Source organism: Giraffa tippelskirchi, chromosome 5, assembly GCF_054371585.1.
Source record: "Giraffa tippelskirchi isolate mGirTip1 chromosome 5, T2T-mGirTip1v1.2.pri, whole genome shotgun sequence".
Classification (NCBI taxonomy): domain Eukaryota; kingdom Metazoa; phylum Chordata; class Mammalia; order Artiodactyla; family Giraffidae; genus Giraffa; species Giraffa tippelskirchi.
In genome coordinates, this window is record NC_137279.1 from 131,320,645 (window position 1) to 131,424,082 (window position 103,438).

At 39.3% G+C, this 103,438-nt stretch overlaps 1 protein-coding gene and 1 long non-coding RNA gene across 3 annotated transcripts; both read right to left on the bottom strand.

Annotated features, from left to right (window-relative positions):
* Nucleotides 1-3,306: 3,306 nt before the first annotated feature.
* LOC145507958 (uncharacterized) lies at nt 3,307-6,405 on the bottom strand. The gene is made up of 2 exons (XR_014055256.1): nt 5,698-6,405; nt 3,307-5,112 (listed from the first exon to the last, which is right to left on the bottom strand). It is a non-coding gene; the product is annotated as an uncharacterized LOC145507958 (long non-coding RNA).
* Nucleotides 6,406-7,007: 602 nt separating this feature from the next.
* Nucleotides 7,008-90,042, bottom strand: LRRC8C (leucine rich repeat containing 8 VRAC subunit C). Of its 2 annotated transcripts, none has more exons than XM_081495476.1 (3): nt 89,857-90,042; nt 38,402-38,543; nt 7,008-10,192 (listed from the first exon to the last, which is right to left on the bottom strand). In XM_081495476.1, the coding sequence occupies exons 2-3, from the start codon at nt 38,537-38,539 to the stop codon at nt 7,919-7,921; spliced, it is 2,412 nt and encodes an 803-aa protein (XP_081351602.1). In that variant the 5' UTR covers nt 38,540-38,543; nt 89,857-90,042; the 3' UTR covers nt 7,008-7,918. The 2 variants fall into 2 exon arrangements, with proteins under 2 accessions (XP_081351602.1, XP_081351603.1); XM_081495477.1 differs by lacking the exons at nt 38,402-38,543; nt 89,857-90,042 and adding exons at nt 17,879-17,964; nt 34,651-34,766.
* Nucleotides 90,043-103,438: the final 13,396 nt, after the last annotated feature.

Genomic DNA, 103,438 nt, shown 5'->3' on the forward strand with positions numbered 1-103,438 from the left:
TTTTCCATAATTGAGATTTGATGGTTTTAACATTGTTGATAGAACTGAAAGGCAATGAGTCAGCCTGAAGTTTAGAAAGTGCACTGAGCATACTTCATCAGGAGGCTCCTGGTTAAGTCAATCACGCCTCTATTCCCCATGCCCTCACAACGAACAAAAGCCTTATGTAAATAAACCAGGTATTTAATCCCTCTGACATTTTTCATATTTCCCATAGACACCAGTTCAGTTTCTCTGAGAGGTTATCTGGACTAAACAAAATATTTATATAGCTAAATGCTTAGAGTGAATAGTTTAGATTGAAGCTGAATCTCTAGTTTCCAATTTTACAAGCATGAACTCATTTTAAATACTTCCTCACTTCTTGTAATAACCTATAATGGAAAATAATCTGGAAAGGTATGGACACACACACGCATACACACACATATAAAACCCAATTACTTTTATGTACACCTGAAGCTGACACAACATTGTTAATCTAATGTACTTCAATTTGAAAAAACAACCAAAGCGGGGAAAACAATTCCTCACCAAAGTAAGGGCAGTTAGCATCCTGTCTTTGTTTCTGGATACATAAAACAACTAAACCTGTGAACATGCTGATACTGTTAAAGTTCAGAATGTGACTTCCAAGAAGGTCTATAAGTCACATCACCAGAGGCTAGAACCTGAGAGAATTAAGAAACAACCCTGAATAAATAACAAGTTCTAAATAAAATCTTTACCACTCTAACCAGTATCAAGATTAATTTTTATTTTTAATACCACTTTAGTGGTCATTAATGTACATGGCCTCAGGTTTTTGTTGAGACTGGCTACATAGTAAAGTATTTTTCATGAAGCAATTTAAACCATTAAGAACTATAATTTATACATATAACTCAATAGAATAAATGGAACACACCCTACTACTTCATAAATTTGTGGACATTTATTTCTCAAGTTTACAATGATGTAGCTTCATGTTCTTGTATTGATTTTATTTATTCTCGGACTAAATCAGCCTGACAAGTTGAAAGCTGTTCAAATGTTACTTAGAGTATGATTTTAACAAAATTATTCCACATAGTCTATGTGAAATTACAATGGAATCCCAAGAACTTTGTAATTCAGATAGAAATATTGTTTATCCCTATACCAAAATCACTGCTGAAGAGTTGATTTTTTCTTAGAAGAATTATGGAAGAGACACAAAATGCAAAACTTATATGTGGCCTCTTTGTGTCACTTTTCTCAAGATCTATATTACCTGAGACTAATAAGAATGGAAGTAAATACTTTTTAATGGTGATGTCTAGATGTAACCTGAGTTGAAATAAAATTAATTCCACAGGGACCTAATGCATAGCACAGTGGACTGTATTCAATATCTTTTAATAATCTATAATGGAAAAAAATCTTAAAAAGAATATATATTTTTATATCCATAAATCTGGGGCTTCCCAGGTGGCTCAGTGGTAAAGAATCTGCCTGCCAAGCAAGACAGGCAGGTTCAGTCCCCGAGCCAGGAAGATTCCCTGGAGAAGGGAAATGGCAACCCACTCCAGTATTCTTGCCTGGGAAATCCCATGGATAGAGGAGCCTGACAGGCTACAGTCCATGGGGTTGGAAAAGAGTCGGACAAGACTTAGCAACTAAATAGCAGCAGCAATATCTATGTATCTGAATCACTTTGCTGCATAATAACTATCACAACATTGTGAATCAACTATTCTTCAGTTCAAAAAATTAATTAAAGGACTAAAAAAATAAAGAGAAAGTCCATCTTCTAATTGTTTCCAAACTTTACAACAGAGGAACCCCTGAATCACAATAATCAGAATGGCCAGTTTGGTTAAGATGTTTGGTGATAAAATCTTTGTCTGATGCTTTGTTTTTAAAAATGTTTATTTATTTCATTATTATTATTTATTTGGCTGAGTCGGGTCTCAATGGTAGCATACAGATTCTTCACGTGGAATCCTTCTTTGTGGTGTACAGACTCTAGCTGTGGCGCCTGGGCTCAGTAATTGCAGTGCACAGGCTTAGTTACTCTGAGGCATGTGGGATTTTAGTTCCCCGACCAGGGATTGAAACCACATCCCCTGCATTGCAAGGCAGATTCTCATCCACAGGACCACCAGGGAAGTCCCCTAGTGCTGTGATTTTTATGCAAAATATCCAAACTCTGAAAATACTTCATCACTGTGGTATGCCTGATCACATAAATGTTTACTTTACTCGCACCTTGCTTTGTTCAAAAATGCTTAAATATGAAACCTAAAGTATAACCTGTATTCAAAGATTTGTACATAAAAATAATGCAGCTTATGAAGAGCTTTTCACTTTTTCCTGCTTGGATATTTAGAATGACATTCAAATATACATTCAGAAACACACAGGCCTGGTGCTATGGTTGTTTAAGTACCCTACTGATTTTAGTGACTTTCATATATCTCTCCATCCAAATCAAAGTGCTTATCCTGTACCTTGCTAACTGAAACAACTGAGTTAATTTTAGTGTTTATCTCAATATTCTGTATGAATGAAAGGACTGGAAGATGGGGCAGTGGGAGGTGGCAGTGGACAGAGACTTTTTCTTTGTGCAACTTGCACTGGAATCACGAGATGTTTCTGATCTGCTGCCCATCTCAGCTCGTCTCCGAAGTTTCTCCATTGCTCTCCTATCATTCCTTCTAAGTTTCTGTACACATATTCGCAAGGCCTCTCTCATCGCACTCACAATCTCTCCTCATCTTGACAGTTCTTTCCCAAAGGACTATCAGTTGATTATCAGTGAAATAATGAGTCATAAATAACTATGGAAAAATTTGTAAAATGATAATTTGGCTTCAAAGTTACCAGTCACAATTTTCTTATGCATAAGTGGTTCATAGTTATTTTATTAAGCACTTCCCTATGCTTGGAGTGTATGTGTTTAACTAGGGAAGTCTTTCCAGTTGTACAGAACCATTCTGATTTCTTTAAGTAGACTCAATTATTACCATAGAAGTATTTACTGAGAGCTGAGCTGGATAGCCATTGTATAGTCTGATCTGGCGAATACACAGAAACTGCACTCCAGATTACATAGCAAGGCACTAATGACCCAAATGAAACTCCAGGGGCACCTTAGGTAGATGCAGTACAGAGAATTAAGGAAGGAAATCATTAGTCACAATTGCAGAAACTAGCCAAATACAAAGTGAAAAAAATGCATGCAGCCTATTTCCTGCAGAGTACAGGGAGCCTTGGTAACAGAATATGCAAAAACAGAAGAGAAATATGATTTCTACAAATAAATAAGAAAGGGACTGATCTCAATTTTAAATTACAAAAACGATTTTATTTAATTTATTTTCTGTTCCTATGTACTACATAGCCAAATAACATTAAGACATTGTATCATGAATTTACACTATGACAGACCAATTTTCAAGCATTTTCTTGACAGTCTTGGAGGTTTTGCCAGCACTGACAAAATCTGAACATATATAGTAAGAGGAAACAAGCAGCAAAAGGAAATCTAAGTGACCACATAAGGCATTGAGTTTCAACCCCACAAAAAATTTTGATCAAATAGGCAGAATCATATGGGAGAGTGAAAAATGTTCAGCAGAAAGCAAATTTATACCATATCCAAAACCATGCATAGGAACTGTTATTTAACAGGACCAAAAAACTGTTTGAAGTTATATACCCCTTTTTAAGGTCTTCTAATTTAAAAAAAAAAAAAAATTGCTTGGCGTGGGAGGAGAGCTTCTCTCCTTCCCATCTCCCCAAAATGAATTCAAGCATGTTACCTTTATCAGTGAAAGTCTCTGGGAAGATGGAGTAAGAGTGGATAGCTAGTTTGAAAGACTGGTGTGAAATTGTATTAGAAGCATGTCACTGAGGCCTAAATCTGAAAAATCAATGGCAGGTCTGAGACTGTCCAAGTTTTCTTACAATGTGTCTGAATAGACAGGAAAAAAAAATGAGAAAATATTACAGACCCTTGAGGCATTCCCCTCACTAATAACTGTGCTATTTTGCTATGGAACCCTACCTACCCTGAGTTATTGAGATCCTACCAAAAATGTGAACTGCTTGAATAGCATTATCACAGTCAAGATTCATAGGAGAACACAAACCAAATCAATTTAGTTTCTAAACACAAATTTAAATTGTCTTGAAGTTTATCTTATCTGTTTACTACTAAATACTGCAGTTTCCATAAAGATGGGTCACTGTTTAAGTATAATAAATACATCACTACTAGATCAGGTATTTGCTATGAAATCCCATGGACAGAGGAGCCTGGTGGGCTACACACAGTCCATGGGGTGGCAAAGAGTCAGACACGGTTGAGTGACTAACACCACACTATATTAGACAGTAAAACACTACTTAAAAAATGAACTTTTCTTAGAATTAAGAACATAAACCACAGCAAAACTCTTGGGGGGAATGGTAACAACAGATGTAAATATTTTTTTTCTTCCCTTTCTTATAACAGAAATCATATGATAGTATGTTGCAAAAATGTGAACTTTGTTCATCCCTAGTAACTCACGGAATACTTCAGGTTGCTAAGCCCCTCTCTGTAAAGATGGCTTCAGAGGCAGAGAAGGAGGCACCTATAAATGAACAAAATACTCACAGCAGGCTTATTTTACAAGCCTGTCTGAAAAAGTAGTGCCAGCACATGGGATGCTATGGAAATTTTTAGAACTCATTGCACTAACTACATGGGAAACCTAAGGCAGGGGAAAGGTGGGTGAACAATCAGAAAATTTACCAGTGTAAATAACAGGTTTCACTGACTTAAGAACATTTATGTTAAAAACCATTGTACTAAAAACAAAACAAAGTGAGTGAAAACCCAACAAATAACTAGCTTTCTGAGGTGTGGTCTTTTTAGGCGAGTTCCACTAGGATATACTTAGATGCTGTGTTTCAACCGGACCATCCACCAACAACTGATCTATACTTAACCATTAAAACTGACCAAAAAGCATACTCACCAAGGGTGTCCAGTAGCCATAGGACTTGAGTACGTATGATGCTTTTATATTTACATAAGCAGTTTCTCATGAATCTTATAGAAGTTGGAGAAATAGAGCTAGTTGTTCCTTTTTAGCAAGAGCACTTGTAAAAATACGAAAAAGATTAGGTAAATACCCCTTTTAACACCGAGTTGATTCATTAAAGAACTTTAGAAAAGTCAGCAGTTCATTTACCTGAGTTTCCCATTTAAAGGCTAAAGAGTAATTAAATGCTTTTTACTTAAGAATGTGAACAAAAATATACACTATTTAAAAGGATCAAGTTGGAAAATTTAGACTCAAGATGAAGTTTGAACATTTTGAATTTTTATAAAATCTAACAAACATCTATGAATGTTCCTTCCTAGTTAAACCATAAACTCAGAACTATGCTGATTTACTGGATGTTATTTAGAACTTAGGTTAGGGTCAACCTGTGAAATCATTAAGGAAGTAAATAAAATTATTTTGACATTTTGAGCAAGTTGTCACAAAGACTAATTACTAGTGACTTACTTCAGTTATGAACCCATGGGAGATTATAAGTTAACACCAGATAAAGATTTCAGCATAAATATGAGGTTTAACCTGAATAGATCCCTTTTTAAGGGTGATATAGAAAACAACTATAAATTTTATCCAGAAAAATAATGCACCCAGTGTCTTAACAGTAGTTATCAAAGCTCACCTTTCAACAGGGGTATTCGTGCCATGCTCAGTGACGGACAATCTTCCAGGTTTGTTTGTTCTAAAACAGGTAGTGCTATGTCTCTAAATACAACTCAGGGTTCATAGTCAAGATCCTAAAAGCATACTAGAATTGAATATTTTATCAAAGAAGTAAAACCATGTTGCTATTTTAAACATATTGTTTCAATTCCAGGTCGAAATAAACCAGCTATACAAAATCACCATTCTAACACTTAAACATAGAGCAGAAACAGCAAAGCACTTTGGTCTACATGATTAAATTAGTAAATAAATGAAAAGCATCTCTTCCCCAAATCCTTTACCCCATGATGTATCATAACGTTTAAAACACAATTGAAGTACACGTATCTGCTGAGTAGTTTGTAGAGCTGTGTCCTGTGTATGACTCAAAGCGTCATTAAGCAAAGTTACCAGGATCAAGGAGTAAGTTTTAAAACCAGCATTTTGAAACCCAACCCATCTTCCTACTTTTTTTTTGTTAAGTCATAAAACCAAATTAGATCAGACTAGGGTTCTGAAAACAGTGAATGTGAAGTTGGAGCATGAAACAAAATTCCCATGATAGATAGCACTGGTCCTGGATTGAGGGCACAAATAGTGTTTTCACTTTCCTGTTCTATACAGCTTAATAGTCAGTGAAAACTTTTGCCCAAGACCCATACATGTTGGGCTTCCCTGGGGGATCAGCTGGTAAAGAATCCGCCTGAGTGGCAGACCTGGGTTTGATCGCAGGTTGGAAAGATCCCCTGGGAAAGGGAATGGCTACCCACTCCAGTATTCTGGCCTAGAGAATCCCATGGACTATACAGTCGAAAGACTCAGATCTGACTGAGCTACTTTCACTTTCATACTATGTTGGATTTTTTTAGTATAGAGATAAATAAAAGCTCTGCTGACCACCAGGCAAAAATTATTTCTAAGTGATATCCACTCAGTTATTTATTCACACTTAAAAAAATAAAGGAATAGAATTATTTTAGATGAGATAAACTTTTTTAAGCCAAAGTGAACAGATAAGAATTTCTGTGCTTGCATCATTAGCATTCATAGCCAGGGCAGACTTGAGGGAGATTGATTAATACATATATGTATACATTGGTTAGTTTGTGTAACAGGCAGACTTTGAATAAAGATCACCACTGCCACACTGCCCAGAGGAACCAGTGTGCCTGACTGGAATGCACCAGCTCTTTAGCAGGGTGCTTTAGTAGCACATTTTTTTTTTCCATCGGATGTATTCACATATCAAGATATCAAAGATGATTAAATTACTAAAAAGCAGGCTTCTGATTCTGATTTTTAAATTTAATTAGCTATTTTAATTAAAATAAATTAGCTTTTCTAAGGTTGTTCACCAGAACTACATAACAACATTGATATTAAAGGGGAGGAGCTTCTGCATTTCCTTTTTCACTGAAGGAAAATATGTTCAACATTTTAAAAATGTTGGTAAAAATGTAAATCAGTTACATTATAAATGACCAATCCAAGCAAGCTGACCATGGAAGATTATCGTCCTCATTCACTTACAAAATCCTTGCCTAATGATAAATAACTGTCAGGTATGTGAAAGAATACAATTTAGGCAAGGGGAAATTTTGAAAATAATAGTCCATGACAATGCACTTATGTGAGCTTATACTCCAGAGAAGAGTTTCCTATACAATGATATACTTGACCAATGCAGAAGGCAGCTGGTATTAAAATAACTAGCAGAGATTCCTTGGAACACATACAATGAAAACAAAAACAAAGACCCTGTACAGATGTAAACAAGCTAGAAAATGACCGTGGCAAAGTATCTTCATCGATTTAAAAAAATACCAAAAGCATGCAACTTAAAATTCCCTTCCTTTCACAAGAATTTACCAAAAAACCAAAACAAACAAAAAAGCAAGCAAACAAACAAACAAAAAACCAAACAAAAACAGGTGGAACCATCTGTCTCTGTCAGTAGAAAACAATAATAGATACATTAGGTTCCAGGACAAATAAAACCTTTAAAATACTAATATTGAAAAAATACAATTAAATTTTTATTAAAAAATACATACTCCTTACTTATTCTTTGTGTACATTTTGTTTTGTGTGAAAAAGAAGAAAAATAATAATAAAGTAGGAAAGGCATTAAGACTACCTAATTATTTATACTGTATTTGGTAGAAGCATGTTTCAGTCAAACTTTAAACAAAAATAAGTTATTCTGTTTTCATTTGCTCCCGGATATCAGAAGGCAGGGTTTCAAACAGAGCATCTTCTACAACTAAACCAGCTCGCTTCAAAGCCCGACAGTCACCCAGTTCAGGAGGGAGGATTTCAAAGTGATTGCCTTTAACATCTAAATAGGAAAGAAATAACAAATTTCCAATTTTGGGGGAAAGTACTGATAGGCTGTTTTTCCCAATCTTCAGAGTTTTGAGTTTCTTACAGAAGTAGAGTTCATCCGGAAGGCTCTCCACTTTGTTACAAGTGATGGAAAAATACTGTAAACTTTGTAGAACTCCGATCTCAGGTGGGATAAATCGAATGTCATTGTAGGACAAGTCCAGGTATCGGATTTTGTTGCATAGGAAGAGGTGGGAAGGCAGCACCTCGATTTTATTGTGACTGAAGGACAGACGCTCCAGGCTGGTGAGTTTCTTGATATGTTCTGGGATGTAGGTGATGCTGTTATGCCACAGTTTTAGCACTGTCAACTTTCTCAAGTGCTGGAAGCTAACGATCTCTTCTATGGATTTCAGATTATTTTCCTTGAGGTCCAATTCCTGGAGGCTAAGCAGGCTGAATACAGCGTGAGGGATGCGCTCCAGGTCACAGTGGACCAGCTCCAGCTCTGTCAGATTGGTCATCTTCTTCAGGTTGTTGAGCATCACCAGCTTGGTGCCATCGTTGTGTATGCACATCTTCTGGAGATGGCTGGAAACATCAACCACTGCCTGTGGGATTTTGGAAACGTTGCTTTTGATCGAGAGAATTTTAAGGCTTTTGAGATCCCGCAGAGACTCAAGGGTGACATTTCTGGAAATATCGTGACTTAGAGAACCAACCAGGTAGAGCTCCTCCAGGTTCCGGAGGCCATACATCCAGGGAGGCAGCTCCCTCATATCATCAAACTTGACGCTCAAGACCTTGAGATTCTCCTTCAGGAAAGACAATGCCGCGCTGTGGATTTTGACTGAACACTGGTGTAGAGAGAGCTCCTGGAGATTGTCTAGCTGCGCGATTGTGGCTGGTATCATGACGTTCTTAATGATTTCAAGTTTTAGGGACTGCAACTCCGTGATTTCAAAAACAGTGTCTGGAAGGCCAGAGAGCATGATGAGAGGCAGTTCCAAGCGGTTATGGGCATTTGTCTGCAGCTTCTGCCTCAGTTTATCTGGAGTCCACTCATTATTTAAGTTCAGCTGCTTTAATTTATTTTCACTCACTTCAGATAGGAATACCGCGAATCTCTTGGAATACAGAGGGTCATACTGATCTATCATATGAAGCATAAAAGCAAAGTCATTTTTCACGTCTGGGATATCATCAATTCCAGTCTCCTGCCGGACATACTCAAAAGAGTACTCCTTCAGAGAACGGTAGAACAGCCAGTACAATGTATAAAGGCACGTCAATCCGTAGATACTTACAAAGCACAGGTAACAAAAGGAGAGTTTTGAAAACAAGTGTGCCATGGTATGATTGCAAGAAAAGTTTTTATATCCAGTCATGTCCTGAATGTCAACATTACAGTCCACTGTAAATTGGACTTTGGAAACCAGGGCACTATTATATGCAATGATGATTAGGAATTTTATAACCTTAAGTACAGTCTGACGAACATACATGGCATACAGTATATCACCTTCTTCTACATGCAGCCGGAACTTCTTCACCTTCTCAAATAAAGCTTTTGCCTGCTCACCCTCCTTCTTATCCAGAGCCCCTGCAGTGGATTTGTCAACCACAAACTTCTCAGGAATTGACTTTAGAGATTGAGAGTTGACCAGACTGCCTTCTGGACCAGACTGGGTGGTGTTGGACCTGCTCATGTTGTTCTTCCTGTTGTCCTTCTCTTCTGAGTCTTCCCCAGACACTTCAGATAAGGCTCGTGTGGTCCAGGGAGAGTCAAAACACTTCCCCAGGATTGAGATGAAATGTTCTATTTTGGAGCTGGAGCCAGGGAACTTGAACCAAAAGTTGCTGCAGAGCATGAAGACCAGGGTATGAATGAGGACAAGGTATGGGAAATACTTGGCGTACCAGTGGAGGGCTCGCTCATAGCACATCTGGTTAATAAAGCTGTACTGCTGAAGGTCCAAATCCGTCTTCAACCCTTTCATTTCCACAGTGACCGGGTTAGAAGGAGATGGTTTTGGTGGAGGCAGTGGGGTGGTACTGGCCACTGCTTGAGAGACATTTGAAACGGAAGAGTGGTTCTGAGAAGGCTGTACTCTTTTAGGAAGGCAGATTATCTTGTCTTGCATGACCTGAAACACAGAAATAATATTTTCAAATTATATTACTCAAAGAGCTTTCATAATGTCATTAGTGAGAAGGAAAGCAGCAATAACATCCAATAAATGTCCATTTCCTTTGCCTGGAGAATACAATGTTCAATTCCAGCACCGAGATTTTTATTCTTAGCCCACAGGTTGGGAAAATGAAATGTATATCTTTGTTCGCCACATCTAACTCATGACACAAAATGGAGCAGTTTTGTCAGGACACAGAACAGTTCATGACAAAATAAATATTTGAAGAACATTTCACATATTTTAAAAAATTTGCGTTTCTTCTTTCACTGAAACCTTGGGGAATCAGTCATTGGTCTGGGAAGTACATCCTCTTATCAGATTCAGTCGAATTGGATGGCTCCCAACATTATATTAGTTTCTGTGTGAGAAGTAAAAGGATTAAAAGGAGGAAATATGGGAGAAATTCCTGTCTTTATCATTTCCTCTTTTCTTTCTACCCATATCCTAGTCATGCATAGATGAATATGACTAGTTTTAATAAAATGGGAATTTACTATGCTTTTGTAAAAACTATTTATTCAGAGAGAGATGAAAGACTATAGAAATGTTTGATAGTAAAATAGTTATGTCTAAACTTGCTGCTTTTCACACAAAATATTACATCAACTTCAATTTCCCTACTAATGCTTCAGTTTGTTGAAAATAATATTAAGCCCTAAGAATGTCCAGCAGTCTCATAAGATTGCAATTTCAGTAAGAGAGAACATTTTCTTCCCAAAGATGAGATAGGATGAGGCAAAATACACTTTGAATCAACATGGAGGAATCATCTCCAGGAAGAAGTACACGTAAGTGTACACTGAGTCTATTGCAAAGTGGACTATTATGGCATGAGGAATATGACCACAAGCTGGTGACGTGGAAGATACAGCCCCCTAGAGAGAAGTGTTGTACAAGGTTTGACAATGCAGTGGAGCGTCCAGCCCTTAGCTGAGTATCTGATATATAGGAGACCGCCAGTATATATTTGCTGAGAAAGCGGATGAATCTAGACCTGACACTGACACTAGTCCTTCCAATTCAGAGGTGCATAGTTCTGGGCGTGGATCTTTCCTAGGGATAAAGATAAGGACAGTGATCACAGTGATGACAGCAACAAACTTGCTGTTGTGTTTAATATGTAATCCTATTCCAATGTCAAAGATATTAATTATTTTAATTGTCACCTTAATGTGATGAGGCAGATTATTCTTTTTACCCCAATTTCACAGAGGAGACGAAGGCACAGAAAGTTTAGCTAACTTGCTTAATGTCATCTAGCCCAGGCCATTTGGACCCAGAACCCACATTCTTATTTTATTTTACTGAGTTTCTAGGATTAAGCCAAAACGATCTCAATTTTACTTCATCCTAAGTAACAAATTACCTTTTATAAATTGTACATGTTTTAGGGGAAAAGCTTACGTCTTCCCATAGCCTATGTGGATAACAATGAAAGAATGAGGTTGGGGGAAGAGAGGAAGTTTTGTTTATAAAGATATATATAAACGCTGTAGACTAGAAGATATAACAGGGGCTACTATTTACTATGTAAATCAGAAGATGGTAGGGAAGAAAAACAAACGTGACTGCATTCAGAGAGTTTGGTGACTACAGTGGTGTGAGAATGTTTGAGAATGTCTTCAAACAAACATTTTAATCACTTACCTGTATCAGAGAAAAATGTTAAACATGTCCATATCTGTGGGCATATATATGTCTATTTATGGTCTTCCCTTGTGGCTTGGCTGGTAAAGAATCTGCCTGCAGTGAGGGAGACCTGGGTTCGATCCCTGGGTTGGGGAGATCCCCTGGAGAAGGGAAAGGCTACACTCCAGTATTCTGGCCTGGAGAATTCCATGGACTGTATAGTCTACGGGATTAAAAAGAGTTGGACACAACTGATTGGCTTTCACTCACTCACATATATCTATTTATAATTATAACCATAAAGTATTGCCAATCCCTCAACCAAATATTAGAAAGCTTATTTTTCCTCTAAGTTTAAAATAAACATAAAGTTTTCATTTTAATCTCATATTTCAATAGGGCATCCTTTATATTTCTTGGGGTCAAGCACTCTACCATGGACGCTCCTCGGACAGAAATTAGTAGGAGAAAGCCTAGACGGATGTTTAGAGTCTACCCTGCAGAAATATCAAACAGAAAAAGAAATTCAGTGTCTGGGGTCATGTTCTAGACGTTTTCCCAATTGTAGTCTCATTTAATGCTCCAGTTATCTATGAAGCTTCAATTATCTGGAGAAGGAAATGGCAACCCACTCCAGTATTCTTGCCTGGAAAATCCCATGGACAGAGGAGCCTAGGGAGCTACAGTTGATGAAGTTGCAAAGAGTCGGACACAACTGAGCAATTGAGAGCATCTGTGAAGCAGGAAGAAGGTGGGGGCTAGAGACCAGTATGGACAGAAGTGCTTCCCCAGCACCTTCTCCACGAGTGACACCTTTGAGCTAGCATGTTAATGCTGTGCTGTGCTCAGTCGTGTCTGATTTTTTGCAACCCCATGGACTATAGCCCACCAGGCTCCTCTGTGTATGGAATTTTCCTGGCAAGTATATTGGAGTGGGTTGCCATTTCTTTCTCCAAGTATGTTAATACAACATTGTTAACGATGTGATGAAAACAGACACACATTGGTGTGAAAGCAAGATCAGCCAGAAGGTAAAAAGGCAGGTAGGTTCCTACCAAGCACCCAGATGGTCCCACTACTGCCTCCTGCCCTGCTCTTCTCCAGACTTGCTCCTCATGGGGGCAGATGATTAACCTCTGGAGCCTGGGTGCTGCAGAGGGTTTCAGGTTATGCCCGGCACCAGGGTGTCCAGCTGAGGGGCAAGTGTGGCCTGAAATCCTGCATATGCTTCCCTGGCTCAGTTGTGTACCCTCCTGGGATACCTCTTTATTTTCAGGACAAAGGCACTTGATTGGCTAGCATCTGCCATGCTACAGAAGTAGTTCATTTTCTCCCCATTCTACAGAAGAACTCAACTAAGCTTCAGAGAACTTCAACAACTTGCCAACCTTCATACAGCTATGAAACAGCACCACTTCAGACAGTCTCCTCATTTCTCCAAACTTCTGCTATGATGGCTTTAAGAGAACAGCCCAACGTAGGAGGGTAATATATAGATGAACTCTGGAAGTTCCTCTCAGCTTTCCGACGTCATATTTCTTTCAGTCCTTCAAGGTGTCATTTTTAAATGTGCTTATTTAAATCCTAGGAAGGTAGAGACAGTGATATCCTTTCCAGAAGCTGTTAACTAGTCAGAAATGAGCAGAGAGTAGAAAAAAGATGCTGGAATTTAGTCACTAAGTAAAATTGCTGCTCATACTGCCAAGAGGACACATCACAAGAAGATTCCAGCAGGGATACAGCTGGGAGTTGAATTCCCAAAGATGTGGTGGCAGGTTCTCTATCTGGCACTATGAGAAGGAAGAGGGCAGGCTGCAGAGCCCAAGAGAAAAGACTGTGGGGATTTAAACAGTGAAATAGCCATAGGAGAGAGGAAGGAAGTTACTTTCTATGATTAGTGTAAATACTCTAACACTGAGAAGAACCGGGAAAAGCATCAATGTTTTCAAAGGTACAGTGAAAGAAAGAGAAAAAGACAGAAAGGCTTCCTTTAAAAAAGAAAAGGGTAAAGGGTGTTTTGTGGGATATTTGTAAATAGCAGCTTGTAAGAAGTTAAAAGATTTTGTTTCAACTTTTCTGCTCTTTTGAGAAGCTTGCCTAATTAAACCTATACCTCACTTCTCTTTACCTAATCCAGAAATTTAAAGATTAGAGTACAAAATAAGCCTTAAAGAATAGCTGCAAAAATTTTTTAAAAGGAATAATGGTAGGGTTCCAGGCTGCAGTGCAGGACTAAGGAAGAATGCTTAGGGTAAGAGCAGGAAGAAAGCTCTACCACCATATCCTGTTCTGTAGAACATCAAGGCTCAGACCATCACCACCAGCTTGTACCATACATGTGTCACACAGATGAGAAATCCAATGCTTTTCTTCTAGGGACAACTCTCAGACTGCTTTTGGAGGAATAAAGCATTGAGACTAGAGCTACACCTACACAGTGTGTTTATGTAGGGGAAGGGTGAGAAAGAGAGGAAAGAAATGGGGTCAAGGGGAAGAGAAAAAAATTTAAAAAGCAAGATGAACAGGAGAATCTGATCCAAGATACATCAAGATAAGAAAGCTACTACCCTAAGAACAGATTTGAGAATAATAATAATTATTATTATTTTGGGGCTGCGCAGCACAGCATCTTAGTTCCCCAGCCAGGAACCAAAGCCATTTGCTCTGCAGTGGGAAGCCCCGAGTCTTAACCACTGGACCACCAGGGAAATTCTGAGAATAATTCTTGAATGAAATCATCTAAGTTAAAGCAAATACCTAAGTTAGTTTCAGAATAAGGAAAAGCTGTACATAGAAGGACATGAGTCACTGAGGGAGAGAGTGAGGTGAAACCAGCAACAAAGATGGCTAAACCACCCATGCTATAGTGGGATGAATGGGCTTGGAGGGAGGGGGAGGTGAATCAGTAGAGGAGGGGTGGAATTGAAGGAAACAGGTCAAGCAATGTGGTAGGAGGCTGCAGTATATACTCATTATTTCCATTTGGAGATGTAAATACCTTTCACTCTTCCCTAAACCTTTGGTAAAATCTGCTAAACACACACACACACACACACACCCTCTATTATGAATGAACTGTAGAAATCACAGGCAAAAGGACTAAATAATTTTATGCTTAGATCAAAAGTGAATAGACAAGGAGATTTTGCCTGGGATGCTAAAAATCTATAATCTAAATTGTTTCCATGGAAGCAGGAACTGGGACCATGAGAACCTAATTCTTCCAGGAGTCTGTCAGAATGCAGACAGCTCATGGACTGGAATTTGATACATTATCCTCTATATCCTATGGAGCAGCTGACATCCAGGTAACAAAGTATATAAAATGCTCTTCAAGACTTTACAACTAAAGTTCCTAGAGGAATAAAAAATATATGTGTAAAATTGTTCCATGACTGTCCTAATACCTGGATAATATTTCTGGAAAAGAAACACAAAGGTTGCAGTGATTGGAGAAATGGGCTCACTAAGAGCCAAATTTATGAATTCCCATTTGCAAATTATTTTCAGATAACACAACAGCTGTTTTTGGAAAAAAACTGTAGGGTCAATGAAATAAACTGCATTTCCTAATTTTGCTTTCTACAAGGTATGTTTTTAAGAGAAACAAAGTAAAATTCAAACTTCCTTAAAAAATGAAGCCACCTATCTAAACTATGTCCTGGAATGCTGCTCTGAGCTAGAAAAAGAAATAAAATATTTAAAATCATAATTGCCAAATTTATACCAGCAAAGAGATACATTTTTACGTGGAATATGTATACACTTGATCACATATTGAAATATCTTGCATGGTCAATGTAAATTAGGACCTTTTAACAGTAACTTTCACAATTTTAACTTATTAATGTTCACCTACATCTTTGATTATATTTTTGGTGATGGTTATTTGATTCTCAGTCCCTTTGTTAGAATCATAACAATGTAAAAAAAGTAAGATCTACTTAATTGAGGCAGTTTCCAGAAAGGCAGTGCAGTGAGAAGCCGCAGGGACCAGGGTAACCTACTGAAGCAGTTCAACATGTGCATGAATGAGACACCAGAGGGCTGAGATTCAAACCCAACCAAACAAAACCACTCAGCTTCAGAGAAACTGCTTGATATAACAAAGACAGGGAAACATAAATAAGGGCCAGTTTATCTTTTACATGCAGGAGACATAAATGACACTGATGGGGGTGGTGTGGGACGTGTAGAACACAAGTGTCAACTAGTTTTTGAGTGTGCCCCAGGAAAAGTCACTCCTAGTGAAGGACCTGCTGTATGTCAGACATCATGTCAGAGATACCAAGAGCAAGGCACCCTTCAAGGGCCAGTACAGGAGATAGGTGACTAAATCAGTAATGAGTGTTGTAAGTGCTCAAATTCATGCTTGTCTTTCACAATGAACTTTATGATCAACTTTATAGTCTAGATCAAAAAAAACAAACCACCTTGGTGGTATTTTTACTGGGATTATATTGCATTTGTAAACTAAGAAGCACTGACATCTTTATGGTGTTGATCCTTCCTCTCCATGTGTGTATTTCCACTTGGCTTAATCTAATTTTGTATCTCCCACGAGTGTTTCATATCTTTCCTTAAATAGATGTTGGGCATTTATTAAGTTATGCCTAAACATTTTATTTTTTGCTATTATAAATATTTTTTTAAAAGATGCATATTTAGCATAGAGGGGAGCATACTCCCCTCACCTTTCCCACTCCCCTGCCGTTCCTTAGGAAGCCCTGATAAGCTCGGTGGGTACTCTATGTCTGTGTACTGACATAGACATGACCTCTCACGTGGCACTAGTGGTAAAGAATCCTCCTCCCAATGCAGGAGACGTTAAGAGACATGGGTTCAAACCCTTGGTCAAGAAGATCTCCTGGAGAAGGAAATGGCAACCCATTCTAGTATTCTTGCCTGGAGAATCCTATGGACAGAGGAGCCCGGCAAGCTACAGTTCATGGGGTCGCAGAGTCGGACATGAGTGAAGTGACTTTGCACACACGACGTATAAACCACGTGGGATCTTTCTACATGCATTGGTTTTGCCCCTTAAATTTTTCACTTTCATAGTATGTCTTACAGACTCTAACACATCCACATATAGAGATCTACTTCATTCTAAGGGCTACATTACTACATGGTATAGATGTGCTATAATTCATGAAAAATATTTCAATGATGATTGCATTCAGGCCAGTCTCAAAAACTACATGCTGCCTGATTTTACATGACATTCTGTAAACCAGGTCAGAGAACACATCAGTGGTTGCCAGAGGTTCACTGCAAAGGTTCAGCACCCGGGAATTCCTCGGGGTGTTGAGATTCTTTTGTATCCTGTGTGGTGTTACAAGAATTTATGCATGTTCTAAAATTTAAAAATATACCTTGTTTTGATAAAGAGTGCATTTTTGAAAACAGAAGATCTAAATACTATCTAATATTAACACAGCTTCTTTAGCTTTTTCCTGTTTTTTAATATCCTTCTTTAATCTCTATTTAGAAACTTTGTGATTTTGTTATTTTTTTAGGTGTCTGTTTTATGGACTTTTTAAAAAATCCAAACTAATCACCTCTTTCTTCTTACAACTGAATTTAATCTATTACATTTTTGTGGCTCACTTCACTCATATTTGGATATTTAGTGATATTTGGATATTTAGTGATATTTGGATTTATGTCCATATTTTTTTTTTTATATATACCACTTCTTCCTCCTTCCTGCTTTCTGTTGCCCTGATAACATTGTCCACATCTCCTATTTTCCATCCTGCCTCAGCTGGTTGGGAATGTGTAGACTAAATTTCTGTAGTAAAGGTTACATATAATTTCTTAGAATGTATACACTTAAAGCTTTTCAGAATCCTTACCTCCTCTTCCAAGCATGTTTTAACTACCCACCGAACTATCCTGTTTTGTTGTTCCCAGAGTCTGTTTTAGCTCTCCTTTGAAACACATAATATAAAAAAAAATCTACAGTTCATTGTGATTATCTACATATTTATTAAATCATGTGCTCACCCACTGTCTCAGATCCTTTATCTTCCCCCTGAGTTCCTTTGCCTATGGGTTGAAGTGTATCCTTTAATAGTTCTTTTAATAAGGGCCTGTGGATAGAAAATTCATATGCCTCATACGTCTGAACATGTCTATATTGCTTTCACTTCTTGAATAATAATTTAGTAAATTATAAAATTCTGCATTGACAGTAATTTCCTTTCAGCACTTAAACATATGATTCCATTTTCTTGTGGCCTCTTGCTGATGAGAAGCCTGTTGTCAGCTTGAGTTTGTTCTCTGAGGAGCAATCTCTCTTTCTCTAGGGTAGCTTTGAAGATTTTATCTTTAACAAAAGATCTTTTACATTTTCACCTTAATTTTAAATGTATGTAGATGAACACTGCTCAATATTTGTAGCCAAGGACTTGACTTTCTTCAATTTTGGAAAACTTTAGGAAAATCTCTTTAAATAATTGCTTCAAAAGTTGCTTCATCATTTCTTCCATTTTTTCCTGCAATTCCTATTAGACATATGTTAGGGTCTCTCAATTGATCTTCCACGGGTGTGTGTGTGCTTTTTAATTTCCATCTCTCTCTACGCTGGGCTCTGGGTAACTCAGAATTCTAATTCATTACTTCCTCTTGCAACTGAGTACAGTGTTTTTCTTCTGCCTGTTGATATTTTAAATTTCAGTGGTTTTTTATTTCTATGATTTCTAAATTTTTTATATTCACTTGATCTTATGACATATTACCTACTTTTTAATGTTTTGTCTTTATCTCCTTGACCACTCTAAATTTACTTTTTCTGCTTTTCATTTAATTTTTTTACACTTTAGTAAATATATTTATTTTAACTTCATTATTGTTGCAAAGCCTCGTTTCCTCTAGAGTGGAGTGAATCAATATTCCAACTGTCAATTTTGCTGAGAGACTTGCTAGCAGAGCTGTCTTCATGCGTTCTGGGCGGTACGCTTATTCTGAAGAGACTGTTTTTCTCTCGCGAGCTCTTTTGTGGTTTCCTGCACCCAGCCTCCCAGTCCACCATTAGGACCTGTCATGATGTTTTGCTGCTCCACTGTGATGTCAGGATCTCACAATTCCAGGCAGGCTGACTCAGTTCCTGGTTGGGAGGTACCCCAGATGTATGGTTTCCTCTGAAGCACCAGCTCTAGCAGTCAGTTCATCGCCATTCTTTTTAGCTTCCTTTTGGAAATGAGGGCCTTTGGCTACAGTGACCGGACTCCAGTCTCTTATCTTGCTTGGTGCATTTTTAGTTCCTTTACTGGCAGGAGCTGAACTCCTGGCTGCTACTGCCTACATTTGGATGAGAGCCCGGCTATTGCCTCAGCCGCACTCAGTATTCCATTCGTGCTCCACAGAACCGTTTATCTCCCGTTTAAGTCCATGTATGCGTTTTTGGTATCTCTCTTTATACTTTATCATGGTTATACACATTGAACAGAGAGTGTTTTCAAGCATAACTCTTGCTTTACTATCTTTTCAGAAGAGAGAGGTGGTGTGTCGAAATAAAAAAAAAAAATTAGTCTCATGACTATTATGAGCTTCCCCAATGGCTCAGTGGGTAAAGAATCCACCTGCAATGCAGGAAAACAGAGGAGACGGGTTCAATTCCTGGGTCAGGAAGATTCCCTGGAGAAGGAAATGGCAACCCATGCCAGTATTCTTGCCTGGGAAATCCCATCGACAGAGGAGCTTTGTGGGTTACAGTCCAAAGGGTTGGACATGACTGATGAGCAAGCTACCATTACAAATAAACAATATTGCTTGGCTAGTGCCAAACAAGACAAACTTACGTCAAATTCTTCTCCCACCAAGAAAAGTCTGGATTTCTTTATATCTCCCCTTAACAGCATATGAGAGGTCTTATTTTCCTACAACTTTGACAATTAAGTCCAGTACTCTTTTTCTATGAATTATAACCCCTAAGTCATTTTTCTGGTTTAGACTTTAAATCATAGCTATGACTGTATTATCACTGAAAGAAGTGAGAAAACTTGCTGCATATGATAAATCAGCAGTCATCATTCCAGTATGCTAATGTGTGACTCAGGTATATTCTTTAGATAGTGGCCTGTTCTTTTAAAAGATGATGCTTTAACTTGGTTATGGCAAGTTGGACATAGACAGGTAGACTGGAGTCACAAAATGACAGGTGGACCAATAGGAAGGTGATTAACTTTATCCTTTACCTTCCCTCCACTCTCCAGATACAACTGGTTCCAGAGGGTTGGACCCTGAAGACCAAGCAGATTTGTCCCCAGAATGATAGAACAAGTTATCTCTGCTGATCTAAGAATGTCTAGTAAGAAACAGATCCCAAAGATCTATTCCCCAGGGCTTATTCACAGATACTAATAAGAGTCTATCCTTTATTAACTAAAACTTACTGAAGATCTACTTTATGCTAACCATCATAGGAAAATCAAGGAGGCATAACCAACATTCCCTGTTCTAAAAGCACTTACATTCTTGTTGGAGAAACATAAATAGCCACATGAAAAGTCAAACAAGGGTGCACACAATGTTGTATATACATCAAGGGAATGATGTGGTAAGTGCAATAAGCTAAGGCTTGCAGTGAGCGGAGAAGGATTCATGGAGTAGGAGCAACTTCACTGGAGCCTCAAAGCTGCTGGATCTAGATAGGTTTGGAGGGAGGATAAGGTCAGAACCCTGTGGGATCCAGAGATAGGAGGCAAAGGGATGCATTTGCAAAGAACAAGGGATAAGGTTAAAAAGACAGAACTTCCCTGGCAGTCCAGTGGTTAGGACTCTGTGCTTCTACTGCAGGGGATAGGTGTTCAGTCCCTGGTTGGGGGACTAGGATCTCACATGCCTGTGTAACATGGCCAAAAATAAATAAATAAATACATAGATTTTTAAAAAAAAGATTAAAAAGACAGACTGTCGCCATCCTTTATGAGGTAGACCCATTTCTCCTGGGAAAGAATGATGGCGATACAAGGGAAGGGAATTAGCTTTCATGTCACTAAGTTATCAGTTAATGTACAAACTGCATTAATTATGTTCTCTCAGAAACACGCCAGGAGACAAAAGCCTCTGTCCTCAAGAGGCATAAGATTTACCCTCATCAGTGACAGGATTAACTCAGAATGCCAGAATTTGTTTCAAGGCTAACTACTGAGAATATTTTAAGTACCAAAAAATCTTACTGAGAAACAAAAGGAACTGAAAAAGGCATGGAAGATGGTTCTAAAAGGGTGAAGATTTAAATGCTTGAATTCTCAGCAAATGTCTTATTCATAAAGCTTGCTATTCTCCAAGCCCAATACATGTGTACTTGGGGGCAATCACCATAGGGAACAAAAATAGACACGGATGAGCCACCACACACACTGCATCACTCTCACCAACACAAACAAGTCCTTGTCTCCAGAGGAAATCGAAAAGCAAAACTGCAAGGGTGTGGCATTGTTTCCTGCCTGCTATGCACATGGTATCTTCCTTATTTAATGATGATGTTTAAAACTTATGTGATGGTCAGGAAATAACACCCTGTGTATATAGAGGAAGTTTAGACCCAGAGTGTAAAGAGAGAAAGAAAGAGAGAGAGAAAGAATAGTATAAAGAAAATTGCCAAATTTTAAGATGTTCATTAATAAACATAAGGACTGAGTAAAAAGTCTGTTTTTACTGGTTGCTTATTTCCTTAATAGGAAAAGGAGAAAAAAAAAAAATCATACCCTGGCACCTCTGAGGCATGGAATCAATGTCCTTAGGAAAAAAAATCTAAGGGATTGGAGGGATGAACTGATTAAAACTTAGATTTTTGAATTAATCAATTCTCTTGGTGGTAAGGTACAGCAATAGTACACATGCTGTAGGATTCATCTGTACATGATTAAAAACCAGACATCAAGCAGATCTTCTCTAGTGAAGTGTCATCAAAAATTTCTCTGAGGAACATCAAATGCCACTAGTCTGGTGTAAGAATTAAACACTGAAAAAGTTAAAGCATAATTACCTGGGTCATTACTGTATAGAACAAAACTATACAATTAATGGGAGCAGTTTTTTAAGTCTGGATTTTCCCTCTATTGTAGCACCTATGGAAACATAGTCTAATTTTCTATTATCAGTTTACCTTCTAGACCAGTGAAGATACAGATAAGCTCCATCCTTATTGACATTGCTTGGTACAAAGTAAGTGTGCAATAAATATGAGGTGAGTAAATAAACACTGTGCCCCCTCCCCAAAAGAAAACAAACTGCAACAGTGGCAAGTACACACATGTATAAAATCAGATGCTAGTGAACATCTGGAAAAACTGGCCTTCTAGCTATCCTCCTCTGAGATGAAACAGCTCATTTCACACAACCTCCAAATTGCCAAGTGATGTCAGCCTAGTGATTCCTAAAGCCGGAGCAAAGGGCTGACTCATTGAAGATACACAAAGAGAGTGCCAGATTTGAGAGGCACTACCCATTCATTTAATTCCCAAGTAAAAGGAGAAACCAACACATCTACATTAGGATCCTATCTGCATTTTGATATCTCGCTTTAATAAAAGCAATTCTCCTACCACTATGAATATACATACACTGACTATACATACTGTGAATGTTAATTTTTTTTAACCCTGGTTAGCCTGAGACTTTCTAGTCATCAAGAATGTTTTCCTTTCCTACCTCTTGAATTTTAGTTGTATCCATTGTTTTCATCCCTTTTCTTTTGAGGAAAGCTTCTTTAGGACACACAAAAATAGAAAAGAAAAATGAGGAAGTGGATAAAATTAAACACTGTTTTCTTTTTGCTTCATGGCATTTTCCGATAAGCCAAGTAGGCTAATGAATTATTTCATCCATTACGACTTAAGTGGAAAGCGCCCACTTCAAGGTGAAGTCCATATGAGAAAATTCAGTGCGTATACAAAAACTATGGATAAACAAGAGGAACATACTGTTGGTGATCCATAACCAAGACAATTTGTTTCTGTTGCTTAGAATTTTGAAATATTTAAAATTATGCTCTTGAAATAATGAAGAAAAAGCTCTTTCTGAAGCAAGGCGCAGGGACTGAAATCTTAGTTCTATGTTCAACTGACTTATCTCTGGACACCCTGTAGTTCACTGACAAATCTGTAAGCAGGAGTTAAGATAGAAACTGAAAGAGTCCCAGAGAAACATAAATCTTCTGGACTATTCACACCAGTGTACAAACAGCACAGAGATACAGAATTCTACCACTGGCACCAACCACATAAACAAAGAAGTACTAAAAGAATCTTTTAAAAAGTGATAATTTATTTCAGAAATTTTCTATAGTAATCAAATAGTTTGCTCTACTACTCAGCAAATGAATGATGTCAATTGCCAGGCTGTGGTCCAATCTATGTGAAAGAATAGATGGTATTATTTACAAGAGAGAACAGCTGTACTTCGCTATGACATCACCAGGGCTTCCCTGGTGGCTCAGATGGCAAAGATTCTGCTTGCAATGCGGGAGACCCAGGTTCAATCCCTGGGTTGGGAAGATCCTTTGGAGAAGGGAACGGCAACCCACTCCAGTATTCTTGCCTGGGAATTTCATGGACAGAGGAGCCTGGCAGACTACAGTTTATAGGGTCTCAAAGAGCTGGACACGACTGAGTGACAAACACTTTAACTTACATGATATTACAGAAGGCTTGCAGGTAAGGCAAGAGTCATGCCAATCCTCAGTTATTTAGGTGTGATGGATGGTTGGAGAATTTTTTTTTCCAATCATTTTATGCTTTTTGGAAGTTAAGCTATCTGGACTCCAGAAATACCATTAATTTGGTTCCACACATTCCAGGCAAATAGATATTTTACCATATAAGGTAAATTTCAGCTGTGGATTTTTTTTTCTTTTTTTCTAACTCATCTGATGGTTGACCTTTGGGCAGAACTCAAGACTCTACTTTATTCCTCCTTTTTTCTTTCTAGGAGAAAGAGGACTGGTAGAGATGGTAACATTAAAGGAAAAGGTATTGAACCTTGGTGCTTAAGGGGTTAAGGGGTTAAGGCTCTGAGTTTGAGCAGGGGCTCTCTAAGAATTAGTTTGTTTGGAGTCTCTCTTTAGAGCTTCTCACAGGAGTCATCACTCTGAAGTCTCTCTTATTCCCTGAAGTTGATGTGATAGGTGGGTCTGGAGCTGCCCCCCTCTTAGAAGTGGATTATACCCTGGGAGGGCCTGAGGAGGATTGCTCAGACAAGCTCTCCTGCTGGCTTTTTGGAGAATCAACAGCCAGTTTCCTCCTCCCCACCCCTTCCTCACCCAGTCTCTTCTTTGCCCAGCTTCCCCTTTTCTTGCTCCAGGGAGACAGATTAAAGCACAGGGAAAGAGGATAAAGGAGGCTTCCTGTGCTCTCCCACCGGCTTCCGGTTCAGCCTTCAGCGTTTAGCCAAAGGAAGTCCTTGTGACTTATCTGAGTTCTGGCCTAGCTCACTGGGAGAGTGCAGTGAGGTCTGGGGCCACAGCTTAGTTTTCATCAAATGTTCTTTTGTCTGTCTGTCCTTTGCCTATATAGCTCCTGCAGATCCTTTGGAAGAGGGAAGCAGACAGCTGTGAGAGGGAAGAACTGGGCATTTGGACCTTGATCTTAGACATCTTTCAATCTCTTTGCCAGAGACTCAACTAATCACACCTATGACATCTCGAAATGTCAGATGAAGAGAAGGCTTTTGAAGTCTAGAGTTAGAGACTAAACATAATACATTTCTATTTTACCATCATGTTTCTCCCATCATCTGTGAAATGAAAATGATGCCAATACTGCTCATTTAATGAAACTGGCTCAGAAAGACCATGTGTTTTATCCAACATCATATGGCAGAGTCCCCATTTTTTTTGCTTGAAGCTCTGGGGAAAGATTCAACTTTTCTCTTTAATTTTACTTGACCTAGCTGAAATTATAAAAATTAACCCAGATTTAAGATTCCCAGGGAGCATATGAGGTTACTTACAAGGTAAACTGATGACGCAGTTGATGGTCTGTTTATTAGACAAAAGATTTGTGGCTGATACTACAGAATTCTAAAAGTTTAAAATTAAGCAACTGACCAATACAAATGATACACAAGAGTGATTCAGAAGAGGATCTCTACAACATAGTCTCCTCATGCATTAGGCATTTCCTGAGTCCAGCTCCAACATTTTAAAAGCTTACATTAACATCCCAAAACATAAGCTAACATATTTGAATTTAGGATTACACAGCCTTAGTTTTAGGTATTGGTCCAAAGAATCTTGCCAACTCTTAAGACTAATATACTTTGAGTAGGGAGATACCAACTCAAATCTAAAGTAGCTAATTCTAATATTGCCAGTTAGAACAGTTTACTTCTTAGGAAGCCTAAAGATTTTTAACTTGCTATTACATAATGAACAGTGATGTATACATTTCAAAGCCTCTATTTCTTTATTCTTAGAAATAAAATACTGTTACATCTAAAAAGCTGTAAGTCTTTATTTGCTAGACACTTCCACATGGACATTTATTAAATTTTATTTTGCCTTACAAGTCTTATTCTTTGTAACACATCACAACATTTTTTTTTTTTTCAGGAATATAATCTAAACCATCCTACACAGAATATCAAGAAACTTGATTTCCCCAGGTAGACTTAACTATTCTTCCTCTTTGGCAGCTATTGCAATCTATGGTCATTACAATATGAACACACACGCCTGCGCACACACATACACACACCCCCCAGCAATTATATTGTGTTTTAGAAGGATGTATCTGAATGTCTATCTTTGCAACAGTTTAAACATCTTCTGGGCCAAGAGCAAGTTTTATGTTATCAGAACTTAGCACAGTGTCTATAACATAGCATACTGAATAAATTGGTACAATGAATGAATGTGTTACTTTGCTTTCCAACTATTCCTTAAGCTTCTTAAGAGATGGAGCCTTAAATTATTTTTACTCCCAATAATATCTAACAGCTCTTGGAACCTAGTCAACATTCAGTAAATATGTACTGATTTACTTGCGATTTCATAGCAAAAATGTGATTAAACAGCACACTTCTCCCTATTACCAAATTCGCTCAAATAGAAACCAGATATTAATTTGTCAAGGATGCTGTAAAAGAGATTTCTATATTGGATGAGAACTTATACTAAATCACCTCTAAATTCTTTTCCAATTCTGAAATTCTATTACTTTTATTTCTTTAAAAGAAATTTAACTAGTACAGGACCTTCTTAGATTAGAATGACCTTTTTAGATTAGAATAAACCAATATCATGAAAATATCACCATTACTCAGAAACCACTAAATTTTAAATAAAATTTTTTTAATCTCTGAAAGACTGCTGCTGCTGCTGCTAAGTCGCTTCAGTCATGTCCGACTCTTGTGCGACCCCACAGACAGCAGCCCAACAGGCTCCTCCATCCATGGGATTTTCCAGGCAAGAGTACTGGAGTGGGTTGCCATTGCCTTCTCCGTCTGAAAGACTAAACTATACTAAATAGTTAATGAACATAAGCAAGCCTTCAAAAGTTCGTTTGAAAACTGGTTGTTTAGAAAGAAGAAACCATTTTCCCACAAAACAACATGGAGGTTTTTAGACTCTCAAGGCAGCTTGTAAAATCTATTCCATGGGTATAAGGTCAAGTACTAATACCATTACAGAACTCAGTCAACACTTACAATGAGGTTTGCTTAGGGATGCCCTAAAAATACTTCTCTACCCAACATCGTATGAATGGACAATCATCTGTACAAGAAAAACCTGATTTTCACCATGGCATTCAACTTTATTATAAAACAACCACAAATGGCCAAAACACAACAAATTCTTGGTTCTGTAAAAATATACTTCATTGGCTTCACTGCAGTGATTCTGTAACTTGCTCTTCCAAGGTGGCCTCAATGTCTACAATTTCTTAACTCTCTTTGCCATAAAAGCATGATTTTTTTTTTTTTTACACAATTTTGGTTGTAGTTTTCTAAAACATGAGGGCACATAACATACAAGTCAGGAGTTGTTCATCTATTTTTAGCATATTTTTGCAGTACATCCTCAAAGGATTTTTTCTTTCAAGTTTATTGTTCAAGCTTAAGGGCCTGTCTCCCTTCTCCAGCACTGGGTTTATGATAATTGTTCTAGAGAGGATGCTCCTCACATTCCTATCCAGTTCTGCAAAGGGCTGTGCTTAATCTCTGATACTCCTAAAGAAAGATCACTTGCTACTGGCTGCTTTTTCTACTTTTTTGCAGGGGAGATCCGATTTTTATCTCCTCTCATTAATTATACCACACAAAGCTTTCCTCCATCAGTTTATGATCCAGTTTTAAATTAAGTGTTTGTACAATTGTTTTTAGTAAGACAGTTAATAAATTCTTAGAGCTGCTGAAGCACATTGATGCATTCACTCAACACACATTCCTTGTGTGTTAGGTCTAAGACACAAAAGTGGGTACAAAGATGTACCAGACACAGATCCTGCCTTTGGGCAACTTGAAGTCTTGAACGGGCAATGAGATATGTTAATATTTTCTTCTATACCCTGTGGTTAGTGTCAACAAAGAGGTAATACTAATTGCTTTGGTAGGTCATAAGGTCCCAGATTTCACACACTGCAGTATTAAATTCTTTGTCTTAACTCTGACAAGTCTGAAGCTTAAATCTCAGGTGCCTGACATTTGTGGTAATGCTCCACTTATATCAATACTGATGTCAAGCCTCACACGGTGGATCCTAGCAAGAAAACAGTGGAAGGCACCACACTCGCCTGTGTGCCTGCCACACTGGCCTCTTGTGTTTCCTTTGCCTGGAATGTTCTTCTGGATACCCCCATGCCTCCCCATCTCAGCTCCTTTGGTATTGCTCCAGTGTTACTTTTTCAGAGAGGACTTCCTTGACCACCTTACTTAAAGTAAGGCCCCTGTCTCTCTCCTTACACTGCTTTTTCACAAAGCACTTAAAATACACCTGACATTATATTTCAGATGTATCAGTTGATATTTTTTGGTAGGGCTTGTCATTTTTATCACTGCCTAAACTCACTGCCTAGAACTTAATTGTATGTAAAGGATAAATGCCCACAGTTCTCGACATGAGGATTGTCCCTGTAGGCTCTCCTCCATCAGGCCATTCACTCTCTGCACGTGCATCTCCAATAATGGGAAACTCACAACCGAACATGGTATTTTCAGAAAGAGCTTAACTTTTTGAAAGTTGGGTTTGTACTGAGCCAAAATCTTCTTTCTAAAACTTCTGTTGTTGGTTCTATTTGGTGTCCTAGGACACATGAAATCAGTTTAGACCATTTACACTTTCCACATGGCAGCCCTTTGAGTACCTGCTATCTTTTCTCATGATACCATCAATTTTCTCAGCTTTAGGCTATGTATACCTTCAACTAGGTCTCGTACAGGTTTTTGGTCTCTTTTTTCTACTGGTCACAGTCTCTTAAGTTATGGTGTAAAATACCCAGAAATAAGCACAGTATCTCTGTAATTCAAAGGTCTCAGTCCCTTTTCAAGGCTGTTAAGGTGGCACCAGTGGTAAAGAACCTGCCTGCCAAAGCAGGAGACATAACAGACACGGGTGCGATCCCTGCATCAGGAAGATCCCCTGGAGAACGAAATGGCAGTCCACTCCAGTATTCTTGCCTGGAGAATCCCATGGACAGAGCAGTCGCGCAGGCTATGGTCCATGGGGTCACAAAGAGTTGGACACGACTGAAGCAACTTAGCACACAAATGCTCACCATACATTAGCACATGGCAAAAATGTCTCATCCACTCTTCTGCACTCATCCTGTCATTCCACAGAATGAACTCTGGTGAGTACTTACTTATCCAGGACCACCACTGTCTTTCCTCACGGGGACAAATGAATGAACCTTCCAGGGGAGGCCTGGTCTTGCAAGGTTTCTATTTCCAACAATTAGAGAGAATTCTTTCAGCTAGAGTTTTGCTTTTGAAACAATGGGATGCTAAATCTTAAGAGTTAATGACGTACCCACTTGTGAAATTTAGAGTTAGGAAATTTCCTGCTTGTAAATAGAATATTTGCAGAGATTTAGAAATTTACAATTGGGAACGGAATGAGAATTAGACGGAGCTTCTGCCCCATATTCTATAAAGGAAATCTGAAGACATTAGTTCATATAGTCAATGTGTTTTGTCGCGTGTGTGGTGGGCAAGGGAACCCTCAGGGGCAGAGGGCTGAACCTTCCGTATTCCTCCAAGCACAGTATTTTATCAGTTCCTGCAAAGTCCCTCCCTCCCCATTTCCTCTTCCTCCTCTCTTTTCTTTCCTTTTATCAGCTTACACCATTCTACTCCCCTTTACCACCACAAATGAGAACTCTTCATATAAATTTTGATATATGTTCACCAAGTTTCTCAAAAATAAACTAACTAGTATATTCTTAATATTGCTTTGAATTTATAAACTAGTTTTTGAGGACTGTACATCTTTGTAATGTCAAGTTTGTGCCATCCAAAGACACAATGTCTTTCCATTTATTCAAATTGTCTTATAAGTCATTTATGAGGCATTTAAAAGCTATTAATGAAGTTCTTGTGTATTCTTGATTAGCTTAATTCCTAGATACTTAATAGCTTTCATTGCCACTGTGAGTGGGATCTTATATTTTGTTAAATCTTTCAGTTGGTGTGTATCTTTCTAGTTGGGAGTGTTTTATTTCATAGTTTAAATTAAAGTAAATACAAAAGAATAATACTAGATTTTTAAAAAACTGTAGGAAGGACAGATGTTCCAAAACAATAGGAACTGTAAAATAAAAATAACAAAAATGCAGGATTTTACAAAGAAAAACAGTAGCATGGGGACAAAATAACAGCACACATTATGTATGTTAAATGTAAGATTCCAGATATAATGTAGGAACTTACAAGCCTTGCAATTAAAATGTAGTGCCAAGTGTTAACCTAACCCTTAGCACAGAGACCCTGTGTAGGCCGAGAAGATCTAGACGTGCTCAGTGTTCCCAGTGAAATGGGAAAGAGGGGTCTCAGGGAGGAACCAAGCTAGGGCAGAGGAGGAGGAGTGAATCTGCTTGCCTGACAGGATGAGAGGATCGAGGAGGGTCTCCAAATCAAAGGTCCTGATTAGAAATACAAGGTTATCTCCCTCCATCTCATGATAAACCCGCTTAATAGAGATTTTTAAACACAGATTTTGGTGATTTACAACATAGGATCCACAAGAGACTAGGATCGAACCCGGGTCTCCTGCATTGTAGGCAGATTCTTTACCAACCGAGCCACTATGCTATGCTATGCTATGCTATGCTAAGTCGCTTCAGTCGTGTCCGACTCTGTGCGACCCCACAGACGGCAGCTCACCAGGCTCTGCTGTCCCTAGGATTCTCCAGGCAAGAACACTGGAGTGGGTTGCCATTTCTTTCTCCAGTGCATGAAAGGGAAAAGTGAAAGTGAAGTCGCTCAGTCGTGTCCGACTCTTAGCGATCCCATGGACTGTAGCCTACCAGGCTCCTCCGTCCATGGGATTTTCCAGGCAAGAGTACTGGAGTGGGGTGCCATTGCCTTCTCCGACCGAGCCACTAGGCAAGTCCTAACAAGAGACTAAATATAAGTAAATCTCAGTTGCTTCACAGATGAAAAAATTCAATACTCTTGTCAGTGCTTTGTTATCTGAGGGAAAGATGTATTATTAAACAATCAATAGGCAACAAAGTCATAACAATCCATAATAGTGAAATAAAAAGAAACGTTCCCCATTCACTGAATGGCATTGGGCGGCATCAGATGGTCTAAGAAAAGCATTTAGATTCATGTCCTGTGTAAAACCCAAGAGAACGAGGTGAAAGGCACTCATATATTATTCTTGTGGTCAGGAATTCACTGCACATTAAGTTGTCAAGGTGATAGATGACAAGAAATAAAGTTCTAGGGAAGAAAAAGTATCAGTTTGAATAAACCATCATAACAAGGAAATCCTAACTAAGGCATATTTTTGTTACGAGATGTAACAGGGATTTGGAAATAGTGTTTCTCTCACAGCATCCACCACCATGATGAGATGAGAAAGGTTGCTCTTTAAAATTATTTTCACCATCAAATGATTTTTATTTTATATTCCCCAAAGAGGGAAGTAGAATGGTAACTTGTTGTGGGTACACAGAAACTTTATAAAATATATCTTAGATGAGGTCTTCATTTTAAGCCTACCCACTGGTACTATCTGCTGTTTCATTAGGATTCTGAATTTCATCTTAAACAATAGGCTAATCTAAGTAAGAATTTCTGAGTCTCCATCTGTCAATTCAGATTTGGCAAAGGAAAAATGTACTAGAGATCCTGGGTAGTATGGGACAAAGGGTTAGGGGAGAGAGGCAGAAGCAAGGATTCAGGGTGTGTAATCAAAATGAACTATTCTGGGACTTCCCTGGTGGTCCAGTGGTTAAGATTCCAAGCTCCCAATGCAGGGGGCCTGGGTTCAATCCCAGTTTGCATGCTGCAACAAAAGATCTCACACATAGTAACCAAGATCCCACGTGCTGCAACTAAGCCCTGGCACAGCAAAATAAATTTTTTTAAAAAATGAACTACTCTGAAATCACTAATTTTTACCACCTGTGCTTTCCAGTGACCTGCCTGTGAGTATTTTCAGTTGAAGGCCATTTGCCATGGAGTTGATGCTGATGGTTCTAAATCAGAGAAGCAGTTGAGTATGAAGCAAAAATAAAAGTGATGATCAACTCCAACCAGCAAGCTCCAATGTCCCAAACTCTTCTCCAGTGTGACTCTACTGGACAGTTTGCTCCTGGCCATTGGCTTAGTCTATTAGGATTTTTTTTGTAGGTGATTTCAAGTTATTGAAATCATTCTCTTGGCTTTTTCCCCCTCTAATTCAGAAAGCAGGAAATGTCTTTCCTGTGTAGCAGTCACAGAGCAGTCCCCTAGGGCTTCCAGGGGGCTTGTCTTCCAGTTCCTGTTGCTGGTTTCTAACTGTTAACTCTATATTTGGTAACAGCTTGACCATGGGCTGTTTTGGATTTGGTCATAATAAGATAACCTGGAGTCATGGAGCAGAGATCTAAAGCAATCTTATTTTTCCAGGAAGCAGCGTGTTGACCTTTCAGGATTTCGTCTATTTTATTGAATGTGAGTATTTGAATAGTATTGTTTATAGCACAAGGTTGGGTGTTTATGCTATTGGTCCTTGAGGGTGTGTGACTGTACAGAAATAGGATACATACACTCTCCTGGTTTACAATGAGTTTATATTTGTTTGTTATGTGGACTGATACAATCTAAGGAATGCTCTTTATGCGTGCTCTTAGTCCATGGCAGCCTTGAAAATAGTCACTTGCTCAGAAATGAATAAATATTTGTCAGATGAGTAAGACAAATGTTGATTTTGATCCCTTCACATCGAAAGGCAAGAATCAACACACCATTGATAAGACAATATCTTCCTCCTTTCCCCAGTATTTTCAAAGCTGTATAGTGTTAAACCTATATGCACACCATCTCTTTTGGAATAAAGAGATAATTATATACATTACCATGTGTAAGATAGATAGCTAGTGGGAAGCTGCTATATAACACAGAGAGCCCAGCCTGGTGCTCTGAGACGACCTAGAAGGGTGGGATGAGGGTGGGGAGGGAGGGAGGCTCAAGAGGGAGAGGAGATATATGCATATATATATGAAATTATGACTGATTCACATTGTTGCATGGCAGTCATCAACACAACACTGTAAAGCAATTATCCTCCAATTAAAAAAATAAATTAATTTAAAAAATAAAGTAAAAGGGTAACTGTATAATGATTAAAAAAAAAGAGATAATGAACAATTGTTCCCTATTGGAAGAGGCCATTTATAAAATAGTAAAAAAGCTGCTGGAATAATATTTTACCACCAATGAGTACTCTTCTAACCCTACTGACATTTTGCTTTGCTATGTTTTCAAATCCCAAGAGTTATCTTATTTTATAAACATGATCAAAATGAATGACTGCACTTTTATTGCACAAAGGGAAAATCAAGGCATAAAAACATATTGTGATTATTGTAAGATCCCCTTAGAAATGGGAAAGGATTTTGAGCTTCAAAGAGAACCTTTTGTTTATGAAGTTATCAGTCATTAAACAGGATTATCCCAGCAGAGCTAAAGTAAGAGCTTAAATTCTCCCCCTCAGGAACATTACTTTCATTTGCAATACAAATACTGGGTGGTTGTACTCTCTTTAGTAATTTATATTGTATTTCTTGTCTCTTTAATGTTCACTACAGGTTAGAAGTTATTATTTGTTAATAGTAGGTGTACAGTGAATAATCTTTTAGAGAACCTAAGCTGTAATTAAGAAAAAAACAATCTTGTTATAACTTTCTATTTTCTCTTTCAGTCATCTTGCACTTCTGTTTCTACTTAAAAGCCTGTTTTACACGCCAAAATTTGGCTATTACAATTTGCAACTGTAATGATTCCATACTATCTCACCCATAGCAGAGTACACAGGAGTGAAAGGTACATGGTGGAGAACTGACCTGAGATCTGAACCCTGGCTGCATCTCTCTTGGCTTTGGGACATCACCTAACCTTTCAGATGAGAATTCTCACCTGAAAAATGGAACTGATCTACCTCCCAAGGGTCCTTATAGGAGCTAAATAAAATGTATACAGATTCTATCACAGGCTCCTTACCATTGTCGCTCAGTGGGAGTGCTATTAGCATCCTAGATTCCGTGGGAATGCCACACCCAGAGCAGGATGCCCCTGAAAAGGCTATGAGGACCCATCAATGAGGGCTTTCTGAAATAATCACACTAAATCTACTGCTTATACTGATTTTTTCCTTTAATTCTTCTTTTCAAAAAATGTATATTTTCGTTTTATATACTTATTCTTTGAGAATTCACTCAAATTCGCCTCCTCAAGTCCCTAACTTCCAGTAGCTGAGATGACATCATATTTAATGCTCTTGAAGTCTACCACCATTAAGGTGCTTACACGTTGCATGGCATCGCTTCTGTATTCCTATGGTCTGTAGACTGTTAGCAATCCAAGGGCAGGGGCTGTTACTGTATTCTCTTTCAGTGTCTCCAGCACATCATACAACACCTGATACACTGAGGGTGCTTAGAGATGTTTGTTGAACCATGGTCTACCCCATATGAATTCTGAGCTTTGTAGCCTTCACCTTCTGATGCAATCTTCCTTTGGGGTATTTCAGATGTTTTAGAACCTTGACATCTCAGATTGTACTTCTGGTATCCAGTCAACTGGCATCCATATTCTTAAAGGCAGTAAGGATGAAACAGGCCTGTGTGTGAAGGCTCCAGGTTGGGTCACCCATCTGAGCAGCGGTATTCGATGTGCTGGGCAGGGTGCTAAGTGGGAAGCTTCTGTGTAGCAGAGAGACATGATGGGAACTGTGCTCCGGGAAGATGGTTCTGACCAGGGCTCGGGAAGAGATGCTTAAGTTGTGCTTGAACTCACAGCAGCCATATCCCTAAATGATGTTCATCATGGCATTTTCATAGGTACACACTCCCATTTTCATTTATCTTGTTCCAAGTTAGCTACTAGTTCTTACAGATGCTCTGTGGTTTCCCTTTTCTACGATGGAATAAGCAAGCAAGAGAAACTCCTGCACTTATTAATAAGCAGGCCCTGCAGCAGTTCTGCTGTCATGCGTGGCACAGTGATAAAGTAAGACAGATGCAGAGTCTTCCTGCAGACCTGTGTTACCCTCCTTCTGCTATTTCCCCAATTTGCCATTCCAAAATCCGCCCTTCTCCTCGGGGACCCCAATCCATACTCACCTTGTTGCCGCATCTTGCTGCCTCCCTTCCCCCACAATCTCTCAGCAGATGGGTCACTTTCTACTTCGTGGAAGCTCTAAGGCATACACTCCCATCTTACTGTGTCTTTCCTCTCCCTGCAAAAAATGTCTCTGTAGCCATCATTCTTGTTCTTGTAGAAGGTGCTCCCTCTACCCAAATCAATGATAATCCCCCCTGGATCCTGGATCCAACACCTCCTTCCTCCTGAAGATGATCATTCTTCTCTTACCATCAACTCCCAGGTCTTCTATTCAACTGCTTACTTCTCCACTTGGACATTTAACATATTTCAAACTTAACATGCTCGAAAACAAACTTTTTCCAGTGGCTCAGGCCTAAAAATCTTATAGTCATTCTTGATTTCTTTTTCTCTCATTTATCTCATTCAATCCAATCTTTTAGCAACTCTCATTTTTTTTCATTTAAAATATATCCAGAACCACAGCTTCAGTCCTAGCCCAAGCCATCTGATTTGTGTCATGCCTGGATTATTGCACTAGCCTTCTCAGTAATCCCCGTTTCCATTCTTGCCCCCCAACACTGTATTCTCAGCACCTAGAGTGGTCTTGTCAAAACCTAAGTCAGATAATGACAAGCCTCCAAACACAGAGCATCTCACTCAGAGCAAAGACAGAATCTTTACAGCTGACTCCAGGCCCTCCAAGATCTGGCAGCTGTTGCCTCTCAGGCCTCATCTTCTATTACTCTACTCCTCACTCTGCTCTAGCCCACTGGCCTCCTGGCTTTTCCCTCAGTGTGTGAGGAACACTCCTGCTTCAGGCCTGTAACATCACCTCAACATTCAAACTTATAGTGTTATAACAGATTTTGCTTGGTTCCAGAATCATTTGGAAACAGGACTGGAGTCACAGCTTGCCAGTTAGGCAGCATCAGGCTCTTTCCCTTTGGGGGGAATCTTCACAACTATCTGTATGGTGGTCCACACTACTGCCCAAGGGCTAGTCTCTCCCCAGGCTTTTCCTCCCCGATCATCTCAGGTGCACGGAAGAGAAATCCACAGTATGCAGGTTCCAGATTTACTCTGACTTTGATGCCTTATGTTCCCAAGGAGCCAACAACTCTTGTAACTTAGTAGATAGATATTCCACGTGTCAAGGGACATGCCCAGTTACAGGTGTCACCAGAATCACAGAAATCCCCATCTATGTCTTCCTACCAGGCATTTTTATCATTCCCCGAGCCCAGATGTAGTTGATCAATCAGCAGCCATTGATGCCATGAGCAATGTTGCCTAGTAACACAATTAACATTCTATTGTATCAGGCTCCAGGGAAACTGAGATAGAAAGCTGAGAAAGCCAAATGCCAATTTCTTCAGTAGAAGGGGAAGGATACTGTGACCGCTTTGTTCACTGTGTCTTTTGCTCCATCTGTTCCCTCTGGTAGGATGGCTCCTTCCCGGATATCTGGATGGGCTGCTCTCGCACTGACTTCAATTCCTTCTTCACAAGTCACCTCCCTGGTGAGGGCACCCTGTTTGAGAACCACAAGTGCTAATCTCAGCTGCTGGGATTTCCTACCATTCTTGTATGCTTTATTTTCTTTTCCATTGTTCTTATTACCTTCTAACATGTATGCTGATGCTGCTGTTCAGTCACTCAGTTGTGTCCAACTCTTTGCGACCCCATGAACTGCAGCACGCCAGGCTTCCCTGTCCTTCCCCGTCTCCTGGAATTTGCTCAAACTCATGTCCGTCAAGTCAGTGATGCCATTCAACCATCTCATCCTATGTCGCCCCTTTCTCCTCTCGCCCACAATCTTTTCCAGCATCAGGGTCTTTTCCAGTGAATCAGCGTATAACTGACTGATTTTGCTTATTATTTTTCCCCATAGAACTTAAATTTTATAAGGCTAGGAGATTTGTCTTTTATTTTTATCTCCTGCATTGACAATGCCTGGCCTGTACAACAGTGCCTGTCACACAGTAGGTTCTTCAACAACTAGCTGTTTTATTTGTGAATGAATTTATGCCCTTTCTTTCAAACTCTAGTTTTTCACTGGCATCATTTTATTGGTGTGGGGAGGAGGGCGAAATATTCTCAGTCCACAAATAAAATGCAGCCTGGTGTTAGGGATTAGGATAGGGACTTGGGGCCAAACTGTTTGGATTTCAACAAGGGTTTTGTCAGTCACCTTGGAAGTTTTCCTAATCTCTTGGTGCCTTAGTTTTTCATCTACAAATGGGGATAATAATAGAACATCCTAGGGTTGGTATGAGGACGAAATGATTTAAAACATATGTGAAGTGTTCAGAAGAGTGCCTGACACGTAGGAAGCACTGTGCTCAGACATTTAGTCCTGTCTGAGTCTTTGCGACCCTATGGGCTGTAGCCCACCAGGCTCCTTTGTCCGTGGAATTTCCCATGGATAGCCATTTCCTTCTACAGGGGATCTTCCTGACCCAGGGACTAAACCTGCGTCTCCTGCATTGCAGGTGAATTCTTTACCACTGCACCCACCTGGGAAGCCGTAGGAAGCACTAGATGTTAACTGTTATTAAAATCAACAACAAAAAGGTTTTTATTTCTACTCTGTACCACTTCTAGCTACTTCCCTCTTTCCTGACTTTTCCTCTCAGATGATCTATCAATACATGAAAGTCCCACCTACCCCACAGCCTTTAACTTCCATTCAGTTTTCCAACCACATGCACTAAGGTTTCTAAAGGCCTAGTTGCTGTTTTTCTCTCCTCAGCCTGTGAGTTAGTTGAACCACCTGCCTTCACTGACCACACCTGAGCCCCTCCTCTCTCCTGGTTTCCACCTGTCCTTAGGGCTGCCCCTCGTTAGCCTTTTCCAGAGCAGTTTCCATCACTCACTTTTTACTGCCATTCCTGACGTTACCTCACCAACTGCATCCTCCCGGTCTGACTCTATCCCCAGGCGCTTCTTGCTTCAACTCTCACACTGACGACACCCAAAGGGTACCAGTCCTACAAACTGTCTCCCAGAGGTGTCATGTCCTTTTCTCACATCCATGACTTAGAGCTTTCTTTCCTCTTCCTAGCACTTTCTTTATTGCCAGCTCCCTCTTCCTGACTGGTTCTCAAGTTTTAATATTGCAACCATTTCTCTGGTTCCCCTCCTTTGTACTCAAGAGCTCTTCGGAAGCCTCTATCACAACTTGTTCTGATTGCTTGTTTAGTTTCCCCCTAGAAATGAACTGCTTATGGCCACAAAGGATAGTGCCTGACACATAGATATAAAAAAAAAAACTAGATTCAACATATGAATGTGCAGTATCTACAGAATAAATTATGATTCAGTTACTTTTAATTCAGAACTAAAGCACTGGGTGTGAAAACATCTCATCAAGATGTCAGTTCTTTCAGAAAATCTTAGGAGTAAAAATAAAAGATAAAGAAAAAAGCTTGATATTAACAATGTAAATGGCACTGTGGGTATATATGCTATATTTTACTGTAAAGCCAACTTTGGAAGATAAAGGACTCCCTTTGATATTCATGACATCAAATATTACTTGACTATACTCAACTGCTGTTTGAACTCAGCTAAATATCCTATTTATCTTATTAGGGAAGTTCAGGAAATTAGGCTTCAGGCTCCCTGCCATGATTATAAATACCACACGCAAACAGAGAAAGAGCAACGAATGTATACATGGCTAAAAATCACACACTCTTTTTTAAGAGGTTTCAACGGCTTAGTGTCTTGCTCTGCCTCTTTTTTGACATGAATCCAGGCACCTACCTGCAAAGTACATCCGAACACACCGATCATCAGCATGGCCACAGACAGGTAATCGGTAAACACATCCCACCATGGCTTCAGCACCCGGAAGGCAGGCTGCTGCTCAGAGAACTGCCGGAACTCTGTCACCGGAATCATGTTTCTGAGAAAAGAGAGGTGACTGGTGAATTCATTTATCTTTACACACAACATACTGCATTGTTCACAGCATTTGAAAATTCTGCTCCAACCTGTCGTATTCAGTGGTCTAAATTAGTCCGTGAGCTGTCACTGTACTTTAGGGTTTTAACAAGTCATTGAGAAATCCACCCCTTGAGGAGATAAGGAGCCCCACATGGAAACAGCAAGCACCTTTACTAACTCCTGTCCAATCAGTGATGCCCTTTAGCTCCACTGGGCCAAAGCTAAAGGCCCAGAGAGAGAGAGCGTGACCAAAGCTGCCTGTTATTTCCTGGTCTCTCCCTTTCCCTTAATGTCAGAAAGATATGCCAGAAAGAGCCAGAAGATGCCAGAAAGAGCACAGCCCATACTTTAAAATGTTTTTCCTATTTATCTTGTCATCTTGGGTTTTTTGCTTTGAACTATTTTTAAAGTGTAAACCTCAGCATTGGTTTGTATTAATTATTTACTAAGTCCTGTTTGTAAAGCTGTTTGGTCCCTGGGGAAGGCAAACGACTTTGCCACTAATCTTCTTCTTATAAATGGGATCATCTCATGTGGGGAGGAGGTGTTGGGGAGAACTTTATTTTTTGCCCTCCTATTTTTTTTTTTTTTTGGTCCCTGTGATTTTTGACTTGATTTTTTCCCCTTCTATTTCCTAAACCCTTTATATTGCACTGTGAACCTCAAACTTATCCTCTGTGAAGTCAATTTTCCCTGGAAACATCTGTTGTTTGTTGTTGTTTAGTTGCTAAGTCGTGTCTGACTCTTTTGCAGCCCCATGGACTGTAGCCCTACCAGGCTCTTCTGTCCATGGAATTTCCCAGGCAAGAATGCTGGAGTGGGTTGCCATTTCCTCCTCCAGGGGATCTTCCTGACCCAGGTATTGAGCCTTCGTCTCCTGCATTGCAGATGGATTTTTTTTACCACTGACTCACCAGGGGAGCCCCAGCCTCTCTCTCCGAATGACAGAAGATGAATAGGGTATACTGAGGCTCTAGGAAAAGAGACACATCCTTTTCTTCGCCTGCACTGTTCTATCTTTTGGCTTAATCCCATTGCCTGTATTATGATTTAAGACTTCAAGTTAATCATCTGGCTACTGGGAGAAGGAATATTTTTTCCTTATCTCATGGGAAGGAAAAAGGGTGGCCAGTGAGGGCCAAAAAAAGTTTCTCTTTTGCCATCTTTGGATCCAACAATCTCGCTCTTTACAGCTGCCCTTGTTATGTAGTCTGATTAAAGAGCAGGGAAAGGCTGCATTTGGTGCTTGTTTTCCCAAGCCTTTTTGTTTCCTGGATCTTCTCTTCACTAATACTGAATTAAAGGCTGTACAATAAACAGGCTAAAGAAAATGAAAGCCTCTTATTTGGGTTCACTAGTGTTTATCTTTGGAAATTATTATAATATGTTCCATTCCATCTCACTGCTTTACCTGACTTTTTCTTAAGCAGTAATTTGTCTTAATACAACATGGAAAATACAACTGCTTGGCGTTCCTTTTACCTATGATCTATCTACTTGACATCTGTGCAGCATTTGATAAGATTTCCTCATTTTACTGAAACACAACTTTCTCAACTCCACTTTGTTCACCACCACTGGGTTGCAAGCTTCTTGAAGGGAGAACCTATATGTTATCATATGTGTGTTTTCAAAACATATGTTTCAGGCAAGCCACCCAAACTAAATAACTTCGCCTACTCCTAGTGTTATTAACATTTCAGACTAGTCTAAAGTTTGATTTTCCTGACACTTTAGGACCTTTTTCTTCTCAATGGATCATTATAATCTCATGGCCCCAAATGTTTTCTAGTCACAGCTGTCCAGTGGCAGTCACAGACAGGCACTAAAACTCATCTTAACTTCCACTTTCTGCCTAGAAGCTACTGTTTTATTCTATTTGGCACCCCCATCACTTACCACAGTGCCTGGAAAACAAGAGGCCCTGAGCAACTGTCTGTTAAATGGATGAGTTGATTCAGAAGCTTGTTCATAAAGCAGTGCTCACCTAATCAGATTAGTCGTGACCCGAGCCAGCTGCAGTGACAGCACCAACAAGTATGGTACTTGTGCTACAGTTTACATCTTTTGATAGATTTGGTTATTGTCTCCTTCATGATAAGTTTCCTATACACCTTGGAGGGACCTGGGTTTGTTCTTTGAAGCAAGGAATAATTTCAGGAATAAAATACACCAATATAGAGCTGTGGTTCTCAAGACTTTTGATCTTGGGAATCCCTTCATGTCCTAAAATGTAGGAGGAGGACCTCAAAGAGCTCGTTTTAGGTGGGTAATACCTATCAATACTTACTACACTAGAAATTAAAATTAAATTTTAAAAATATATACATTAACTCATTTAAAAATAATAAACCCATTCCAAGTTAACATAAATTATGTTATTATAAAGACAACTATATTCTCCAAAACAAAAACTGCTGCTAAGTCACCTCAATCGTGTCCAACTCTGTGCGACCCCATAGATGGCAGCCCACCAGGCTCCACCGTCCCTGGGATTCTCCAGGCAAGAATACTGGAGTGGGTTGCCATTTCCTTCTCCAGTGCATGAAAGTGAAAAGTGGAAGTGAAGTCGCTCAGTCATGTCCGACTCTTAGCGACCCCATGGACTGCAGCCCACCAGGCTCCTCCGTCCATGGGGTTCTCCAGGCAAGAGTACTGGAGTGGGGTGCCATTGCCTTCTCCTAAAACAAAAACAATTAATGAGAATAATGGCATTGTTTCACATTTTTGCAAATCTCTTTACCGGTGGACTTAATAGAAAATAGCTGGATTCTCATATCTGCTTCTTCATTCAGTCTGCTCTGATACATTGCTTTGACTGAAATTTATGAATCAAATATATGCAGTTAGAGAAGGAAAGACTATCTTAACAGACTTTTCATATAATTGTGGATAATAATAATTTGATAATATGTCAAATTAACTTGATAAGCTGCAGTATGGAGCCTGAAAACTGTATTAATGAACTTTTCAAACTCCTTGCTGTTAAAACTCATTCATCTGTCTTGCACTTTGAATGGATCTTTTATCTGTGTATGGTTTGGTAACGACATTGGTCATTTGAAAATTATGGAAAATACTGAATCATTTAGTCATGCAGATTTTCCAAATGCTGACAAATTATACTTAGAAATCACATTCATTGAAATCACTAACGCTTTCATCAGAAAATTTTTTAAGTAACTGGAGCCTGTCAAGCTCATGGTGGTGTATAAATTTTCCAAAATTTTAATCATCGCTTGAAAGTTTGAATTTTATTTGTGGCAGCAAATATTATGTTGTTCTCCTTGAAATTTCAAGCTCGCTTCATTCATTTTGAGAAATTATCTTCCACATACGCAAGTCTGAATATCAGTTGCTTTATTCAATTAAAAATGGTACATTATGATAAAGTGGCTAATTCAACTTTCAACTCAAATAAAGATTTCCCTTGAGATACCTACCTACTGTACTTGGAATTCAGCAGACGTGCTTTACGTATTCTTCCCTTTCATCACATCATGTATTATTACAATATGTAGTCAAGGGTCGAGAGCTATTAAAATAATAATTTTTACTGATTCAACCAGGACATTAAATAAAACTGGCATTTTTTTCTTTTAAGTTGTAAATGTGTGCCAATAGGAATACAGTAGAATTTGGTGCCTCTACCTTGATTCACACTAAGATGACTTACCCACCAATGATTTTGTACCATCAGTGAAAAATGCAAGAAATATCTTGGCACTAAAAATTAGTTTTGATCTTGTCAGTTCAGTTCAATTCAGTCGCTCAGTTGTGTCTGACTCTTTGTGACCCCATTGACTGCAGCATGCCAGGCTTCCCTGTCCATCACCAACTCCCGGAGCTTGCTGAAATTCACGTCCATCAAGTCAGTGATACCATCCAACCATCTCATCCTCTGTTGCCCACTTCTGCTCCTGCCTTCAATCTTTCCCAGCAACAGGGTCTTTTCAAATAAGTCAGTTCTTTGCATCAAGTGGCCAAAGTATTGGACTTTCAGCCTCAGCATCAGTCCTTCCAATGAATATTCAGGACTGATTTCCTTTAGGATTGACTGGTTTGATCTTTGATCTTGTGGACCCCCTAAAAATGTGTAGGTGACTGGTGTTCCATGAACCACACTTTGAGAGCCACTGTGGTAGAGGTTCACTGTTCCTTCATCTATGGCTCGCCTTGAAAAAGCAAAGGCCTAGAGCACTCATAACAACGAGGCTCTCCCAGTCCTCGGTGGTTCATTGGCATCATCCTCTTAATGTGGAAAATAAAGACAAACTAAGCAATCTAGGAAACTTAAGTATTGTCTACTGCTTCCTAATACTGGTACAGCCTAGTTAAGAGGGATTGTCAGAGAAAACAGTCAAAGTGAAACAGACTTTTAGTGTTATAACTCTACTCTTAACGTACTTAACCTCTTCAGGGTAAGTGTGTGTATGTGCCTGTGGTATGTACATGCTCTTATATGTATGTACACACATACTACATATAAATGTATGTGGACACATGTATAATACACACATGTAGACTTTATTGTTTTAACATATCACAAGGCTCAAAGGCAATATCCAGCACAGATTTAATCCTTGGAATTATTTTTGATGCAAAAAAAAGCGGGGGGAAGAGAGGAAATATAGGAATTGACTAAAAACCTCTGAAATTAAAGAGAGGGTGAAAGAATCTTGCACTTGCTTAACTGAAAAAAAGTTTTGTGTTCTTTCACCAATTTCAGGGCTTTCCCGCCTTTTTTTATTTCAAAATCTTAAAAACTTTTTACAGTGTTGTGTTGGTTTCTGCCAAACAACAGCGCAAATCAGCCCTAATTACATATACGTTCCCTTCCCTCCCTACCGTTCCTCCCCTCCCTGTGCATTACAGTGACAACACAATTTCTCTTTCATTATCATTGTACTTTCCAAATGATCTGTGACACTTTGAGAGTTATCATTTCAAGTTTAAGAAGCCACTTCTGAATAAACTGCTAAGTTTACATAGTTTTTTCCCCTAAAGATCAATCAGGATAATTCTATTTATATAGTTTTTTTCCTATTTTAGAAATATAAATGATTATATTGATATTTCTTCCAACTCTAATTTCTAATTTACTATGTAAGATTTTTGCTTATCTGATAATGCCTTTAGAAACATGGCATTTCAAATTAAATCAAAAGATTCTTGTATCCTAATCAAAAATATATAAACTTTTACATTGTTATATATTTATCTCTGTATCCTTTTGCAGAAATTCATTTGCATTACTTTTATTAAAAATACTTATTACTAAAACTAGCCAGTCCAGGCTTGATGCATGAGACAGGGTGCTCAGGGCTGGTGCACTGGGATGACCCTAGGGGATGGGATGGGCAGGGAGGTGGGAGGGGGGGTTCAGGTTGGGGAACGCATATACACCCATGGCTGATTCATGTCAATGTATGGCAAAAACCACTACAATATTGTAAAGTAATTAGCCTTCAATTAAAATAAATAAGTTAAAAAAATACTTATTACCAAAACTCATTTTAAAGGCTTCATTGTTTATAAAATGTTACCTCTCAAAAATATACAGATCTATAATCCTTTTCGTGAAGAATATTGGTAAAGTTAGCTGCAAACCCAGAGTTTATTTCTTTCATTTATTTGGTTCTCCCTGAAACAATGTCTTCTTCTCCATCTCAGGAGAATTTTAATATCTTCTTCTCTAGAATTAATTATACAGAACAAATTCTACTCTGTTTATTACCCATGACTTTTAAGAATATCAAATATATTCTACTCTGATTCAAATCTGATTGCTAACACTGTTTTCCAATGGCTATTAGATGGGTATATACTACCAGTGCTTTGTCTCACATTTTTCTGGCTGTTGGAAAATAGCATTAGACATTAGACAGTATAGTACCGCTCAAGAAAACAAGAGCCAATTCCAAGTGATCGTAGTAATCACATCAATAACACAGTGAGTGGCCCCTTACAAAAATGAGTGTTAAAAATTCAATAATTCCTGAGTACAACAAATGTGACTTCTACAGGAAAGAAACCCACATATATAATTCATCTGTGTGGCTAACTAAATCTAATGGTCAGTTCTCAGTCCTCATCTTACTTGCTCTATCTGAGGCATCTGGTATAAAATGACATTCTCTACTTGGCTTTCAGGATGCTACAGCCTTTAGGTTTTCCATGCTGTTCCTTCTTTAACTCCTTGACTGTTTCCTCACCTTCTCCCTGACCTCTGGCCTTGATGTGCCCAGCGTTTAGTCTTTGGTCCAATTCTCTTCCCTACCTCATTTACTCCCTTGTGAGCACATCAAGTCATCATGCTTTGAATGGTGGACCCAGCTGCCAACTTGGTATCTCCATCTGGACACCCAGTAGACACATTAAACTCAGGATGTCTGGAACCAACTCTTGTTCCAGTTCCTTATCCCTACCTCTCCTATCCCTGGCAAAGCCCTGTTCCTTTTGTAACTTTCCTCCCTTGATGGCAACTACGTCTATCCAGTTGCTTAGACCAAAATTTTTGGAGTCATCCTGAGTCTTCTTCATCTCTTACATCCCACATTCTATCTGTCAAAAATTATACATTCCTTAATGTATTGTCTGTCTCCCGTAAAATAATTTAAGTTTCATGATGACAGGAATTTTCTTTTCAATTTTATTTTGTATATTGATGTGTCCCAGCACCTAGAAAATAATGCTTGACATACGGTAGGCACTCAATATTTGCTGAATAAATTACTGAATAACTAGTAATTTTGATAAAGTTAGGAGGGGTGATTGCCTTTTGGTTTGGAAATAATAATTATAAAAGCAAAGTGTGTGTCTAAGTACTGTCATGGGAGGAAGATCCCAGAGTGCAGGGCCTTGACATTGGCACAGCCACGGCCAGTGCAGAGGAGTGCACAAGAGAAAGAGCACAGGAATACCATGATTTATTTATGGGTTCTTTTCAGTAGTACCAATCAAAATAAAATCATCAGAATATGCTCAAAACATCAATTATAAAACAAATTACTTTTCCTTTAGCAATGCAAAGATAGAAATAAAAAACAGGACAAAAAGCCAAGTTTCCTAATTATATAAAAGTGATTTATTTCTCTCTTAGGAGAGCATGACTCTGGATTGTATTTTATTCTGCAATTGCAGTATACATGACAAAATTTTTTTAGAAAAATCCACTGAAGAAGACCATGATTATATGGTTCTATAGAAATCTATTTAATTTAAACAAACTCATAGGTGGGTTATAACTGTTCAGAATCTGAAAGGCACTTTCAGAAGTCTCCACTCCATAACTCTCATTTTATGAGTAAAAACTTGAGCCGAGAGAGATTAGGTGACTTGCCCAAGGAACACAGCTAGTGGTGTCTTGACTTCTAATCAAACCTTACCTCTTACTCTACAGCTCTTAGTCAATAATACATCATGCTGATCTGAATGCAAAGAATCTAAAATATATACTAAGAAACAAATGGCTTAAATAGAATTTCTTGTTTCATGTCTCTCTTTGAAAACATAAAATGAAAAATAAACTATTATTAACATATTTAAAGGATTCTTAAGCTCTAGTGCTCTTACAGTCCCATAAACAAGAACTTTAGACTCAGAAGGCAAGTTGACCTGACAACCCAATGGATACTTTGGTACTATCATCTCCTTGAATATTTCCATGATGTCATGTGTTAAATTAATGGCCCAATCACATTATTTGGGAAGCGTTCAAAATGAGCTTAACCTGTTTTTCTAAGAGTGGGAGGGAACAAAAATTACTCCTTCGGGACTTCCCTGATCGTCCAGTGGCTAAGACTCCATGCTCCCAATGCAGGGACCCAGGTTCCATCCCTGGGTAGATCCAACATGCTGCAACTAACAGTTCTCACACAGCAGCTAAGAGATTGCAACTATTAATGCTGCAACTATTAATAAAAGATCCCTCATACTGCAACAAAGACCCAGTGCAGCCAAATAAAAAACAATTTTAAACATTATTTTAGTTGGCAATTTTAGTTCTCTCTTTTTCAATTAAGATATAATTATAACCTTTTCTCATTATATCCTTCCCATATTTAAAGAAAAACCCTTTAATCACTGCTTCAGATCAGGTATCACAAGGCTATTGCTTTAGACACCAGTATCCAGTTATCTTTAGCATAGTCATAAACTTTTAATTTACTAAATATTTGTTATGTACTATTATCAGTAGCTTATTTTTCTCTCACAAGCATAATTCATTTACTTATGCACTTGCTATAAATAATTATAGCATTGTAAGAAATATATATTAAAATGTATATTAAACTGTACACTAAAAATATAAAGTTTAAGATATGTCAAGCACTGTGCTAGGTGCTGGGGGAATAAACCAGACAAAGTGCCTGCCTCACCCCTGTGTACACTTCTAGGAGAATGTGCATTAAACAAATTCCCGTGAAAGCATGAATTATAATTGATCTTCTTTGATTACTGTTTCCAGTGCCAATGGTGCATTTAAAGAGGTTGCTGTTTTTATTTCACCAAGGACAGGATTTATATCTTGTTGATCTTTGTATCTTCTAGAAAATAGCACAATGTCTTAGAACAGACCCTCAACACATTTTTGTTAAATTCAAAGAGGCCTAAACATGCAAACATAGTCGTAAACAGATACACACACCCATATGAGCATTTTGTAGTAAAGACAAATTTTTCTACTCTTATCTTCTGTTATAGCTTGCTGCTACAATAAGAGTACGACTATTACCACACAGCTTCACAATCATTGAATAATGATTATTGAAAGAACATCCACTACTGAAGAAACTGTTTGAGAAGAGAATGAGTCAGGAATAATTTATAATTTCAAAGTTAAGGGTAATTGAAAATTTAACGTACGATATGTCTGTCACTAGTTACAAGAGGATGTATCGATCGACGATGACTTCTTAAGCACCAGCCAGTATCCAATGCCCACATTTTGTGATTTCCTTATCAGAATATTACTCTATTAAGAAACAGGTGACAGAAACAGATCCAAACATAAAAGCCTTATTTACAATATAATGGTTTAGAATACCGCATTTATAAATCTTGGTGAGACTTTTACTTCTTTGGAATTTTTGTCAAAGAACTTCAGCTACATCTGAATGACACTAATAATTATTTAATGCTTATTCTATACATTTGAAGTAAACTCAGAAATTTTTTCAAAAATGAGGCTAAAGAGTGATCTAATAGTTTCTTAAAACCTGACCATAAAAGATTATCATCAAATGTTATTCATTCTCTCCCTCATCTCTGTTGTTCTAAATACACCTAAAATCTCTCTGAGAATTAAGGCTTCAACTCTCTGCACCTCACTGCTTCTCGGTCACCTCTTCATTCCACACTGTTTCTGCCTTCCTTAAACCAGGAATAGTCTTCCAGGATGTTAGTGTATACTTAACCCCCACCCCCATCCCCATCCCATAGGATTCTAAACCCCTGAAAAGACTGTGTTTCCTCTTAAATGGTTGATAACATTCAAATGTAATTTAGACAAGACTTCAGTTCTTATCAATCTCCACATCCAAAAACCAAGTCTAGATTTCAACTGAATATATCTGTAATGATTGTTCTGAAGATCACTCTTCCTTCAAAGGACAAAAAGAGACTGAGGTTTACCTCCAGTCTGCTTTTCCCCCTTGAATAAAGAAAGCACAACAGTTCTAAGCAGCTGACACATCATGAATATATAGCGCAGGCCAGAAAATTCAAACAAAACAAGTGCTGGAAGCCATCTACCTGGAAGGCGACTTTCTGAGGAAAGAACTGGGAGGAGAGAGAGGTGGAGAAGACAGAAACGTTCCTGCTCTCCAGAACATTAAAACTAAAGGTTTTTTTGCTTATTTTTCACAAAATAGAGGAGATTGAAAAGGCAGGGGTCACCTTTTATTTCATATTGCTTGCTCTGGGGCAATAGTTGGTTGAGTTAAATTCCTAATGATTCTACAGGGGTCGGTGGCAGGAGGCAGGGGTGAGGGGGAGTGGGGGAGTTGCCTTTTCTCTTTCAGTAGAAAGTCTGCTGTGTTTTACAAACACTTTTCACACACATAGGTGGTCTGGAACTTATAAAAACAGAGCACCAATCAAGAGTGATAGGGAAGTTAAAGTAACTTGTTATCAAAACTTTGCCACTAAGCTCTTTTTTTGTTGTTTAATAGGGTAAAATTTTAAATTTCCAGCCATGTTAAATACAGTAGGAGCCAAAGCAACACTCCTCAGTAAACAAAGATATTGGAGGTTAAAGTGAGAGACTGAAAGACTAGAGGATTTATAGTATCATCATTTTTATCATCTTTTTTATTAAACTCATCTTTATAAGAATCTACCTTTCACAATTTCCCTTTTAAGATCAGGGAACATGGTAGGGTTGTTAATAGCAGAAAAATATTAAATGCTGAGTAAATCTCTTTTCAAGAAAGTTGTTTTCAAGAAGTCAACTCTTGGTTTGTCTTTTCTGTTTGCTGTGCTCAGTAAAATCCATGATGGAAGAAAGAAGTTCAGATCCTCCAGCCTCTGAGGAGGTGGGGGGAACTACAGGAGAAAATGACCAGAATCTTACTGTCAGACTATTAAAACTACCTGGAAATTGGAGTATTTGTGTTTACCCATACAGCCAATAAATATTTGATGCAAAGTTTTGTGCTTAAAAGAAAAATATCTGTTGGGGTTGGCTCTAAAGTTAACATGTTGATTTAACGGCTCATCTTTTCCAAGTTAGACATTATATGAGTTCCCCCTTCCAACTCTTATTTTCTCACAGCAAAGCTAAATGAAATCTAACATGATGATATTCAACTCTCCTCGAGTCTCACTTCTGGAAGCTGACAAAAGGCAAAAGAAGTTTCCGTATATGAAGGTTCTAGGAGAATATGGTCAAAGTCTACTTGCAGACTAAGTCAGACTGAGAATGTGCCAAAAATCTAAATGAAAAAAAAAATACAGAAAATATAAACCAATTCATTAAAATACATCTGTTTCTGAAGATGATATATTCTTTACCAAAACCAAAATAGAGAACATAACAAAAAACCTCTCTTTCCCCTCCTCCAAAAAAAGCAGAGTGAAACTAGGTGATATACGTTATTTGATTGCAAAGGTTGAGCGATGTGTGGGGCTCTTGAGAAGTCACCACAAAGGAGATACCAGCAACCGTAGCAGGTCCTTGTGGTGCTAACTCTATAATGGAGATGTTTTGTTAATCTCTCCTCACTTTTCAGACTCCTGTGCCTCCTGCAGAGCTTGCCTCCAGTACTGCTTATTCAGGGAAGCCATCCTTGGTCTCCCTGACTAGGTCAAATCCAGCCCTGCAGGCTCTCACAGCACTGTGGATCTCTCTTGTGGTCCCCATCACAGGCACCATTTCCCATTTGTTTATTTGGCTTCCAAATGAATGTTGGTCTCCATTGTTTTCCCAACACCTAACAGTCTTGGCACATAACAGGTGCTCAATATATGTTCATCAGACAAATGAATAATTCATTAAAAAGAAAGTTCCAAAAACAGTTCCCAGTGTGAAATCTCAGATTTATTCATTTGAATACTCTGTCAGCAAAAAGAAAAGAGAGGGTAAAATTTAGAGCCCATCAGCTAACTAGAAATGAGACCCAAAACAGTGCCCATGTTTATAGACAAACTGTATAGTATTTTAAAATTGTTTACTCACAGTTGCTATTATTACTAAGAAAGATGGCTTGGGGCCAGATGAGGAAACTATTTCAAAGATACTGAGTCCTGCCAAATGTATTTTTAAATGGTTCAGAGACCTAGAAAACAAGATACTAACGCCCAGTAATACATCAACTTGTATGTTGACAATTAGTTATCTAAAGCATCTAGTTATTTAAAGCAGTTTTGTTCAAACAACCTCATCAGTAGGATGAAAAGGTAGATTGAGGATGCTTGAAAGGAACAAAATTGATTCAAGAGTTGTTAAGTTGGGAAGTTTTCATTGCTAGTCACAAATACTGAAAAGCTATGTAGAAAAGACTATCATTTATTTAAAAATAGATTTAGAAGGAAACAGCAAGGAAGAAACAAGTAAAAAGTTATTTTTAAAAGTCTAACATTTCCACTTTGTTGTACAGCAGAAACATAATATTGTAAAGCAATCATATTCCAATAATAAACTTTTTTAAAAAAGTAAGCCCCCCCACCCCAAAGAAAATCAAACATTTCAAAGCTGAGAGAGTTCTGGAAGTTCTGAAGTAAAATGGGATTTAGGAATGAGTGAACGATCTTTTGGGTAGCTTAGGGCCAATGGAAAGGACAAATTTATGGAACAACTGTGGGGATTTGTTTGTTTTTACTTGTCCTGTAATGTTTAATCCTATTTTCAGATGACCCATGTTAAAAACTTAACAGAGCAATGTTCTAGGGCCTTAAAAAATGGTTATACAGACATAAATCAAAATTGTTTCCAGAAAAGCAAAATAAATGTCTATTCAACAAAGGAACAGAAATTGGTGAGAAGATAAATTGGTTTGTTTCTACTCAGTGTTTTTAGATATGAAAGATGTATTTTTGTGGGAAAGAAGTGGGATTTAGGGGAATGAGGTGTCAAAAGCTACAGGATTTTGATTCATCTTTCATCTTTCCTTTCTGGAGGCTGAGAGAGGGATATATTATCATTAGAGATAGCTACTCCAGAGGCACAGAGTTTTTCAAAGATAGATGCAGTGCCTTTGAAAAGCTTTATTATATCCTTTGCACCTACCACACACAGTGCCTGGCAGCTATTCACTCTTTCTACAGGTACCAGAGTAGCTTTTATCTGCAGGGTATTGAGCTCACTAATGTGGATATACCAGTGATTAAGACAGACAGAACCTTTGTCCGATGGACCATATATGATGGTGGAAAGACATTCAGTACAAAAAAAAAAAAGAAAACATGACACACCATCATTTAATCACAACTGTGACAGGTAAAATGAAGTGGAAGTTTCAGATCCCCTGGGAGTGAGTATATGGAGGTACCTGAGATAGATGGGGAAACAGTGGAAACAGTGTCAGACTTTATTTTTTTGGGCTCCAAAATCACTGCTGATGGTGATTGCAGCCATGAAATTAAAAGACACTTACTCCTTGGAAGGAAGGTTATGATAGCATATTTAAAAGCAGAGACATTATTTTGCCAACAAAGGTCCGTCTAGTCAAGGCTATGGTTTTTCCAGTGGTCATGTATGGATGTGAGAGTTGGATAGTGAAGAAAGCTGAGCGCTGAAGAATTGATGCTTTTGAACTGTGGTGTTGGAGAAGACTCTTGAGAGTCCCTTAGACTGCAAGGAGATCCAACCAGTCCATCCTAAAGGAGATCAGTCCTGGGTGTTCATTGGAAGGACTGATGTTGAAGCTGAAACTCAATACTTTGGCCATCTCATGCGAAGAGTTGACTCGTTGGAAAAGACCCTGATGCTGGGAAGGATTGGGGGCAGGAGGAGAAGGGGATGACAGAGGATGAGATGGTTGGATGGCATCACCGACTCAACAGACATGGGTTTGGGTAAACTCCGGGAGTTGGTGATGGACAGGGAGTCCTGGCGTGCTGCGATTCACGGGGTCGCAAAGAGTCGGACACGACTGAGTGACTGAACTGAACTGAACTGAACTGAGATACTGGGGGCTTAGCAAGTGATGCCTGCATGAAAATAGGAAGTAGAGGTACGAATAGTTACTTTGGTAAAGTTGGAAGGGCAGTGCCAGGAGAACATCTGGGCAGAATGAAAGGTTTACAATGTGATGTCTTTTGTTCCCCCTTGAGACATTTATTTTGCCCTCCATCACTCATTAGAAAGGTTTTATTTCTGTTTATTCAAATAAGGTTGAACTTGATATTTTCTATCTCTGGAGACATGAGGGTAGGGGTAGCCTGAGCTGGTTCAGATTCTGTGAGACAGAGGGAGTCCCCAAGTTACATGTTCCTAGACTGAAAAGGGCAAAAAGTCACGAGGACTCCCCAGGATTCTTTTTCTAAGGTGGCAACTATGAGGACCAGAGGCTGCTCTTCTCACCTGCATCCATCCAAATGTGCATCTCACTCAGCATCTCTCTAGAACTCCTCCCGTGGAGCTGACTTCTGAGTCACACAGGAAATTCAGTCTTTAGTCAGAGGAGAGTCTCCTTTAGTCTGTTTTATTTTTTTCTCCTTTCCTCCCTTGGGTAGAACCTTCTTCCTTCCACTTCTTTCTTCCTATTCCCTGCTTTTTCCTCCCTCCCATTCTCCCTCTTCCAACATTTGTTATCCAACCACTGTGTGTCAAATACTGGGGATAAAAGAGAAATAAGAAGTGATAGTTGAGTATGTGCTCTCAAGGAGACTCAAAATGTTATCCCTTCTTTTTGCTCCTTAGCTCTTTGCACAGATTCAAACCCTAAGGGTTTCTGTGAGCCCAACCTGCATTAGGAAAGAAGCATACCAACTAACCATTTAACCTCTGCAGGTAGTTGGCCAAGAGACCTGCCAGTGAAGGATAAAGATATGAAAACAGGCAAGAAATTGTCCTGGGATGAAGTAAGAATAAAAATGGAAAAAATAGGTACCTTAATTTTGACAATCTGAACTGGAATAGATTGGGATAGATTTTTGCCATACAAATTCTTGCAACTTGCTATTCAAAATCCAAGAACCAAATACATTTGGGTAAAAGAGACTATTTATTGAATATTTCTATCCATTATTTCTTTTTGTAATGGAGATATAACTGACAAATAGCACTGTCTTACTTTTAGCTGTACAACATAATGATTTGGTATATTGATATTGTATATTGTGAAATAATTACCAGAGCAAGTTTAATTAATATCCATCACCACACAATTACAAACTTTTTGCTTGTGATGAGAACTTTTAAAGATCCACTCTCTTGGCAATTTTCAAATATACAATACAGTCTTGTTAACTACAGTCACCATGTTGTCTATTATGTCCCCAGAATTCATTTATCTTATAACTGGGTACTTTTCAAACCACCTCCACCCATTTCAGCCACCACCCTTTACCCTCTGCCTCTGGTAACCACCAGTCTATTCTCTGTATCTATGATTTCGTAGAGCAGCTTTTTTTTTTTTTAAAGATTCTACATATCGGCGAGATCACACAGTGTTTCTTTTCCTCTGGCTCACTTTGTTCACTTAGCACAATGCCCTCAACATCCACTCATATTGTTGAAAATGGCAGAATTTCTTTTTTCATGATTATATTTCATTGTATATATTTATAGCTACTACATTTACTTTATTCATTCATCCATCAAAGGACACTTAGGTTGTTTCTGTTTTGGTTGTTGCAAATAATGCTGCAATGAACACAGGGGTACAGATATCTTTTCCAGCTAGTGTTTCCATTTTCTTCAGATAAAGACCCAGAGGTGGATCATATGGCAATTTTTAATTTTTTGAGGAACCTCCATACTGTTTTGTATAGTAGTCTTGCCAGGGAAATCCCGTGGACAGAGGAGCCTGGCAGGCTACAATCCATAGGGTCACAAAGAATCAGACACTACTGAAGCAATTTAGCATGCAAGCGCACACCAATTTACGTTCCTACCAACAGTGCCCAAGGATTTCCCTTTTTCCATATTCTAACCAATACTTGTTATTTCTCATCCTTTTGATAATAGGCATTCTTTTTTAAAATATAACTTTATTTATTTGTTTTTGGCTGTGCTGGGTCTTTGTTGCTGCACAGGCTTTTCTTCAGTTGAAGCAAATGGGAGGTACTCTCCAGTTGCGGTGAACAGGCTTCTCATTGTGGTGGCTTCTCTTGTTATAGAGCATGGGCTCTAGGGCATGAAGGCTTCAGTAGTTGTGGCACGTGAGCTCAATATGCAGCTTCCAGGCTCTAGAGTACAGGCTCAACAGCTGTGGCACACAGGTTTAGTTGCTCTGCAGCATGTGGGATCTTCCCAGATCAGGGATTGAACCCATGTCTCCTGCACTGGCAGGCAGATTCTTTACCACTTAGCAATGAGTTAAGTTTGATAATAGGCATTCTAGTCAGAGGGAAGTGAGATTTCATTGTGGTTTTGATATGCATTTCCCTGATGATAAGTGATGTTGAGCACATTTTTCATGTGCTTGTTGGCAATTTGTATGTTGTCTTTGGAAAAATATCTATTCAGATTCTCTGCCTGTTTTTAAAGATCAGATTGCATTTTTCTATTGAGTTGTATGAGTTCTTTATATTTTTTGGATATTAATCACTTATATATGATTTGCAAGCAATTTCTCCCATACAATACACTGCCTCTTCATTTCTTGATGGCTTCCTTTGCTCTACAAAAGCTTTTTAGTTTGATGTAATCCCACTTGTTTATTTCTGCTTTGGTTGCCATTGCTTTGGGTGTCAAAAGCTCACTGCTAAAACTGATGTCAACGATCTTATTCCCTGTGTTTTCTCCTAGGAGTTTTATGCTTTCAGGTCTGTCTTATATTCAGGTCTTTAACTCATTTTGAATTGATTTTTGTGTATGGTATACAATAGTGTTTCAGTTTCATTCTTTTGCATGTGGTTGTCCAGTTTTCCCAACACCATTGATTAAAGAGACAGTCCTTTCCCCACTGTATATTCATCTTTTTTCTTAAACTACTGTTGTTTTTCTGGTGAGAAAGTTCATAGGCTTTTTCTAATCCCCAGTGGGATTTGTAATCCCCCAAATACTTAATCACTACACCACAGTACATCTGCTATTATGATTATAGAGAAGCAGAAAATGTGTGTGTAAAGAAAGTAGCTGCAGGAATTAAACAAAAAAAATAGTAAGAACATGAATGAGTCAGCATGAGGGTATAAAAACTTCAAAAGGTATCAACTTCAAAGAGAAAATGAAATTATTTGGGTTGCCCTAGTAACACCAAGATAAAATGTGGAAGTGAAAATGCAGGATTTAACATTAGGAAAACCTTCTTTGGCACCGAGATCTCTCACATCATGGAATGAGCTTTACCATGGCAACAGGCGAAAAACATGTAAACAGATTAAAGAAAGAAAATATCCAAGGGAGTGGAAGCACAGTAATAAAGACTAAGCTGATCTAATAAATAATCTGTACCTTTCTTTTAACTCACAGAATCAAATAGGGGGAAAGCAAAGGGTCTGCAGGGATGAATGAGACTTTTCTCAGGGACATGTGATCTTAAATGATTTTAAAAGTCCAGCTTAATGCATTACTTTCACCCACTTATTTTTCCCCAAATGGTACAGACTCTCTCACCCAGTCTAGAGCTCTGGTTTTATTATAGGAAAAGGCAAAAGAAAGAAAAACAGAAAGAATAGGTTACATTTTCCATGTTCATTCTCTACTTTTAGGGAGGAGTTATGTCCCTGGTGATTAAAGCAAGAAGAGACCTTCATATTAATGTAATTCTTCAGTACCAAAGGATTACTCTAGTATTCATGGCATAGCACTGAGGTCAAAGTACCTGGGTCTGAATCCTGGCTCTGCCACTGGGGAGCTGGGTGACCATGAACAAGTTACTCAATCCTTCTGCTTCCTTAAAATGGAGAAAAGGATGGTATCTTCCTTCACAGAGTTTCTGGGAAGTGTATAAAAGGTAATTCTGGCAAACACTAATTGTTTTTCTAGGTAGGAAATTAGCACTCAGATATGACAACTGCTAATATTACCAATAGAGCTAACAATACAATTTGATAAATGTGATAGGGAATTTACCATGAAGAATAAGAATTGCGTGGCATTTATGGCCTTCAGCTCTAACTTGAGGTATCACACTAAAACAAATCTTTATAAAACAAAAGAAACAAAGTGAGAGCTCACTTTTTTTAAAGGGGAGAGGAAAGGTGTAACAACGAACATTTAATATTATTATGCCTATATACAGCAGGTATTAATCAAGTTTTATCTGTTGAGCTTCCACATTAAACCCATGAGGTAAGGTATTATCTTAGCTCTTCAGAAGAATAAATGTGCAAGAGTGATGAAATGATTTCTCCAAGGTTACAAAGCCTGTGAGGGCAAAGCAAAACTTCCCACTCCGCTCTGTCAGATTCCAAAGTTCAGACTCATTCCACTTCATGAGAGAAATTTTTTAAGTCTCTAACAACCTCCTTAATGGGAAATTCAGCCTTGTCATCCATTGACAAAAACTCCTATTTGGGGAGGTAGCTATTATCTGAGGACTAAATCCAGGGCAGTCAGATTTGTGACTAGCATCCAGTTGTCTAAAATCTGGCACTGAGCGAGACATCCGGTCTGAGGAAAGATCTTTTTAAAATTTATAAAGGACTCGGTTTCTCTCAAGGGAGTAAGTGACTAGTATGGCATTGACACTTCTGTTGTAAATAGCTAGCAAAATTGAATTTTACCAGAACCACAGAAGGACTTTCATGTGATACTCTTGGTTACACCTATTTTTCATATAATGGTCAATCCTTGGGTGGAGAACCTGCTGGTCTGCTCAGTCACTTCAGTCGTGTCTGACTCTTTGCGACTCCATGGACTGCAGCCCGCCAGGCTCCTCTGTATGAGGGGTTCTCCAGGCAAGAGTACTGAAGTGGGTTGCCAATGCCCTTATCCAGGGGATCTTCTTGACCCAGGGATCAAATCCACATCTTCTGCATTGGCAGGCAGATTCTTTACTGCTGCGCCACCGGGGAAGCCCTGGGTGGAGAATGAAATTGGCCCAATTTCACGCTGTTCCAGTCTCATTTAGGGGTTCTGCATGTGACTTTCAGGAACTCAGTGCGGCAAAACAGCAAAAACCTTCTGTACTGAGAATCTGAATACTGGGAAACATATTCCAAACTAAAACAGAAGGACAGTGAATACTGACTTCCTTTTCATTGTTCTTATTCAAGTTAATTTGGTCGAGACACTAACTGTTAACCGTCTCTTGCCCCTAGAAAAGCACCAGAACCTCCTTTTCTTGATGCTTCAGCAAAGTGTTTTGCTTTACTGCAGATATGCCCACAAAGAGGGTTTGTTTTTCTAAAAATGGTTCAAGTGTTCATTGTCTTTTTAAAATTATGATTCTGAATTTCTTGCTTCCCCATTCAGGTCACACAATGTTTCCAGAAGCAGGGGACAGAAAACTCTTCAGGTGACCTTTATGTAAAAAATTTCCATGGGTACTTAAAGTCTTATCCCAATCTATGGGGTTACAGCCTGAGTTCTGCCAACTAATTCTTAATGCTAAGACATATCCAAACAGGTGGGCCACTCTGAGATTGTAGCTCTTTTAGGAGAATCTGACTTATGATATGATTTTATGTCAACCTGAGTTCTAGGGCACATGATCCCTTAGCTTTATTTTCTTCGTATCATCAAATTCCACCTGCAGATACTTCTATTACTGTTCTGCTTTCTATTAATATTTAACTTCAATTTTTTCATCCCAACTCCCCAAGTTTCCTTCTTTTCTAGTTTTCCCCAATATAAGTAACTCATGATGTATCTGATGGATCAGATGTGGGGTGTGAGACAGAAGAAGATATCACCAAGATTTTTTACTTGAGAAACAGAATGGACAGAGATGACGGTTTCTAAAGGAAACAACAGAAAGAGCTGGTTTGGGGGAGGGCATGAGGAATTTGGTTAGAGACATACTATATATGAGACAGGGCTTCCCTGGTGGCTCAGACGGTGAAGAATCTGCCTGCAATATAGGAGATCTGGGTTTGATTTCTGGGTTGGGAAGATCTCCTGGAGGACAGAATGGCAACCCACTCCAGTATTCTTGCCTAGAGAATTTCATGGACAGGGGACTCTGGCGGGCTATAGTGGGGTTCCAAAGAGTCAGACAAGACTTAGTGATAAACAACAACAAATATGAGACATGCTACTGAAGAAGAGTGGACAAATAACTCCAGAAAGAATAAAGAAATGGAGCCAAAGCAAAAACAATGCCCAGTTTTGGATGTGACTGGTGATGGAAGTAACGTCTGATGCTGCAAAGAGCAATACTGCATAGGAACCTGGAATCTTAGATCCACGAATCAAGGTAAATTAGAAGTGGTCAAATAGGAGATGGCAAGAGTGAACAATGACATTTTAGTGAACTAAAATGGACCAGAATGGGCAAATTTAATTCAGGTGACCATTATATCTACTACTGTAGATATAAGGGCAAGAATCCCTTAAAAGAAATGGAGTACCCCTCATAGTCAACAAAAGAGTTTGAAACGCAGTACTTGGGTGCAGTCTCAAAAATGACAGAATGATCTCTGTTCGTTTCCAAGGCAAAGCATTCAATATCACAGTAATTCAAATCTACGCCCCAACCACTAATGCCAAAGAAGCTGAAGTTGAATGGTTCTATGATGACCTACAAGTCCTTCCAGAACTAATACCAAAAAAGATGTCCTTTTCATCATAGGGGACTGGAATGCAAAAGTAGGAAGTCAAGAGATATCTGGAGTAACAGGCAAGTTTGGCCTTGGAGTACAAAATGAAGCAGGACAAAAGCTAACAGAGTTTTGCCAAGACAACGCACTGGTCATAGCAAACACCCTTTTCCAACAAACAAGAGATGACTCTACACATGGACATCACCAGATAGTCAATAGCAAAATCAGATTGATTATATTCTTTGCAGCTGAAGATGGAGAAGCTCTATATAGTCAGCAAAAACAAGACCAGGAGCTGACTGTGGTTCAGATCATGAACTCCTTATTGCCAAATTCAGACTTAAATTGAAGACAGTAGGGAAAACCACTAGGCCATTCAGGTATGACTTAAATCAAATCTCTTATGATGATACAGTGGAAGTGACAAATAGATTCAAGGGATTAGATCTGATAGAGTGCCTGAAGAACTATGGACTGAGGCTCATGACATTGTACAGGAGGTAGTGATCAAGACCATCCCCAAGAAAAAGAAATGCAAAAAGGCAAAATGCTTGTCTGATGAGGCCTTACAAATAGCTGAGAAAAGAAAATAAGCTAAAGGCAAAGGAGAAAAGGAAAGATATACCCATCTGAATGCAGACTTCCAGAGAATAGCAAGGAGAGATAAGAAAACCTTCTTAAATGATCAATACAGAGAAACAGAGTAAAACAATAGAATGGGAAAGACTAGAGATCTCTTCAAAAAAATTAGAGATACCAAGGGAATATTTCACGCAAAGATGGGCACAATAAAGGAAAGAAACAGTATGCATCTAACAGAAGCAGAAGATAAGTGGTGGCAAGAATACACAGAAGAACTGTACAAAAAAGATCTTCATGACCCAGATAACCACAATGGTATGATCACTCATCTAGAACCAGACATTCTGGAATGCGAACTCAAGTGGGCCTTAGGAAGAAGCATCACTACAAACAAAGCTAGTGGAGGTGATGGAATTCCAGCTGAGCAATTTCAAATCCTAAATGATGATGCTGTGAAAGTGCTGCACCCAAAATGCCAGCAAATTTGGAAAACTCAGCAGTGGTCACAGGGCTAGAAAAAGTCAATTTTCATTTCAACCCCAAAGAATGTTCAAACTACAGCACAACTGTACTCATCTCACATGCTAGCAAAGTAATGCTCAGAATTCTCCAAGTGAGGCTTCAACAGTACGTGAACTGAGAACTTACAGATGTTCAAGCTGGATTTAGAAAAGTCAGAGGAACAAGAGATCAAATTGCTAACATCCGTTGGATCATAGAAAAAGCAAAACATCTACCTCTGCTTTATTGACTATGCCAAAGCCTTTGACTGTGTGGATCACAACTAACTGGAAAATTCTGAGAGACGGGAATACCAGACCACCTGACCTGCCTACTGGGAAATCTGCATGCAGGTCAAGAAGCAACAGTTAGAACTGGACATGGAACAACAGGCTGGTTCCAAATTGGGAAAGGAGTATGTCAAGGCTGCATATTGTCACCCTGTTTATTTAACTTATATGCAGAGTACATCATGCAAAATGCTGGGCTGGATAAAGCACAAGCTGGAATCAAGATTGCCAGGAGAAATATCAATAACTTCAGATATGCAGATGACACCATCCCTCTGGCAGAAAGTGAAGAAGAACTAAAGATCTTCTTGATGAAAATGAAAGAGGAGAGTGAAAAAGCTGGCTTAAAACTCAACATTCAAAACACTAAGATCATGGCATCCGGTCCCATTACTTCATGGCAAATGGATGGGGAAACAATGGAAACAGTGACAGACTATTTTCTTGTGCTCCAAAATCACTGCAGATGGTGACTGCAGCCATGAAATTAAAAGACGCTCGCTCCTTGGAAGTAAAGCTATAACAAAACTAGACAGCATATTATAAAGCAGAGACATTACTTTACCAACAAAGGTCTGACTAGTCAAAGCTATGGTTTTTCCAGTAGTCATGTATGGATGTGAGAGTTGGACCATAAAGAAAGCTGAGCACAGAAGAACTAATGCTTTTGAACTGTGGTGTTGGATAAGACTCTTGAGAATCCCTTGGACTGCAAGGAGATCAAACCAGTCAATCCTAAAAGAAATCAGTCCTGAATATTCATTGGAAGGACTGATGCTGAAGCTGAAGCTCCAATACTTTGGCCACCTGATGGTAAGAACTGACTCATTGGAAAAGATCCTGATGCTGGGAAAGGTTGAAGGCAGGAGGAAAAGGGGACAACAGAGGATGAGATGGTTTGATGGCATCACCAACTCAATGGATATGAGTTTGTGCGAGCTCTGGGAGTTGGTGATAGACAGGAAAGCCTGGTGTGCTACAGCGCATGGGGTTGCAAAGAGTTGGACACGACTGAGCAACTGAACTGAACTTAAGTGATTAAGACATTTAAGGGGAGGGACTTCAGAAAGTTTGATATACTAGGCTAGATTTAGGAAAGATCTGGCCAGGAATATAAATCAGGGGCTCATCAGGGTACAGGAAGGGATTAAAGCCATGGGACAGGATGAAGTCACTAGGAAGTACAAGATAACTACCTAAGGACTTCCTGCAGCAAGGAGCATTTTCCTATCAGATATGATATTGAATCACTCTCTTACTTCCTTTAGGTTACTGTGACAATGTCATATCATCATTATTATGATAATGTAACACTGTCTCTGATGACCTTCTTTAAAATATTAATACTAACTTGCCACCATCAGTGGCACACTATCCCAGCAGTCCATTTTTCCATTCTCCTAAGTGATTTTTATCAACAGTATTATCTTTATCAGATGTACTACATACAGGCTTATTTATTTGTGTTTTGTCTTTCTCCTGCATTATAAGGTACATTTCCTAAGAAACAGGGACTTCATTTTGTTCACTCATACCTCCCAGTGTGCAGAACAGTGCCTGGCACATAAAAAGCACTCAATAAATGGTTGCTGTCGTAATGTCGTAAATGAATGAATAATGAAAATGAGTATACACATGTTTCGGAATTCTCTCAATTGTTAAAAATGAACAGGTATACCTGTTTTATTGTACTTCACAAATACTGTGATTTTTACAATTTGAAAGTTTGTGGCCTCCCAGCATTGTCAGATGATAGTTAACATTTTTTAGCAATAAAATATTTCTAAATTAAGCTATGTACATTGTTTTTTAGATATAATACTATTGCTCACTTTATAGACTACTGTATGGTATAAGCATAACTTTTATATGTACTGGGATACCAAAAATTGATGTGACTCATTTTTATCGTGATATTTGCTTTATTGTGGTAGTTGGAATCAAACCCACAACATCTCCAAGGTATGCCTGTATAACAGAAATACTTACATGAATACCAGAATTTAGCATTAGGTGTACTTAGTTTTGAAGAAGAGAATCACCAGATTTTTTTTTTTTTTTGCAACACTCTGCATTTTCTCATGATTCCTACACTCTTCTTTGGGGCACAGAAGCAAGGAAGGCATAAAAGGCTACCTGGAAGATTTACATGGAGGTTGAAAAGGAAATTTTTCTCTGCTTTGTTCAGGAAGTTGGAAGAGGGAAGACAGGGGAGGAGTGGGAAAAGAGGTGTTTTCAACCTGATTTATTTTGAACCTTGGGCTCTTATGTAATAATGGCAGTGGTATCACGTTCTTCACTCCCATTGCCTGTCTAAATCACCTTCCAGGGACCTACCACTGAATAAGGTAAAGACTGAAAGAAGGGAAGGACAGGTACTTACTAAACAATAGCAGGCCAGAGTGATCATTGATCATTTGGGTTAGAATTCTCAATGGCAAATGCCCAGTAATGCACAAGAGCAGGAAAATGGGAAAGTCAGGACTATGGGAAGCCATGGTGTACCTACCATCATTCTGTAAAAAAAATCAGGGCACTGAATTGGCAGTAACAAGAGTCTGCAAGTCAACCTTTTGCTATAACTAGCATTACTTGGTCCCTAACTGGAGTTTGAGTTCCACCTTTCAAGAGAAATGTGAAAATATATTGGACACTTAAGAGAAACAAGCTCTACCTTCAAAAATATATCCAGATTTTGACACTTCCGACTCAGCTCTGTTGCTATTACCCTGGTCCAAGCCATCATCTCTCAGCTAGATTACTGCAATATCCTCACAACTGGGCTCCCTGTTTCTATCACTGACTCACATAGATTTGTCTCAACTGAGCAGCCAAAATGGTCCTATTAGGTCTCTTCTGTGCTCAAAACCCTCTAATAATTCCATCTCACTCAGAAAAAGTCTAAATGTTCACAAGAATCTTTATAGGCCCTATGTAATCTGCCTCCTCCCCACCCTCAGCACCAGTGTCATAGCCTCCTTCGCTCTGGCTTGCTCTAGCCACACTGGTATTTCCTGCAGTTTCTTCAACATCCCAGGTTCACTCCTGCCTCAGAGCCCTCGTATTTGCAATACCCTATCCTCTGCTTGGAATTCTCCTCTTCCTGATACCTGCAGGGTTCAATCCCTTGCCTTCTTCAGGCCCTGCTGAAACTCATGCAGATGCCAACCACTTTTCACCATTTCTATCACTACCACTTTAGTCTGAGACTTCACCAGCTCTCGCGTGGATAATACTGCAAAGCTGATTTAATATATTACAAGCCCACCCCAGGCCCAGAAGTCCCTTTTTTCCTGCCCTGTCTTATTTTTCTCCATAGCATTTAGTACCTTTGAACATACTATACATTTTACTTACTATTTCTCGTCTCCTCCTCCTTGACCATAATTCCCATGAAAGCAGAAATTTTTGTCAGATTTGGACACCACTTTGTCCCTAATGTCCAGGAGGGTATCTGGCCCATATTTGTCATTCAATAGATACTTTTTGCAGAGAAGGCAATGGCAACCCACTCCAGTATTCTTGCCTGGAAATTCCCATGGATGGAGGAGCCTGGTAGGCTGCAGTCCATGGGGTTGCTAAGAGTTGGACACAACTGAGCGACTTCACTTTTCACTTTTCACTTTCATGCATTGGAGAAGGAAATGGCAACCCACTCCAGTGTTTTTGCCTGGAGAGTCCCAGGGATGGCGGAGCTTGGTGGGCTGCTGTCTATGGGGTCCTGCAGAGTCGGACATGACTGAAGCGACTTAGCAGCAGCAGCAGCAGATACTTTTTGATTGAAAGAATAAACCAGTAGAAACAGAACTTACCCAGACATGTTATTAATATAAAAATCGAGATAGCAAAGGAATGATGCAAGAACCTAGAAGTTTATGGATCGACTATGGCCAAATACAAAGTACTCCAATTTTGATGTAAAAACAGGTCTCAAACTGCTGCATAAGAGATTTAGGGTAAACAGGGAGAGCCCGCTGTTGAATGATTCAATAGAACGTTCTAGAACAAAACCTGTGGGTTGGTCATGCCATGGAGACATGAAAAATGGGTGAAACTCACACTCAAAACCCAGAGGTGGAGTGCTAGCTGAGAAAGCCCCCTGCCGCTCTGCTCAGAGCCTAAGATGGGTATTTCCCCAGGAACCAACATCACTTATTGAATCTGCAGAGAACACCTTGTGTTCCCAAAGGGAAGTCACACAGACTGATGTCAAATCAGGAATGACCCATCGGAAAACCTGTTGACAACATCTGGGCTGAACCAGGATCCTGAAATAGAAAATCTTGGAGGAAATGAAACCCAGGGTACATAGAGTGGAGGCTCTCAATGTGTGGAATCAGCTGGAAAGCTTTAAAAATACTAATGCCCCAGGTCCAGTTAGATCAGAAAATCACTCCAGGCAAGAAGTTGCTTCTTAAACATGCCCAGGTGATGCCAACATGCAATTGAGGTTGAGATCTAGTTCCCTAGAAACCCACTTCCTCCTTTTGTGATAAAAAGTAAACCTATGAACCAGGCAAGGTCTTAAAGAAAAATGAGAGCTTCAGCTTGGCCTACCAAAGCAGAATTTGCTTAGTTTAAAATGATTTCAGTACTCTATGGACTCACATTTTCATTTCGAGTCTATAGTTAATAGGTACCTTACCTCTTCCCAGATTAGCACATCAGGACTGACAGGCTCCCCCAGGTGGCCCACCCTCCTGCAGAAAGAGCATGCTGCTAGGATAACACTTGATAGGATCATGACCGTAACTGCAGTGTTCAATTCTGGAAGCCTGTGGCTGCATGTTTTCATATGTAGGCCAAGATCAACTCTCTCCCTACCTGGTCTGTTCACTCCTTCACTCTCCTGGGTTATTTATATATGCATTTATTTCCTCACCCACACTGTTAAGTTCTATAAGGGCAGATACTACCTTACTCATTTTGGCACTCCCAGCCTCTAACCTCGTTGTCTGAGCATAACGATAAGGAGTGCCACAGGCATGGTAATGATTTAACCCTTCAGAACATTTTCTGAATGTAGATGATGCTTTGAACATTAGAACTGTGGTTCTGATGGGGTCCGTTTTAACTTTAGAGGTTTTTTTATTTGAGAATAACAGTGAGTGTGAATCTTAACAGCAAAGATCCCTTTATAAATAAAAAAATTGCATCTCCATCACAGTATGAGCTAAGGTTTAGGCATGTACATGTATCATATCATTTAATCTCAAAACAACCTAGGTTCTGGGTACCCTTACAGAAGAAATGGAGACTTTACTAGGTCAAATGTCCCCAGGGTTACACAGCAGTAAGTAGAGGAGCCTGAATACAACCCAGATGATCTGTTTTTAGAGCCAATTATTCTAAGTAAGTCACTAAACCTAACATTTCATGGATAACAGAATTGAAAATTGAATTTCTTTTTGATTTAATTTATGAATTAGCAGGCAAGGGTGTTTTCCCTTATTCTAAAGAAGAGTTTCTGAAAAACTAGAAATGTGACTACTTAAAATATCCTATCCAAGCAAACTATAGATTCAATGCAATCCCTATCAAGCTACCAATGGCATTTTTCAGAGAACTAGAACAAATAATTTCACAATTTTTATGGAAATACAAAAAACCTCAAATAGCCAAAGCAATCTTGAGAAAGAAGAATGGAACTGGAGGAATCAACCTGCCTGACTTCAGACTATACTACAAAGCTACAGTCATCAAGACAGTATGGTACTGGCACAAAGACAGAAATACAGATAAATGGAACAAAATAGAAAGCCCAGAGATAAATCCACACACCTATGGACACCTTATCTTTGACAAAGGAGGCAAGAATATACAATGGAGAAAAGACAATCTCTTTAACAAGTGCTGCTGGGAAAACTGGTCAGCCATTTGTAAAAGAATGAAATTAGAACACTTTCTAACACCATACACAAAAATAAACTCAAAATGGATTAAAGATCTAAGTGTAAGACCAGAAACTAGAAAACTCCTAGAAGAAAACATAGGCAAAACACCCTCTGACATAAATCACAGCAGGATCCTCTATGACCCACCTCCCAGAGTAAAGGAAATAAAAGCAAAAATAAACAAATGGGACCTAATTAAACTTAAAAGCTTTTGCACAAGGACAGAAACTATAAGCAAGGTGAAAAGACAGCCTTCAGAATGGGAGAAAATAATAGTAAATGAAGCAACTGACAAAGAATTAATCTCAAAAATATATAAGCAGCTCATGCAGCTTGATACCAGAAAAATAAACCCAAGCAAAAAATGGGCCAAAGAACTAAACAGACATTTCTGCAAAGAAGACATACAGATGGCTAACAAACACATGAAAAGATGCTCAACATCACTCATTATCAGAGAAATGCAAATCAAAACCACAATGAGGTACCATCTCACGTGAGTCAGAATGGCTGCTATCAAAAAGTCTACAAACAATAAATCCTGGATAGGGTGTGAAGAAAAGGGAACCCTCTTACACTGTTGGTGGGAATGCAAACTAGTACAGCCACTATGGAGAACAGTGTGGAGATTCCTTAAAAAACTACAAATAGAACTGCCATATGACCCAGCTATCCCACTGCTGGGCATACACACCGAGGAAAGCAGAACTGAAAGAGACACGTGTACCCCAATGTTCATCACAGCACTGTTTACAATAGCCAGGACATGGAAGCAACCTAGATGTCCATCATCAGACGAATGGATAAGAAAGCTGTGATACATACACACAGTGGAATATTACTCAGCTATTAAAAAGAATGCATTTGAATCAGTTCTAATGAGGTGGATGAATCTGGAGCCTATTATACAGAGTGAAGTAAGTCAGAAAGAAAAACACCAATACAGTATACTAACGCATATATATGGAATTTAGAAAGATGGTAACGATGACTCTATATGCAAGACAGCAAAAGAGACACAGATGTAAAGAACAGACTTTTGGACTCTGTGGGAGAAGGCGAGGGTGGGATGATTTGAGAGAATAGCATTGAAACATGTGTATTACCATATGTGAAACAGATTGCCAGTCCAGGTTCAACGGATGAGACAGGGCACTCAGGGCCGGTGCACTGGGATAACCCTGAGGGATGGGATGGGGAAGGAGGTGAGATGGGGGTTCAGGATGGGGAACACATATACACCCATGGCTGATTCATGTCAATGTATGGCAAAAACCACCTCAATATTGTAAAGTAATTAGCCTCCAATTAAAATTAATTAATTAATTTTTTAAAGTCCTATTAACTTACATTATAAAATCAGCAATGCTTTCTTTTAAATTCATATTATTCAGAATAATATATTAAGAGATTCTATTTTTAATTTAATTTTAATTTTAGATTTTTAGATTTAATTTTAATTTTCTGTTTGCTTTTCCATTGGTGTTGGCTCCTATCTTTTTGGCTTTTGGCTTTAAATCTCTTAGCTCTTCAGTCTCTTGGTCAAGCACTTAATAACTTTAAACTTTAAATATTTTTAAGAGTAGAATCTATCTCATCCTAAATGAGCACAGCTATTCCATTTTCCTGTTGTATTTCCATATTTTTTAATTTAAAAATTTATAGTTTATTACTTGATAATGAAAGATAATACATGGGTTCAATTTTTATATCAAATGCTTTTTTTTTAAAGATAATGAAGATTTCTTTAATCTTCATTGGTGATTCTAATATAAAAATACTGATGACGCTTAGGTATAATTTTTCTTAAAAGGAGGATTAACTGCCTATTTTCAAGTACAGTATGTCTGTTACTTTCCATAATTTCACTAAATAAATGATTTAGTTGGTATATGAGACATTGAAAGATAGGGAATGACTCTTTTAAAATGTCAGAGAGGTTAAACATTTTCTGACTCTTTCTCAGATTTTCTAAATGACAGATATACTTTAAAACAGGCTTCCCGGTTTCCAAGCAAACACACTCAAATACATGAATTAACATATCATAGCCTTAAACTGTTTTCAAATGCTATATTTACACTGCTTATGATGTCACACAAATAATTTTGATTCAGGTTGAATGTGTCAACAGGAAAATATAAAAATTCTAAGCAAACTAATTCTGAGACTCAAGTGATTCCACTGCCAGAAATGCTAGTTAAACCAAACATTAGTGCAGCCAAAGAACATCAAGGAACACCACTGTTTTCAAGATTTGTGGTTTCCTCATATAAGGGACCTATTCTGCTCAGATTTGGATGTGGCACAAGGGGGCTTTTTAAAAGCAAGGTATATTTCAATTTTTTAAAAAAATCTCAATACAGCTGAGTTCACTCAGCTATAAAGATGCTCTCAGATACTCACATTCTTCAGTCTCTACAAATATATCTGCTTCTTGCCACCTTGTTGCCTCACCTAAAACATTCTTATTTTTGCATATCAAATATTCTAATGTGATATGGTCCCTTATGCATGGCTCCAGTTTGGGTCTAAAATTCTTTGCTGCTCTAGTGAAGAATGTTGTTGTTGTTTCAATCGCTAAGTCGTGTCCAACTCTTTTGTGACCCCATGGACTGTTGCCCACCAGGCTCCTCTGCCCATGGGATTTCCCAGATAAGAATAGTGGAGCAGGTTGCCATTTCTTTTTCCAGGGGATCTCCCGACCCAGGGATCAGACATGCATCTCCTGCATTGGCAGGCAGATTCTTTACCGCTGAGTCACCAGGGAAGCCCCTAGTAAGGAAGAGGTCTCCTGAAAATTTTGCAGGAACACACTGTCATCATACTAAGTATCTTTCCTCTAAACCACTATGGCCACTGCTGACTGAGCTTACCAGGCAGACCATTCATAAAGGTGGCGTATGTTCCTTTTTGTGGCACTTACAAGTTATTAATAGTATTTTAATATAAAGCTTCAGGGCAATTTGTAAAAATTCTCTTCTCTATGAAATGATTTCATTTTTGCATATTAAGGCTGATTATAAAATCCTTAGTCCAAAGCAATATATGCCAACAGTAAAACTAACAAAAGTATTAATATTATTCTTTTATGGGTATATACTACCTCACTGAACATCTATATTTTGAGAACTCTAAGTTTAGTCATAAGCATTCACATTAAAAAGTAAAAATGGAAGTAAGTTATCTCCATTCACCATTTTACTCAAAATAATGAAATGGCTACAATGCAAATTTTCAAGCCAGAAAGACCGAGGTTTGAAATCTAACTCTGTGGCAGTCTCTTTAAATCATGCGCACTTGGGAAAGTTCTTGGCAGTAAATATGACAGTTATCAACCTCATTATTTAATTAAAATATTAGCTAGGCTTCTCTCCTAGGAAGCTTCTGGATTCTAAAACCTCCACTTATTGTATGTTTTTCTATATCTACCATTCATGGAATATGTCTAAAAGTACTCCCAAATTGCAGTGTCCTCTTTGAAATATCTGAAATTCTTCGTGAACGCAGATGTCAAGCTAGAGTTCAATATCCAACCAAACTAACTTCCAACTCTGAAAGTAGAATAAATAATATATTTCAGATACTGAAAAGTTCAGAAAACTCAGCTTTATGCTTTCTTTCTTTTAAAAGTACTGAGGGATGTAAAGGCAATAAAAAGTTTCTTCCTTGAATTCTGGACATATATCCAGCTGGTAACTTGACATTTACAATTGGATGTTGAGTAGGCATTTCAAAATAAGTAAGTTCAAAACAGAATTCATTTCAACTCTAAATCTGCTGTCCCCACAATCTTCTACATTATAGCTCCTCTGGTTTAAAACCTTGAAGCTAATTTTGACTTCTTCATCTTGCACCCAGGTGTATTCTGTCAGCAAAGTCTAATGGTTCAACTTTTAAACTATATCCAGAATCTGACCATTTCTCATTAATTATCCACCAGTTATAGTCCCAACCACCAGTATGTCTCATGTGGTTTTTTGCAGCAGTCTCCATGTTTCCATCCTTGTCTCCTACTGTTTAGTCTGTACCATTTTATTTTTCCTCAACATGTGCCTTTTTAGAAAATCAGTGAGGTCAAAACTATTCCTGTACAAATACTACACATGAATTTCCTTTTTAACTCACATTCTCTAGTGAGTGGATAGAGTTTTCTTCAGGCTATATGATGTCAGTGAACATACTGAATGCCAGGCTTTAAAGACATATGTAACAATATAAGACAATGACATTGTCTTTCTTTGGGGAAAAATACAGTTATTTTCATAAAAATACATTATGTGTGTTAACATGTTTTCTTGTTATTTTAAAATAAGTTAACGCTGGGCTGGAAGAAGCACAAGCTGGAATCAAGATTGCCGGGAGAAATATCAATAACTTCAGATATGCAGATGACACCACCCTTATGGCAGAAAGCGAAGAGGAACTAAAAAGCCTCTTGATGAGATGCATGAGACAAGGGCTCAGGGCCGGGGCAATGGGATGACCCAGAGGGATGGGATGGGGAGGGAGGTGGGTGGGGGGTCCAGGAAGGGGAACACATGTAAACCCATGGCTGATTCATGTCAATGTATGGCAAAAACTATTACAATATTGTAAAGTAATTAGCCCCCAACTAAAATAAATAAATTTATAAAAAAAAAAAAAAAGCCTCTTGATGAAAGTGAAAGGGGAGAGTGAAAAAGTTGGCTTAAAGCTCAATATTCAGAAAACTAAGATCATGGCATCTGGTCCCATCACTTCATAAGAAATAGATGGGGAAACAGTGGAAATAGTGTCAGACTTTATTTTTTGGGGCTCCAAAATCACTGCAGATGGTGATTGCAGCGATGAAATTAAAAGACGTTTACTCCTTGGAAGGAAAGTTATGACCAAACTAGATAGCATATTAAAAAGCAGAGACATTACTTTGCCAACAAAGGTCCATCTAGTCAAGGCTATGATTTTTCCAGTGGTCATGTATGGATGTGAGAGTTGGACGGTGAAGAAAGCTGAGCACCGAAGAATTGATGCTTTTGAACTGTGGTGTTGGAGAAGACGCTTGAGAGTCCCTTGGACTGCAAGAAGATCCAACCAGTCCATCCTAGGGGAGATCAGTCCTGGGTGTTCATTGGAAGGACTGATTTTGAAGCTGAAACTCCAGTACTTTGGCCACCTGATGTGAAGAGTTGACTCATTGGAAAAGACCCTGATGCTGGGAAGGGTTGGGGGCAGGAGGAGAAGGGGATGACAAAGGATGAGATGGCTGGATGGCATCACCAACTCGATGGACATGAGTTTGGATAAACTTCGGGAGTTGGTGATGGACAGGGAGGCCTGGCGTGCTGCGATTCATGGGATTGCAAAGAGTCAGCCACAACTAAGCGAGTGAACTGAACTGAACTGAATAAATACTTAACAGTTTTAAATTTCTCTTTGTCATCCCATGGACTGTAGCCTGCCAGGCTCCTCTGTCCATGGACTTTTCCAGGCAAGAATACTGGAATGGGTAGCCATTCACTTCTCCAGAGGATCTTCCCAACCCAGGGATCAAACTTGGGTCTCCTGCATTGCAGGCACATTCCTTACTATCTGAACTACCAGGGGAGCCCAATATAGTAAATATTTAGAGGTATAACTGATGTAAAGCTCTTTGGGAGTCTTCAACAAATTTTTAAGATTATGAAAGCACTGAAGCCACTGGCTAATGGCTTCTCTATACTGCAACCAGAGTGATCCTTCTAAAACTCAAGTCATATGGGACTACCCTGTGGTCCAATGGTTAAGAATCCTCTCCCAATGCAGGGTATGTGGGTTTGATCTCTGGTCAGTGAACTAAGATCCCATGTGCCATGGAACAACAAAGTCTGTGTGCCTCAACTACTGAGCATTTGCACTCTAGAGCCCACACACCACAACCAGAGAGAAGCCCACGAATTGCAACAAAGATCCCTCATGCTGCAAGCAAGACCTGACACAGTCAAATAAATAAATACATATAATAAATAAATAAAATAAAAAGCTCAAGTCATAGTTTGACCCTCACTTGCTCAGAACCCTCTAATGGCTCCTCAGTTTACTCATAGGAGAGGAGGGCACACACTCCATTGGCCTACAGTATCCTCTTCTAAGAGCTACTACTTTCCCCTTGCTCAGCACCTTCCATTCACACTGGCTTCCTTGCTGTTGGCCCATCAGGCCAGGGATATGCCTTTGTGTTTGCTGTTCCCTTTTCTTGGCTCTCTCTCTCCTCAGATATGGATGGTTCCCTCCCTTCCACCAGGTTCTGCCTCATGAACCATATTTTTATTGTTTCTCTTTCCAGATATTTAAATACTTGTGAATATTTCCCTGTTCTTCTATGGTAGTACTACCTCTTATCTTTGCCACACATGTATTTGTTTACCCTACCCCATCTGTTACAGAGTATGTTATGAAGGATAGTGGCTGGTTTTTAATTTCCTCAAAGGAGAGCAGATCGGGTGGTGGTTTGCACCCAGTATGGTCTTCAAAACACATGGCTGATCTCAAGGGATTATCTGTCTAAACCTTCAGGCAAGAGCATACTTAACGCAGGGCAGAGAGCCTCAACTCTGTTCAATTTTTAAACAAAGACACAGCCTCTATGAAAATTTGTGGCAAGTCTGATGACCTGGTGTCAGAAAATTCTTTTTAAATCCTTATGCTGAAAGTTAAACTCCTATCTCTTTTCAAAAGAGATATACAATCACTCTTTAGATTCAACTGGAGATCCCTTTACACCACTGGAAGTAATTATTCAATTTCTCCTGGTATTCCTCATCTTAGCTGAAATATCCCAGGTCCTTTCATTTTTTCCACATAGATTTTGCTTTTTCAATCTTCTAATCCTCTTTGTGATGGTCTTTTGACTCTTTTCCAAGTTTTTCATCTTCCTATTTGTGTAGTCCTAAATTGTAATATTAATAATGTGGTGTCAAAAGAATCCTAGAGTCTACTTTTATTGTAACCCATTGTATGTTTTTAATATATACTAATATATTGCCTTATAAATGAAAAAGTGTGTCAAATCTGTTTGTGTAATATAACTTGCAACCTCCTCCCATAAAGAAATTAATGTTCCTGATACAATGCTTAATTAAATTATTCTAATAAACTTTAATGACATCAAGAAATTCTGGGAGATTAGTTGCCAACCCAAGCAGTTGATAAATTGTCAACCACAAGTTTAGTAGCCTTTAACCAAATATTATTTTCTTTTGATGTTGAATCTAACACTTTTCTAACCATTCTCTTTTCCTATAAAATCCCTACAAGAGCAAATCTTTGAATCAGCCTACTAAAGGGCTTTTTAAAAAAAAAACCAGTGATAAGTCATCAACCAAGAGTTTAGTAGCCTTTAACCAAATACTACTTTCTTTTGATGTTGACTCTAACACTTTTCTAACCATTCTCTTTTCCTATAAAATGTCCCTAGGAAAAGCAAATCTTTGAATTAGCCTACTAGAGAGCTTTAAAAAAAAAACAGTAGGGAATCTATTGGAATTCTTTGATACGTGCTAACAACAAAATTGTCTTTTTTTTTTTTTTTTAATGCAGGCATCAGTAAACTTACTCTATAGAGAGAAAGTGAAAGTCCTGTTGCTCAGCCATGTCTGACTCTTTGCCACCCCCATGGACTGTATCCTACCAGGCTCCTCTGTCCATGGAATTCTCCAGGCCAGAATACTGGAGTGGGTAGCCATTCCCTTCTCCAGGAGACCTTCCCAACCCAGGGATTGAACCCAGGTCTCCCACATTGCAGGCAGATTCTTTACCATCTGAGCCACCAGGGAAGCTTTACAGATGGAGAGATAGTAAATATTTAGGCCTTATAGATCACATCTGGTCTATGTTATACATTCTTTAAAATTTCTTTAAACAACCCTCCAAAAATGTAAAAACCAATCTCAGCAAGTGGGCCATACAAAAACAGGTTGCAGACCCAAACTACACAGCCCATAGTTTGCTGATTTTTGTTGTCACGGTTCTTGGAGGTCCCGTGGAGATTTGCTCATTGCAAAACAGCAGCCACTGGATCAAGAAACTTCATGGCATGTACACTACTGAGATCCTTTGCTTCTCTTCCTGAGCCTGGAGTATTTTTTTGTTGATCTACAGCAATTTTAGTTCTTGAATGTCAAAGTCTGGTGGCCACTTGAAAGGACTCGTGTTCCACTGGGTTTATGATGATTTACTATCTGAACTGAGAGTTTGGAGAGCAGTCTAGACTGTAAGAATTGGTTAAACTTGGGATTGGTATTAAAGAACTCCTCCGCAAGATGAGATCAGAGAGGCTATTTTGATATTAGAGTGACGTAAAGGACTCCCAAGAGGGGGGGTCAAGTGTAGAACCCAAAGTTTCCATCCCATATTTTAAATTTGAGAATTTCAGTGACCAGTGTTTTGAATTTGACACATTCCACAGCCAAATCTCTAATACTAAGAAAAACAAAAGCCCTTCAAAAGGAAGTTTAGGATGAACAACTATGCATTTTTAGGGGAAAAAAAGTATCTAAAACTTGGAAGTGAGGCAACAAGAGGGCAGAATATCCTTTTATTATTATACTGCAGAACTGTTTAACTGGCCTACCCAAGAATAATTTAGGGAAATATACTTTTATTTGACTTGCTACTGATTACATCCCAGACTTGTAGATTTTTGTTGGTAGAAAAGAAAACCCAAAACATATGATTTTTTATTGCCCTGAAGGACATTACCTAGTTTTGTATCTAACCTAGTAATGTTATTCTAACATTCCTTTTTCAAACAGTTCCTGGAATGCTCTTTAAACTAAATGCTTTGCCATCTTACCAGCTCCCTCAATGACGAGTTGAATAAATCTGACAGGTTCATTCTATATTCATCAAGTCATGTTTAACTTTTTAAAAATTATCCCTTGACAACATTCACAGAAGTCTTATCTTGTGTTTTGCTTACAGTGGGTTTGTTTGTGTATACGTTTGCACTTGCATTTACATCTGTCTAACAGTTAAAAAACTGTATGCAGGAATTGGTTCAGAGGTTTTTTTGTATATTTGCCTGTTTCTATAGTTATTTACAGTGCTCTGTTTTTTTTTTTGGTTTGTTTGTTTGTTTGCTTACTTTGTGGTCAGTGAATTCTTTGGCCACTTACTACAACTATACTTTTTCCCTTGCTTTGAATATCTCTAAGAATAAAGGCTAAGTGGTCAGAGTTTGTCCTTTTTCCCCCTAGAAAAACACCTCCTTAAATAGATTCATTTTGAAATAAAGGGAGGAGGGGAAATCTGCTTGGGTGATTTCATAAGGCTGTGTAGTAAAGAGTCAAGGGAAATTTCTGTCAGGAATTGGTCTGACAGTGGATTAAAAGAATAGTTCAAATAGACAAAAAAGATAGAATCTACAGTTTAAAAAGACAGCCCCTCTCTCACCGTCCTGGGCAAAAGAGTAGTACCTGAAAGAATGTTAGCCAAGGAAAGGTGTTTTACTTTTAAAAGTGCCTTTCCCTCTTTCCAGAGGGAAATTAACAGGACAGTAAAGATTAGAATGAATTCACATATTCCAAGCAGGAGGTAATAAACATATATACCTAGAATAAGGAAACACAAAAAATATTCACCACTGTCTTACAACAAAAAGAAGAAAAAGGCACAAAAGGGAAGTTTGTAGGTAATGGGTGGAATTGTCAGTAAGGATGAGGAACTAAAACCTATGCAAATAGCTTTCTGGTCACCCTTCAACAGGTCTTTCTATATTTCTCAATCAGAATGTTTAATTCAAAGAGTTTAGCAAAGCTTTATAGTACTCTGCACTGCATTACATAAAATTCAAAGTTCAACTGATATTCCTGATAATGAGTTCAGTTCAGTTCAGTCGCTCAGTCGTGTCCGACTCTTTGTGACCCCATGAACTGCAGCACGCCAGGCCTCCCTGTCCATCACCAACTTCCTGAGTCCACCCACACCCATGTCCATCGAGTCGGTGATGCCATCCAGCCATCTCATCCTCTGTTGTCCCATTCTCCTCCTGCCCTCAATATTTCCCAGCATCAGGGTCTTTTCCAATGAGTCAGCTCTTTGCATCAGGTGGCCAAAATACTGCATTTTCAGCCTCAACATTAGTCCTTCCAATGAACACCCAGGATTGATCTCCTTTAGGATGGACTGGTTGGATCTCCTTGCTGTCCAAGGGACTCTCAAGAGTCTTCTCCAACACCACAGTTCAAAAGCATCAATTCTTTGGCGCTCAGCTTTCTTCACAGTTCAACTCTCACATCCATACATGACCACTGGAAAAACCACAGCCTTGACTAGACGGACCTTTGTTGGCAAAGTAATGTACTCGGGACAAATTAAACTATTTTCTTAAATTCATTAAAAGACAGTTAAAAGTCTTAGCCCTGATTTTATTCTAGATTGGGAGATCATGAAAAAATTATAGCTCATTTATACCATAATGTTAAACACAGAGACACCAGATAACCCAGCAATTCCACTTCTACACAGATCTGTCTAACAGAAATCAAAACATGTCCACACAAAAACTTGTATGACTGTTCATAGGAGCCTTACTCTTCACAGCCTCAAAGTGGAAGCAACCTGAATGAATGCCCATTAATTGAAGAATGGAAAAAGAAAATATGGTATGCCCCTATAATGGAATATTATTTTTTAATTAAAAGGAATGCTGTACTGATACATGCTACAACTCGGATGAATCTTAAATATATGCTAAGTGAAAGAAGCCAGTCACAAAAGATTACATATAATATGATACCATTTACTGAAATTTCTACAACAGGCAAATCTATAGAGACTGAGGACAGACAGCTGCCTAGAACTTGGGTGAAGAAGTGGAGGTATGTTGGGGATAGTTTATGGGTACAGATTTTTTTGGGGAGGTGATGAAAACGTTCTAAAACAGACTATGGTAATGGTTGTACAATTATGTAATTATTCTAAAAACCACTGAATTGTATACTTTAAAAAAATAAATGTTACAGAAGAAGGGTTAGATCTCAATAAAGCTGTTAAAATGTATTTTAGTTCCTGCATGACTGACCTGTTCTCTGACAGGATGCCTGTTTAATTGGAAGTTACTAACTTTGTATTTGTCTCACGAAAGTGAAACTGAAATTGTTAGTCACTCAGTCATTGTCCGACTCTTTAGGACCCCGTGGACTGTAGTCCGCAAAACTCCTCTGCCCATGGAATTCTCTAGGCAAGAATATTGGAGTAGGTTGCTATTCCTTTCTCCAGGAGATCTATCTTCCCAACCCAGGGACTGAACCTGGTTTCTCACATTGCAGGCAGATTCTTTACTGTTTGAGCCATCAGGGAAGCCCAAGGTCAGATCATTTTTGTTGTTGTTGCTGAGAATTATGTTTTATTTGGCATATAAAACTGAGAACACAGCATTTCAGATAGTTCTGAGAGACTGCTCCCAAGATCATTATTTACACTAAAAATTTATGTCTTTGTACATATGTTCAACAACATTGAATTATAACTAGTGCCAGTTTATTTAATGGTTGTTGTACTCCTACAGTAATTTGAAACCATGAAATGTCATATTTCTCTGATACATTCTAATATGAACTGTGATTATATCATTTTTAAATGGCAGTATAAATTGTAATTAAAGACAATTAATATGAAGACTTGGGACTAATAATTAATTAATGAACAAACTTTGGCAAATAATATCATATGATAGTTTTAACCTCTGTATCATATCTATACACAAATATAATTTGTTCTTTATAACATTTAAATAATAATACTATGATTATAACATGCTTTATAAAATTTATTTTAAGAACTGAAGTGTAACACTTTAAATACTGTTGTCCACCATTGTTTAGTTTATGTGATTTACATGATAAATAATGCACTGAAATAAAATTAACTGTTTTTAATTAGCTTAATAGAACAGGTAACTGGTAACTAAGAAAAAACTTTTCCCAATATAAAGATGTAAAATTATTTACTTACCATATATTCTACCTAATTGATGAAAGATATTTTTTCCCTCACTCAAACCAAATGTGTTCTTTCAGAAGGGGCAATTAGCTTTCCTGCTTTTGGGCTGCTTTTTGAAATTTCAAAATCATAAATAACTAAAAGCAAACAACCAGAATAATAAGAGATTCCTGGACTCCAGATAAATTAAAATTCTGAGATTTCTTAAACACTTTCTTAGTTGTAGTTAATAAGCCAGCCACCCATATGGCCTTCTCTTATTACTGGGCATCTGTATTCTTATCTGACAACATTTTAAAATGTTGCTTTAAGATTGTTTCTAATTTGGAGCAATAAAAAAGAAGCAGTTTTTTTTTTTTAATATTCAAAATAAGTTTGAGACACATTAGACAGCCTCTAGGTAACATCAAAGGTGTGCTCCCTCTCCTATAATCCAGGATGCAGTACTCACAAGTAAAAGAGATGCTGGAAATAATTAGTTTTAATTGATTTGCTCCTTAAATTCCTTAATTAGGTCAACAGTAGGCTGTTCTGTTTATTGCAGTCACATTATGGGGAGAGCTGTTAAGTAAAAAAGTTAAATAAAATATTATTAACATGATTATGTTATTAGATACCCTTTCAGGATAAGTAAAATCATCTTCAAGTTCAGGTACAAGGGCTGACTGAAACAGTCACTGACAACAGATTTATTTCAAAGATTTTGTTTCTAAATTTTAAATACCCACATGTTAATTAGAGATGAGTGTGGCATTTATCTTTAGCTGTTGCTTTGTAGATTCCTTGGGATATGGAATCCTAATTTCAAACACAAAGTCTGTAAGTAGACATACTTTTACTTCTTCCTTTTCAATCTTTATGTCTTCAATTTTTTTCATCCTTATTGTACTGGCTAGTCTCCTACAAAATACGGTATAATGCTAAATGGGGAGAAGACTTGTCTTTGGAAACCAGCTAAAGAGCTAATCAGTTAACTGTCAACTGTTAGACAAGAATCCAATTACCTTGAACCCACTTTTTTTTATCTAGCCTAACAATAATATCTAACCATCCACTATGCTTATAAAATGTCCCTAGTCAGGATGAATTTTTAAACTACTTCTGACCTAGCATTAGTCTTGTATATGTAAGACTAAAATAAAACTGTAACACAGACTCAAAAATGATTTGTCCAAAAAGTGTTTTCTAACAGTTTCTTCAGTCTACTAGTTATCCATCACCATCTCCATAGGATTAACTTTACTTTTGCCCTAATGGCATGTAATTAGTCTTTTTCCATCTTGCATTTCATTCATTTATTCATTCAACAAATATTTACTGATCCTTTGTGAACATATTAGGTACTATTCTAAATACTGGTGATATAGAAATGAACGCAACAAAACAAACAGAAGTCTAGTATATTTTATGTTTGGTTTATTTATTTTTCTTCAAGGTACAATCCTATACTTTCCTTAAGTGAATTTCAGTGCTTAGTTTTGACTGTTTCCTTCATTTTTACCTTATTTTGCCAAGCTCATTTCTAACTCTTGCTTCAACACTATGTTATGCACCATGGAGCCACATACAGAAATATAAGATACATGTTATACCATCAGATCCTTAGATAAAATGCTTAAACACTCCACAAATATCCAAACCCTAGACACACCCCTAGTGCTAGCTCCTCAACTTTCACCATTTTCTGGTTACAGGGATCTACATAGCTGTGCATTAACTAGAAAGGTATTTTTGTGTGTTATATATAGTATTTCCTAACTTTGCTGATGAGAAATTATCCTGGACCTTGCTAATTTCAAGGGACAAAATATAAATTAGCTTGAAGGTGTTTTCCTAATGAAGCTATTCTCATAGTTATTTTTAAAAATCAAGGTGTTAGCTAAATGACCCCCAAAGTATTTTTCCAGAAGCTGGATTTATAGGTTATACCATTCCTATTTAAAAAAAGATATTTGAATCTGTTTCTGATTTTTATACATTCCTAAGGTATTCGAGAAAGAGTAGTTAGTAATTTTTATTGATTACTGGACCCATGAGTTTTCATCTACTTAGCTTATGTAGTAACTTTTATCTAGGATTTGTTTTGATGTTCTGACTTCATGCTTTATATAATACTCCAAATTTCCAATGACATATAGAAATATTTCTGTGTACATATGTCACAACCCTATTAAGAAGAATAACTTCTAATTCCACTCTTAAATTTCATTTCTAGAATTTAAAATAACAGAATGGGATAGACTGTAAGATGGCAGGTTAGAAACTTTAGTGCAAAATGTATCATTAAGTGTTTATTCCACAACTGTTTCTTGAGCAGCTCTGTTCCAGTCACTGTGCAGGTGCTGTGGACATAGAAGTGAATAAGACCAATATGGCCAAATGGCCTCTGCCCTCATGGGACTTTCAGTTTAGCTCTAAAAATCAAACAAAGAGAAAAGATGTAGAAAACAAAGATATTTCTGAAGGCTTGAGGGAAAAGGAGAGGGGGAAAGAACAATACAGTTAAAATCAAAGCTGAAAGAAGAAGATGAGTTGTGGTGGAGGAAGGAGCATGTAAAGGCTGTGCATGTGTGGACTCAGTGGTGTCCAACTCTTTGCAACCCCATGGACTACAGCCCACCAGCATCCTCTGTCCATGGAATTCTCCGGGCAAGAACACTGGAGTGGGTTGCTATTTCCTTCTCCAGGGGATCTTCCTGACCTAGAGATCAAACCCTCAGCTCTTGTGTCTCCTGCACTGGCAGGGACATTCTTTACCACTAGCGCCACCTGGGAAGCCCACAGCCTCCAAATGTCAAAAGAAGCCAATATATAAAGAAACCAAGCTCCTCTAACCCTACAAGCTCTGAGATTCCATGTCAGAAGCCCAGGCTTATGCTCCCTGTTGAACCAGAGCATGGAAATAAACACGAAAAAGCTAAGAGTGATTTCAGAAGTCCAAACCCCACCATCAAATGTCTACTTGTTGTGAGTTAAAATTTCTTTGATAGAGAACACAGTATTTCATAATAATAAACAACTGCCATAAAATGCAAATGCTCTAATAAAGACAAACTAATTTATACTCATTAAAACGGAACAATCACAAGAATGAATGGTTAGTATCAGAGCCTTGCCAGCATAACAGAAGTAAGTAAATACAAGATGTTGGGCATTTAAAGTTTGGGGAGGGTTTCCCATCCCTGAAACAAAAGAATGCAGGTAGAGGCAGGTCTGGAAGATAACTTAATGAATGTAATAATGTTGCCAAGATGAAACTGGTACAACTGGAAGATACATTTTTACAAATATATTTCAGCTTAAGAGCCAATGAAATATGATTTCTTATAAAGGAAAAATGTGTATGTATACACTGTTCTTCATGTCTTTTAGTTCCACATGGCTCATTTGTGATTTTCAAACATAAGCTAGAATCATGTTCCTCCATTTGTTCGCAATGCGGGGGGTAATCCTGTCCCTGTCAAACACTTGGTCCCTGTGTGCTGTGCTTAGTTGCTCAGGTGTGTACAACTTTTTGTGACCCTATGGACTGCAGCCCGCCAGGCTCCTGTGTCTGTGGGGATTCTCCAGGCAAGAATACTGGAGTGGGTTATTGGGTCTGCAGGGCAGAGTAAAAGAATCTTCAGGTTGTAGCCTGCCAACAGGCCACAGTAGCTAAGTGGGTAGACAGGATATCTGTGGCATTATAATGTATCTAAAAATATGTATCTCTGGAAGGAAGGTAGGCATGAACTAAAGGTTGAGAAATGCTTTCCTAAGAGCTTTCTTACTCTCTCTTGCTCTTCTACCTTTGGGCAGTGTTTGAGCTCAGCCAAAATAACTTTCTTCCTTGCTCTTCCTTCCCACCCATCTCCAGTAAGGACAGAGCTTTCATTCTTCTGAGTTCTTTAAAGAACCTATAGTTCTCCGGGATGCCTTTGACCTCAAATACCCAGTCGTCTGGAACACTTTCAGTTGTTCCCCTAAGCTTTACAACATTTTTCTTAAAACCGGTTCTTGAATTTTGCCTTTTTCTCTTTTCTTAACTCTATTCATTTTCTGAATATCTGACTGCCATTCACAGACTATAGAATCACATTCTAAAAGGACATCCATCCAACACCAGAAAAGGATTTTAAATTCACTCCCTGAACTTGTGACAGTGCGTTACACTTCTAAGTAGGTAGCCCAGGCTATTTTTTTGTTTCATGCCCGATATTGGAAAAGAGTTCAGGTATTCTCTACCTTTTAATACGTTTAGGAGATTTTCACTATATCCGCCAATCTACTTTACATAAAGTTCTGAGATTGCCCTCTTGCCCTTCTGCGGGCCGTGCTGAGAGCGAATCGGAGTACATTATTGTTCTAGGTATTCGAGGCCACGCTAGTTTCCACTCTTGCCCATCTTGACTCCACAGTCTCTTTCCTATTTCTATAGTCCAGGAATGACCCATATCTAGCAGACCTATTATTAATAATAAATAATAGTATTTGTTATTATTGTCATAGGGTGTTATAGTGTGTGATATATATATATATATACACACACACACACACAGACATATAGAGAAAGAATATAGCATAGTATAGTAATATTATAGTGTTTCACTTCTTTTACCTGTTCCTTTAAAAATTTTTCCACCTCTGATATTTGTGGTGAGACTAACTGGCTCTTCTGCCCGTGCTAATTCTCTCATTATTCTCTCATAATTCTAACAGAAGCAGAAGATATTAAGAAGAGGTGTCAAGAATACACAGAAGAACTGTACAAAAAAGATCTTCATGACCCAGATAATCATGATGGTGTGATCACTCACCTAGAGCCAGACATCCTGGAATGCGAAGTAAAGTGGGCCTCAGGAAGCATCACTACGAACAAAGCTAGTGGAGGTGATGGAATTCCAGTTGAGCTATATCAAATCTTAAAAGATTTTGCTGTGAAAGTGCTGCACTCAAAATGTCAGCAAATTTGGAAAACTCAGCAGTGGCCACAGGACTGGAAAAGGTCAGTTTTCATTCCAATCCCAAAGAATGCTCAGACTACCGCACAATTGCACTCATCTCACACGCTAGCAAAGTAATGCTCAAAATTCTCCAAGCCAGGCTTCAACAATACGTGAACCGTGAACTTCCAGATGTTCAAGCTGGTTTTAGAAAAGGCAGAGGAACCAGAGATCAAATTGCCAACATCCGATGGATCATCGAAAAAGCAAGAGAGTTCCAGAAAAACATCTATTTCTGCTTTATTGACTATGCCAAAGCCTTTGACTGTGTGGATTACAACAAACTATGGAAAATTCTGAAAGAGATGGGAATACCAGACCACCTGACCTGCCTCTTGAGAAACCTGTATGCAGGTCAGGAAGCAACAATTAGAACTGGACATGGAACAACAGGCTGGTTCCAAATAGGAAAAGGAGTACGTCAAGGCTGTATATTGTCACCCTGCTTATTTAACTTACATGCAGAGTACATCATGAGAAATGCTGGGCTGGAAGAAGCACAAACTGGGATCAAGATTGCTGGGAGAAATATCAATAACCTCAGATATGCAGATGACACCACCCTTATGGCAGAAAGTGAAGAGGAACTGAAGGGCCTCTTGATGAAAGTGAAAGAGAAGAGTGAAAAAGTTGGTTTAAAGCTCAACATTCAGAAAACTAAGATCGTGGCATCCGGTCCCATCACTTCTTGGCAAATAGATGGGGAAACACTGGAAACAGTGGCTGACTTTATTTTGGGGGGCTCCAAAATCACTGCAGATGGTGGCTGAAGCCATGAAATGAAAAGACGCTTACTCCTTGGAAGGAAAGTTATGACCAACCTAGAAAGCATAGTAAAAAGCAGAGTCATTACTTTGTCAACAAAGGTCCATCAGTCAAGGCTATGGTTTTTCCAGTAGTCATGTATGGATGTGAGAGTTGGACTATAAAGAGAGCTGAGCACAGAATAATTGATGCTTTTGAACTGTTGTGTTGGAGAAGACTCTTGAGAGTCCCTTGGACTGCAAGGAGATCCAACCAGTCCATCCTAAAGGAGATCAGTACTGGGTGTTCATTGGAAGGATTGATGTTGAAGCTGAAACTCCAATACTTTGGCCACCTGATGAGAAGAGCTGACTCTTGAAAAGACCCTGATGCTGGGAAAGATTGAGGGCGGGAGGAGAAGGGGACGACAGAGGATAAGATGGTTGGATGGCATCACCGACTCAATGGACATGAGTTTGGGAAAACTCCAGGAGTTGGTGATGGACATGGAGGCCTGTCGTGCTGCAGTTCATGGGGTTGCAAAGAGTTGGACATGACTGAGCGCCTGAACTGAACTAAACTGAATTCTCTCATGAGAGTCAATTTTGATTGTATCCTCCATACTGTGCCATGATTAGTTCTATTTTCAACCAAGGGGTTTGATATCCTCCTTGCTTATTATCTCAACCTCTCTAAGGCAGGTACAGGTATACCTGCTTTTTTAAAGTTCCCTTTACACCACTTCACTTTTATGAAAGACCTATAGTAGTGCCTGTTTTGACTAACTGAGAGAAATCCAAAAAGGATTTTTGCACTTATGGAAAAGAAAGGCTAAAATCCAAAATAGTATTCAGCATTGGTTTTGCAGTAAGCAGAAATACAGAGGCAGTGAACACCCAGGGCAGCAGCGACAGTGGTACCGCCAAGCTCCTTCCCCAAGAACTACACTCAGCATCTCCACACCAAGACCCATAACTTTCAACAGTATCTGTGAGCATCTGCACTTTATTTCCATGTATTCTGTGCATCCATTAGTAAGATGTGTCCTAAGATAACTGTTCCTTCCCTTTATGCTATTTCAGTTTACATAAACTTTCAGAGGAACTCTGCTTGCAGATAATGGGGGAAACCTGCATTTCTTTCCCATAGGTAAATTATAATCCTAATTTAAAAAATCCATCGGGATCATAAGCCCATCTAAAATGCCAAACTACTCAAATACTGTTGATGTACTCAATATATTTACAACCTAATGAGGTTACTATACCACCACAGGAGCAATTGATCAATGAAACATAGCTATCTTACCTGGTACCTAATGGCCAAGGCTTTGAAGAACTGTGGCCTTCCAGTAAATGTAATGCCAGTTAAAGGAGTGAAGAAGGCTGGGATGAACAAGCCTCAGAATAAAGAGGAAGGTGCCACTACTCATGTAAGAGAGACAAATAACTTGGGTGTGTTTCCTAATTATTGTGAGGATCTCTCTCTCTGAATATCTGACTCATCTTTCATTCAGGAAATTGAAACTATCTATGTTTTATTTGAGGCAAAGCATATAAAGAAATAGAAAAATGTCCCTTACTTCAAAGAGTTTACAGTTTTTTGTAGGATATTACCTGGACAAATAACCTTAAAAAATGTAAAAGTCATTAGGGGGGCATGTTATCTGAATTATAAGTGAACTGACAAATGATTAAAAATGGAAGGTCTATAGCTCACGTAGGAGGTAGCATTTAGGTTGGGCCTTGAAGTAGATGCAGAACATCAGCTGGTAGAGACTCAGTGAAGGGTGAGGTATGTGGTGGGGAGATACTAGGATGGCCATGGTGCTCTGAGTGATAAGCAAGGCTGAGATATCAGGAGAGGCAGAAAACAGGATAGTGCATTTGCCAAGATATACAAATTCCATCCCATTGAAAGATGGCTATTAATATTCTAAAAAATGTGCAGAGTAGGGCAAAGGAAAAACTACATAAGGTGAGTAAATGTTTATAAGTCAAGACTACAAAAAAAGGATATGATTCAAAAGTTAAAGATGCTAAAAAGCAGATAAGGCCTTTATATAAAAGAGTGAATCACTGACAGTGCTGACTAAATGCTATATGCATGTAAAATATACATATGTAAAGTTAAGCAGAAATTTCAATCAGTGGTAGAATACAGTAATTCTTACCATTTATTAAGCACCTACTAGGTGACAGGACCACATTTTGTCCCACTGTGCTAAGTCGCTTCAGTTGTGTCTGACTCTGTGATCCTATGGACTGTAGCCCACCAGGTTCCTCTGTCCATGGGATTCTCCAGGCAAGAATACAAGAGTGGGTGGACATGCCCTCCTCCAGAGTATCTTCCTGACCCAGGGATCAAACCAGATTCTCTTATGTCTCCTGCATTGGCAGGCAGATTCTTTACCACTGGTGCCATCTGGGAAGCCCTTTGTCCCATTACTTCATGGCAAATAGAAGGGGAAAAAGTAGAAGCAATGACAGATTTTATTTTCTTGGGCTCCAAAATTACTGTGAACAGTGACTGCAGCCATGAAATTAAGAACGCTTGCTCCTTGGAAGGAAAGCTATGCCAAATGTAGACAGTGTATCAACAAGTTAAGACATCACTTTGCCAACAAAGGTCTGTATACTCAAAGCTATGGTTTTTCCATTAGTAATGTACGGATGTGAGAGTTAAACCATAAAGAAGGCTGAGCGTCAAAGAATTGATTCTTTCAAACTGTGGTGCTGGAGAAGACTCTAGAGTCTCTTGGACAGCAAAGACATCAAACCAGTCAATCCTAAAGGAAATCAACCCTAAATATTCATTGGAAAGACTGATGCTTAAGCTGAAGATCCAATACTTTGGCCACCTGATGCAAAGAGCCAACTCACTGGAAAAGACCCTGATGTTGGGAGAGACTGAGGGCAGGAGAAGGGGGTAGCAGAGGATGAGATGGTTGGATGGTATCACTGACTCAATGGACATGAGTTTCAGCAAACTCCAGGAGATAGTGAAGGACAGGGAAGCCTGGTGTGCTACAGTCCATGGGATGGCAAAGAGTCAGACACAACTTACGAACACACAACACACAGGTTTCAGGAGCTGTCCTTTGTAAGCACTGTTACATTGAATGCACACAATGATCCAGCTAGGTAGGCTTTACTTATAAACCCATTACACACCAAGAAACTGTGGCTCAGAGAAGCTCAATAATGTGAATTAGTTGGCACTTGTACTATGCTGTAGAGCCAGAATCTGTACCAGCTTTTCCTATCTTGAGGCCATGCCCTTTACCCCATACCAGTCTACAATGATTTATATTTTAAGAGACATTAAGTGAATTAAGGATACCTGCATTAGGATACCTGTCACCTCATTGGTTGCAATATGCTTTCATGAGTTTTCCGGGCCTGGAGACATAGCCAGCACTCCAGGGACTGAGTATAAAGTCTTTGGGAGTGTGTTGCAGCTCATGAGGGCATCATTATCATGCGAATGAGAATAGCCGATGAGCCGGAGTGAAATGTTCATTAGGTTAAGCTCTAAATCAGTCATTTAATAGAGAGCAGTGGCAATAAAAGGGGTTTGGGAAACAGATGGCTCTGATTCCAAATGTGAATTCTGCTATATACCAGAAAACCCTGAACAGGTGACCTGACTTCCTTAATCCCTCATTTCCTCATACAGTCCTTCTGGTAAGTCAACAATAAATTTATTTAGAAAAAAAAGAGAGGCAGCTTTGAATAACAAAAAAGTAAATCATTAAGACTAGAGGATTTGGATATATATATTTGTATAACAGATTCACTTTGCTGTACACCTGAAACTAACACAACACTGTAAATCAATTATATCCCAATACAAATTTAAAAAAAAAGAAAAAAAGACAACTAGAGGCTTAGCTTCATTCAGGCATTAACTCAGCTGTATGGTCTTGGATAAATCACACACTCTGAGCCTCTCTCTTCTGTGAAGTGTGAATGGCCTTAAGGGTTTGTTGTCAGATTTTGAGATGATGCATGTCAGGCACCTAGGGCAGCCTGTATTACAGGAATGCTCCATATTAGATTATTAACACCACACTTGGCAAAATAAGTGTGTATTTCCACTCTATTTCTTTTTTAAACTTGGGTTTTACTATGAAGTTATGGGTGACTACAACTTAACTACAGACTATTAAGAATCATTAACAAATTGGAAAAATTAGATACTTTTTTTTTTTACACTAAAAGCATTCTCTTCTCAAAACACATTTCCTTAAATGCCTAGTCCATCTGAGAAATAAAGAGATTAATACCGTTAACAAAGGCTTTGATCATTTTATTACTAAGAAAGTTGTTAAACATGCTTGCTATCTCTGATACTGCTGGTGGGTGAGTGGGCCTTATCTGTGGTCAAATCTGTTATATGAACCATGAAAAGCATCCATCCTTGCAAAGCTGCTCCCCACCTCTCCCTCAAAAGCAAACAAACAACCTGACCTAAAGAGAGTATTTGATCATTCCAAAGTAAAGCCAGTCTGGGTCAGGTCCATGGTCTTCCCTATCAAACCAAGTCACAAGAACGCAAATATCACAGATTGGAGCTGTAGACACTTAATCTGTTACCCATGTCCACACGTTTATGAATCTGAGCAAATTTTGTGAAGTATGGCTTACCTTTGAGGTTTACACAAATCGTTTAAAAATAGAATGTAAAGAAAAATAAAAACTATAAAGCTGACAGCTGAGGTGACCGTGCCCTACTGTGCCAAGAGAGTTAAGACCAATTGTCTTCATCTCTCATCTGGATGGCATTTTAATAACTTGTCGATGAAGAAGCCTCCAGTATGCCTTAGGAAACCACTATATACCTGTCTGGAAATGTGACCGTTGGTTAACGCTACACTTTTTACACTATCGAGAGCTTGTAAGAAATGTGTGACTAAAATAAGTCTTGCCATTTCCTTTGCCTGTTCCTCCCCCATAAGTCTGCATGAAATAGTCATTCAAATCTCCCTCTGCCCAACGCTGGTGGCACTCACACAGTTTGACGGGTGCTTATTTTTTACTTTAAGGTGGATAAGGACCTGAAAGTGTTTCCTAACCGGTTTGCTGGGAGTTTAAAATGCTTAAAAAGAATTCGAAAGTGAAGTTTGGCCTTAACCCTTTGAAATATCTGTCCCAGGATGTGGGCTAGGTGTCCGTGGCACCCAAAGCTAGGTAGAGAGCAAGGTTTTGAAGGGACTAGAATCCGATGTATACCGTGGGTGGGGGAGGGAAGAACTGGCAGAGGGAGAGAAGAAAGGAATTAGCTTCCACAGAGCACATCCTACGGTTGCTGAGTCTCTAACTCCATCCCTAGCCATGTCGTCGCTGAGAACCAGCTGGAAAGACCTGCGAGCCTGGGTTTGTGTCGAAAGCAGCGGTCTTGGTCTCAATCGCCGGCCTAGACACCTGGTTTCTGGGGCCCGCGAGATCCAGCGAAACCCTCTCTCCCCTCGGGTCCTGCTGGGGAGCAGGCATAGCGCTCTCGTTCCCTTCGGAGACCCTAATTCCTCTCTCTCCCCAAAGTGCTAACTTCAGGGGCTCGGGGGTGGTAAGGGACGAGCAGACCAGTAGGTAAAGACCCTGAGGTCTCAGGGAGGTTTAAGGTTGAAAAGAACGACGATCTCCCCCTGCGTGGCCCCGTATTCTCCTGGTCCCCCAGCCCCATCCCCCCAAGTCCGCAGAACCTGCCGCGCTGCGCTTGGCGCCAGGATGGGGTCTCTCACCCGACGCTGGGCTGGCGCGGAATGGGTGGGGTAAGGGTTGGCGGGTCCCCGAGCCCCGGCAGCGGATGGCTCCAGGGACCACACGCCGGGCAGGAGCCCACAGCCCTCCCGCCCGAGAGCTGGGGGAAAGCAGGGACGCGAACGAGGCGGGGCGAGTCGTGGCTCCAGCACACCTAGAGGACCGAGCCGGCGGTCCTCAGCGGGCCGTCCCTCTCCATCGCATCCCATCCCATCCCTCGGTGGTCCCCGCCCTTACCTCTGGGCGCGAGGGTGCCGGCTGCGAACGGTGCTGGGGAGCGGCGAGCCGTCTCCCGCCTGGGCTCAGCGGCGGCCAGCGGCAGCGGGGTCGCCCGCCGGGCGGCTGCTCATGGCTCCACGCGCCCCGAAGCACTGCGGCCGCGGCCACGGCGGCGCCTTCCTCCTAGTCCTCTTCGCGGGCTCCGAGCCGGGACTCAGCTAACGCCCCAGCCCCGCAGCCCTCCTCCCCTCCGCCTCCCCGGCCGCGGACGGAGCCGCCTCCAGCACCGCCCCGCGAGCAGCCGGGCCAGCGGCAGCCAGCGCCGCCCAGCGCCCGGCCCCGGGGTCGCCGCGCCGCCCGCCGGTCGGCTCCGCGGTGCCAGCCCGCTGTGACGCAGGCCGCCGGGCCCGGGAACTTCCTCCCCGCAGAGACCACCCCGCGACCGGGCCGGCCGCCGAGGACAGCCGCCGGCAGCCGAGGACTTCCTTCAGGGCGCTCAAGAAGATCTCCCGCCGCTCGCCGGTGGAGCCACTCCGGCCTCTGGAACGCCCACCTGGCGGCCAGTGCCTGAGGAATGGACCGGGGCCACTACCTTCCCCATCCCTAACCCGAGGCTTCCCTGCGCTGGGCGGCCGCGCCACAGTCGCAGCTCCACCCCGGGGTAAGTTGGAGGGGAGCCGCTACCACTAAAAATAGCCCTTCTGGGCACTCCTCGGAAGGACTGGGGTCAGGATGGAGATAATCCTTCCTCATTATCCTGCTCCCCTCATAAGATGAGCAGAAGGGCGAGAGGGAGTGGTGGGACACACTGAGAGAGACAGAACAAAGCCAAAAACCAGTTTTCCTGGGCCATAAAGCCCAGGAGCCGTTCCCTTGACACCTGAGCTTGCCGTCCGCTAGGAACCTCCTTGTTCCCGCATCCTAACAACCTGGCGCCAGGTTCTGGGGGACTGAAATCGAATGCTCCGCCTGCAATTTCTACGGTGCATGGAGTTGATCTTTCTCGTCAAAACCACCTGTTGTTTAGAGAATATGGGGGAGGGGGTTTCGTTCTCTCCCCCACCCTTCTTAAATCGACCTAAACCACGCTTTTCTTCTCCACCTTTCCCTGCCCAATTTCAGGATGAAAAGCGAACTCTGCCTTATTGAAAGCCGAGTCATCTGTATAGAAAATCTCCCCAGTGGAAAAATGTACAGACAAGATTACTAAGTAATATAAGATCTTCTGGAATGCCTTACCAATATGAGTTTTTCTAAGAGCACCAACAATTAAACTATTGCTTTGTCTTGGCATTCAGGAAAAGAGGGGTGTATGCCAGCAGAGCAATTCACAGACAGCTAATCTTTTTTTTTTGCTAGTTGGCTTGTTCTTACACACCAAACCTTAAGAAAGCAGGCCTCTCTCCTTTTACCCCTTTTTATCTCCAAGTCAAAATTGAAATTTGTCAAAAAAGTTGATTTCTTAGTCTTAACTGATTTTTCCATGCTCCTCTGGCAAATTCCTACACTTTTTCCAATTCCAGTACTGTTGTTGGGTGTCTTTCACAGAAGAAAATCCTTCAACCCTCTTAGTCTTTAGGAGCCTTAATTAACCTAGAGAATAACACTTAATTCTACCTAGGGGCCTTCCTCCTAGATAACAGGTGGGAAAATTCCTGGAAGTTTCCTAGAGAAAAGACAGGCTGACTAGCAATTTGCTAAAAAAAAAAAATTAAAAAATTAAAAAGAATAAAAATTTGAGTACCTTGCAGGCCACCAGGTACTAGCTGAGTTAACTAGTTAACTCAGTTAAGGTAAATACCTTACCTGGATTTAAACAGCGAGATGAGCACTAAGGCCACAAATAGCCTGCAGAGGGCTTTGTTCTCCAGAGGCTTCCTGCCTGCACTTCTATCCTCCTTGTGCCACTGCTACCCTAAACTCGACCTTAGTCCTCCCTGAAATGCTGCCTCGATGCCCGGTGTCAAGGAACCACAATCCTAGACTTTGGACTGAGGTGAACCAGAAAGAAACCCCTGCTTTTCCTGTGTAAATGTAAGGAAATTACTGCTACTTCCCCTCACCCCATCAACAATGTAAGTATAGTACTATAGGGTGCTGTGAGAATTAAATAATGCACTTAAATCACCAAGAACAGGGCCAAACACTTTATAAGTACTTAGTAAATTGTAGCTGTGGTATTTACTACAATTCATTGCTTAGACAGTAAAGAATCCACCTGCAATGCAGGAGACATGGGTTCAATCCCTGGGTGGGGAAGATTCCCTAGAGGAGGACATGGCAACCCACTCCAGTGTTCTTGCCTGGAGAATCCCCATGGACAGAGGAGCCTGGTGGGCTACAGTCCATGTGGTCGCAAAGAGTCAGACATGAGTGAGCGATTTGCACTATTGCTCAGAGAACAAAAGGACCGGAAACAGCAATGAAGATTGGAGATGGATTTGAGTCCCTCCCTGCTCCACCCCATTAATTGCAATACCTTTGTCTACTCTGTGCCTGCTTTCTAGTAGGATGAGCTGGACAGTTCTGTGTGTAGTCAGGTGATTCCCATGCACGCTGAAGTCTGAGAGGCGCTAGTCTGAAACTCATTATATTGTACTGCCTAGGTCTCCTTATTTTACAGAATGTAAGCCTTAAGTCTATAGTCACCTCACTTAAGTCAACTTAACTGAAATCAACACACACACTTATCAACCCTTTGTAAAACACTAGGTGAATTAGCAATCAGCCAACTTCTGTGATTGCTGGACCCTGAGGTCTCAAAGAAGGATAAGGCTTAGTCTCTGATTTCCAGGTGTTCACAGAGCATGGGAGAGGGAATCTGGCATGCACTTGACACAATATAAACCATTTTAAACTAAATGTGGTTGAAGTTCAGAGAAAAGAGAGAGCCCTGTGGGCCAGGGCTACCATTTTGATCTTTCATTTAATATTCAGTTCTTTAGACCAAATTTTGGCATTCCAGATGGGCTTCCAGGGTGAATTCTGTATAGTTACAAGTTAACCATATACTGGTTGACAATAGGTAACAGAAGTAGATCTTTCTGGGCAACTCAAGACCATGGTACAAAGTTTGGAATGATGTAGTGCATGCATGCTAAGTTGCTTCAGTCGTGTCTGACTCTTTGTGACCCCATAGACTGTAGCCCACCAGGTTCCTCTGTCCATGGGATTCTCCAGGCGAGAATACTGGAGTGGGTTGCTATTTCCTACCCCAAGAGATCTTTCCAACCCTGGGATCAAACTCATGTCTCATGTCTCCTGCACTGGCAGGTGGAGTCTTTACCTCTAGCGCCACCTGGGAAGCCCGGAATGATGTAGATCTGGGCTCAAATCCTGAATCTGCCACTCACCAGCTATGCAATCGTGAGTTTCTTAATTTTTGAACCCCATTTCCCATATCTTTATTGGAAGAATAATACCTCTTTTTAAGGTTCCAGTGAGGCTTAGAAAGAATATATGCAATTGCCGTGATTATATGGAAATGGTGATTATATTACATTATCTTGTTGTTAGCTACAATAAAAAGCAGCCTGAGCTATCTCATTCCTTGAAAGCATATTTCAAAAGTGACCTTCTCTGTAGAGCTCTGCAGGCTCCGGGCAAGCATACTTCTCTCTTCCTTGTGCTGCCATAGAACTTATTTTTGAATCTCTGTTTCAGTGTCACATGCCGCCATTTATCTCTTTACGTTTTGCTTCTCTACTCGTTCTCTATTCACTTCTACGTCAATACTAGCAGAGAGCCTGGCAATAAATTTCGAAAGAACAAGTTTAAAAATATTTCCATTTCCTATACTGGTTCTGACTTTCAGGATAATTTGTATTAAACTGCAGTCTCTAAAACCTCAACCCTTTAGTTTATACTAAAATTATGTGTTATGTACATGTATCTGCTTAAACCTTCATTTTTCAATGCTGGGCTCATTCTTTAAGATCAACCTGCTATGCTTGTGTGTTTTGTATGGGATGTCAGTTGATCCTGCCTAGTAACAGTGAAAGTAAAATCTAAATTCTAAACCCAAACCACCCGCAGAACTTTACCCAGCATTCTCTGCCCACCCTCTGCACATCTGCTCCGCAGACCTCCTCTGAGCTTTGTGGGAAGGATCCTGAACTAACAGGAAACGTGGTTGTTTTTAAGTTTCAGCTGTCAACATTGTTGCAACCATTAGCACTTTCTGAGTTAATAGCTGCAAGACAAAACCCACCTTTAGCTACAGTTTTTAAATTCTTGACTGTATGCCAATAAAAATGCTCAGACAAGAGAAACCTTCCCTAGAAAATGTCCTGTGAGCAGGAAGTTGCCCAAGAGGTAATGTGGTCAAATGTGGTCTTGATCCTAAAATGGCAGTAGAATTGTGCCAGAAGCGAGGGTAGTGTTGCTGAGGACTTAAAATAGGATTCTAGAAAAGTATGTGTCAAATTCTTCTAAAATCATAATTTATACATCTCCCTCAAAACACATGCATGTGTGTGCACATGCAAACACAATATGTAAGTGTTTGAAGTCCCACTAACTTGTGAGATATTCTTTGGAAATAATGGTGAAGAAGCACTTGACAAAGTACATGCTAATGTGCTAAGTACTAGCTTTATATTAATATTTATATGTATTGTATCATTTAGTTGCTGTCCCCAGCTAGTAGAGAGTGTTATTTTCTCATACTAATAGAGAGGCAGATTGTAATCAAGTAACTAGCCAAAGGCCACAGAGTAACTAGCCAAAGGCCACATGACCAATGAGTGGAAGTCTTAGGATCTGGACCCAGGTGAGTCTACTTTCAGAGTGCTTGGACTTAACCACTATTCAATCACATGGGAAAGGAATATGTATTTTTAAAATGAATCCATCAAGTATTTTCAGTAAGGTTTATGATGTACTTTTTCAACACTTTTTGAAATTGCATTAATTTGTGCTTTTCCCAGTAGCATACTCATATCCTAAATGTGCCTTCCTGGGATGATTTTACAGCTTGCTCTTTAATTGAGAAGCACTTTATGACTGAAAGCAAACTTAATGAAAGAACGTGAAGTGTCTGTGGTTCTGAGCTTAGGTAATGTGAAATATACCAGGCAGCCTCATTCTTGGAATTTTTATGTTTATACAGACCAATAATAAATAGCTTTCACATGATAGACATGTAGTATAAGTTTTAAGTAAAAATGAGTTTGATAGTCTCAGGAGTGACTTTTTTTTGTATCCAAATATAACTGCTATAACTGCACTACTAAATAATATTTGCTTGCTATTAATCAAATCCCTTATGATTATACAGTGGAAGCGAGAAATAGATTTAAGGGACTAGATCTGATAGACAGAGTGCCTGATGAGTGACATTTTACAGGAGACAGGGATCAAGACCATCCCCATGGAAAAGAACTGCAAAAAAGCAAAATGGCTGTTTGAGGAGGCCTTACAAATAGCTCTGAAAAGAAGAGAAGCGAAAAGCAAAGGAGAAAAGGAAAGATATTCTCATCTGAATGCAGAGTTCCAAAGAATAGCAAGGAGAGATAAGAAAGCCTTCTTCAGCGATCAATGCAAAGAAATAGAGGAAAACAACAGATTGAGAAAGACTAGAGATCTCTTCAAGAAAATTAGAGATACCAAGGGAACATTTCATGCAAACATGGGCTCGATAAAGGACAGAAATGGTATGGACCTAACAGAAGCAGAAGATATTAAGAAGAGGTGTCAAGAATACACAGAAGACCTGTACAAAAAAGATCTTCAAGACCCAGATAATCACGATGGTGTGATCACTCACCTAGAGCCAGACATCCTGGAATGTGAAGTCAAGTGGGCCTTAGAAAGCATCACTACGAACAAAGCTAGTGGAGGTGATGGAATTCCAGTTGAGCTATTTCAAATCCTGAAAGATGATGCTGTGAAAGTGCTGCACTCGATATGCCAGCACATCTGGAAAACTCAGCAGTGGCCACAGGACAGGAAAAGGTCAGTTTTCATTCCAATCCCAAAGAAAGGCAATGCCAAAGAATGCTCAAACTACCGCACAATTGCACTCATCTCACATGCTAGTAAAGTAATGCTCAAAATTCTCCAAGCCAGGCTTCAGCAGTACGTGAACCGTGAACTTCCAGATGTTCAAGCTGGTTTTAGAAAAGGCAGAGGAACCAGAGATCAAATTGCCAACATCCGCTGGATCATCGAAAAAGCAAGAGAGTTCCAGAAGAACATCTATTTCTGCTTTATTGACTATGCCAAAGCCTTTGACTGTGTGGATCACAATAAACTATGGAAAATTCTTGAAGAGATGGGAATCCCAGACCATCTGACCTGTCTCTTGAGAAACCTGTACGCAAGTCAGGATGCAACAGTTAGAACTGGACATGGAACAACAGACTGGTTCCAGATAGGAAAAGGAGTACGTCAAGGCTGTATATTGTCACCCTGCTTATTTAACTTATATGCAGAGTACATCATGAGAAACGCTGGGCTGGAAGAAACACAAGCTGGAATCAAGATTGCCAGGAGAAATATCAATAACCTCAGATATGCAGATGACACCACCCTTATGGCAGAAAGCGAAGAAGAACTAAAGAGCCTCTTGATCAAAGTGAAAGAGGAGAGTGAAAAAGTTGGCTTAAAGCTCAACATTCAGAAAACTAAGATCATGGCATATGGTCCCATCACCTCATGGGAAATAGATGGGGAAACAGTGGAAACAGTGTCAGACTTTATTTTTCTGGGCTCCAAAATCACTGCTGATGGTGATTGCAGCCATGAAATTAAAAGACGCTTACTCCTTGGAAGGAAGGTTATGACCAACCTAGATAGCATATTTAAAAGCAGAGACATTACTCTGCCAACAAAGGTCCATCTAGTCAAGGCTATGGTTTTTCCAGTAGTCATGTATGGATGTGAGAGTTGGACTATAAAGAAAGCTGAGCGCCAAAGAGTTGATGCTTTTGATCTGTGGTGTTGGAGAAGACCCTTGAGAGTCCCTTGGGCTGCAAGGAGATCCAACCAGTCCATCCTAACGGAGATCAGCCCTGGGTGTTCATTGGAAGGACTGATGTTGAAGCTGAAGCTCCAATACTTTGGCCACCTCATGTGAAGAGTTGACTCATTGGAAAAGACCCTGATGCTGGGAAGGATTGAGGGCAGGAGGAGAAGGGGATGACAGAGGATGAGATGGCTGGATGGCATCACCGACTCGAGGGACATGGGTTTGGGTAGACTCCAGGAGTTGGTGATGGACAGGGAGGCCTGGTGTGCTGCGATTCATGGGGTCGCAAAGAGTCGGACATGACTGAGCGACTGAGCTGAACTTATTAATCATGTACAGCTACTGATCTAAGAACTTTACCTGTATTAACTCGTTAATTAAATCTACAAGTGACTGGCTCTAGCCGTGAAATAAATTATTCTAAAGATAATGAAACACTGTTAAGAGGGTTAGAACTTTCTTTTTTATTAAACAAACTACATTAGGATTTACCTCCTAAGGAAAGTAACTCATTTTTTTCCCAGGACTAAACATTTTTAGCCTTTTCTTAACACCATATCATATAATGCATGTAGAATGTACCCTAGAACATATCAGATCACACTTTAACATCAACTTGCTTCAAATTTCAGTGACATCAGCCCTGACAAAGCACCTGATTTCAGGCCTGAAGAATTGCTTCTTTCCTCTGACTAAAATGCTGCTCTTCTCTGTCTCTCTGAGGCATGAATATCCATGGCTTAAGACACCTTATCAGGGTAGTGAAATTGAAGATGCTCTTGTTACATAAACATGACTCTATCTTTGGAAAAGTATCATGGACGGTGCTTTGTTCACTAAGAAAATGCTACAGCCATGCCTGGATGTTGTCTTCTTAAAGCTGCCACCTATACTGACACAGGTTCATTTTCTTGAGACTTTTTGGAGTTCATTTATTAATTTCCTAAATTTACTCACATTGTTTACCTCTCTGAAGAAAGAAACAAGAAAGCCGGGTTTGCCTTCTCAGTAACAATGGTAAGATCTTTGGTGATCATGTTTATTGCTAGTAATATTTATCCTCCCTAGATTTCAGGAAGTAATGGGTATAGTCACCAACATATAATCAAAGATGCAGGAAGGCATCCTTTGCTGTTATCTATGGGAAATATGTCTAAAGCGGGGCAGACCAGTCAGCCAATTTCTTCCCAAAGCACCTGTGTCTTCCACCATCCATTGCCAGTGAGATAAAGCCTTTCCTGTACTGAAGTATTTCCAAGTAGCATTTTGTAGAATTACCCTTTGAGTACCCTGAGAAATAGGGGTCTTTGGTCAGAGCCACTGGGGAACACTGTATTCCTCTTGGGTATTCACAGTGAATATTAACATGCTAAGGGCTCTGAGAAGTCCTACTCTAAAAATACTTGTTGACTTTGCTGAACTTAGCATTTCTCTAATTTCATTTACCATGGAACGATTTCCTTCATCCCATCTATCAACATTCCAAGAAGAATAAAATCTCTCAGAATAGAATGTTTGAATTGTTATTCTAGAGTTAAAGACGTCAGAACCTTCATAAGATTTCCCCCCCTTGGAAAGAGAAGGGAATTATCAGCCCTATTAACTATTAATTTAATCAATGCTTATGAAGATAAGCCCTCTTGATAGATGCAATCTGCAGGCATTTTCCTTACAAATAGCCATAATAGAATACCTGTCATCTTTAATAGGATAAGGAGCCGTCATTCTCACTGGTAATAGTGTGGCCTTGTTCCTTTATACTGAGGAATATTCCCTTTTACATGTTTGTGTTAGCCTTTAGGTTCTTTCTATAGTCTTCCTTGGTGGCTCAGACAGTTAAGAATTTGCCTGCAATGCAGGAGACCCAGGTTCCACCTCTGGGTTGGGAAGACCCCCTGGAGGAGGAAATGACAATCCAGTATTCTTACCTGCAGAATCCAATGGACAGAGGAGCCTGGTGGGCTGCAGTCATAGGATCGCACAAGAGTCAGACACAACTCAGCAACTAACACTTTCCGTGCACTTGAAGGGATAGCATAGAATAATTTACCAATGACTGACAGAAGACAACTGTCCATGCATCTATAATATTTCTGCACATCTTGTGAGCAAGACACTGACTGCCCTTTCTTCCAGACTAAATTTTCAAAGACATTTATATGGTGAACAGCTTTGACAGTAGTGGTAATGCATCCTTCTGGAGCAAAGGCCAAGCATAGTGACTGCTCAGTATAATAATATTATAATGTCTCTCTCCAGAGCAAAGGACAGGCAGACACACTCATTATAAAAGGTTCACACTACCTAAGATCATGGTTCCTCTTCTGCAACACAACCTGCTGTTAGTATGTTGAAGCTCAGGGAACAAACACACAGAAAATCCTGATACTCTGGCTCCAGCCATTGCTGTGAGAAATGAACTTTTCCCCATCTCTGATCCAGGAGTTTAATGTCTTCTACCAGCATCCAAGAAACTGGGGCAGGCTGATTTTTTTAGCTTGCAAATAATAAAGTCTCCAGCCTTTTACAGTCCTTGACAGTAACTGGCTTTTTCCTCCCTATGAATTGAACATGGGTGGAATAATTCATAACCTTAGGTGGTCTCCCTCCCTGGTATTGTGAACATACTCTCCTATGAATGCTTCTCTAGGCCTGTTGTAACATTTCAGCTGTCCATCCCTGTTTCTGAGGAGCATTCAATAGAGGGCTGATAGAAATGATGTGCTCTGATTATGGGCTATCAAAGAAAGGCACCATGAATTTCTTTCCAGCATGATAAGTTTTCATTAAAATGACTATAAAATATCTTATGTTCTGTCTTGTTACTTTAAAGGAATTTAAAAATTAATCCTCAGTGCAAAGAAATTTACCATATTACAGTAAAGAATAGATAATGTGTATGTGTGTATGTGGGGGGGTACTTCTGAGGTAACTTCACTAATTTCTTCCAAAAGCAGTGTAAATAAAGGAAAACACTGGAGTTTGGATAGATAAATTGCTTCATGTGGCCAAAGGGAGGATCATTTTATGATAACATGAAAACAACAGTGATCACATTTAAGAAACTGAAAACATCCAGATTTCTTGAATGTCAACAATATTCTTCAGCTTGTAAGATACTCCTGACAACAGTCTATTTACATCTTATCTGATGAGACTTCTTCATGGTGAATTCATTGACTAAACCAGAATTCAAACTTTATGTGTTCTATAATAATGCTTTTGATCAGTTGCTTTGAAACACGTTTTCTGATCAAAAGAGTTTCAGAGACTTTAGAATATAACAATAATTGATTTGTGAGCAACCTAGTCAGGAATTTTTACGAGGTTGTCTGATAGTTTGCTACAGTGATTTGAATGCTACAAATAGGGTAGTATCAATAAACGTTTGTTGAGTGCTCACAGCCAGGCAGGGCTTAAAGCATTTTACATTTACTATTTTATTTAATCCATGTAACAACAGTATGAGGTAGGTGCTATCACTGTCCCCATTTCACAGACAGGGAAGTTGAAGGCACAGGTAAGCAATGTGTCTTGCCCCAGGTCATGTGTACTTTGTGTCTGATGTTTGCAGCTCCATGGACTGTAGCCCACCAGGCTCCTCTGCCCATGGAATTCTCTAGGCAAGAATACTAGAATGGGTTGCCATTTCATTCTCCAGGGAATCTTCCTGACCCTGGGATTGAACCCATGTCTCTTGCGTCTTCTGCATTAGCAGATGAATTCTTTACCACTAGTGTCATCTGGGAAAGTGGCAGAACCAGAAATGGAATCAAGGCACCTGACCCTAAAGCCTGAACTCTTACTGTAGTCTTGTATCCTTTTCTGCCTTATAACATCAGAATTTTTTAAACTTCTAGAAAATGTGATTTTTTTTCTGGACTGCTTAAGAGAAATAAACATCAATTTCCTTGCTTCTTTGTAGTTTTATCTCTAGATTATCTTCCCAAATATAATGTTTTATTCTTCATCTCTCCATAATGAATATATTTCAGGACCATTTAAGGATGAATTATGTCCATCATCAGCCCACAGTGACTGAGAAGGGAGATATTGTGTGGCTCATTTTGAGTAGGGAGATACTCCAGTTGCCACTTTGAAATGTTCCATTTCAATGCATGTCAAACTCCTGACACAAGATGCGTTTGAAAAATATTTTAATAATCTAAAACAAATATACAATAGACAGTGCATGTTAGTCTTACAGTCTGTATCCAGTGAAGGAGGTAAAAGTAACAATATTTTTTTAAAGTTACCAGTTCTTTACTTGGGCAAGCTTTAATTTTTCATTATCAGGAGTGGTATTACCAGCCCACAAGTCACCCACAGTTGCCACAGTCCCCAGATGGGTGCATTGTGACTGTGTCTAGGCTAACAATCACATCACATCACAGTGCTTTTCTTCAAATCAGACTGGAAACTTATCCGAGCAAATCTTCCCAAAGAGCGTGGAGGTGGGCAGTAGTAGGGGACTTTTGAGTGCTTTAAGAAGAAAGGAATTTTAAAAATCTTGGCTGGCTACTACTTAGAATGATGAGATCATTTAATGCACAGCATTTATAGATTTCTGGCCAGTCTCTAAAATTCCAAAACGATTTCTGAAAATTAGTGATAGGAAAGTTTCCTACAAAACTCTCTGCAATGTTAGATCTGTTCAGTGTCTGATTAATGAAGACAAATGGTACAGCACAAATTTCACTTGCAAGAACAAGATGCATTTCTGCATCCCCTGCCACCATTTTCACAAGAAAATACAGGAGTCATCATGGGCTTTGCTGAACAACTTTTGTGGAGATTGGTCAGTACTTTTTTTTTTCTGTCAAGGACTGGAAGAAGCTGCTTCTTCTCAAATCTGGAGTGAATCTAGAGGTTTAAGAGAAGTGAGTTGATGGTTCACAAACCTCCTTGGGAACTTCCTAGGTGTGATCTGAAACTGAAGCCCATACCCAGAAGTCAGGGAGAGAAGGAACAAAGGAGCAGACCACTCCAGATTGGTAGGTGGCAGGCTTCATAAGGGGATTTACTATAAGGCTTATATTGGACAGATGCAGGACAAGTAGATTTCTGCATCTGCCCACCAGAATCTTTAAAGTTTATATGGAATCCATAACTGGGTTCGGTTGTGTGCAATCTAGTCTCATCACCAGATTATTATCTCAAGGCTTCATCCTTGGGAACAGCCTTTTTTTTTTCTTTTGGCTGTACTTAGTGGTATGTGTGGAGAAGGAAATGGCAACCCACTCCAGTACTCTTGCCTGGAAAATCCCACGGACAGAGGAGCCTGGTAGGCTACAGTCCATGGGGTTGCTAAGAGTCAGACACGACTGAGCAACTTCACTTTCCCTTTTCACTTTCATGCATTGGAGAAGGAAATGGCAACCCACTCCAGTGTTCTTGCCTGGAGAATCCCAGGGACGGAGGAGCCTGGTGGGCTGCCGTCTATGGGGTCGCACAGAGTCGGACTCGACTGAAGCGACTTAGCAGCAGCAGCAGTGGTATGCGGGATCTTAGTTCCCCCAACCAGGGACCAAGCCTGCATCCCCTGCAGTGGAAGCATGGGGTCTTAACTGCTGGACTTCCAGGGACGTCCTCGTGGGGCAGCTTCTGGGAGTGGGGGAAGCAAACAGAACACATATTCCAAGGACAGGAGAGGAGGTAGGGTACCTCCAACTGCTCGGGTCCAGTTTGCAGGTCAAACCAGTTGTCACGTCTTTTCGATGACCTCCCCCAACATAAGTAGGGTTCCATCTTCTGATTCCAGCAAGGCCTCAAGTAGCTGGACAGAAGTAGTGTAACTCCTTAATGAAAAGGATTTGGATTTATCTGGATTTTAACCTGCATTGCATGTTTTTCTAATATGGTAACTGAATGCCCAGGGACCCAATTTTTGTCCAAATCACCTTCATAAGTGTTGCAGTCGTTTGCCCTGAGGGGCACTCTCACCCCATTGGCACATACCTTCATTGGCTCTGTGACTCTACTATCACCTTGACTTTGTGCAGATCTTCACACTACCTTTTGCTTTCTCTCATTTTTTTCTCATCTCTCTACTCTCTTCCAAATTCCATCAGTCTTTAAATGTCCTATTCAAATTCTCTCTCCATAAAGTTTTTTTAAAAACACTTCTTTTTTGTAAGTGTTTATAGTAATGAATCTTTAGCTGTGAGAAATTGGGTAAGTTGCTTAACCTCTGAGCTTCAGTTTCTCCATAGTTTAATGGGGATAAATTATAGTATTAATATCTACAGTGTGACTGTGATGATTAGATTAGCACAATGCCTGCCACATTGTAAACATGCAGTAAATGTTAATTTTTATTAATATTCAACAGCTAATTACATCTTTTTTGACACTTTAGATTTTTTCTGTTTCCCATCGAGTTGAGGTTCAAAAACTACTTGTTCACTTAATTATTTTAATATAATGTCAAAGGAGTCTTTTCTCCAAATTTTTTAAAGCATATTGACAAACATGAAGAATTGCCAGTTGCCAATTTTCTTAAAAGTCAACATCTAATAGCTTGATACATAATTTAAAAATTTTAAAGTAAACATTAGGACTGCAAGGAGATCAAACTAGTCAATCTTAAAGGAGATCAACCCTGAATATTCATTGAAAGGACTGATGCTA

Coding starts and splice junctions, on each gene's coding strand:
- LRRC8C (XM_081495476.1), bottom strand. CDS start 38,539: ATGATTCCGGTGACAGAGTTCCGGCAGTTCTCTGAGCAGCAGCCTGCC. Junction 10,193..38,401: donor TGTTCGGATGTACTTTGCAG/GTAGGTGCCTGG, acceptor TCTGTGTTTCAG/GTCATGCAAGACAAGATAAT.